The 136541-nt window shown below is 47.3% G+C and overlaps 37 protein-coding genes and 1 non-coding gene across 38 annotated transcripts; 17 read left to right on the top strand and 21 right to left on the bottom strand.

The window, feature by feature from the left end:
* Window positions 1-15622: 15622 nt before the first annotated feature.
* Window positions 15623-17123, bottom strand: MYCFIDRAFT_89352 (uncharacterized protein). The gene is made up of 4 exons (XM_007928278.1): window positions 16809-17123; window positions 16733-16755; window positions 15907-16678; window positions 15623-15852 (listed from the first exon to the last, which is right to left on the bottom strand). The coding sequence occupies exons 1-4, from the start codon at window positions 17100-17102 to the stop codon at window positions 15736-15738; spliced, it is 1206 nt and encodes a 401-aa protein (XP_007926469.1). The 5' UTR covers window positions 17103-17123; the 3' UTR covers window positions 15623-15735.
* Window positions 17124-17536: 413 nt separating this feature from the next.
* Window positions 17537-19619, bottom strand: MYCFIDRAFT_54439 (uncharacterized protein). The gene is made up of 2 exons (XM_007927683.1): window positions 19501-19619; window positions 17537-19319 (listed from the first exon to the last, which is right to left on the bottom strand). The coding sequence occupies exons 1-2, from the start codon at window positions 19539-19541 to the stop codon at window positions 17642-17644; spliced, it is 1719 nt and encodes a 572-aa protein (XP_007925874.1). The 5' UTR covers window positions 19542-19619; the 3' UTR covers window positions 17537-17641.
* Window positions 19620-21251: 1632 nt separating this feature from the next.
* Window positions 21252-22094, top strand: MYCFIDRAFT_47014 (uncharacterized protein; the record flags this gene model as incomplete). Its single annotated transcript, XM_007927635.1, has 1 exon — window positions 21252-22094. One exon carries the CDS (start codon window positions 21252-21254, stop codon window positions 22092-22094), a length of 843 nt encoding a protein of 280 aa, XP_007925826.1.
* Window positions 22095-22343: 249 nt separating this feature from the next.
* MYCFIDRAFT_t42 lies at window positions 22344-22443 on the top strand. Its single transcript has one exon. It is a non-coding gene; the product is annotated as a tRNA-Lys (tRNA).
* Window positions 22444-22857: 414 nt separating this feature from the next.
* On the bottom strand, window positions 22858-24791 carry MYCFIDRAFT_174640 (uncharacterized protein; the record flags this gene model as incomplete). Its single annotated transcript, XM_007928277.1, has 7 exons — window positions 22858-23687; window positions 23732-23800; window positions 23829-23894; window positions 23923-24129; window positions 24156-24186; window positions 24245-24555; window positions 24593-24791. 7 exons carry the CDS (start codon window positions 24789-24791, stop codon window positions 22858-22860), a joined length of 1713 nt encoding a protein of 570 aa, XP_007926468.1.
* Window positions 24792-24822: 31 nt separating this feature from the next.
* On the top strand, window positions 24823-27128 carry MYCFIDRAFT_174639 (uncharacterized protein; the record flags this gene model as incomplete). Its single annotated transcript, XM_007928276.1, has 5 exons — window positions 24823-25590; window positions 25623-25698; window positions 25738-25920; window positions 25951-26290; window positions 26342-27128. The coding sequence occupies 5 exons, from the start codon at window positions 24823-24825 to the stop codon at window positions 27126-27128; spliced, it is 2154 nt and encodes a 717-aa protein (XP_007926467.1).
* A 125-nt stretch (window positions 27129-27253) lies between these two features.
* On the bottom strand, window positions 27254-28087 carry MYCFIDRAFT_85418 (uncharacterized protein; the record flags this gene model as incomplete). The annotated part of the gene is made up of 1 exon (XM_007928275.1): window positions 27254-28087. The coding sequence occupies one exon, from the start codon at window positions 28085-28087 to the stop codon at window positions 27254-27256; it is 834 nt and encodes a 277-aa protein (XP_007926466.1).
* A 641-nt stretch (window positions 28088-28728) lies between these two features.
* MYCFIDRAFT_46944 (uncharacterized protein) lies at window positions 28729-37381 on the bottom strand (the record flags this gene model as incomplete). The annotated part of the gene is made up of 4 exons (XM_007927627.1): window positions 28729-28950; window positions 35952-36772; window positions 36820-36986; window positions 37041-37381. The coding sequence occupies 4 exons, from the start codon at window positions 37379-37381 to the stop codon at window positions 28729-28731; spliced, it is 1551 nt and encodes a 516-aa protein (XP_007925818.1).
* A 176-nt stretch (window positions 37382-37557) lies between these two features.
* Window positions 37558-38255, top strand: MYCFIDRAFT_174630 (uncharacterized protein; the record flags this gene model as incomplete). The annotated part of the gene is made up of 5 exons (XM_007928274.1): window positions 37558-37606; window positions 37633-37649; window positions 37684-37801; window positions 37841-38159; window positions 38195-38255. The coding sequence occupies 5 exons, from the start codon at window positions 37558-37560 to the stop codon at window positions 38253-38255; spliced, it is 564 nt and encodes a 187-aa protein (XP_007926465.1).
* Window positions 38256-42584: 4329 nt separating this feature from the next.
* On the bottom strand, window positions 42585-44248 carry MYCFIDRAFT_215208 (uncharacterized protein; the record flags this gene model as incomplete). Its single annotated transcript, XM_007928273.1, has 5 exons — window positions 42585-43275; window positions 43322-43767; window positions 43820-43850; window positions 43908-44011; window positions 44063-44248. 5 exons carry the CDS (start codon window positions 44246-44248, stop codon window positions 42939-42941), a joined length of 1104 nt encoding a protein of 367 aa, XP_007926464.1. The 3' UTR covers window positions 42585-42938.
* An 851-nt stretch (window positions 44249-45099) lies between these two features.
* MYCFIDRAFT_215207 (uncharacterized protein) lies at window positions 45100-48252 on the top strand. The gene is made up of 2 exons (XM_007928272.1): window positions 45100-45605; window positions 45661-48252. Exons 1-2 carry the CDS (start codon window positions 45382-45384, stop codon window positions 48020-48022), a joined length of 2586 nt encoding a protein of 861 aa, XP_007926463.1. The 5' UTR covers window positions 45100-45381; the 3' UTR covers window positions 48023-48252.
* A 290-nt stretch (window positions 48253-48542) lies between these two features.
* MYCFIDRAFT_215206 (uncharacterized protein) lies at window positions 48543-51317 on the bottom strand (the record flags this gene model as incomplete). The annotated part of the gene is made up of 1 exon (XM_007928270.1): window positions 48543-51317. The coding sequence occupies exon 1, from the start codon at window positions 50673-50675 to the stop codon at window positions 48543-48545; it is 2133 nt and encodes a 710-aa protein (XP_007926461.1). The 5' UTR covers window positions 50676-51317.
* On the top strand, window positions 50573-51317 carry MYCFIDRAFT_211259 (uncharacterized protein). The gene has a single exon (XM_007928271.1). The coding sequence runs from the start codon at window positions 50723-50725 to the stop codon at window positions 51233-51235; it is 513 nt and encodes a 170-aa protein (XP_007926462.1). The 5' UTR covers window positions 50573-50722; the 3' UTR covers window positions 51236-51317.
* Window positions 51318-52609: 1292 nt separating this feature from the next.
* On the top strand, window positions 52610-55883 carry MYCFIDRAFT_207709 (uncharacterized protein; the record flags this gene model as incomplete). Its single annotated transcript, XM_007928269.1, has 1 exon — window positions 52610-55883. One exon carries the CDS (start codon window positions 52610-52612, stop codon window positions 55496-55498), a length of 2889 nt encoding a protein of 962 aa, XP_007926460.1. The 3' UTR covers window positions 55499-55883.
* A 5715-nt stretch (window positions 55884-61598) lies between these two features.
* Window positions 61599-62800, top strand: MYCFIDRAFT_211257 (uncharacterized protein). Its single transcript, XM_007928268.1, has one exon. It carries the CDS (start codon window positions 61604-61606, stop codon window positions 62672-62674), a length of 1071 nt encoding a protein of 356 aa, XP_007926459.1. The 5' UTR covers window positions 61599-61603; the 3' UTR covers window positions 62675-62800.
* A 63-nt stretch (window positions 62801-62863) lies between these two features.
* Window positions 62864-64146, bottom strand: MYCFIDRAFT_54433 (uncharacterized protein). Its single transcript, XM_007927682.1, has 2 exons — window positions 63930-64146; window positions 62864-63867 (listed from the first exon to the last, which is right to left on the bottom strand). Exons 1-2 carry the CDS (start codon window positions 64033-64035, stop codon window positions 63425-63427), a joined length of 549 nt encoding a protein of 182 aa, XP_007925873.1. The 5' UTR covers window positions 64036-64146; the 3' UTR covers window positions 62864-63424.
* A 655-nt stretch (window positions 64147-64801) lies between these two features.
* MYCFIDRAFT_61276 (uncharacterized protein) lies at window positions 64802-68202 on the bottom strand (the record flags this gene model as incomplete). Its single annotated transcript, XM_007927724.1, has 4 exons — window positions 67863-68202; window positions 67256-67801; window positions 66482-67180; window positions 64802-66379 (listed from the first exon to the last, which is right to left on the bottom strand). The coding sequence occupies exons 1-4, from the start codon at window positions 67896-67898 to the stop codon at window positions 64802-64804; spliced, it is 2859 nt and encodes a 952-aa protein (XP_007925915.1). The 5' UTR covers window positions 67899-68202.
* On the top strand, window positions 68158-69393 carry MYCFIDRAFT_207706 (uncharacterized protein; the record flags this gene model as incomplete). The annotated part of the gene is made up of 4 exons (XM_007928267.1): window positions 68158-68483; window positions 68518-68634; window positions 68666-68687; window positions 68714-69393. 4 exons carry the CDS (start codon window positions 68158-68160, stop codon window positions 68813-68815), a joined length of 567 nt encoding a protein of 188 aa, XP_007926458.1. The 3' UTR covers window positions 68816-69393.
* Window positions 68520-69393, bottom strand: MYCFIDRAFT_211255 (uncharacterized protein). Its single transcript, XM_007928266.1, has one exon. The coding sequence runs from the start codon at window positions 69291-69293 to the stop codon at window positions 68856-68858; it is 438 nt and encodes a 145-aa protein (XP_007926457.1). The 5' UTR covers window positions 69294-69393; the 3' UTR covers window positions 68520-68855.
* A 1202-nt stretch (window positions 69394-70595) lies between these two features.
* On the bottom strand, window positions 70596-71872 carry MYCFIDRAFT_65790 (uncharacterized protein; the record flags this gene model as incomplete). The annotated part of the gene is made up of 3 exons (XM_007927744.1): window positions 70596-70624; window positions 70691-71498; window positions 71570-71872. The coding sequence occupies 3 exons, from the start codon at window positions 71870-71872 to the stop codon at window positions 70596-70598; spliced, it is 1140 nt and encodes a 379-aa protein (XP_007925935.1).
* A 1542-nt stretch (window positions 71873-73414) lies between these two features.
* MYCFIDRAFT_47012 (uncharacterized protein) lies at window positions 73415-74327 on the top strand (the record flags this gene model as incomplete). The annotated part of the gene is made up of 2 exons (XM_007927634.1): window positions 73415-74162; window positions 74212-74327. 2 exons carry the CDS (start codon window positions 73415-73417, stop codon window positions 74325-74327), a joined length of 864 nt encoding a protein of 287 aa, XP_007925825.1.
* A 298-nt stretch (window positions 74328-74625) lies between these two features.
* MYCFIDRAFT_174618 (uncharacterized protein) lies at window positions 74626-75309 on the bottom strand (the record flags this gene model as incomplete). Its single annotated transcript, XM_007928265.1, has 7 exons — window positions 74626-74648; window positions 74677-74689; window positions 74725-74890; window positions 74920-74950; window positions 74980-75014; window positions 75052-75242; window positions 75274-75309. 7 exons carry the CDS (start codon window positions 75307-75309, stop codon window positions 74626-74628), a joined length of 495 nt encoding a protein of 164 aa, XP_007926456.1.
* A 74-nt stretch (window positions 75310-75383) lies between these two features.
* On the top strand, window positions 75384-77364 carry MYCFIDRAFT_188268 (uncharacterized protein; the record flags this gene model as incomplete). The annotated part of the gene is made up of 3 exons (XM_007928264.1): window positions 75384-75460; window positions 75596-75713; window positions 75763-77364. The coding sequence occupies 3 exons, from the start codon at window positions 75384-75386 to the stop codon at window positions 77362-77364; spliced, it is 1797 nt and encodes a 598-aa protein (XP_007926455.1).
* Window positions 77365-77663: 299 nt separating this feature from the next.
* On the bottom strand, window positions 77664-78609 carry MYCFIDRAFT_174616 (uncharacterized protein; the record flags this gene model as incomplete). The annotated part of the gene is made up of 2 exons (XM_007928263.1): window positions 77664-77689; window positions 77724-78609. The coding sequence occupies 2 exons, from the start codon at window positions 78607-78609 to the stop codon at window positions 77664-77666; spliced, it is 912 nt and encodes a 303-aa protein (XP_007926454.1).
* A 48-nt stretch (window positions 78610-78657) lies between these two features.
* MYCFIDRAFT_174615 (uncharacterized protein) lies at window positions 78658-81457 on the top strand (the record flags this gene model as incomplete). The annotated part of the gene is made up of 21 exons (XM_007928262.1): window positions 78658-78705; window positions 78731-78748; window positions 78789-78801; window positions 78832-78851; window positions 78882-78890; window positions 78927-78933; window positions 78961-79353; window positions 79386-79454; window positions 79482-79540; window positions 79569-79595; window positions 79630-79655; window positions 79688-79724; window positions 79747-80727; window positions 80778-80900; window positions 80937-80956; window positions 81004-81160; window positions 81187-81211; window positions 81241-81260; window positions 81286-81312; window positions 81353-81398; window positions 81438-81457. 21 exons carry the CDS (start codon window positions 78658-78660, stop codon window positions 81455-81457), a joined length of 2145 nt encoding a protein of 714 aa, XP_007926453.1.
* Window positions 81458-85862: 4405 nt separating this feature from the next.
* MYCFIDRAFT_188267 (uncharacterized protein) lies at window positions 85863-86905 on the bottom strand (the record flags this gene model as incomplete). The annotated part of the gene is made up of 2 exons (XM_007928261.1): window positions 85863-86689; window positions 86749-86905. The coding sequence occupies 2 exons, from the start codon at window positions 86903-86905 to the stop codon at window positions 85863-85865; spliced, it is 984 nt and encodes a 327-aa protein (XP_007926452.1).
* Window positions 86906-90203: 3298 nt separating this feature from the next.
* Window positions 90204-91336, top strand: MYCFIDRAFT_153782 (uncharacterized protein; the record flags this gene model as incomplete). Its single annotated transcript, XM_007928260.1, has 1 exon — window positions 90204-91336. The coding sequence occupies one exon, from the start codon at window positions 90204-90206 to the stop codon at window positions 90816-90818; it is 615 nt and encodes a 204-aa protein (XP_007926451.1). The 3' UTR covers window positions 90819-91336.
* Window positions 90588-91337, bottom strand: MYCFIDRAFT_211254 (uncharacterized protein). The gene has a single exon (XM_007928259.1). It carries the CDS (start codon window positions 91255-91257, stop codon window positions 90907-90909), a length of 351 nt encoding a protein of 116 aa, XP_007926450.1. The 5' UTR covers window positions 91258-91337; the 3' UTR covers window positions 90588-90906.
* Window positions 91338-94192: 2855 nt separating this feature from the next.
* On the bottom strand, window positions 94193-95329 carry MYCFIDRAFT_85401 (uncharacterized protein; the record flags this gene model as incomplete). Its single annotated transcript, XM_007928258.1, has 2 exons — window positions 94193-95149; window positions 95222-95329. The coding sequence occupies 2 exons, from the start codon at window positions 95327-95329 to the stop codon at window positions 94193-94195; spliced, it is 1065 nt and encodes a 354-aa protein (XP_007926449.1).
* A 42-nt stretch (window positions 95330-95371) lies between these two features.
* MYCFIDRAFT_174611 (uncharacterized protein) lies at window positions 95372-103741 on the top strand (the record flags this gene model as incomplete). The annotated part of the gene is made up of 5 exons (XM_007928257.1): window positions 95372-95391; window positions 95489-95603; window positions 95636-95750; window positions 102003-103608; window positions 103642-103741. The coding sequence occupies 5 exons, from the start codon at window positions 95372-95374 to the stop codon at window positions 103739-103741; spliced, it is 1956 nt and encodes a 651-aa protein (XP_007926448.1).
* A 104-nt stretch (window positions 103742-103845) lies between these two features.
* Window positions 103846-105182, bottom strand: MYCFIDRAFT_136954 (uncharacterized protein; the record flags this gene model as incomplete). The annotated part of the gene is made up of 6 exons (XM_007928256.1): window positions 103846-104177; window positions 104229-104355; window positions 104406-104723; window positions 104773-104867; window positions 104918-104954; window positions 105009-105182. The coding sequence occupies 6 exons, from the start codon at window positions 105180-105182 to the stop codon at window positions 103846-103848; spliced, it is 1083 nt and encodes a 360-aa protein (XP_007926447.1).
* Window positions 105183-106514: 1332 nt separating this feature from the next.
* MYCFIDRAFT_46958 (uncharacterized protein) lies at window positions 106515-107137 on the top strand (the record flags this gene model as incomplete). Its single annotated transcript, XM_007927628.1, has 2 exons — window positions 106515-106859; window positions 106922-107137. The coding sequence occupies 2 exons, from the start codon at window positions 106515-106517 to the stop codon at window positions 107135-107137; spliced, it is 561 nt and encodes a 186-aa protein (XP_007925819.1).
* A 686-nt stretch (window positions 107138-107823) lies between these two features.
* MYCFIDRAFT_85397 (uncharacterized protein) lies at window positions 107824-108425 on the top strand (the record flags this gene model as incomplete). Its single annotated transcript, XM_007928255.1, has 2 exons — window positions 107824-108085; window positions 108163-108425. 2 exons carry the CDS (start codon window positions 107824-107826, stop codon window positions 108423-108425), a joined length of 525 nt encoding a protein of 174 aa, XP_007926446.1.
* A 403-nt stretch (window positions 108426-108828) lies between these two features.
* On the bottom strand, window positions 108829-110291 carry MYCFIDRAFT_196499 (uncharacterized protein; the record flags this gene model as incomplete). Its single annotated transcript, XM_007928254.1, has 2 exons — window positions 108829-109551; window positions 109617-110291. The coding sequence occupies 2 exons, from the start codon at window positions 110289-110291 to the stop codon at window positions 108829-108831; spliced, it is 1398 nt and encodes a 465-aa protein (XP_007926445.1).
* Window positions 110292-112063: 1772 nt separating this feature from the next.
* On the bottom strand, window positions 112064-113773 carry MYCFIDRAFT_188263 (uncharacterized protein; the record flags this gene model as incomplete). The annotated part of the gene is made up of 4 exons (XM_007928253.1): window positions 112064-112081; window positions 112135-112167; window positions 112293-113372; window positions 113432-113773. 4 exons carry the CDS (start codon window positions 113771-113773, stop codon window positions 112064-112066), a joined length of 1473 nt encoding a protein of 490 aa, XP_007926444.1.
* A 308-nt stretch (window positions 113774-114081) lies between these two features.
* MYCFIDRAFT_46936 (uncharacterized protein) lies at window positions 114082-115965 on the top strand (the record flags this gene model as incomplete). The annotated part of the gene is made up of 3 exons (XM_007927626.1): window positions 114082-115142; window positions 115260-115705; window positions 115757-115965. The coding sequence occupies 3 exons, from the start codon at window positions 114082-114084 to the stop codon at window positions 115963-115965; spliced, it is 1716 nt and encodes a 571-aa protein (XP_007925817.1).
* A 4865-nt stretch (window positions 115966-120830) lies between these two features.
* On the bottom strand, window positions 120831-122851 carry MYCFIDRAFT_188262 (uncharacterized protein; the record flags this gene model as incomplete). The annotated part of the gene is made up of 3 exons (XM_007928252.1): window positions 120831-121687; window positions 121798-122177; window positions 122238-122851. The coding sequence occupies 3 exons, from the start codon at window positions 122849-122851 to the stop codon at window positions 120831-120833; spliced, it is 1851 nt and encodes a 616-aa protein (XP_007926443.1).
* Window positions 122852-130375: 7524 nt separating this feature from the next.
* Window positions 130376-133100, bottom strand: MYCFIDRAFT_89342 (uncharacterized protein; the record flags this gene model as incomplete). The annotated part of the gene is made up of 3 exons (XM_007928251.1): window positions 130376-130512; window positions 130581-132998; window positions 133080-133100. 3 exons carry the CDS (start codon window positions 133098-133100, stop codon window positions 130432-130434), a joined length of 2520 nt encoding a protein of 839 aa, XP_007926442.1. The 3' UTR covers window positions 130376-130431.
* Window positions 133101-136541: the final 3441 nt, after the last annotated feature.

Below are 136541 nucleotides of genomic sequence, written 5' to 3'. Positions count from 1 at the left end.
CTATAGTAACTCGGATATTAATATACTAGATACGCTACTAGAAGATAGTATTTCCTCCGAAGGTTCCTTTAGTAAGCGTAGGCATAGAGGCCTCTCGCCGATACTATTAACTAAGAATATCTATAGTTCCTATAAGGGTAACTCTATCGCATATCTTATTACCGAGATCGATATAGTTTATAAGGCCGATATAAGTAAAGCATCTGTCGCCCTGTCTATCTATTAGTAGTACGACGACCTTAGTAAGCTAGGCGAAGAGCCGTTTACTATATATACTAGCTATATTAAGAAGGCCGCTAAGGTATATAGTCTCTATACTAGTGCTAAGACGAGTGTCCTTATTAGCCGCCTATTAAAGATTAGACGTAATATCGCTAATTAAGATGCCTTCGCTACCCTTAAGGCTAATTAGGCCTATACTAACTAGTTTCCTAGACGCCCTATTACCGCCCCGATATCTCTAGGACTCTACGCGTTTAATCCTACTAGTACTATTACTCGCGCCCTTACGCTAACGGATCGCTAGAGCAAGTTCGTTACCGGCATCCTTAGCTAAGGCACTTCCTTCGACCGCTTTCGCTAGACTAGTAATGCTATCTTCCCTTAAGTCTTTAGTTAGTTATAAGAGCCTCGTAGAGTATATCTTCCTTTCCTTATCGATCTAATATAGGAGGAGTTTAAAATATACCTTTAGTATATACGTACAATGCCTAAGTCTAAGTAAGAAGGCCGTAATGCCCTTTAAACTTATAGTATAAGCAACTAAATCGTCCGCTAGTACCCTGCCCTATAGCTCTTAGCTATCGCCCTTCGACCTAATTATATATACGAGCTTATCTCCGTCCCTAAGCCTACTAAGTTCTTTAAAGTTAGCGGTACTTATAAAAACTATCCTTCTAAGGAGTCTACTCGTCTCGGACAAGATATAGTTAAGCTCGTAGCTAGCGAGGGTGCTAGTTACCTACGTATTAAGGTCTGCCTTATATCTAAGGATAAGACTAGCTACTCTACTATTATCGAAGGTATATATTAGCCCGAGGTCTTTACGAACTAGGTTAAGAAGCTTAAGGCTCGTAGCCTAGTCCTACTAAGCAAGATCGGCAAGCTTACTAATAAGTACCTTACCGACAACGATCTCGATTATATATTCGATAGTTAGCCTAATAGTAAGGGACGTAAAGCGGAGTAGATCCTTAACCCTCTAAAGGAGTGCGAGGTCTCTATTTAGATACTATAAGAACCTAAGTAAGTGAAGTCTCCTATTATGCCTTAGCAAGCCTATATAACAATTATGTAATGTTATTACGTACACTGCGGTGCTGTCTCGCTAGCGCAAAGCCTACTTAGCGTATACGCGGAAAAGCTCGATTACTCGTACGGACATACTCGGTAGCCGGTACGGCAGATATGCTATCCGTGCTAGGCCTAGTTAATAGTAGTCGCTCTGCCCTGTTCTAAGAAAGGTACGGTTTAGTTCTACTTTCTACTACGGCGATTAGTAGAGGGTATTCTATACGTTGCTATATACCCATTTTCTTATAGTTCTAAACCGTCTACCCTCCGTAGCGGCCTATAGAACCCCGAAAGATAAACGTAAGCGATCCGAACGCGCCGGGCGCGGGAAACGCGTAGAATAATATATTAGGAGCGCCTATAGCATTAGAAAACGACGCGGCGATATAATAATACGAGGCCGAATATTAGGCGCGCCGAGAAGCGACCCGCCTACGGCTCGAACGATTTCTAGCTAAGCAAGAAGTGCTTAGGCTAGAAGTCTAGGCTTAAGAAGCTAAGCGAGAGAATGCGCGTCTTCGTGCCCTTAGGGACGTAGGCGATGCGCTAGCTCCGAGCAGCGGTACCGCCGGCGAGGGTCCTGCGATAACCCTACCCCTAGGCGACGACGACGATAAGGACGAGGAAGAATTAGCTAACGAGTCGATTTAGAGGCCTAAATCTTAGAGAGCTAAATCTGTCTCGTATCGACTACCTCTTTCTAGAAGTACGCTAAGCGTAGCCCCTATACCTAGTATAAGCTACGCAGTCGCTAGCCTTACGGCTATTAAGCCTCGCCTAAAGGAACCTAAGCCCTTTAAAGGCGATACGATTAAGGAGTCGAGGCGATTCCTTAGAGAACTTTCTATTACCTTTATACTATCCGGAGCTACCTATTATACGGACGAAAGCAAGGTACTTTATAGTGTTATATACCTCGTAGGCGATGCGTAGGAGCGATAGTACAATAAAAATAGCCTTAAGGACCTACAAAATTATACCTACTAGGACTTTAAAACCTTCTATCGGGACTGCGTCGGGGACTCTATAAACCGCATACTAGACGTAACCCTCGAGTATAAGGCGGCCCGTTAGCGTAAGGGACAGTTAGTCTAAAGCTTTGCCCTTAAGCTCGCAGTACTCGAAGATTAACTTAGCGACTATAGCGAGGAGTATAGGATCCGCTATCTCCTCGTTAAACTCTAGCTAGCGATTCGCAGCGCGATTATTAAATACTATACGGTGCTAACGACGCGTTACGAACTCGTAGAGCTTGCGACGCGTATCGAGACCCCTAATAAGCCGTCTAGCAAACGCAAGGATCGTAACTACGATAAAACCGGAGGTAGTAAAGGTAAGAAGCGTCGATCTAATAGTTAGGCCCGTAAGCAGCAGTCAAATCGCGACCGTAGCGTAGGCGGAAAGCATGCGAAGGGCGATAACTCGTAAGGCGGGTATAATATTAGCAAGGTCGAATGTTATAGCTGTCGCTAGAAAGGCTATTATAAGAACGCGTGCCCGAACCGCTATCTCTAGAAAGACGACAACCCTACGGTGCGCAAGGTAGCCGCTAACGCTAAAGAAAAGAAGAACGACTCGAAGGCTAAGGGAAAAGATAAGGTACCTCCTAAGAGCTAGGGATAGGTGCGGAATCTTAACTAAGTAGCTTAGTAGTAGTAGTACCTACGGGACGCGTACGCGGAGCAATCGTTACGTAAGAAGGGGAAGTATCCGTCGAATGCTTGTTAGATAATGCTGCTAATATTAATATAGTATCTTAAGAATTCGTTCTACGACACTAGCCTTAGCGGATTGTTAATGCCGTACTACCTAGTGCCGACAGTTTCTAGGGCGACCGAAGATACTACTATAAAGCGCATTATCTACGCTTACGGATCGCCGACTCTATAGGCTAAGAACGTATTACTACCGGAGTGTTCTACGCTTTCGAGATGCCCCTCCCTAATATTATTCTTAGCAGGCCTTAGAGGCGCGATTAAAAGGTAATCGTCGATAGCTCGACGGATGCCTAGACCTATAGGAACGAAGCCGTAGCGCGTTCGATACGCGTACGGGAACTATAGGAATTCTAGAAGGATATGCGTAACGCCCTATACGTATATACGATTAGCGTTCGCTAGCTCCGCGACATCGCTAAAGGTTCCTCCTTACTAGAAGAATTTAAAGACTTCGAAGACGTCTTTATAATAACGCCTAAAGCGAGACGCAAGCTCCCCGAAGACGTAGAGCATACGATCGACCTAATCCCCGGAACGAAGCCGCTATACAAACCTCTCTACTATTCTTTAGGAAAAGAGCTTAGCGACCTTCGTAATTACCTAAGCTTAGCCTTAGACAACGATTAGATCTAGCTTAGTACAAGCGAGGCGGGTACGCCGATCCTGTTCGTACTAAAGAAGGATAGTAGTCTAAGACTCTATATCGATTATAGGGGGCTAAACGAGATTACTATTAAAAATCGTTACCCCCTACCTCTTATTAGCGAAACGCTTAATAGGCTTAAGGACGCCGAATAGTATACGTCCTTAGACCTTTAGGATATATACTACCGTATCTGTATTAAGCGAGGCGACGAGTAGAAGACTACGTTCCGTACGCGGTACGGGCACTTCGAGTATAAGGTAATACCTTTTAGGCTTACTAATGCTCCTGCTACGTTTTAAGGATATATTAATAGGGCGTTAGCTAGCCTAGTTAATATCTGCTATGTCGTCTACCTTAACGATATCCTCGTCTATAGCAAAACGCGAGAGGACTACGTACGAGACGTACGCGCTGTCCTTACGCGGCTTAGAAAGTTTACATTATATACAAATAGAAAGAAATGTTCCTTCTAGAAGAAAGAAGTCGAATTCCTTAGGTTTATCGTTAGTACCGAAGGCGTATCGATAGATTAGCGTAGGGTAAACGCTATTAACGAGTAGCCTCGCCTATTAACGCTAAAGGAGGTTCAATCCTTCCTCGGATTCTGCAACTTCTACCGGAGGTTTATCCCTAATTACTCCCGGATCGTTATACTACTAACCGCCCTGTCGAAAGGAGCCGTAAATAGCCGAAAGCTAGGGTAGGTCCCGTAGGGCGAAAGCGAGGAGCAAGCGTTCCGCTAGCTAAAGGCTGCCTTTAGCTCGGCCTCGATGTTGCGACACTATAATCCTACGAAGCCCCTACGTATCGAAACCGATGCCTCTACGTTTGCCTTAGTAGGAATTATATTACAATAGAGCGAAGATAGGAATTAGCACCCTATTGCCTTCTAGTTACGAAAAATAGTCCTAACCGAGACGAATTATAAGACCTATAACTAGGAGCTCCTAGCGGTTGTCGAGTCCTTTAAGCATTAGCGCCCGTACCTCGACGGCGCCTAGTATACGACCCGCGTAGTTATCGACTACGCTAATCTTAAGGGCTTTATAAAGATAAAGCAGCTTATCGGAAGGTAGGCAAGATAGGCAACCTTCCTTACACCTTTTAACTTTACTATTAAATATCGGGCTAGTAAGCGAAACCTAGCCGATGCGCCTTTACGACGTAGCGACTACGAGAGCGAGTCGTAGGTAGTAAACAACCTTCTCCCTATATTGCAGTCGAAACTAGCTTTATAATTAAATCTGCCCGAGGATATCGAGCCGATTATAAAACGTATCTCTATTATATACATTAGGATGCGAGACGCTAGTATAGCGCTAGCGGAACGCAAGAGTTTCATTAGTAGTCCCGCAAGAGTAGCGGCTACTATCGTTAGGAATAACGGGCCCTACTACGAGACACCTAATATAATCCTTAGTTTCGTACGCACTTTGTAATAGCTAGAGTAAGCGAGAGGAGGAGGCTTATACGAGATAAGCTTACCGGCGGGTAGCTTGGCCTCGTTAAGTAGTTCTAACCTCCCGCCTAGCTATTCTCGTCGTAGTAACCTTATTTACTACGGCGATGCGCTATATGTCCCTAAGGACTACGTATTGCGTACGCAACTAATACGTATACACTACGACGACCCTTTAGCTAGACACTTTGGTGTAGCTAAGACTATAGACCTAATACGCCGAAAGTACTTCTAGCCGAAGATAGCCGAGGATGTTACGGCCTATGTCCGTACCTATAGAATTTATTAACGGTCGAAGGCGAAGCGCTATTGCCCTTATAGAGAGCTCGCTACTCTGCCTATACCGACCCGACCTTAGTAAGAGTTAACGATAGACTTTATTACCGATCTCCCGCCGAGTAAGCTCGGCGCCTACGTATATACTACGATCCTCGTAATAGTCGACCGCTATACGAAGATAAGCCTCTTTATCCTAACGACGAAGAAGTATATAGTAGTAGAACTCGCGGATATCCTTTAAAGGGAGGTAATTAGGCGTTTTAGAGTGCTATTAGGCATTGTTAGCGATCGTAGATCGCTTTTTACTAGCTAGTTTTAGAGCGACTTCTGCTTCGAAGCGTATATAAAGCGCAGGCTTAGTATAGCCTTCTATCCTTAGACTAATAGGCAAACCGAACGCGCGAACTAGACCCTCGAGCAATACCTACGGTACTATTGCTCCGAGAACTAGGATGATTAGGCTAAACTGTTACCCTAGGTAGAGTTTGCCTACAACAATAGCGTTTATCCTGCGTTGCGTATAAGCCCCTTTAGGATGCTCTACGGCTTCAATCCTAATTTAATACTAAGCGTAAATAAGCTGCTAGCTCGGGACGAGCTAACTAAGGGAAGGGCACTAGCAGCTATCGACGCTACGGAGCGACTACGGAAAGCGTATAAAACGCTTGCGGAACGCTAGTAGAAAGCAGTAGAATACTAGGCTAAGCAATACAATATATACTATACTACTAAGACATATAGTATAGGTAACCTAGTCTTACTATCGACAAAGAATATTAGCTTAGATGTCCTAAAGAAGAAACTTAGCCCGAAGTATATAGGGCCTTTCCGCATTATTAACGCAGTCGGAGCGTAGGCGTACCGCCTAGCACTACCGTTAAGCACGAAGATCTACAATGTTTTCTATGTTTCCCTCCTCGAGCCTTAGTATAGGCGCGATAGCGAGGAGTATAAGATAAGTATACCTATCGCTAAAGGTAACGAGTAGCAGTTAGAAACAATCGTAGTAAAGAAGATAAAGAAGCGGAAGGCGTACTACCTTGTTAAGTAGCGAGGTTAGCCTAAAGAATACAACACTTAGGAGCTAGCTGTTTATATTAAAGATTCTATAGCGTTAGACGAGTTCGAAGCTTAAGCGAAGCGTAAGCGCAGGCAGTGATTAAAACAAAAGAAAATGAGACTTAAGAAAAAATAGTAGATACGTGCTCGTTTCGCTACTAAAAAGGGCTATCGGCCTAATATATATATAGATAGCGCCGCGTAGGCGCGGCGATAGCGGGCCGCCTACCCTACTTATCGTTATCCTCCTCTTCGTCCTCCTCTTCGATACCTATAGCGGTATCGACAGCAGCGACGGCGTTAGCGCCGACGCGCTAAGCGAGGTTCTAGTGCGGTTAGTATGCGAAGCGTAAGTGAAACGAGGCTACGGGAAAAAACTATACCTAACGACCGATCTCTACTAAACTAGCTAGGTTAGTGCCGATATGCTCGAGCGTACTAAGCAAGTTAACGTCCGTAAGGGACCCGCTAGCGGCCCCCTTGCGGGCTAGGGCTTTGCCGCCTAGGGTTACCTTATTCTTATTAGTATAAAAGACGTTAAGCGCAGATAGGATAACTAACATCGAGGTTAGTATACGGAGCGTAAGCGAAGCGCGTACGAAACATATATACGACGACGGAGTCTAACTCGGCCTAGAGTGCCTCTAAGGCCTCGTCCGACTCCTCGACGGAGTCGTAGCCGTCTAGGTTATATAAGTCGCGCGCGGAGCGCGCGGCGCGAATGCGGGCTAGTAGCGAGACGAGGGAGCGTACCGTAATAGGAGTGCAGGGGTAATAGCTACTACGGCAGCGATTACAGTTGCGCTTAGTAGCTAGGTCTATATTACCGCCTATATAAAGCTTAGTTAGGTCTACTAAAGCGAGTTAGTTGCGAAGCGTATACGCGCAGTAAGTAGCGAGAAAACGTACCGTTAGCCGTTATATACTTAAAGCAACGAGTGCAGCCCTCTAGGACTTTTAGGGGGCGCTAAGCCGGCGTAGTAGGCGTCGCAGGGCTAGCGCCTGCGGCGCGCTTACCTACGGTACGCGTAGGGGTAGACATACTAGTAATGTTTTTTTTTAATAGATGTTTAAAAAAGAAAAATCTTTAAGTAATGCTAGGGGGGCGCGAGGGCGGAGTAGGCGAAGCGTAGGCGTATAGTGTTCGGAGCGCTTAGAAAAAGAAGAAGTTTTCAAGCGGGCTTCGAATGCTTTAAATACTCGCCTCGCTTTCGGATAGCTTGCGTTCTCGCGTAGCTACCGCGTTCTTAGAAATTTAGGCAACTTCTAGTTAGTACTAGAAGCAGCTACGCTTTAAATCTATAAACAAACAAGCAACTACGAGGCAGATCGTAACGTGCCTAGCAACTACAGCGCAGCAACAGATGCGTATAAGGTGCGCATATATAGCGCAGAGTATAAGAAATAGTATAATTTACTATATTACCCTATAGCTAGGACAGCTATACCGGGGGAAGGAGATAATTATAAGAACCTAAGCAAGTAAAGTCTCCTGTCCTGCCTTAGCAAGCCTATATAACAATCATATAATATTATTACGTATAGTACGATGCAGCCGCGCTGGCGATAAGCTTGCTTAGCGCATACGCGTAATACTCGATTACTCGTACGGATATACTCGGTAGCCGGCACGGTAGATATGCTATCCGTACTAGGCCTAGTTAATAGTAGTCGCTCTGCCCTGTTCTAAGAAAGGTACGGTTTAGTTCTACTTTCTACTACGGCGATTAGTAGAGGGTGTTCTATACGTTGCTATATACCTATTTTCTTATATCGAGCCTACCGCTCCGAGTAAATACCGCTAGATTAGGCGCGAACGATACCGCCTCGAGCAAAAAACGCCGCCGGATTAGGCGTAAACGACGGAGACGGCCTCGGAAACACTGCTATCGCGGCGCCGGAGCGTTATAGTCGATCCTACGACTCCTACGCCCTTCGGACCGCGCGAGAATCGAGAAATTTTGAAGTTCCTCGCCGCCGACCAATCAGAGTCGGCTTTTCGGTCGTTTTAAGCCGCTATCCGAAACGCGTATAGTAAGTCTAAAATAGAACGCTAATAGTAAGTACTACTAAGAACGCCTATAGCAAGTAGTACTTTCTAAAATACCTATAGTAAGTACTATTTAGAATACTTATAGCAAGTTATATCTGAAACGCCTATAGTAAATGCTACTAAAAACGCTTATAGCGAGTAGTATTATTCGAAACGCTTATAGCGGTAACTATCCGAGATATCTATAGCGAGTAGCACTATCCGGAACGCCTATAGCAAATACTATCTAAAACGCCTATAGGCTATAGTAAATAGCATTAGAACTACTTTTAGCGGACACCCTATATAACGCCTACTACGTGTACCTTATAAAACGCCTATAGCGAGCACTCTATAGAACACCTATAGCGAGTAGTACTATACGGAACGCGTAGGAGTCGGTAGGACAAGCCTTATTTTAAACGCTTAGTATAGTTAGTCCTATATAAACCGGAACGCGTACACCAAGTCTAATCTAAAACGCTTATAGAAAGTCTTATCTAGAATGTATAAATTAAGTCTAAGTCTAATCCGAAACTAAATACTTATATTAAGTACTATCCGGAAGGCCTATAGGCTAAGACTATAGCGAGCAGCACTATCCGGAACGCTTATAGTAAGTACTATCTAAAACGCCTATAGTTAAACAGCATTCGAACTATCTATAGCGAGTACCCTATATAACGCCTACTCTAAGTACCCTATAGAACGCCTATAGCGAGTACTCTATAGAACATCTATAGCGAGCAGTACTATCCGGAACGCGTAGAATAAGCTAACTATTACTAACAACGCCTATAGTAAGGCTAACTTAGAGCACTTATAATAGTAAGTACTATTCGGAACGCGTATAGTAAGTCTAATCCAGAGCGCTAACAGTTAGCACTACTATCTAAAACGCCTATACTAAGTTCTATTTAGAACGCGCTATATAGCAATTCTAATCCGAAACGCTTACACCAAGTCTTATCCGGAACGCGTAGAGTAAGTACTATCCGGAACGTATATAGCAAGTCTAATTCGGAACGCTAATAGTAAGTACTACTAAGAACGCTTAAAGCAAGTAGTACTATCTAAAATACCTATAGCAAGTGCTATTTAGAATACCTATAGTAAGTCTAATCCAAAACGCCCGAAACGCCTATAGCAAATACTGCTAAAAACGCTTATAGCGAGTAGTAATATTCGAAACGCTTATAGCGATAATTATCCGAGATATCTTTAGCGAGTAGTACTTTCCGGAACGCTTATAGTAGATACTATCTAAAACGCCTATAGTTACTAAATAGTATTCGAACTACTTATAGCGAGTACCTTATATAACGCCTACTGCGAGTACCTTGTAAAGCGCCTATAGCGAGTACTCTATAGAATATCTATAGCGAGTAGTACTATCCGAAACGCGTAGGCTAAGCCTTTCGAGTATACCGCCTCGAGCAAATACCGCCGGATTAGGTATAAACGACCGATATAGCATCGGAAATAATACTATCGTAGCCTTACGATATATACTACGACTCCTACAATCTCCGAACCGCTTACGAACTATATACTACGACTCCTATAATCTCCGAACCGCTCGTAAACTAAGAAATTTTAAAGTTCCTCGGCTATAGCTAAGTAGAGTCGGCTTTTAGCTTATTTTAAGCCGTAGTAAGCCTAAAGGGGCCGTAAGTACCCTATAAAACGCCTATAGCGAGTACTCTATAGAATACCTATAGCGAGTAGTACTATCCGGAACGCGTAGGACAAGCTAACTACTATCTATAACGCCTATAGAAAGTCTGATTTAGAACGTTTATAATAGTAACTTAGTAAGTACTATTCGGAACGCGTATAGCAAGTCTAATCCGGAGCGCTAATAGTTAGTACTACTATCTATAACGCTTATACTAAGTTCTATTTAGAACGCGCTATATAGCAATTCTAATCCGAAACGCCTATACTAAGTCTTATCCGAAACGCGTAGAGTAGATACTATCCGGAACGCGTATAGTAAGTCTAATTCGGAACGCTAATAGCAGGTACTACTAAGAACGCCTATAGCAAGCAGGACTATCTAAAATACCTATAGTAAGTGCTATTTAGAATACCTATAGCAAGTTATATCCGAAACACCTATAGAAAATACTACTAAAGACGCCTATAGCGAGTACTCTATAGAATACCTATAGCGAGTAGTACTATATAGAACGCGTAGGACAAGCCTTATTTTAAACGCTTAGTATAGTTAGTCCGATATAAACCGGAAGGCGTATACTATACGCAAGTCTAATCCGAAACGCTTATAGAAAGTCTTATCCGGAATGTATAAAGTAAGACTAAGTCTAATCCGAAACTAAATACTTGTACTAAGCACTATCCGGAAGGCCTATAGCGAGTAGTACTATCCGGAACGCTTATAGCAAATACTATCTAAAACGCCTATAGTTAAATAGCATTCGAACTATTTATAGCGAATACCCTATAGGGCCTATATAACGCCTACTACGAGTACTCTATAGAATATCTATAGCGAGTAGTACTATCCGGAACGCGTAGGATAAGCTAACTATTATCTATAACGCCTATAATAGGTCTAATTTAGAACGCTTACAATACTAAGTACTATTAAGAAGGCGTATAGTAAGTCTAATCCGGAGCGCTACCTATTAGTACTACTATCTGTAACGCCTATACTAAGTTTTATTTAGAACGCGCTATATAGTAATTCTAATCCGAAACGCTTATACTAAGTCTTATCCGGAACGCGTAGAGTAAGTACTATCCGGAACGCGTATAGTAGGTCTAATTTAGAACGGTAATAGTAAGTACTATTACGAACGCTTATAGTAAGTAGTACTTTCTAAAATACCTATAGTAAGTACTATTTATAATACTTAGAGCAAGTTATATCCGAAACGCTTATAGTAAATACTACTAAAAACGCCTATAGCGAGTAGTAATACTCGAAACGCCTATAGCGGTAACTATCTAAGATATCTATAGCGAGTAGTACTATCCGGAACGCGTAGGACAAGCCTTATTTTAAACGCTTAGTATAGTTAGTCCGATATAAACCGGAAGGCGTATACTATACGCAAGTCTAATCCGAAACGCTTATAGAAAGTCTTATCCGGAATATATAAAGTAAGTCGAAGTCCAATCTAAGACTAAGTACTTATACTAAGTACTACCCGGAAGGCCTATAGCGAGTAGTACTATCCGGAACGCTTATAGCAAATACTATCTAAAACGCCTATAGCAAACAGCATTCGAACTACTTAGAGCGAGTAGCCTGTATAGCACCTACTACGAGTACCTTATAAAACGCCTATAGCGAGCACTCTATATAATACGGTATATCTATAGCAGTAGTACTATCCGGAACGCGTAGGACAGGCCTTATTTTAAACGCTTAGTATAGTTAGTTCTATATAAACCGGTACGCGTATAGCAAGTCTAATCCGAAACGCTTATAGAAAGTCTTATCTGAAATATATAGAGCAAGTCTAACTATCTAAGTCTAATCCGAAACTAAATACTTATATTAAGTACTATCCGGAAGGCTTATAGCGAGTAGTACTATCCGGATTGCGTATAGTAAGTCCAATCCGGAGCGCTAATAGCAAGTACTATTAAGAACGCTTATAGCAAGTAGTACTATTAAATTACCTATAGTAAGTACTATTTAGAATACTTATAGCAAGTTATATCCGAAACGCTTATAGTAAATACTACTAAACCCGATTATAGCGAGTAGTAATATTCGAAACGCTTATAGCGGCAACCGTCTAAGATATCTATAGCGAGTAGTACTATCCGGAATGCCTATAGCAAATACTATCTAAAACGCCTATAGTTTAATAGTATTCGAACTATTTATAGCGAGTACCCTATATAACGCCTACTACGAGTACCTTATAAAACGCCTATAGCGAGTACTCTATAGGATACCTATAGCGAGTAGTACTATCCGGAACGCGTAGGATAAGCCTTATTTTAAACGCTTAGTATATTTAGGCCTATATAAACCGGAACGCGTATAGCGGGTCTAATCTAAAATACCTATAGAAAGTCCTATCCGGAATATATAGAGTAAGTCTAAGTCTAATCCGAAACCAAATGCCTATATTAAGTACTACCCGGAAGGCCTATAGCGAGTAGTACTGTAATACTGTCCGGAACGCTTATAGCAAACACTATCTGGAACGCCTATAGGCTGGCTATAGCTAAATAGTATTCGAACTATTTATAGCGAGTACCTTATATAACGCCTACTACGAGTACCCTACAAAACGCCTATAGCGAGTACTCTATAGAATATCTGTAGCGAGTAGCACTATCCGGAAGGCGTAGGATAAGCTAACTATTATCTATAACGCCTATAAAAAGTCTAATTTAGAACGCCTATAATACTAAGTACTATTTAGAACACGAAGGTCTATTTAAAACGCGCTATATAGCAATTCTAATCCGAAATGCCTATACTAAGTCTTATCCGAAACGCGTAGAGTAAGACTATCCGGAACGCTAATAGCAAGTACTACTAAGAACGCTTATAGCAAGTAGGACTATCTAAAGTACCTATAGCAAGTGCTATTTAGAATACGTATAGCAAGTCTAATCCGAAACGCCTATAGCAAATACTACTAAAAGCGCTTATAGCGAGTAGTAATATTCGAAACGCTTATAGCGGTAACTATATCATCCGAGATATCTATAGCAAGTAGTACTATCCGGAACGCTTACAGCAAACACTATCTAAAACGCCTATAGCAAACAGTATTTTAACTACCTATAGCGAGTACCCTATATAACGCCTGCTACGAGTACCTTAGAGAACGCCTATAGCGAGCACTCTATAGAATACCTATAGCAAGTAGTACTGTCCGGAACGCGTAGGACAAGCCTTATTTTAAACGCTTAGTATAGTTAGTCCGATATAAACCGGAACGCGTATAGCAAGTCTAATCCGAAGTACTGCTAAGAACGCTTATAGCAAGTAGTACTATCTAAAATACCTATAGTAAGTACTGTTTAGAATACTAATAGCAAGTTATATCGGAAGCGCTTATAGTAAATACTACTAAAAACGCTTATAGCGAGTAGTAACATTCGAAACGCTTATAGCGGTAACTATTTAAGATATCTATAGCGAGCAGTACTATCCGGATCGCCTATAGTAAAGACTATCTAAAACGCCTAAAGCTAAACAGTATTCGAACTACCTATAGCGAGTACCCTATATAACGCCTACTACGAGTACTCTATAAATATAGGAATTTCAATTTAGAACACTTATAATCCTAAGTACTATTTGGAACGTATATAGTAAGTCTAATCCGGAGCGCTAACAGTTAGTACTACTATCTATAGCGCCTATACTAAGTTTTATTTAAAACGCGCTATATAGTAATTCTAATCCGGAACGCTTCTACTAAGTCTAATCCGGAACGCGTAGCGTAAGCACTATCCGGAACGTATATAGCAAGTCTAATTCGCAACGCTAATAGCAAGTACTATTAAAATTTAAGCACGCTTATAGCAAGCGGTACTACCTAAAGTGCCTATAGTAAGTACTATTTAGAATACTTATAGCACGAAGTACTATATTATATCCGAAACGCTTATAGTAAATACTATTTCAAACGCCTATAGGAAATAGTATTCGAACTACCTATAGTAAGTACCCTATATAACGCCTACTACGAGTATCCTATAGGGCGCCTGTAGCGAGTGCTCTATAGAATATCTATAGCGAGTAGTACTATCCGGAACGCGTAGGACAAGCCTTATTTTACACGCTTAGTATAGTATAAACCGGAAGGCGTATAGCAAGTCTAATCTGAAACGCTTATAGAACGTCTTATCCGGAATGTATAAAGTAAGTCTAAGTCTAATCCGAAACTAAATACTTATACGAAGCACTATCCGGAAGGCCTATAGCGAGTAGTACTATCCGGAACGCTTATAGCAAATACTATCTAAAACGCCTATAGTTAAATAGTATTCGAACTATCTGTAGCGAGTACCCTATATAACGCCTATAGCGAGTACTCTATAGAATATCTATAGCGAGTAGTACTATCCGAAACGCGTAGGATAAGCTAACTATTATCTATAACGCCTATAATAGGTCTAATTCAGAACGCTTATAATACTAAGTACTATTTAGAACGCGTATAGTAAGTCTAATAACTCTAATCCGGAGCGCTAACAGTTAGTACTACTGTCTATAACGCCTATACTAAGTTTCATTTGGAACGCACTATATAGCAATTCTAATCCGAAACGCTTATACTAAGTCTTATCCGGAACGCGTATAGTAAGTCTAATTCAGAACGCAAATAGCAAGTACTATTAAGAACGCTTATAGCAAGTAGGACTATCTAAAATACCTATAGTAAGTCCTATTTAGAATACTTATAGCAAGTCTAATCCGAAACGCTTATAGTAAATACCACTAAAAACGCTTATAGCGAGTACTAAGTAGTAATATTCGAAACGCTTATAGCGGTAACTGTCCGAGATAGCTATAGCGAGTAGTGCTACCCGAAACGCTTATAGCAAATTCTATCTAAAAACGCCTATAGTTAAATAGGATTCGAACTATTTATAGCGAGTACCTTATCTAACGCCTACTATAAGTACCCTATAAAACGCCTATAGCGAGTAGTACTATCCGGAACGCGTAGGATAAGCCTTTCGAGCCTACCGCTCCGAGTAAATACCGCCGGATTAGGCGCGAACGATACCGCCTCGAGCAAAAAACGCCGCCGGATTAGGCGTAAACGACGGAGACGGCCTCGGAAACACTGCTATCGCGGCGCCGGAGCGTTATAGTCGATCCTGCGACTCCTACGCCCTCCGGACCGCGCGAGAATCGAGAAATTTTGAAGTTCCTCGCCGCCGACCAATCAGAGTCGGCTTTTCGGTCGTTTTGAGCCGCACTAAGCCTAAAGGGGCCCCAACTTTTGTTGAGTTGTCATATTATTGACAGGAAGTTGCTCTACGGAAGAATCCTTCAACTTTCCTATGCATGATAGAAAAGCAGAAAAAAAAAGTGGTTCCGGACCGGCGTCCTGTATGCAGGTGACACTCTGCATTTTGACGCGTGACGATGAGCTCGTATGTGCAGGAATTGGAACTTATCTGGTCGATCATCTGTCATGTAAGATTACTATGCATTATGGTTCGATTACGAAGCTTCATCGATCATGCTTCATGCTCATCCTCTTCATTATCCGCATGGTATCTTATGATCTTTTCAGCTGGTGATAACACTGAACTTGAACTTCGCGTAGTTCACCGCAGGCTCGGTCGCTGGAGAAAAGATCTGAAATTGATCGCGGCCCCACTGTGGATAATTAATGGCACCGACCCACTGTCGGGATCATTAGCAGTGTTGATTCACTCGCAAAAGCGGATCTTTACTTACGTCCTGGGTCTCGATGACAATGCAGCCATACTTCTCAACGTGTGTTGTCTGGCCCTGGATGTGCTGTTGATCCTTCTTCACTGGAATGGAGCCATTCTGGCCGACACAGGTGTAGATCTGAATTCCTCCTTGATCCGTCTCGATATCAAGTTTGATGCCGGTGCTTGGGGAGGACATCTGGAGAACATTCCTAGTCTGGTCTTTGGGTGCAGCATATGGCGGGAAGTCGTTGATGAAAGCATTGTCGATTCCGGTGCATCCGGTGCCGCAGAATCCCTTGGCATTCTTGATGTTGTCGCCAAGGATCGTGCCGGGCTTGGTGAAGTCCAAGGCAGTACCGCTTGTCAATGCAATATTTCCATTTGGAACCAGGATGCCGTCGGTCTGGATATACCGGTCTGCATACGGCATGTACAGGGTATCGTTCAAGATGGTGAGAGCGTCTTGGTCTACGAATGCTCCAAGGTTCCAGTAGATATGGTGCGAGAGCATGATCGGTGTGGCCTTGTCGAATGGAATCGAGACCAACCTGGAGGTGAATGACTGGTCGTCTGCAAGTGTAAATGTTGCGACATTAAGAACGTCTCCTGGGAAGCCCTCGTAGCCTTGGTCGTAGAGGTAGAAAGTGATGCTGCTTTCGGTTTTTTTCGCAACAGTCCAATTACGCTGGTCATAGCCGACGCTACCACCGTGCAAGGTATTTGCGCCTCCGTGCTCGTTCGTAGGGATGTGAGAGGTCTGGCCGTCGACTGTAAAAGTGCCGTTCTTGATTCTGTCGAGAGTCAGTGCTAAAGAAGTGCAACGCAATGGTCCAGATTAAATCTACCTGTTTGCGTAACGTCCAACGACCTGTTAATGTACGTTAGCTTGACCACTAGAATGCAACTAGGATGGCAACTGACGCAACCGAAGTAAGTGTGGTTCGTTTCTGAGTCTTCCAGGTATCGCGAGCCCTCATCGTAGCCGACAGCTACGTCCTGCATATGTCCATGCTTGTCGTTCACATATAGATTGGTGAGACGTGCGCCATATGGGATGAATGAAGCCTTGATGCCCTTCGCACTGAGCTCGTACTTTTTGAATGGGTCTCCAGAAAACGGCGGGAATGGAAGCGATGCGCTGCCACCGTAGTTGCCTTCCGCGTATACGGCCGTGGATGCTGCAAGGAGCAATGCTGCAATCGATTGCAGCATCATGAAAGACAAGGTGCTCCTCTCACACACCGAAAGTCAGGCGTGCAGTGTTAACTTGGAAGCTTCTAGTGCGAAGTCACAGCAACAAAAGGGAAGGAAATTGCCCAGCTTTATGAATTAAACTCAGAGTTCAATCTTCTGCAGGAACCGTGCACACGGAACAACCTTGCTCAGCTCTCACCGGGAGGTGGAGAGTACCACAAATTGCGCTCTCTCTTGATTCGAGGATCACAGCATGAGGCATGAGGGTGAGGTTGCATCGTCCAACCCCAGACCGATCCACCCACAAGTGCGGAGAAACAACGTGGAGGTGGCAGGGAAGACGAGACGAAATCCTGGGGATACCACCGATGCTATCACGGGTAAAAGATCGCTGGCGGAAAAATCACAAGACTCGAAAAGCACGAATCCTCAAGCCATGGAAATGAGGAGTCCGGCTAATCGGCATCGGAGATACATTCTTGCTTATTAGACCAGAATGCAACAGACAGCAGGTAATTTGGGTGCATCACACCATTGTTGAACTACGAGGACTTCGAGAACTAGTCCAGCTCATATCCTTTGAGCAGTTGATACTTCTGGCCGCGCGCCTCTAAAGAGTCCTCTAACTGCTTCATGCCAGCAAGTACTTTTTCCTCTTCAAGACGCCTTCCAACAAGCTGCACTGCAACCGGGAGTCCGGCCATTTTGACGGCGTCGTAGTGCTTGTATGCGCCACGAGCGACGCCATTCATTCGGTTGATCTTGACGCTCGGCGAAAGCATGTCTTTGCTTGGATCGACGTGTGTGACAGGCACAATGCCGCAAGCGTAGTCCAGAAGATTGAACAGGAAAGTATATCCACAAGAGGCCGATGCTTCTTTCATGCCATTGTGTGGCACAGCCGGCGTAGCATTTGGCGGCGTCAAGAGGAAGTCCATGCCATCGCCCTTGTCGCCAAAAGTGTTCCACCACGCATGGAAATTAGCCTTGTAGAGCTCGCGCTTAGCAACCCACTGCCAGTTCTCGAATGCCGATTTCGCGTGCCAGTGCTCCAGCAGACCAGCCCAGATGTCGTCCCTCTTGATGTACTTCACGTATGCCCAGTAGAACCATTTAATGAAACGTGGGAGCCGCATGTATCTGCCGAACTCGCGTGCGCCTGCATCATCAGACTCGCCGGTGCGGAAGAAGGAGCGAAACATTTTGGTGCCGTCGGCGTTGAGTAGATTGCTTGCAATGACCATGGCCTCATATGGACTTGGCGGAACCACGTCAAAGACTTCGTGCCCTTGCGCCTTCAGGGCATCCGCGGCTGTGTTCAGGGCTCGGGCGCAAGCAGGAGCTGGATCGACGACTTGGTCCGTTCGCATGATACCTACCTTCAGCTTCTTGGACGAAAAGGTCTCTTCGACATCAGATCGCCAAGCGAGCGGATGAACAGATTGATCGTACTTCCAGGGCTGCATTTGAATGATCGAACGTGTGAAGTAGGTGAGGTCGAGAAGGGTGCGTGCCATGGGCGAGAACACGGAGGGAATTCCTTCTTGACCAGGCATTGAAGTGTCTACTCCATGCTTGGGCCACCGTCCAGTGCTACAGCGGAGTGAGTAGCAGCCAGAGAAGTGAGCCGGAGCTCGGACAGAGCCTGCAACATCAGAGCCAACACCGATTCTGCTACCACCGAAGGCCAGAATGGCGCCCTCTCCACCAGTGCTACCACCTGGTGAATACTTCCCGTTGTGTGGGTTCAATGCTCTGCCCCAGACATCATTGAAGCTCTCAAAACTCAGCAAAGTTATAGGCAGCGCAGTCTTGACAAATGGCACGGCTCCAGCATCCTTGAGGAGACGGACAACAGCGCCATCTGCTGCGTATGGCTTTCCAGTCTTGCAGGAGTAGCCAACAGACGTGTCGAAGCCGCCCACGACAATACTGTCTTTGAGACTGACGGGTATGCCGGCCAGCGGACCTTTAAGGTTGATATCTCCCTTCTCTATCCAGCTTTCGGCCTCCTTGATCATGACCTCTGTAACGCAATTCGTCTTCTCTTGAGCCCTCACGGCGGCTTTGCCGTAAGCTCGCAGGACATCGACGGCTTTGGCGCTATTGTTCTGAACATCTTTGACAAGTTGATCGATCGGTTCATCGTATATCGCCTTGTCGTCAGGCGAAATCGGTAGAAGGTAGGGCTTTGGTAGGGTTGCAATACGGCTGGCACGCTCATCTTGTTTTCTCTTACTGCGCTGAGTTAGCAGTCACTCAATGTCGAGAGTGTGTGTTGAGATAGATGCAAATGACATCGAAGCACAGAGGGCATGGCGACAATGATCGAATAGACCGAGATGCACATCCCCGTTCTGTCTGTCCAGCCATCATGCCCGCGTGGGATGTGGGGAGCTCATGGGAGGGTATCTCTTACCATGCCGCGCGATGCTCGAAGTAATCGAAGGGAGGGAGCATCTTGCCGACACTCTGTCCTGTGGAGGGCACTGTCGTTCTTCGGTCTTCCAGGTGTTCAATTGTATCCGATATTCGTCGTTCCAAACGGCGGTCAATTGTATATATCACAGGAGCTCCCCGGCGAAAGGCGCAAGATCTACCCAACAAGGCGAGCGCTTTCCTTCACGCCGCCCGCATGCAGTTGCCCTATCTGGCTATCCAGGTGTCCTCGCAGACACAGGCCCCGACCAGAAGCAGCGCGGCAAGATGTTGATCGTCGCAGACCCTCCTCTGGCATTTTGCATCGCATACTTTGAACTTCGAACGCAGGCCGAGAGGCAAAGTTGTCGTGAAGCACTCTCCGAACACGCCGAAGTCGCCAATACCGGACGGGCTGAGCCGGGGCTCACTCGTTATCGTGCGTGGTCGACCTGAAACACGCTCCCAAGAGTTGAGGCAGATGTTGGCATTGGATTGCAAGAACCGTTCCAGTAGAGCACAGAAGGTCAAGCGTCCTCATCTGCAAAAGACAGCTCTGCGCGAAAAGGGACACGATCCAGACGCATCAAACGGTCGACCACAGACAGACAGTACAGCTAATATTCTATGGACATTCTTCACCCTCGCGCGAGAGCGTCCGAGAGCTCTTCAAGAGTACTGACGCCTTCAGATCGCGGGCATTACAGACCAAGCCGCGCCTTCGAAGGAACTACCGAAAGAGCATGAAGAAGATTGGGACGATGCAGCTGTGGTGATGGGGTATGTCCTTTGGCACTGGCCGTGGAGAAAGCAGACGATCTCGAAGGCATCATTGAAGTGGTCAACGTAGTTATTCTACCGCGCCAAGACCGGCGCAACAAACGCCATGATACGAGCTTGCGTGTAAGCACTGTCCAGCAGCACGCAAGTCAGATAAACAAGCATTCTGGACCACGCAGAGGACCAAAAGAGTTCTGGTGGGAGCACCACAGAAGGGATCGATTAGACCTGGTAGCTTCGGATTGGATGAACGTGCGAATTGCGTGGGCACAAGCTTGCTCGTGAAATCCCAATTGAATGAATCAGTGACAGTGACAGGAATTGGTATGCGTATGGAATGTTGAGGCGTAGACTGGCAGAAGGGAAGCTTGCTTCTGCCAAGCTTTCTCGCGTGTCGCTGACGTAAGTAAAGCTCTCTACAAGATCTTCCCTCGGCGCACGAGCATCATCCACCGCTGCTCTATCATTGCATCGGGAGGCGCGCCTGCATAGGTTCTAATCATTCGTCTGGAAGTATCACAGTCTTCCACTTTATTTCACTCGTCACATTCCGATACGCCAGCAGCCCTTGATCGTCTGAGGCTCCTGTGGACTACCTAGGTATTCTAGTGGCACAAAAACAGGACCTGGAGTTTCAGACCACGCTTTTCTCGACACTGGAACGCGCAATCAAGATTCCTGCCTGACCCTTGACCTTGGTACTACGTGTTGACCTTACGCGGCCAAGCGATACCCGTGTGGTTATCTGGACTTTTGCACGGATTGCTTTCTGGACGTAAGCATTGTCTCTGGACGAGTATTTTATTGAACCATTGCACAAGGGGTTAGGTCGTAGCATAAACTCAGAACATCGCACGCTCTTGCACTTTGGAACAAATTCTGGCTCGGCGTATTTCTGGGATCTCGGCTGGCTCTGAATTTAAACTGGACTTTGATATGAAAATCCTTTCGAGTCATTTGATATGGTCTATTATGTCACTAGAATGGACAGGAGCATCTCCACTGAACAGGCGCGATGCGGATTTCGACAGCGTTAGGACCCGACTCACACGACCTTACATCGAGGCAGAATGGCACAAACAGACCAAGTACTTCCACGAATCAACGTTCGATCAACACTACGATGGACGGTTTGCTGATCGGCCATTAAAATATTACGAAAAACAAGAACACCTGAGCTCATTGGTGCAGACGTATTTGACGACCATGAACGAGATTGGAGCGGAGTCGTGGTTAATGCACGGAACGCTCTTGGGCTGGTACTGGAATCGACGGGTAATGCCCTGGGACTCTGACATCGATGTCATGGTATCCGAGACTTCCATAGAGCTTCTTGCTCGATACTACAACATGAGTATGCATCATTTCAAGATCCCCGGGACAAACACGGCGAGGAAGTATATGTTGGAAGTCAATCCTCACTGCTTCGAAGGCGACATCGACAAAGAAAACCGCATCGATGCTCGGTGGATTGATACAGATATCGGTCTGTTCATCGACATCACAACACTGCGGCACAATGATACCGCCACTGCTGAGGGCAACGACGAGTCGATGATGGTAAAGGACCGACATCACTACCTATACGATGACATCTATCCGCTGAGAGAAGGTGTCTTCGAGTCAATGCCAGCTTGGATTCCGTACTCATATGCCGACATTCTGATCGAAGAATACGGCGATCAAGCACTATCAGACATCTATCACGACCATCACAGATTCGATCCAGAGAAGGGAGAGTGGGTGCCGCAGAAGCAGGCAGTGTTGAGTACATCAGACTTTGACGAAGACAAGCCAGCAGTCGAGATTACATGAATGAACGCTTCGAGCCCTTTCAGCCACCGCGACGACTTGATGATCCTTCGAGAACAGTCCTCGCCAGATATCGTGACTCCATTTCCGCAACACAACTGTCGAAGAAGCTGCAGAGAGATCTGATGGCATTCTTGTTGTCAATGTATTGAAAGTTGCCGGCTTAACAACGGATTCTACAAATCAGCAATCTTAAGAACGTAGAGAATCCCCACCCTTCAGCAATGACACGAAATGTCATCGTGATCCCCTGCCGGGGTAGCTCAATCGGTAGAGCGTGTGGCTCTTATGATGGGTTTCCAATCCAGAAAAGAACACCTCAAGGTCGTGGGTTCGAGCCCCACCTTCGGCTATTCCTATAAAGCAGTTAAGACCATTCATTTTTTGCTCTTTCCAGGATGTTGTGGTCGAGGTTTGGGAGTTGCATGGCATGACCGAAAATTTTGAAGTGCGAATTTTTGGTGCCCCGATATGGAAATCCGGATTTCCGGGCCGTCACCGGGAACAGCGATCTTGCCACAGTCTATTCTTTCGTCCAGGAATGCTTCAGTCTGGAACACAATAGGTCGGAACGAAGTCGTGCGAAGTACTAGCTTTAGCTCAATTCAGTGCTCCATCAACTCATACATTCAATCTCTATCACCGCAGGCTATAAACTTCAAAGAACCCGAGTGCCAGTTCAGTCGTCAATACTTTCATCTGCTGAAGATGAAGCAGTTCTTCAAGCAACAGCAACATAAGCAGTCACGCGAAATACTTAATTGCACTAAGACGGTCGATCCAACTTCCAGATTGTCTGACTTGAAGCCTTCGCGGCCACCATCGAATCAGAAATCTCCTCCCAACCCTTCTGGATGATGTGGTCATACATCCTCAGCCTCGCAGTCTCAGCCAGATACGCAAGATAATTTCCACCCAATGAAGAATCCAGAAAGCTCGTTGATTGAGTCTTCCAAACGACTTGATCCTTCGAGAATCCCATCTCTGCCAACGTCTCCGAGATTCGAACCCAGCCGCCTTCATTCTTGCAGCCAGGTACGACAGGTTGGTTCTCGAGACTCGAAAGATGATAGATGATAGCAAGCTTCTGTATCGATCGCAGTCTCTCGCCTCCGGCATCGGTATGAAGGGTCGATGACTGGAGACGTTGGGCCAGCGCTTGAGAATTATTTTGCGGCACTTCCAGTCGGAAAGTATTCAAGCTGTAGAACAATAACAAACACTCTTGTCTGATCTTTCGACACGTCATCGTAAGTCCTGGTTGCTTCTCTAGTAGTTTGACTGAAGCATCGCTTTGCGTGACGGCATATTCGTAGACAAGATTCCTCAATTCTGGCGATAATTTGAAGAACGGTGATTGATCCATCGTTGTTGTGTGTCCTTGATACATCACTGCGAACTGTGTAAAAGGTAACGATGTGCACTCAGGCCGAGGTCTTGGGGCCTTGCTTGGTTGGTGAGGCTCTTGATTCAGAGTTTCGGCAGATGTTCCCAAAAGAATTCTTGCCGCCGGCTCTTTTTCTGGTATGAGCGCGAAGGGGCACCTGGTAGTGCTCTCCTTGAAGGTGATAGCAACATTCAACGATGAAGAGGAGGCTGCAAGGGGAGCAGCAGATCCCTCTAATAAAGGTGATCAGTACGACATCGCTCGAGTCTCGATGTGTAACTCTCAATCGTAACGCCGATAGATGCCGAGCTGTTGATGTTGACTGGGATGTCCGTAGTGCGGCTTTTGACTTGTACTGTTCCTCTTATGGGCGTGCAGCGTATTTTGTCGGAAGAGAAGGTCTGCAATCTGAATTACTCATTGTACTGTAGAATGTTCAAAAACACCAAAGCTTGTGAATGGTTAAAAGCTGAGTTCGGTCAGTATTCGGCCTCCGATCATAGAATGGAAAAAGCCGTGGAGGCAGAGACATTGATGGTTTCTGCAACTTAAGCCAGTAAGCAGTTTCAATCGGAGAGGGATATTTGATTGCCAGGAGCTCTGTATGCTTACGCGGCACCAGTCGCAGAAGCGCCCTTGCTGAACTTACACCTGTCAAAAACAGCACCCGGGTTGACCGTTGGTGTTAGGCAGTCTCTCCTCTAGCGACTCAATCAACTTGCTCGTAAGTAGATGGGCAAATAGTAAAGCAGGATGAAGAGGCCACCTGCGAGGATGACCTGGCTGAAGTGCTAGAATGCTCTTCGGCGGCGCGGATAGAGCGACAATGATGTCGTTCCTGGGTATACACAATGGCGTCTTCTTCGTCCGTCGGAGGCACCTCATCCTTGACAGACTTGGCACTGGAGGAGGCGTTTTTCTCAATTTCGCCCAGCGAATTCCACTTCCTGACATTATCGAGCTGCGTGAGGCCGTTTGATGTTGTTTTGAGAGGATGAGGTCGAGAGTGCACGACTCCTGCAATGGTCTGGGACGCCAAGGAATGACTAATCCAATGCCAAGCCCAATCTGTATACCCTGACGTCGGCGAGCAGGGCTTCTTTCGTCCGTCGACAATGGCCATGCCAACCGATACGGTGCAAGATGGGCGTCTCAGCAAACGCATGCGGAAGGGTACCAAAAGCTGTGTCCCGTGTAAGTCCCATCGAACTTCTGAAGCCAAGAAGGCATGCGGAATTGACGTCGAATCCAGGTCGTAAACGCAAGATCAGATGCTCTGGTACGAGGTACGTACGTGCGAAACCTGCAGCCATCAAAAGACACCGTCAGCCTCAGGCAAAGCTGATGCCCGTCAGTTCGGCTGGTGCATGCCATGAATGTGTCGCGCGTTCCACGGAGTCTGCTTGCGTACCTCAAGGTCTGGTTGCCGGAAGCGATGCCACGGACAGCAAGTATCTCAGGAAGCGCATCACTTTCCTCGAGACGCAGCTCGCACGTCTTGTGCAGAGCACAGAGAACATTGGCGGCGCCAGCGAAGCAAGCACTGCTCAGGCTTGGACGAGCTCGCACGCTGCTATCGAAAGTCCTACTCAAACGCAAGGAAACGGCGATTCCGGCTCCGAGGATGAAGATCAGGAGGAACAAGCTGTCGAAACAGGCCATGCTCCATTGATACGTCTTCTAGGCAACCCGATCATGGGCGAGACACCGAGCACAACACAAACGCCCGGGAGCAGTGATGGCACATCTGGCTCGTGCACAACAGCAAAGATTGGGCTGCGAAAGACGAAGAAGCACCAGGGAGCAGTTGCAGCCTTGCGGGCCTGCATTCCCTCCGAAAAGGAAATGGAGACCATCTTCAACCAATACAGCTCCTGGTGGCCGCTATATCGGGACACTTTGGGTCTGCTTTGGGGCAAGGCTTACGACTCGTTGCGGTCTTTCGCAGGGGAGATATTGCGAGCTCCTAGTCCATCGGCACTTGCTTTACTGCTTGTAAGTTTTGCAATAGGCACTGGTGATCGTCAAAGATTTCTCCCGGTCGTGGAAAAGACTGTAGTGAATGATGATGAGTATGCGAGCACTGAAGCAGGCTTGAACTGTCTGATGGCTGTTGGATTGTGTTACATGGGTAAGTTGTTTAGGTGCGATGCCCGCCCTCTGTTGTGATCGTCTTCATTGAAAAAAAAATTGTACTACATACCATCGACCATCAGGCATGTATTGACATCTAGGAGAAGCTCACTGATTTGATCGCAGCCGCGCTCCAACCAAGGCGAGCCTTTCTGGTCTATCGCCGTGCTACATCTTTATTACAACTCAGCAATATGCACTCCCGCCGTACTTCAGACAGGCATGATGCAATATTTTGGCCTCTCTTCCATGCAGATCGTTGGGCGTCACTCATGATTGGGCTTCCTTATTCCTTACCCGACCACATTTGTGACCTAACGGTGTCCTCGTCACCAAAAGATGATCCGGGCGACTATCTCTACAAACGCCTCGGCATAATTACGGGAAAGGTCATCGACTGCCTGCAAAGCATCAAAGGCGCCCATCTGTCCGCGACGATCAAGGTAGAAGAAGAGATGGAGGCTGTCAAATCACAGTTGCCATCTGGCTACCTAGATTTGAACGACATACGCATGTGCACCAACCTGCCGGAGAAGTATACGCGGCTCTATCGCGTAGTCCACTTTCATCAGTTGAGGGCTTACGTTCATCTTCCTTTCTTCTTTCGGTCTGAAGAAGAGCCGCGGTACGACTTCAGCAGGCGCACTGTTGTAGAAGATTCAACAAGATTACTCGAAGCGTGAGTAAGCCGAAGAGCGAATACCTCACCCTGCAAAGTCCCGCTTTGTAGCCCTCTTGTCTCACTCTGGCTGCGAATCGCTTTTCCTCGCTTAGGATTTATGCTAACGCTTCTGCCCTTCACTTTTAGATACCTAGAGGTCTTTGAGACAGATCCTGTCATGGCGAGCAATGGCACAGTGATGAACTTCACAGCTTTCACCGCAGCTGTCGTACTACTTCTTGATCTGGTCGGATACGGTGCGCGTGAAGAGCCTGGCTCCCGACCTCATTCCGCTGCCCGCGATCACAAACTTCATCTCGTCTATCGTACTCTCGATGCCATCAAAGCTGGATCTGAAACCAAGATATCGGGTTTGCTCTGCCGGAAGTGTTACGAGTCTTTACAACACCTGCTCCGATCCGCATACGATGTAGAAGGCTCTGAAGACCGCTTTGTACTTCCTTATTTTGGTGTAATCACTATGATCAAGAAAGGACAATGCGAAAGCCTAGAAGCAGATATGGTCAAGAAACAATTGGAACAACAGCAGCAATCAACCCCTAGTGCGCCGCCTACGTTCGATCATACACTAGCTCAGCATCTCAGTACCTCTGAACTTGCTCCAGCCGGTCAAGCAAACAATCTTGATATGCATGACCCCAATTTTGGACTAGGCATGTCTTTCGCATATCAAGGTCCGTTCCTCGCCGGAAGCGCTGCCGATTATTGGGGCTTTGAAGATTCAGATATGATGAACTTTGCTACTCATACATCAATGGGTTGGAATGGCGATGCGAGTACTGGCGCAGATTGGAATTGGCTGAATTCTGATCTACCTCCCAATCTTGGACTATGAACACAGGAAAACAACAAGATTCTCAAATCGCGACATTTACCAGCACAATGCAGCCCTCTCGATGCCATGGATCTTCCCTCACTAGCTTGGACCTCTCGCTTTGAGTAGAGTTGTGGCAGGTGAGATCACATGTCCTTCAACACAACAAAGATCTCCCTGGCCAGCTTCTGGAAATCGTCTCGCTTGGCTTCCGGACTCCGAGACCACTTGTCGGGGTGCCACTTGAGCATTTCCTTCTTGAAGTTCGCAATGCCAGCATTTCTGAAGCATCTGCGGATGTTGCATTCGCAGGCTTTGTTTGCGCGGTCCTTAGCCCGACTGACACAAGCGAGGCTGCCACAGCATCCACCCGGTGGCACAGGGAACGTCTGCACCTTCTCACGCGCTCTGTTGCACGTTTCTGCGAAAGCGTACCAATCCTTGATCTGTGGCATGGTAACCGCTGGCGCTGGTGGCGATGCTCGCGCTGGAGTGTTGGCTGGAGTGGAGCGATATGACTTCTTCTTCTGCTCACGCTCTCTCTGCCTCTCTTGGTCTCGGAACTTTGAATCGCGCTGTCGCTGCTGGTCTTGCTCTCGTTGGCGTCGCTCTTCTGCCTTCCGGCGAGCTTCCTCCTGTCGAGCGCGCTCTGCAGCTTCCCGCGCCTCTTGTTCCTTGCGAACGCGCTCAGCGGCTTGTCGTGCCTCTTCCTCTCTCTTCACCTCATCCTCGAAATCGTTGAAGTAGGCCATCGGCGGCAACTTGGCCGCTACTGGACCGCGAGATCGAGGGGTGTCAGATTTTGAGGATGGCAGAAATGACTCGCGAGCCTTGCGCTGGGCGTCTTCTTCGCGAGAGGCCTTCATTCGAGCTTTACGCTCTTCCATGCCAATCATACGCACGAGGCGGGAGACTCGAGCCTTGTCGTCGGCTTGCTTGGCCTGCTCGAGCTCGCTCTTCAACTTGGCGATGTGATCCATCGTCGAGACTGTAAGAGGTGTCCTTGGCGATAGTCCGGGTTACCGAGTCGTCTGCTGATGTTCAGAAGTGTGTGGCTCGATAGTGAGGGAGTGGAGTCTGGAGTCAGTCTTGCCGGCGGTTGCGGTGCTGTTAATGTTTTGGGAAAGAATGCAAGATGGACGCAGACGTAGATTGTATGCGCCTAGTCTGGGAAAGTGAATGGCTCTGCCCCGTAACAATAGAAAGCTGAACAATAGCCTTCCTTGTCTATTGTCCGCTCATTCACTCCAACTCTGAAACGTGAGCGCCAAGGAAATTGTGCGGGTCGCAACGGCAACTCGAATCTCCTCGTCTGCACTGCTCTCAGTGTCTATACGATTGTAAGCGACAGGAAGCAATCCATATATAGCGTGAATAATGCTCTCGGCTACACGTGAAGAGCATCTCGTCCAGCAAGCGTATTACTGGCATTGCGCTCCTCAGTGTCGACTTGATGTCATGAGTCGATAATGTGGAAAAGGGCGACTATATCGTGTGAGAATCCGATTTCAAGGTTTGCTTCTCACATGAGAAACTTGTAGTCTGAGCCTTGCCGCTAGCTCGAGAAGTTGATGTCTGAGACCATTCTTGACGGACCATGCTAGTACTAAGTGTCTTATATCTACTCAATAACATACTTCTTGAACTGTCTCGTTGGCACATCGCGCGAGAACATGATGTCGAGCTCTTCGTACGTCCTTCCACGAGTCTCTGGAACTCTCAGGAATGTCCACAGCAAGCTAATCGCCGACAAGCCTCCGAAGAAGAAGCCGATCTTGCCTCTCATATCTGCCTGGTCCGGGTTGATCATAAACGGGAAGGTGTTGATTGTTTGTCTAAGACTCTTCTTACATCTTCTGCAGTATGAAAGACATAGCAAACATGCTGCTAGATATAGTTAGCTTATTTTGTAGATAGAGAGAATCATCAGTTCACAGTTCTTATAAGCAGTTTCAATAGGTTGAGCCCTCTATTCCGCAAGATCTAAAATCCTCCGGACTGCTTTGAACTACTCGTTGATACCTAATCCGTTAGCAGCCCCAACGAGCACAATTCCCCTCCTTGTCTTTGAATCCCCGCCCGATCCCCGGATCTATAGAAAGAGCAGGATTCTACAGAAAGAGCAAGGATTCAGGTCTAGGTTAGGAGAACCTAGATCTACCTTCCTGTTTAGTGGCCTGTGATCTACATTCAGTAGTTCCATTTTGAGCGTACGGCCCGTAACTCGTGACGCGACCGACGCAATGACGTCTCAATCTTCATCTACCTCTCTCGACCAAGATAGTAACAAAATCCTGGTCTCTCAAGTCGATCTTACTTTATAGCAGCGTATCACACTTGTGAAAGCTCAGGCTAAAAATTACATTGGCATTATCAAGGGTATAGAACACGTGCCAGCTAAACCCGAAGCTCCCGCACGGCTAGACCGAGTACAGATCGCGAAGGAACTAGGATTCACTGGTTCCCTTCGGACCTTGAAAGCAGAAGACAAGGCACTCATTCGCGAAACATTCGACGATGACTTGCAAGACTATAAGGCCGGTATGCTGGAGTACTATAACCAAAAGGACATATATGAGAAATTTGCCAAGCGCAAGAGGGAATGCCTACAATGGCTATAAGGGAAAGTTCATCCTTCCATCTCTGGCTCTATCCTAGAAACTACCGATGCGAAGACCTTCTACGATGGCATTATCGCCTATTGCCAAATTAGCGAAGCACGACAGCTTCAGCTTACTAATGCTAGGCTAAACGATACGAAAGCCTATTAATGCACTAATATTACTAAATACATTAGTATCAAGGAACTTACACGCCTAGACCTTCGAACTGTTACCAAAAACAAGGACTATACACCAGATTCCGAATTCATACAAATTCTAATTCGAGGACTAGGTTGGGACTATAAACTATACGTTAAAAACTTTAATCGAGCTTGCGATATAGGGACAACATTTACCCTCGCATTACTTAAAGCTTAGCTACTTAGCGAAGAGACAAGAGTACTCGAGAAGAAAAAGAAGGCGGATAGAGACAAGAAACCCAAAGGCAAGGGCAGCAAGAACAAGGACAAGGCTAACAAGGGTAACAAGAAGGAACCCAGAAAGCTAGAATGCTATAGACGTATAGGTGTCTATAAGCTAGACGAGTACTATACCTTGCACCTAGAAAAACGTCTAAAGAAGGATAAAAAGGCTATCGAGAAGCCGACTAACAAGTCTAACCAGTTATAATCCGCTTTACTAGCAATTTCGGATAAGACAAGGTTCTTATCTACTCTCCGGCCCGAAGGATAGGTAGGTCTTACGGGAGGTGATAACGATGAGTTCTAGAAACTTCTAGATGAACAACGCTAGAGAGACAGTTACAGAACTCTCTATAGTAGAATCGACACCGATAAGTTTCTAGAGGCTACTATACCTCTCTACCTTCTCGACAGACCGGCAAATGAATTGCCAAACCCGACAGACACGGCCCCAAACCTTCAGATGCCGGACAGCATCCCAGATTAGCAATCTAATATAGCTAGCTGTAATGATGTTACGGCAGCAGTTGCCTCCCTAGGCGATGAATTAGAAAACGCATTTAACAGCATTAATCCTAATCTTCAACTTAAAGCGACGTTGCAAATAGCTATTAATACACCCCTGCCGGAAGAAGACGATAACGAACTATCCACCCCGTAGCAGGTTAAGAAGTCAGTAGCGTTTAAGAGCCCTGTTGTTATAGCAGTATACTCGCTAAGAGATATATAAGAAGAATTACTATACCTATCCTCTGCTTGCGAAGGTACCTTATTACCCACCCTACTTCCCTAAGCTTATACTTATAACTCGCAGTGCTTTGAACTTTATACGAGCAGCAGTAAGGGGGAGGTAGCGGATAAGGAAATTGAGAGACCGTGCATTAGATATAGATGTAGGATTATATGTAATTGCTCTAAGAGCGAGTACGTTATTATAGATGTTACTACAGCTGCTATACAAACTGCCTTTAGTTATACTATAGCCACGCTAGATGTTCCAGCCGTTACCAAAGATACTTAGCTACTAGACAGTAGTGCTACGATGTACATCTGCAATAATATTAAATAGTTTACTAAGCTACACCCGCTAACCTTTTCTATAGGGACTGCGGACAGCAAATCCAAACTAGAAGTCTAAGGAGGAGGGCGAGTTACTCTCTACCTAATTGACTAAGACAACACCCCGTTCAAGCTTAAGCTACCTAGGGTAGCCTTTGTACTAGACAGTACCTGCAATCTTCTGTCTGTATCCAAACTCGATAAGTTAGGATTATACGGTAGATAGGGCAATAGGGAAGTTAAGCTCCTTACCTTAGAAGACTATTGTATCGGCATAGCAAAATTAATTAAGAACCTATACTTCGTCCAGCTTACGAACATTCTAGAGGCAAAAAAGACTGCACAATAGGAACCTAGTTTCGTTGCTAAAGTCGACATAGACACTAATCTAGTCTTGATTGTATACCGAAGGCTAGGACACCTAAGCTTCTATCGAATGCGCAAGCTACTTAAAGTCAGCACCGGTATAGGCATCACCGATAAACAAATTCGGCTTTTTATGTCTGCATTCACGTGCCCTATCTGCGAGACTATACGAAAGATTGTTCGCATACTAAGAGACCCCGCTAATCGACGCTTTAAGAAGGCCGGAGAATTGGTCTATATCGATATATAGGGACTATATCCTGTTACAGGATACGATAGTACTAGGTACTTTGTCTTTGTTACAGATAACGCTAATCGGTATACCTTCTCACTCCGTCTTGCTAAGGTTAAAGATGCATATAGTAAGCTTATACTCCTATATAGACATGTTAAGAAAGAATACAACATTACAATCAGACGTTATCGTATAGACAGGCAGTTCCAGATCGGAGACTTTGCTGTATACTGCAAGAAGCATAGGGTAGTCATTGAACTAACACTGCCTTACTATTATTATTAGGTAGGAGTAGCTAAGCGAGTTAATCGTACGGTTCGTAAAGGAGCTGCGGCTATAATTCAGGACAATAGCGTCTCCGGGTATATTCGGAAAATTATTACCGAACGAAGCAATAAACTGCTTCGAAACAGCTCTCTTCTAGAAAAGCTCTTCCTAGAGGCAGTTGACTATGCGGTACGACTGAAGAACCGAGTGCCTACTCGGGTTACCAAGTTCAACAAGACTCCCTAAGAAATGAGGGAAGGCAGTTAGCCAAATGTAGACTTCGAAAAGATATAGGGGAGCAGGATAGTAGCTGCTATCCCTAAAGAAAAGCTCTATAAAATGAAGAGCAGAAAGCTTTATAACCTACGAGGATACTTCGGCTACTTTGTTAGTGCTACTAAAGAAGCCTCTTATCGGTTCTACTATCCTAACACGGACACGGTCTACAACGTACTCGCGGATATAGTCTACGAGGGACAAGGGCTAGACGATAACTACGCTGCACTATACATTAACGATCGAGAAACCCGCCCTCTGCTACTAGAACCGGCGGTCTTAAGTAAGGAATCCGAAGATAAACCCGATGCCGCTATAATAGTTAAGCGCAAGAAGTACTACGATTAGTCATCAGACGACGGAAAGCTAGAGCCACGTACGCGGCAGGATAAGAAGCTCGAAAACCTCGTATTCTAAGGCAGTAACCGACTAAAGAGAGACGTCAAAACTCCACCTAGCTCTTCTTCACTACGGCTTAAGAGTAAGAGCATGCCTGCTGTAGCAGTATACCAGCTAAGTGTGCAACTAGAGGACTCACACAACTCGGGTAATGAAGATAATACACTAATGGATATAGTCTCTCTATACTTTAAGAAGAAGCAGAAGATGTAGCCTTAGCGAACGGATGCCAGTAATGACGAGTTTGGCATAGACAATGCTAAAGAAGTCTTTGAGGAAGCTAAGAACGTTACATCTGCCTAGCAACGATTAAAGCCGCTGCTATCTCAATCCAAATCCCTAGCGGCAGAGGTAATCGAGATATCGAGCAACTATAAGTTATCTAGCCTCTCCGATAGTCTCTTAGACAACCTAGATAAGGGATTACCCTTAGTAGCGACCTCGCTACGACGAATTCGCAACACCTACTTAGCCCGTACTAGGCAGACCGGCACGCAGGTTATACACAGTCGTTATAACTTTAGACGTACGGCGCGCAGCCGGTTACTAGCAGGAACTCCGTCCACCTAAGGTATGCTCCTACTAGAGATTGACGATATTAATAGCGGGTTAGACCGGAAGCTAGAGCGGAACTAGGGGCCCGGAAAAAAGAAGTTCCGATACCTAGACTTATACTACTAGTATAAGAAGAACAACAAGCCCTGCAACAAAGCACTAGGCCCGTATAGTAAAGACGACAAGTGCAGCCAATGCAAGGCTCTTAACACTTTGTACATAAGTAAGGAGCAATACGGACTTTTATACAACGGTATAATTTGCTAACGCTGTAAGAATGCTAACCGAAGGTGTTTCGGGGATAGAGAAGCCGTATGCCCTACATATATCGAAGACGGTATCGCATATACCTACGTCGCAGCCGATGGCGTTCGAGCGACTGTCTACAATACTACGCTTCGAGGTCAGCAACGTGCCCCCCGACGAATGCAGTTCACTAAAGACTACTCTTACGGACACTGCTAACGCCGAAACAAACGATGTGTTCTTGTCCCTAGAGGACTACTATACATCTAGTGTATATAGAAAGGATACGAGCAGTGCGTTAAATACCTTAACGAAGAGGTAACTATATAGGAGCTTATCAAAACAGAGGCATACGAGGTTATCGTTAGTAAAGACAACGATTTGGTCGTTCAGCCTAAGGAGCACTATCAACCCTCAAAGCTATAGTTGCCGCAGAAACAAACGGGTAAAACAGTAGCAATCGAGGATAGCGACAGCCCGTCTAATATTGAGAACGAATCTAAGGCGCTCGACTCAAAGTCTAAGCTAAATGCATTCAAGTTCGTAGGATTAACTATAGATGCTCTTAAAGCTATTAGGCTTTGTATCGAGGACATCGAGGACGCAATAGCAATAACTAGCTTCCTATCGCTAGAGGCGCTCGCTACGGCACCAGTCCCTTAGACCTACGTAGAGATAGAGAAATCTAGCGAGAGAGAAGGCTAGGAAGGCGCAATTAGGTCAGAATAGGGCAGCTACTAAGACAACAATACCTTTAAAATCGTTGACAAAGTACCGGCTAAGCGGAAAGCGCTCTCTACTCGATAGGTATGTCGGAGAAAGATCAACAAGGATAGCTCCTTTAAGAAGTATAAGGTTCGCCTATATACTAGAGGCTTCTAGCAGATAGAGGGGTTTGACTTCACCGAAACCTACTCGGGAGTTGTTAAAACCGCGGCATACCGCACACTGTTTGCGGTTATAGCAGTATTAGGATAGAAGTGTTATTAGATGGACTTTATTACCGCCTTCCTTAATAGGGACCTAGAGGAGGAAGTCTATATTCAGCTTCTACTAGGAATTCCGAACTAGCCTCGAGGGAAACAGTTATTCGCAAGACTAAGAAAGGGGTTGTATAGCCTTAAGCAGTCTCCGCGGGTCTAGTATACTAAGTTGCGTAGATAGCTAGAAGAGCACGGATGGAAAGTCTCTTAGTATAACGAGTGCGTCTTCTATTATAAGGCTCGCTGCCTTATTATAACGGTATACGTCGACGACGTCAACATCTTTAGGCTAAACAGTAAGATAATCGCTAAGTGCAAGGCCGAACTCGCAGCGGCTTTTAAAATAACCGACGAGGGTGAAGTGGCCTATTACCTAGGCATACAAATCGAGCACAGCAAGGAAGGCATTTATATCTATCAAGCTACGTATGCCGAATAGATCCTCCGAAGATACGGCATGTAGGATATTGTACTAGTAAGTACCCTACTCGATTACAACAAGCCGCTAGTAATAGCAGACCTATTGTACACTGTATTACTAAACTTCAAACACAGCTTCCTATCTAAAGTAGGTAAGTTGAACTTCCTCGCCTCTAAGACTAGGGCCGACCTTGCTTATCCTATGTCCATTATTTCCGGATTCTCGTCTAACCCCGACTAGACTTATATAGACGCTATCTATTATGTTTTCGCATACCTTAGAGGCACGCTACGAGTAGGCCTGTTCTTTAAGAGGGGAGTTATTCCTAAGGTTACTAGCTTCGTCGATAGCGATTAGGCAGGCTGCCGTAACACTAGGAAATCCAGGACGGGCTACTTGTATAAGCTGGCTAACAGTCCGGTATCCTTTGCATTACAGAGACAAAAGGTAGTAGCTACGTTATCTATACAGGCCGAGTACGTTGCGGCATCTAATGCAGCTCGAGAGGCGATGTAGCTTAAAGGGTTTATTAACGAGATTGCGACTACTCTACGGCAATAGAGCCTTCATTATGATGTTATCCTACTTAACATTGACAACGTATTAGCAGTACGGTTGTCTAAGAATCCGGAATTTTACGCTAAGACAAAGCACATCGATATCCGCTACTACTTCCTCCGGGAATGCGTTCTTAATAGTGACATTAAAACCGAATGGATATCGGGAAAGGAAAACCCAGCTAATCTACTTACTAAAACCTTGCCGCGAGTAACATTCGAGAAGCACTTTAAGGGTATGGGACTAACGAAGTAGACCTGCCTCGATTAAGGGGGAGATAGCAGAAGATGTGCTCGAGCCAGGGGGAGTGTTGATTGTTTGTCTAAGACTCTTCTCACATCTTCTGCAGTATAAAAGACATAGCAAACATGCTGCTAGATATAGTTAGCTTATTTTGTAGATAGAGAGAATCATCAGTTCACAGTTCTCATAAGCAGTTTCAACAGAAGGCAACGGTCATGACGATGCCGAGGAGTGCTTGCGCTGCAGTCGCGATGGCAATGGTCTTGCTTCGAACTCTGGTTGCAGACACCTCACAGAGAATGACGAAGCAGACGGGTCCGACGCTGAAGTCGTAGCAGAAGTTCCACACAACCATCAAAGATGACTGTGCCCAGATGACGCCACTCTTATATTTGACGACATCGAGGATGCCTATTATGAGCATGAGAACCATCAAGATGGTAAGACCCACGTTGTAGATGTCTCTGCGGCCGAAGCGAATGAGAAGCACCCATGAAAAGAGTGTTCCCACAAAGCCGACTGCAAGGAACCCGACACCCATATTGAAGGCTTCGCGGGTAGGCAGACCGGCTTGCTGGAAGAAGTAGGTTGCATAGCCCACAAGGTAAATGCCAGAAACGACTTGAATGCAGTAGACTCCGATAGCGATCTCTGTCCGCCGCAGATTGATTTTTTCGAAGCAGTCCCAGTATGTAACTCCGGATTCGAGCTCCTGTTCCAATCGGTCGGTCTCGATCATCATCGCTAGTGTAGGCTTCACGTCGACTCGTGGAGAAGCCAGACGTCGTAGAGAGTGCTCTGCGTCTTCGAGACGATTCTGTCGGACTAGCCACCATGGTGATTCGGGAGCAAACGGCATGCCGATTAGAATGACTAATGGCCAGAACCATTGCGCTGCGAATGGCGCAGAGTACGCCCAATGTGTGTCAAGCTGGCTTGTTCCAGCAATGATGCCGTTCGCGATGAGCTGTCCAATGACGAAGCAGAGGTTCACGTAACTGGTCAGTACTCCTCGAAGTGCCATGGGGCAGACTAAAATCTTTAGCACGAAGTCGACGCCGACATCAATCATTACTGACCTTCTGACGCATATGTAGGCGCAATGGTCGCATAAGTGCCGAGCACCAGTCCACCCAGCAATTCGCCCACCAGAAGCACTGGCAAGGATCGGGCGAAGAACTGGATGAAGATGAAAGCTGCAGTGAGAATCACGCACACACCGAAAGTCCTCTTCCTGCCATACCATCTACGCCCTTTGTCAGCAAACGTCGTTTTTTTCCCTCCGTTCAAGTGCACCTACTCCATCGGATAAGTTGCAAAGAACGCTCCTACAACCTGACCGATTGGATTGCCCATACCCAGACCAGTCTGCCACGGAGCAGAGATGATCCACTCGCCTTGGTACTGATAGCCAAAGTCTTTCTGGAAAGCCGGCGTGGCATACAGCTGGCCCAGAAGCTGTGGATCGAAGGCGGTCATAATTATGCCGAGTGAGAAGAAGATACTCCAGAAGACTGCAGTCGGGTATAGCTTCAAAGCCTCGAGGAATGTGAGATTGTGTTCATGTTCGTTGGCTTGTCGCACTTCTTCGCCCGCAATGGCCCCGATCACGATGCCGCCTTTCAGCTTATCGCCGTCCATGCTCGAGATGAGAGGTGAAGTCTCGTGGATTTCCTCCTCGAGTGGCCCAGTAGGCAGATGTTGCTCCCACCGAGATGCCAAGTGTTGCTTGTCGAAGTGAAGTGAAGCTTACAGACGGAGGAGGTCCAGGTTGGCGCGCCATAGAACTAAGGTTATCGACACGCGACTACCACGAGATGTACCGTGCAGCATCACCGCCTATTCTATCAGCCGACAGCCAGGGCCGTGCATTATCTGCAAGCCACTATCAGCGGCAGATGGGCACGAAGTGAAGGCCGATGTGCGTCGTGAAATGCTTGTAGGATCTTGACGTTGCATCTTGGGGAGAGGGGTTCGGGCCGGGTTCGCCCTGTGGAGAAGAAGGATCGAGGTATACCGGTATGCTGTACGAGAGCTCTAGAGACGGCCCAGAAGTCCTAAGTGTCGATTTCAATTCTTACCGCTGACTTGAAGTACCAGACAGCATTATCAAGAATCAAAATCCGATACAAGCTAGTAGTCACATACCTCCACCGCGACGGAATCCTCATCCTCGAAACCGCAGTCTCCCAAATCCTGTCTGTCATTACGCGAACGGCAATACGGCTCTCGAATCGAATGCGAGGCAGCCGGTGCATTCTGATATACATCTCCCACATCCCTTATATCCTTTTGCGTATGCGGTTAATGTTCCGCTTGGTGAGATGTCGGGGGAGAATGGGAGTACTACCTCCATTCAGGCGCTCCGTGCACGTGACCGGCCTGCCGGCTTCGTAAGCGAAGCGCCTGAGGACAAACCGTTTACTATGTCGTACGGCGAACTTGTCAGTCCAGTGCGGGGAGAACCCTGCACCTCCGAGAGAGGAACCACACCGCTATTTTGGTGGTTTTTTAATTATTTCTCCTCCTTCTGAAGCCTAGAGTCCTCTAATATATCGTGTCGTCGGTTTTTAAGTAGTATAGACCCTTCCGAGGTATTGTTGTCCGCTATAGTAAAGAAAGCGCGCATTAACCGCGACTAGCAAGGCTAGTTAATCAATCTCTTTAGTAAAGGCTTTACTGCTAAGCAGATACATACCTTTGCAAAGCTTCCAATATTAGTCCGCTTAGTATATCGTTATTAAGAGAAATAGCGCTTAACTAGAGCCTTATATCTCGAGAATATAGGCACTCGGCGTAGTAGAGCGAATACCGTACTTCTTATAAGCGAGGAAGAGTTTCTCCTTAGGTATCTCGACGATCGACCGGACGCCTACTTTATAGAGATAATCCAAGCTCTTTAAGACGAATTTATTAGGCTACGGCCTATAGATAAGGGTAGTAATAGTATAGTTAAGCTTCGACCTTCTCTAATCGGTAGGACGCTAAGGAAGTACGATTATACCCGAACGGAGGTTAAGCGGCAGGCGAAGGAACGTAACTTATTCTTAAGGGCTCTATAGACGATTAGGTGCGCTAAATAGCCGGTAGATCGACTCGTCTTTATCGATAAGACTGCTAGCAATTAGAAGACAGGTTAGCGGAAGTATAGTTAGAGTTTGAAGGGTATTATATGCGTAGATGTCCAGTATACGAAGCGAGAAGTGAGGTAGAGTATACTGCCGGCCTTTACGGTTTATAGCTATTTGCTATATACTTGTATATACTAAGGATCGATCAATGCTAACCGTTTCTATACTTGGATTACTAAGCAGGTGCTTCCCTGTCTCGAAGAGGGTCCGCCGATGATCTTTGTTATAGATAATGCTAGTATTCACTATAGGTTGAGGATAAAGCAGGCGATTCTCGATGCTAGATATAGACTCGAGTACTTGCCGCTATATTCGCCGGATTTGAATCCTATCGAGGGCAGCTTCAACCTGCTAAAGAAGACTATTAAAAAACACAGAAATTAGCTGCCGAAGTTTGTCGGCTTTTAGGATTACTTACTGCATTGTTTGCACCTATATCGAGGCCGCCGGGCGCGTAAACTCTTCGCTTATGCTAGATATAATGTCGATAGGGTGGATTTGCCGTATAATGCCTCCTAATTCGAATCGACGGCCGGTGACGCTCAAAACATAATAGCACTCGACCCGGAAGAGTCCTAATAGATATAGTAGGCTTAGAACAATAAGCCGTCGGTGCTTGATAATATAGAAGAGCTATATATGTTATATAATAAAGATAATAAGGAAGATAAAGAACAAGAGGTAGATTTTAACGATTTCGAGTAATGTAACTAGTCGCCACTAGCGTACGGCAAGCGCCGCAGGTAGAGATTCGAATAAATGTATTCGAACGCTAGCTTTGCCTAGCACGCTTAGTGTTCTACAACTAACGCATTATATTAATTAATTACATATAGGCTAAATGAGTGCTATTACCGCAAGAATCTCCCGCTTATTACAAGTTTGTATGTATTGTAGATATGTAAAGATCGCAGCCTGAACGAAGCTAAGAATTCTCAGAAATTCTCTCCCTCCTTAGCAGCGGCTGCTTCCGCCGCTATAACCTCATCCTGTTTCTTCCTTATAAACTCGACAATCGCTTTCTTCAGTTTCAAACGCATACTATCTACTTTATCGAGAGCCGCCGGCTAGTCGTCCCTTATTAAATTGCAGATGGTCTCTAGCGTCTAGCCTATACCGACGAAATAGGCGATATAAGGCCGTAGATAGTTATAGTCCTAGAATTCGCGGTAAAGAGCTACCTAGTCGAAGAATTCTACCGTTAGCTTCTCGTACTAAACGATATTGCGCGGCAGCACAATATTACGCAGACCGGTCTTAATAAGCGCTCGTCTAGGAGTGCGAGAAGGTATGCCTAGAATTATACCGCTGCCTTGCAATTTATTGTCGATAATGCGACCGAGATCGTCACTAAAGTTGTTAAGAATAATCGGCTAAATTCTAGTACTTCTAGGCTTCCGAGGGGAGTCGGACTTACTGCTACGGCGACCTCTCATTTTCCGGATAGCAGTCTTCTATATATCATTCTCGACCTTTCTCTTAATTAACTTAATCTCTAAACTTACTAGCAACCTGTCTTCGAGAGCGCTAGTTTCCTCGTTAACTTTCTACTCTCCGGAAGCTATAGCCTTATAGCTATCGATTATAGCGGCTTCGAAGAACGGAAAGTGATTCTCGCTACAATCTCGCAGCTTCCGGTTACGCTAGCACGCATGCTCACCCGCCTTCTAGAAGTTATTACAGTCCTTTATCGTATATAGAAAGTTACGGATAATCCAATAGTCGTACCGCTTCTAAGTCTCGAGTTTAGCTGTTATAACGCCGGCGTTAGCAAGCTAAATTAAGGTTGGATTGGAAGCCGGTTTAACTAACTTCTTGCCGCCTAAAGGTCCAGCTGCTACTATCGCTTTAGGCTTCATTAAGAAGTCGATATTAATAAAGACATTCTTCCGCGAGGCAAGCGCTAACTCTTTACTACAATCTAGAGCATTACTATAGACCTTATCGCTATCAATATTATCTCTAGCTTAATGCTAGTCGCTAGTAAAAGCCGTCTTCTAACCGTCGGCTCTAGTACGAATAACAACTCGATAGATTGACGCTAGACTATTCAACTTCGCTATCTTCGCCGCCTACGCGTATACGTTCTATGCTTCTTGCTTGTTCGCCGATAAGAACTTTACTAGCTTCGTTCCTATCGTACGCGCCGCCGCACCCTTCTTCGTTATATTAAACACCGTCTATTAGCCTTTGTAATAGAAGGTCTCGTCCGAGAAAGAGCTAGGTTAAGTAATAGGAGCGGCGCCTATAGCGAGAGCAGCAGTACTGCTAGTAGTAGTAGCCGCCTCTTACGCGGCATTAAAAGAGAAGGATATAGAGGTCGAAACGGAGGAAGAAACAGCCGATTTTGGTGGTTCTATACCGCTAGTCTCCTCTGCCGGCGCCGCTACGGTCTCCTTGCTTAGTAGATTAACGATTAGGTCGGCAGTCGCTTTGCTCTTCTTACCGCCGGAAGACCTACTCTTCGAGCCACCCTTTGCCTGCTAAGCCGTATTAGCATTCCTTCTTATTGGCGGTAGACTAATAGTCTTCTCGAGAGTGCGGATCACCTTCTTCTTTAGCGTAGAGTTATTCACCTCGTCGTCTAATCGCACTAGCGGCTTGCTAGCATTCGCACGTGTCTCTCTTAGCGGCATTATTGTAGTATAGCACTCGGAAACGGTCAGAATACGCGTACGGGGCTCGAACACACGAATATCCTCTATTCGACGACGACAATTAGGAAGAAACACGATAAAAACTACGTAAAAGTGCCCCTATTGCCTACCCCTATACGGCTTAAGAGAGGAGGCGGCTCTGCGGACCGTACTAACAAGTTCGCCGTACGACATAGTAGATTAGGCGTAGCTGTAGCTATAATGCGATAATTTCCTTCACTTGAGGGTAGCAACTCGATAACGGCAAATTTTATAGTATCGGTTATATAAGAATGTACCTAGATAATTCGATAAAGAAGGAGCGCGTCTTTATTCTATAGACTATAGTATAGAACTAACAAAATTATCGGCTATAAACGTGTTTTGTCGTTTACGGCTATCTCTATAACCTTCGTACCCTCGAACGTAGCGAGAGGGTATATAGCACCTTTAAATAGCTTCTAACACTTAGAGATGCCTCTTCTCGATACTATCTCGAACCTCTATAGAATAGCCTCTAAAAGAAATAACGTTGTCGCTATTCTTTTACGAAGGAGGGCTACTATCGTAATCTAAGCTTACCTCGAGGCGCTAAAACTCCTATTCCGCCGACAATTCTGTCTACCTCTTAAAGTTCATCTTTCTATATACGCCCTATATAAGGACCTCGGCTAGCTATTATATCGATTAGTCGTATTATGCGATATGTTGTTTTTATATAGAGCGGTTTGTCTTCAGGCCCTCGCAAGCGAGGCGGCTTTTCAAGCCAAGCCTTGCTACCTGAGGGCCTGAGTGGAGGTAGAGTCGCGTACGTCCTCGCATTCCCAACTCCAACTCTAGTCCCTGGAGCAGTGAGTTTTTAATAACACAACCATGGACGAATGATATGCTATGAGCCTTCCTTCCCACATTGCTCCCGTACAACTAGCAGCGTACATTCAAATTGCCGCGGCTTCTGAACGATTTCATGTGGTGGAGAATTTGCCAGATGCTGCCGACGATGGTGCCACTTGTATTGTTTTGTGCCATCTCGTCGATCTCGACCCGAGTACGAGTGTTGGTATCGGGGGAAAGAATCGGCTCGAATGTGTTTAAGAGAAGCTTGGACTTCGAGTTTGAAGTTAATCTAACCTCGCTTCAATTGCGCGAGCATATGCAGAAAGCATTGACCACCAGTTCTTGAGCTTATGCGTCATTTGGGAACTTGTGGTCTGTGTACTTGCAAACTTCTGTGTTGATTCAGTACTCGATGTATTCACCACGCATAGCTTACCAGCAGATTTTGGTCTTTTCAGCGTAAAAGTCCAGCGCGAACGAAGCCATGCTTCTCTAATCCTCATGAATCGTTCACTCCTCATTATCCAGCTCAGCATCGCACAAGCCGCGCCGGAGTCATATACATTAGCATCATCATGGGTATTTGGTCTAAGTTCACCACCTTCTCTGGCTCGCATGGCCATTTTCCGCATCATGCCATTGCCCATTACGTTCATCATCCAAAGAATCTCTTTCCATTTTCCCCATCACCGAAAGATCAGTCAACGCCACCTCACTCGTACTCCTGGGAAGAGTGGGCTTGTGTGCCATCTTGGATCCAGAAGTGCCAGTACCACTCGCCACGCTCTGTGTATGTTGCTTGGAAGACTTGTAATTCCCACCTGTGCTTATGAGCCGAGTGCCGATAGATTTGAGACCTCTGCCCATGGCCAAGAAGAAGGGTTTCACTGTGGGTATAGTTCCGAAGATGACGATGAACCAGGCTTCCGTTCTTGACGACATTAGTGCTTTCCTGACCTATGGGTTTGAGAACTCACAATTGCCACATCACGAATCTTGCATAGTCTTTCTGCAGTTGCTTGACATCGTTGATACATGTCATCTTCACAATGCCTGCGATTCCGGCAACCAGACCTCCACCAAGAATGATGCAGACTCCGACCCTGAGTGAAGGAGGGAGCTTCAGTAATGGGCCAATGATGAAGATGGCAGGATATATGGCCAGATAGAAGTCGGCAAATGCGCCTACAGAACCGGAAGCATAACCGTACTTCTGACTGAAGACTTGCAAATGGCAGTTTCCTGGAACTTCTAGGTCCCAGAGCTTCCGGGGAGGATTGCATTGGCAGATGGTGATGATAATATGCGAGAATAGGACCATAGCCTGGGCACCGCCGACTATCCACAGCGATATTCGCCATTGGCGGTAAGCTGTTCCCTGCAAGGACAGCAAGAGCGCTATAATAGCGAAACGTCCAAAGATCTGAGAGGGTGGGTCAGCAGAGGTATATTGCGGCTGGGCGACTCATCTTTACCATACTGACGTACGCCACGACATTGGAAAGCCTATGAATGTGCTGGATCAGTATGCATAACCCTTGCGTTGACCAGACGTGAGCTTACACGATAGTTGGTACGACCTCCTTCAAGCTTTCTAACAATGGCTTGGTCCAGTATGCCATCCGATAGCCAACGGTCGTAGTGATCTCCGAAGCGAGCGCAGCAGCCTTCGAAAGTCAGCGAATAGTCTGAAAGTCGTGAAGAGGTATCTCACTCACATAGGCTATTGTCACTGCTGCATAGTCCCATCGTATGCCGAAAAAAGAGGCATGTTCCTTCGATGGCTCTCGTGATGCGTACCACGTCCTCAAGACGAAGAGAATGGTGGCTATCGTAGTCCACGTCCAAGTTACGGCAAGCAGTGTCGTGCCGCCATCACCGAAGAGGAGGGCCACTACCGCCATATTGGGCAAACGGCACAGCAGAGACCAGACGAAGATTAAATTAAGTCGGCTACGATTCTAATAACGATAGCATTTTTGACGTGGTCGGACCGCCCCTCGCTCACAGTTTAGACTCTGCAAGGCTCACCTGGCTCATGGTAGAAGGTAATCCAGTGATGTCCAAACCTTGGCAACTACCAAAACAGCAATTGCCCTAGGGACAGAGTGGTTGCCAAAAGTGATTACTATGATAGCAGCAATTGCTGTTATTACTGCGAGATTTGAGAAATAGCAATATAGATAGTAATTACTAAATAGTACTTACTATTACTACGTCTCGAAATTTCCACAGTAATTGCTATAGGGATAGTGATTGTTACTTACTGGGGTTTGGACATCACTGAGGTAATTTTAGGTATGAGGGAGGCTCAGGGAGCTTGACAGCCTGGAGTGTTCTAGTATGCTTGGAGAGCCCATGCAGGAGTGCGCAACGACAGAAACTGACGCGGAGATTTGCGATTTGTATGCGGTCCAGCAGCATACATACGGAAACCACGGGCAGGTAGGTATGTAGCAAGTCCAGTCGCGGGAGTCGGGACCGGATCCAGCAAATAACTCCCAGCCTTGTGAGCACGTACCATACAGTATATCGGATCTGCGAGCTACTCCGAGTAAGTGGATGGTATGCCTCCCTGCCATAGCCCCCGAAGGGGAATAGCGTGCCAAGGCGGTCTGAGCTTCACCTGTGAACAGCCAAGACCCACCAGCCACATCCCAGCCATCGCGCAACTTGATCACTTCTGTTCACTGTTCACTGTTACTGCTCGCTGCAAGTGACACCACACAGCGACTCCTCCGACTCCTCCGACTCCTACACTTGCTCTCACTTTGTCCGTTGGTTGTGCCTTCGTTTGTAACCGCCAGTTTCCGCGTCTCTGCAATCAATGCTCGTTCTGTAACTTTCCGCTCACGACGCGCCTTGCGCCACCGACGATACGTCAACAAACACGCCTCAGGCTCCCGCACGACCCACGAGTCTGCCTCGAAACCAACGGCAGTGTCTTGCCGACACCGTTTCGCTTGTTGCTGTTTGTTGTCGTCGTCGAGTGGTCGTGGTGGAGAAGGGAGCAAGGCGCAATCGTTGATCAAATGCAATGAGCTCGAAAATGGCCAGCAATGGCCCCCATGCTGCGGGCATCTTTGCCGACATGACCGTCGATGGGCCTGAGATAGGCACGCTGGTCCTGGTTGTTGACAGGGCCAAGAACCTTCCCAATCGCAAAACCATGGGCAAGCAGAATCCCTATTGTGCTGCCAGACTCGGAAAAGAGGCACGCAAGACGGAGACGGATCGTCGAGGAGGACAGACACCGCGATGGCAAGCATCATGTGCCGCCGTCTTACCGTGAAACCAGTACTGACTGACACCCTAGGGACCAAGAGCTACGCTTCACCGTTCACGACTCGCCTGACTACTACACTCTCAAAATATCCGTGTTTAGCGAAGACAAGCGTACCGACCTGATCGGAGAGGCTTGGGTCGACTTGGCCACCATCGTGGTTCCTGGAGGCGGAAAGGGCGACTCGTGGCAGGGCTTGACGTGCAAGGGCAAATATGCGGGAGAAGTGCGCATGGAAGTCACGTACTACGACACCAGAGAGAAGCCGATGGACATGGGAGAAGAGCAGATGTCGATGGCAGACGAGCTCAAGCAGCAGTATGGCACATTGCAGCCAAAGGTCAAGAGGAGGCCCTTGCCCGCGAACCCGAACGCCCCAGCGACCAAAGATGTGGTGATCCCAGAGCGACCAAATCCAGGCAGGGCGAAGCATGGTCCTCGAGACTATCAGACTCTACCGCGAGCCACGTCCACTGGCCCGAAGACGTACAACTATCCTGCCTCTGAATCGACTTTGTTTGGACAGACACCAGCGCGCTCTCAAGCCAGCTCTCCAGCTCCGTCAGCTCAGCATGGCACACCTCACGATCAATACTATGGCGAATACGATCAACACCCAGATCCTCAAGCCTACCACCTTCACGCGCTTGTCCAAACACCCGACTTCTTGCCACAACTCGGCCCAAGCAGAGCACAAAGAGCTTCCTCCACCCAGCCATCACGTCCACAGCAGACATGTACACCTCCAAGACATTCAACACAACCACAGCTGCAACCTAGACCGATGAGCCACATTGGCATTCCACATTCCCACTCGGCTCCTGTGACTCCGCAGGCGCATGGGTCCCAGGCCTACGAGAATGACTACCAGCTCTCCACGCACTTTCCAGAACCGATTCCAGATCTGGACTACCAATACCAGCATACTCGGCAAAGAAGGAATGATATGCCACCTGGCTGGGAAGACGAGTACGGCGGTGCGTACTCCGCCAAGCAGGCGTACATTGAAGATGAATTGGACAGTTCTCCGCCCCCACCGCCACCTATGCACAGTCATAGCTCGCCCGCTGTACCGCAGTCGCATCCCGCTTCGCCACATCACCACCAGATGTATCAGCAGCCCAGCTATGCGGCAACGCCTGCAGCCGCCAGACAGCAGTACGTGCCAAACTCGTCACCCCTGCAAAGTATTGAACGAGGCTACGCTCCTCAGCAAACGCCTCCCAGTCAAGGACAGTCGATGGACGAATATGGTCAATCGCCCTACCAAGCCAGCCATCATTCGACACCAAATTTATCGTCGCCAGGTGGCCACAGTCCGTCTCCCTATGCCAGGACTTCACCATACGGCAGACCGGTCGCTGGTCGTAATAGTATTGCGGAATACACGCCTTCAAGGCAACCGCATCCACTCTCTCAAGAAATCCCGAGAGCGAGAAGTCCTAATCCTTATCGGCCAGAGCGCACACCGTACCAGACGCCGGACCGACAGCCTCCATATCAGGGCGACTATCGAAATCGGGATGCTGCACCGCTTATCAAACCACGAGCTGTGTCACCTCAACCTCAGCCTCAGTCCGCGCCTTCCTCGGCGCCGCCGAGAAACTCGTATAGCATCCAGTTCCCGGTCCGCGCATTTGAGTCGTCTTCTGAGAGTCCTCTGTCGACATCACAACCCGCACCACAGCCGGAAAGAGTCCGAGCAACGGTGGTCAGCCGAAACCCACCCGCTCGAAAGTCTGTGTCACCTAGACCGTCCATGTCAGAAGGCTCCGGCACTCCTTTCTCGCCCGACAGTTTCGATGTGCACAACCCGAAAGCACCGGGCGCTGAGGCCAATGCAACGCAGAAGGGTCCCATCGTCGGTTGGCACGGGCAAGAAATTGACCCGTCTGACCATCTCCCTGTCGACTCGTGGGCGCCTGAGCCCGAGAAGAAGAAGACGCCGACCAAGACGTATGGCACTGGTCGTGACCGAGACTTTGGACCACGACATCTGTCGAAAGACACAGTCGTCAACTTCCGAAACAAGTCTTCGCCCATGCCGACTGCGGAGCCTCAGCCTGCCAGGAACAAGCTCTTCAAGAAGCCGCCTTCCACAAGCTCGGCCATGGAGCCTCTGCGGACCCACGAGAACTTTAATCCAGTCCCGAATCCGTACGAGCAGCGACAGCAGTATTCTCGAGGTTTCGGGGAGACGAGCCCTGGAGGAGGAGGATATGGGCCGCCCAGCATCCCACCCAAAGTCCCTCTCTCGCATTCGCCAGGAGGAAGTAATGGGGATGAATTGAGTCGAGAAATTTCAAGTATCGATATTGGAAGCAGCAGGCACCGCTCTTCGCCTGCTGCTTATGTACCTGTAAGGAGCCATCGGGATCGGAACAGCTTTTATTAGATAGAAAGCTTTTGGAACTGGCATCAGAATGCCGGCGTGGCGTTCTTGGGTAAGTGATATACATGCCTGTCTACATGATGGGAAAGGGCAAGGAATGAAGGAAGGAGTTGTATTATAGAAACCATAGACTGGCGTTCTCCATCCTACTCCAAGGATTGGTTATTCCTGCGCTTTCAGGCGCTGTCAATGCCATCAGCCATGTATATACGACCTGTGTCGTTCACTCACTCATCATGACTTCCATTTCTCCTTACACTGAGTGTTGATTGGAAAATGACGAGATGGGGAATAGTCCGTTACCTTGCTGGACGTTTTTCGGTAAGTCATAATGCCAAATTCTTGGGCTCTGTCTGATCTTGATATGTCGTAACTATGAACCTGACGATTAATGAATCTGTCCCCATCCGAGATGAAAACGCTAGTTTGTGCTGTTGTCCCATTCCTATCACATTCCACCAACGCCGCGCTGCTGGAAAGTAAGATACAAACATGGAAGCCAAAAGAAGAAAGAAAAAAAACATTAGTCGTAGAGCTCCTCTGTGCTTCCAGGTTGACGTTCAAAAGAAAATCTTCGATGAAGGGCCGTGTCTCGAGGTTCGGGGTCGATGCTTCTTTGCACGATCTCCTCGGGATTCACACGTCTGGGCTCGCGGAGTCCTTCTCGAGGGTGCTCCGATGATGTTGGGGTTGTCGAGACGATTCCATTGTAGAGCTGCTCGCGACGTTGAATCGCCTCCTTTTCGCTCAGTGCTCGGCCATCCTTCTCACGAATGGCAGGCATGTCTCCGGGCATTTCGTAAACTTTCCGCTCTTTACTGTCAGCCTCGCTGGCAGTTGCAGATAAGGGCGACATGAGGGAGAAGCTGCCACTCTGCGTTCTCGAATGAGTTCCTTCCGCTGCAGATGGCGACGAAGGGGTTGATGCGCCGGCAGTCGTCATGTAATAACCAGGATTATAAGATACGGTCATCGAGTGAGGGGTGTCTTCACTGACGGAGCCATTTGTCGAAGACGTCAATCTATGGCGGTCGCTGAACGGTCCTGAGGGTGTAGAGGATCCTTCCAGTTCCGCTTTCTGATAAGCACTGTTCCGCTCCCCGCTGAGCACCGTTGCAGCTGCGGATGTTGACGCGTCATCCGATAGCTTCTCACTCTCAATGCGCTTAACTGCAGCCTGCCTCTTCTTTCGGAAGTAGAACATGAGCAGGATTCCAAGGAGCGCAAGTACGGCCACTGCGCCTACAGCTATGCCGGCAATGGCACCGGGCATCAGACGGCTGGATTTATGGTCGTCTCCAGAAGCGCTCGATCGTGCCCCAGGACTTTCCGAGCTTGGAATGATGGGAACCAGATGTTTTTCGGCATTCTCGGTCCATGCAACTTGAGACACGTTGAATATTGCAGACTCCCAATCAACAGAGATGTATGCTTCTTGCATGAACGCCCTTCCCAGGGTGTATTGGGTGTCATTCTGAGCGCGGAAAAGGGGAAAGTAATTGGTGTCATTTGAAACAGCGCTCGAGGAGTCCGGTCCTTGGAACGGAGGCTTCGCGGTCAGGTCGAAGGCCGCATATGGCAGCGTGATTTGTACTGTCGGGCCACCGGTGAAAGCTTGGGCGAGCGTAAATGTGACGTTAGCATCCCGGTCCAAGAGAGAATCGTGCAGGGTATCATTGACAAGGTAAAGCTGTGTGTCGTTGTCGAACACGAGACCAAACTCGAGCTCAAATGCTCTGCAGGCTTCTATGGGAAGCCAGATTCCAGGTACGGTGCTGTCGATGTATGCATAGACCGGGGAGGGCAGCAGCTTGGTAGCTGTGGGATTGGAGGAGATCTGCGAGGGTGTGGTAAGGTCCTGTATAGCCACGACAATGTCGCGCTCATTATCGGCGGCGAATCGAAAGGTGACATTGTTGTCGATGAAGCGATTGCTGTCGTAGCCTCCCAGCGTTAATGAGGCAAGAACGCCAGTGAATCGGTACTGAGCTCCAGCGGTGTATCCAAAAGAGAGACTCGGGATGTAATTTTGTTCCTTGAGCAGGGTCATGTAGCTTGGCGAGCCATGGTTGAAGGTGGTGAAGTTTGTTGGCTTGGGGTTGACACCGAGTACTCCCAGGTAGAAGTCCTCGACGGCTAAAGCTCCAACGGTGGTGTTTTTCAAGATTGGGCCGCCTTCGCCTATGCCACCGAGTGCCACTGTGTCGTAGCCGTAGATGGCATTGCCGTTGTAGTCCAGGTTCTTCTCTATCCACAAATCGTAGATACCCTGCTCATCCCACGTTGACGATTCGTTCTTGTAGAACAAACTCCCTCTCGACTCGGCGCATGCGGCTTGCGACGCGGCCGCCTGACATCCTTCCGGCAACACTACCCAGGTCTGGTAGGAGGCGAAGGAGAGCAATGTGCGCACCGTCTGCTCAGGAGTGCCGACGCGCAGAGTGAAGGAGTTCCAGGGGCCATCAATACCGTCCCAATTCTGGTCTGGATTGATGGAGATGGGGGCGGGGATGGAGGTGGAGGTGGAGGCGGAGGCGGAGGTGGTGTCGTGGTGGCGCGGCTCGATAAAGCGGAGTGCACTCACGTGGAGCATGTACGACAGCAGCGGAGTGGGCAGGAGAAGGCAGCGGGCGAGGAAGGTCGAGGAGGGAGGCATGGGGATGGATTGGAAGCAGCAGGGCGGAGTGGGACAGTGAGCGATGGATGGCAGAGCAGAGGATTGTGAGAGAACAGGCGGAGGCACACAGGCACAGGCACAGGCACAGGCACACACACTCAGGCGCAACTGGCAGGCCGCTTCGGTGGAGAAGGAGTTACCTCCCGAACAGGATCACGACGACTCTGTTGCCTTCTTCACCGGTGCTCTCGCTTGCCCATGCTTGGCGAGGCGAGGCGAGCTGCGATGCGATGCGATGCGATGCGATGCGGCTCGTGTGTGGGAGTACGGGTACAGGTATGGTACTACGTGGCGATGCAATGCTGCTCCGGAGCACAGTACGCTGCACCAAATCTGCAACTGCTATCCGTATCCGTACCGTTATCTACAGCAGTAGCGGACGGACGGACGATGGGTGTCGCAAGGCAAGCCATCGGCGAAGCACGAAGGATTGTTCAGCCAGCGGCACACTAAAACTCTCTCATCGGGTCCTGAATACCTCGCGGTCAACCACAGACAAGACAGGCCACTTTTCTATGGGACAAGTGGGTCTACTATAAGACGGATTGAATACCTTTAATTGAGCGTTTTATCGTTATAGTCTATAAGACTGCTTAATTATTAGCCTATCTCTAATCATAAAGAGTATAGTTCTTCTATAGCGCTAAGTCTATAGTCGGCTAGTACTAATAATAGTAGTATAAGTAGTAGAAAGCGAGGTTTTTCTTTACTATAGAAATAGGCAGTTACGACTTTATTAAAGAAAAAGAAGATAGCGGCGGCAAAGGAAGAGCCTACTAAGCGCTACTAATATAGTAAGAACGTTATTAGTACTACTATTACTAACCTCGTAAAGCTACTAAACCGATCTATTACTAGTATTAATACTAGTAGATAGCTAAAAGAGATAATAGTTAGTACTACTATTCGAAAAGCTATAAACTACAAAGATATCTAAAAGCTTCTAAGAAGTATTATCTACGTCTACTAATAAGTTAGTAATAACCTAACTCTAGTACTACTATCGACTCGTTATTATATTCTTTAGCCTATACCTCTATAAAGGGCTACGCCCTAGGTAGAAAGCGCTAGCCTTAGGTATTCGGCCTACGCGACTCTAACCTACTACTTAGCGCTTAGCGTACTATATAAAACTATTCGGATTTACGTAGATAGACTTAGCTCTTTATCGAACCTATTAAGTCTTATATCTAGTATCTACGTACGCGTTACTTACTTATAACAACCTCGGACGTTTCCCTCTATTAATAATTAACCGTACGGTCTTAAGTACTATCGAAACCGATAGTAATAATACTAGATAGTTATAAGCGATTTAATCTATAGTATACTATATAGAAGAGTAAGGAATTAGCAATAGTAAGATAGTAAAGGAATACTAAGCGTTTAATTATAGATAAGATAGCTTAGTTACCTATAAGATACATAAGATACGCTATTATAAGACAACAACCTTATAACTGCCGTCTTGTAGTAGATAACCGTCTTATAGACAAGACAACGCGAGGTATTCAAGGCCTTACTAACTCCACTCCTTTGCCGCGGCTCGCATTCTTCTTTCTGACATCGCTCTGCTGACTCTCTGTGCTACCTGTACTTCCCATTGCGGATGACTCGATTGCCAAGCAAGGAGAGGATATCAAAATCGGCCCGCAATAAGTGGGACTTCAGACAGCCACGTTCGGGGAAGCGAAGTGGTAGAACTAGAGCACGCACGCGAATGTCCTGCATCATGCCTGCCATCATCCTCAACAGCGAAGGCCTGTGTGCGATGCGATGCTTTGCTTTCTAACGACCTGACCTGCCGCTGCTTCTCTCGTCTCTCCCTTCCCTTCCCTTCCCCGAGCCCTGCCCTGCCATGCCATGCCATTCGCTCTTTGTCGTTTCTGCGCCTGCTGTATAGTGAGGCCGTCATGCTGCCTTTCGCCGCAAAGCTCGTGCTCGTCTTGGTCTGGGCAGGCACAAGCGCTGCACACGACCTCGACCTCCCTCCAGCGCCGCTCCGACGCCAAAGACCATATAGCAACCGAACCATCATCGACCCGCCTTCTTCGTCGCCGCCGCCTGCCAATCCCTCCGTCCATGCGCCGAGCAGTAGCAGCCCCGGCGCACCAACTGCAATCTTTAGCTACCGCCCTCCCACCTACATATCATCACCTCCGAAGCCCTCAGCACACCTGCCACCGGCCACACCACCCTCGTTCAATCCACCACTGCCATACCCAACAAACGCAACTTGTGGAGGCGCCACCTTGAACATCGCTAATGCATCACTCGACTACTGGTACCCCGAGACCTACACGCACGTCGACTCAACATTCGTCATTCAGTACAACCACAATGACACCTCGACCGCATGGACCCTGCTTCCCGCGAGCGACACTCTCAACATCACAGCAGCCGTGGAAGCTCCGTCGTGTATATCGCTGACAGCCTTCAACACTGCACTCAACTCGACCATGCTGGAGTACTCCTGCTGGGACACTCCGACCCCACGTGCAGCAGCGACAACAAGTGTGGAGCAGACAGCATACATTCCTGTGAATCAAACAACTTCCAAGGGCTCAATCCCAGACGTCGTGGTGACTCCCACCCCTGCAGCGCTGACCATTGCGAGCTCCAACACAGTCGCTCAAGGAACTCCAGTGGTGCATTTCAGTCAAGTCGAGATCATCAGCAAGAAACCTCGGGCCGGCGCGTACAATGGCACAGTGCGCTGCGAGACGACCACGACCGTGCACCAGCTCTCGGAGCCATTGAGCTTCGAATACGAGGAAGGTGCACATGTAAATGCGATGTCGGTCAAGGGCAAAATACACGCCGCAGTATTGCAAGCAGTGGAAGACGATTCTGGCCTACCACTGTCAAGCGTGTCGGTGGGCACCTTCGACGCCGAGCCGACCGTGGTGATAGTGGTGCAAAAGGTCCTCGCAGCGGCTGTAGCCACACCAGCTGGCATACCACAGTCTGTCCTCTCGCTTGATACACCCACGCCTACTTTGCCATCCGGCTTGTCCCTTGTGGAGACTACTCCGACTGATACGGGCATCATCTGGGCTCCCTTTACTGCACACGTCGAATCCTCTGATACTGCATTGATCATCCCGACCAAGACAGGTCCCGCCAGAGGCAGTGTTGTGGCACCACCAACGACCACACGGCGCCCACTGACACCCGTTCTATTCACTGCACACATCGAGAGCAGCGATCTGAATCTGCTGATTCCTCAAGACCCGACCGCGACGAACAAGGTGGTGACGGCCGTCTTCAGTGGAATTACTGTGACCGCGTCCAGAGTGAACAATCCTACCCCGGGAGGTGCAAACAATGTCGGACCTGTTCTCTCGGCCATCATCAGTGCTGCTGCTCAGCCTGCAAAACCTACAAACGCCGCCCAGGTCTTGAGCAATGCTGAGCAGACTTTCGCAAATCCGACTGCGGCTGCCATTGCATCCGGCATAGGTGGACTTACTCGCCCTGCTTCTGGCTCTGGCTCTGGCTCTGGTCCAATAGTTCAACCTGGACAGAACCCAGTCTTCAGCGTCGGCACTTCGATGGTTACAGCCATCAACGTTGGACGAGGTGCTTTTGTCATATCTGGCCAGACGGCATCAGCAGGTGGCGCACCTATCACGCTTGGCGGACAAGAGGTCTCCATTGCTCTTGGCGGTACTGCCATTATGGTTGACGGCACTGCTGCGCAACTTTCCTCGCCTACAAACCCAGGAGCGGTCGCCAATATCCCGCTGATCACCGTGGGATCGCGGGTATTCACAGCCAATGCGGCTACTCAATTCAACATCGGCGGATCGGTCTTGACTCCAGGAGGGCAAGTCGTCGTGCAAGGTACCACGATCAGCCTAGCGCCAGACGCAACACGAGTAGCATTTAACGGGCTTGGCTCCCAGCTCTCGCCTCCTGCCATCACAGCACCTCCTATGCTGACGGTGGATGGGAGAATGTATTCGGCAAATGGCGGGGCGACATATATCATCTCAGGCCAGACACTGACACCGGGTGGCGCCATCACTATCAACGGACCCAATGGATTAGAGACCATCTCTATGAACAATGATGCGAATCAGCTAGTAAGCATCGCTAACGGCCACACTGCAACGTCATATATGGGCATGGTAGGCGCAGCACCAGGCGGTGCTCCAATCTTGACAATTCACGGCCACACTTACACCGCTATTGACTACGATTCTGGTTCTGGCGCGACTTATGTCATTGACGGACAGACCCTTACCATCGGAGGTACCATCACAGTCGGTGGAGAGACGATATCCCTCCTGCCAGGAGGCACAGCTATCATGTTGGCTGCAGCCGGAAGCTCGACGATATCGCAAATCGACGGGGCATACGGCGTCAAGCCTACGGCAGCTCCGATCTTGACTATTGGCGGAGAGACGTTCACGGCAATCAATAATGGTGCTACATATATCATCAATGGAGAAACCTTGACGCCGGACGACATGGAGACCGTCACGATTGACGGACACACGTATATCATCAGTCTGTCACCTCACGCGACACTCCTGGAGATCGTCGAGGTTGGCTCCAATGGCCAACCAATCACCACTATCTATGAAACTCTCTTCCCAGCGGCAGCAACCAGCACGACTGTCGCATCCTTCACACATGGTACCGCAGCGACCGCGGGCGCATCGCCTTCCACCACTGCATCACCTACCAGCGCAGAAGGCTCCAGCTCATCTAACGGCGCGCCACCATCTACATTCATTCCATTTACCGGAGCTTTAATCGCTCTCGGATCCTTAGCAATGGCGATTTGGCTATAGCATACTGAAGATACCCACGGCAGAAAAGAATAAGGTAGAAAGCCTTTACACATTACGAAACGAAGTCACGAAGAACAAAACTCCCTGGAGCAGGGAACTTACGAAACCTCAGGATCCGGCGCGGCGCATTAATGTATTGTATTGTAATGTCTGACTTTGAAAACATTTGTGGTCAGAGTGAGTGTGTGTTGTGAGATTGATCAGCGTGGCGTTTGGAGCGTAGCATATCGCCATGTGGTGGATGAGGTTCGAGGACGTTCATTTTCTTGCGCGATAGAGAGAGAGAGAGAGAGAGAGAGAGAGAGATCGATCTTTTTAGCATATATGGTGCGGCTAGTCGGCAAGTTGTCGAGCAAACACGTTATTGACAGACATCTTCCCTGCGGCCGGCGCGATTCAGAATGTCTGTCCTGACTCCTGGTTTCTGCATGCGAAAAGCTTGGCGGAGTTCGGCGGATACGAGGAGGATGAAAGGGCATGATCGATTTTCTTCCTTCTTAACTCCCTAACCTACAACCCCTATCGATCAAACACAAACTACAAAACTCCTCATTCCTCCCTCCTCCCCTCCTCCAAAGGAAACCCAATCCCCAACCAACGTTCCGCAAAAGCCCGAGTCAAATGTCCATGCGCAACAATAATAACATCTTTCGGCTTCTCGGTAGTCATGAAGAGGTTCCTAAATCTCGGAAATTAACGAATCGATTCCGTATAGTCGCTAACTTATTAGGGGAGATTCGCCGTCTTCGCGGCCGTCGCGCTAGATATCCTAGGGTTTAGTTTGTCGATGTCGATATCGAGGCCGTAGGAGGAGCGGAGGGTAGATGTCAGACCGCTGCACTAGTGCGCCCGTTTACTTGTGTCAGACCGCTGCATTAGTGCGCCCGTTTACTAGCGTCTTACGCCGCGACAAAAGATCGGAAGTATCCGCGCTTACTAAGCGTGGATCTCGGGCGCACTTATAGGCTAGGGTCGCTACGTGCTTGGCGCCAAGCCTCCTCGGCTTCCGCCTTACACGCGCTTCCCTTTTCTTTGGCTGCGGCCCTGCAGCCAGTCAGCCTTGGCATACCCCGCACCCGCACGTGCAGCCGAGCAGCCAATGAAATCTTCTAATGCCCCGCACCCGAACGTACAGCCGAGCCAATGAAATCTGATGCCCCGCACCCGAACGTGCAGCTAAGCATCCAATCAGAATTGCGTCGCAATCTGACAAACAAGCCTATAAGCTGACCCCTCCAAGGCAGGTGCGCCTGCAGCCGAGTCGCGCGCCTGAGGCAATCAGGCACCTCCGAAGCCGCGTCTGCCAAGGATCAGCCTGGTCGGCTAAGAACGTACGCCGAGAATCGAACGCGCGACCTTAACCTGCAGACCGTAAAGCGCGGATACTGTGTCAGACCGCTGCACTAGTGCGCCCGTTTACTAGCGTCTTACGCCGCGACAAAAGATCGGAAGTATCCGCGCTTACTAAGCGTAGATCTCGGGCGCACTTATAGGCTAGGGTCGCTACGTGCTTGGCGCCAAGCCTCCTCGGCTTCCGCCTTACAGTAGAGACCTTCGTATCGGCTATCTATTAGAAGTTAACTCTTAGGATCTATATAAGATCTCCCCTATTTTTTTCTTTTTTTTTTCGATATAGTTCTATTACTACTTACCTACCTTATACCTATCCTCCGTCTTTCTCGATAAAAAGTTTATACGTCCTTACTAGGTTTTCGGGGTTACCTAAGAATGCTAAGAATAGCAGAGCCTTAGCAGTTGTCTATATAGTTTACTAGGTAGATTGCTCCTCTTCTACTACTATATACTTTAAATCGTACCCTTATACCGCTATTATAGCTATTATCCTCCTCCTATCGCTAGAACTAGTATTAACGCTCTTCCTATATACCGCTAGCGACTTCGTAAAGTAGTATTTCGAGATGCCGCTAATACGCGCCTCGCGATCGAGGAAACTAGTTAAGAAAGACTTGCTAGCGTATAAGGAAGCTATTAAAAGGCGCGAGTCGCTACTAAAGAAGAATATAAGGTCTACGGCGGTAAAGAAGTTAATAGATATACGCGCGAACGATCCGGAGGCGTAGAAGCTATAGAATATACTATATAATAATAATGCCGCGACTGCTATTAGTAAAGAAGTTAAGGTTATTAAGGGCGATTTAACGCGCCTTGCGGCCTTCTTACCTTCGAAGAAGTTAGCTTAGAAGATACTAGCCGCTAAGCCTCTACTAGGTAGATTCGTTAATAGCGTATAGAAGTTAGAAGATAATATTAAGACAAATAGTAGTAAAGAAGAATTGCAATACTTATAGGCCTAGCGCCTCTTCTAAGGCAATTAGAAGGCGCCGCTCTTAAGCGACAACTTTAAGCGTATCGGCCTCTCGACTAAATATAGTAATAGAGCTTTCTAATAGGCTGTTAATAAGGCGCGCCGTAAAGGGTTGTTTATTAGCAGTCGACTACTAGTTATTAGTTATAAAGGCACTAGAGTAAATAAGAGCGACTAGCTCTATTAAACCTTTAAGTTAGGTAAGGCTCTTAGCTAGAGCTATAGGTATACTTTATACTAACTTCTTATAGCGGATAATTATAAGAAGGCTCTTAAGAGGGCTATTAAGTAGAATAGTAAGAATAAGAAGGACATTAAGATTAACATTAAGTTTAGAACAGCCGTAAAGGAAGCGCCTATCGCTCTACCGAAGGTTAGCAAGTTGAAACCTAACGATTAATAGCTTATCTAGAGTAAAGCCTTTATTATAGAACAGCGCTCGCTCTATAGCAATCGGATAGCTAAGATTAAGGGTAACAACACTTGCTTTACTATTAGCTGTAAGAACATTAATAAATAGTGCTATCTACCTCCGGACCTGCTAGATATTCTAAAGCATTACCTCTAGCTTTTATAGGTCTTATTTACGCTCTAGAGTAACGCCTATAATAAGGGTAAAGAAGGGGTAGACTCGAAGAACCCGCTATAGAAGGCTATTAATCAAATAAAGACCTTTACTAAGAATATAAAGGAAGAAGCTTAAAGGAAGAAATGGAAGGTAATAGGCATTACTATACTACAACCTCCTAATCTATATACTCCTTATCGTAGTTACTCTACGCTAGCTAATCTATCTAAGCTGTTTAAGATAGCCTAGACTCTCGCCTCTAATATAGCTTTATAGAAGCTAATTAAGACAACTTCCGCTTCCGCTTCTACCTCTGCTTCTACTTCTTAACCTAAGGAAGAATTACCTATACCTTCGAGAGTTGCTATAATACTTGGAACACCGCTAAGAAGCCTTCTTCGATAGTTCTTTAAGTAGGTAGCAAAGTAGCCGGAATAGTTAAAGGCGGAAGACAGTAAATAGCTTGTAAAGATAGAAGATCACTTCGTAAAGGAGCGATATAATTGCGATTAGATCTATAAGCTATCGATAAAGGCGTAGAAGGAGTTAGGCTTCTTTAAAGGCGACTATAGGTTAATAAGAGACAGCCTTAAGCGCTTTTAGAAGCAGAAGTTAGCTAAGTAGAGCAGATAGTAGCCTATACTAATAATAACGACATTTATAACGGAGTAAAGGACGTACTTTTACTATAAGATTAATAAGTAGTTTACTAGCAAATAGACAGCTTAGTTACTTAATTATTCCTCCGCTAGAAGTGTATTAATTATAGTTGCTAGCTACGAGAAGCTCTTCCGGAATCTCCGCAATTTGCTTTGTATAAAAAGCGGAACTACCCGTATATATATCTAGTAGCCTCCCTCGCTTTCTTTTACTACTACATCGCAATATTATAGTATAAAAATAAACAAGGAGCTTTATATATATATTCTTAAGGAGCTTGTTAATTTTTGTACAATATTATAAACGTAGTATAGTACTATACTAGTAGAGTATCGAAGCCGAGTAACATCTAATCTAGCTCAACTCTATTAACGTTATAACCGCTATATTCGAAGAGCTTGCGCATATCTAAGCCTACAATATAGTCTAAAGCCTATATAAGGAAGTTAGCAAAGTTAGCGTATTCTTTCTATCGCTCCTTATTCTTCTTTATCTATATTTTAAGTACGTTAAAGGTCTGTTCTATTAGGTTTAGATCTAGTAAGTATAGCGGCAAATACTCGAGTTTATAGCCGGCTATAGTAATAATATCTTTAACGTTGTCGCTATAATAAATACTGTAGTTGTCTATTATAAAGATTATCTTAAGACCTTTAAGAAGCGGTAGAACCTAATTCTCGAGCTAGTCGTCGAATATAACTTAATCTATAGCTCCTTCGATATAGAGTATATAAGGAAGATATCTATTTATCGTTAAGGCTAGCAATACTAACAACCTCTTCTGCCGCTATATATACTAGAAGTCGTAATAATCTACGTTTAATAGCGACTAGCTATATTTGCGGTAAGTAGTCTTCTTATTTAATACTATCTCGTCTAAGAAGACTAACTTCTCGATAGGCTAACTCTTACACTTCTTACTCTAAACCGCCCTATTTAACGTATTACGCTTAGAGGCTACTTTTCGGCTTGCTTTGCGACTCTATTTTATTACTTTAGTTAGGCAATCGTAGACAGTGCTAAGCGCGACTTAGACTCCGAAGGTATCGTATAATTCGATATATATCTCCTCGAGATAGGCCTCTAGACGGTCGTATAGGTATTCTTCGAGCTACTACTAACAACTTAGCAGAAATATTACCTTATACCGTCTATCGCTTACCTCTCGTATCTCCGCTATTAGCTTTATTTGTAGACCTAGCTTGCCTCGAGTAGGGTAGTAACACTCGCTAAATAAGTTATAATTAACGCGCTAGCGATATAGCGTCGATACTACTACGCCGCTCTTCTTATAAATGTCTTTTATCGAGAAACCGCCTTCGAATAGCTACTTTACCTTCTAGACTATCTTCTTAGGTATTTTAGTACTAATACTATCGCGCCGCTTAGGCGGAGGCTTTATATCCTTCTTACGAGTTACTATAGTATATAAAGAGCGAGGAACAATACCTATAAGAGGCCTATACTATTAAAAATGCGACAACATAGTAGATTAGTTTAATATTCGGTATGCGGCTCTACTAGGCTTAGCATTCTTACGTAACTCCGAAAACCTAGTATAGCTTTCGTTTATAGCGAAAATATATACTTTTACGATTTAGGAAGGGATCGATAAGTTTTCCTTTTCTATATACGAGGTTTCCTATAGTAAGGATTTGTTGCTCGCTACGAGGTACGAGGGGAAGGTCGGTTTAGCTATAGCGGATTAGGAAGACTTAGAGCTAGGGGAGGGGGCAGAGTCTTTATCTAGTATTTTAGATAGTAGGTAGGTATTAGTTAAGGGGTTTTATTGTTGTTTAAGAGAGCTATAAACAACTTAAAATATATAAGACTACTTTTTTCTTTAGCTAGACGTTATACTTGCTCGAAAATAGCGAGATAGAATAGCGCTATAGAGTGCTCGGATTCCGCAAACTCGACTTCTAGGTACTTGCTTTAGAAGAAAGTAAGCATTATCTACATATCTTCTCGGCTTAGTCGATGTTGCCTTATACTACGCAGCGATGATTTTCTCGTCCGCTTCATCGTATTAAGGAGAGGAGGTACACGACCTTGGATGAAATAAGGTTGTTATAACGGAATTGTGTTTGCCAAGACTTCCAATGTCTCGGGCTCCTCACCTCACGTCCCATCTCCATCCCTTTCCTTCACTGCAACTCCACGTCTGTGCTGACATATCACATGAACAAAGGCGGCGCTCGACACCGGAGAAGCATTTCTCTCGCTGGGGAGCGAGCGTATTGAATCTTTCGCAGGATTGCATCCAACGCTCGGCGCGAGCTACCGCATGCGGTAATGTGCTTAGAAGGCGGGTGTCGGGAAAACTCATAAGAATACCGCCCGGTATACCGACGCCTTTCCTCGCGCTCGATTGTCCAAGAGGCTTCCATCAATAGACATTCATTCCACCGTCAAGATGTTTGAGCGCTTCGTAGAGCACATTCGGGAGCTCCTGCGAAATCCACGATTCTGGGATGGCAAAGTCGAGACGTCGGGGCTTCTGCTCATCGCGGTGGTCATCGGCATAGTATCTGTTGGCTTATACACCAACATGGGCAACACAGTCGACCCCACGAAGGACAAAATCAACGCTGCCATCGCCACAGGTCAAGGAGTGGTAGACTCGAAGAACCGCCCTCCCATCCCGCCACCCAGCCAAGTAATCTCCCTCCGCATCTACCCCATCAAGTCCTGCCGCGGAATTGAAATCGACTCAACACGCCTCAAAAAATCCGGCCTCACCCTTGACCGAAACTGGATGTTCGTTAACAAAGCCGACAAGAAATTCCTCACAATCCGTGGCGACCCGTCCATGACACTAATCGACACCAACATAATCGAAGGCAAAGACGAGTTCAAAGGTCAACAAATGCTCGAAATCTCCATTCACGGCCGCGACAGTCGCGTCGTCGTCCCCGCCTTCCCTACCCAAACCTGGCTCCAAAAGAACACAACGTTGGAAACCGTCAACATTTGGGACCAAGACACAGACGGCTACCTCTACTCCGACGAAATCAATTCCATCTTCACCGACTTCTTCTCCAAACCCGTCGCACTAGTCTACAAAGGTCCCACGTCCCGCATGGTAGCCATCAACGGCCGCAAAGAACTCTACGGCCAAGAAACCCCCCACCATTTCGCAGACGTCATGTCCCTACAAATCGCTTCCGAGGCATCCCTCAAAGACCTCAACAAACGCCTCCATCTCCCCTCAGAAACCGAAGACGCGCTGACAATCGAACGTTTCCGTCCCAACATCATCATCCGCGGCCGAGACTCCCATCCTTGGGAAGAAGACACCTGGAAGCGCATCCGCATCAACACGTCCATCCCGGCCGAAGAAGCTTTGTATAAAATCGATCTCGACGTCGTGGCGCGCTGTGCGAGATGTCAGGTGCCGAACGTGAACCCTGAGACTGCGGAGAAGAATCCCACACAGCCTTGGGATACGTTGATGGAGTTTCGGAGGGTTGATGAGGGGGGTCCGGCCAAGTGGAAGCCTTGTTTTGGCATGATGTGTCTCCCGAAGAGTGAGGGCAAGATTGCGGTTGGGGCGGAATTAGAGGTTTTGGAGACGACGGATCGGCATTTGTATAATGTGAGAGCGTTTGAGGAGTTGTGAGGATGCATATGAATATGAGGGAGGGAGGGAGGGAGGGAATGGGCGTTGGATGTAGATTTAGTTAGTGATCGAGTGAGATATATATACGACAGTGGTGAATGAAAGCTGCGCATGCGCAGATTAGAGAGAACATTGTGCTAGTCACATGAGAACGCATATGAGAGAGAGAGAGAGAGGCAAGAGTTAGTACTAAGGTGAAGGATTGAGCATCTAAATCTAGCTCTGTTCGCATGTCTTCGTGTTTCCCTCGCTCATGACTGAATGATTCCGCCGACGCTGTATGCAGCATAGTGCCTTCCGTAACAACTCTGGAATAATGCACCACCTCCTGCTACTCCTGGTGGGAGCCCCGCGCTGTGAGTGTGTCGCCTTCAATGGTGTCGTGTCGTTTGAGTGGTGGTATCTTGCTATTTGAATTCCTTGCATCCATTCTGCAAACGCGCTCCGTCGCTGCTGCTCCACGCTGATGCTCGATGGGTGACCAAATCGGGAAGGGAATGCCGAGGTTTGGGAGAGAGTGGGTCGCTAAGAGACATCAAGGAAATCGTGTATCGAGCGGTCGCTCCGCCATTCGTGGGTATCGTACGCAAAACCAAAAGCGCCTTGAAGCCGCAGCAATAGGTATGCGCAAGGACTGCGCAACCCACAGACCCCGGCCTCTTGCTAGCCAGTATCAAAGCCATCGCGGCACGAGCAGGGTCAGAAATGCTCTCTGCCACTAGACTGTGTGGTTGGTCTATCCCTCTCCTCCTATTTCATCACCCGATCAAAGCTCTCACCCTTCACGTTGCCACCAGCCATGGCACTCCTCACATTCCTCTTGAACCTATCGCGATCACTCATAAGATCATTCGCCGCCTCTTTGTTGAGAGGATCACTCGCGTTAGGCTCCAAGAACAAGAACTGCAGCCCAACGATAACCGCATTCAGGTTAAGCACAGGCTTCCAGTCTTCTCGAAGAATGTTCAAGCACACGTTGCCCTCCAGGTCGATGTTTGGATGATAGATCTTCTCTTTGCATTTGACTTTCGGTGGCTCATGGGGGAAGTTCTGGGTGATGGCGAAGGAGAAGTTGAAGACGCCACCTTTGTAGAGGCCTTCGTCGGGTGTGAGGATGAGGGTGAAGTTGAGGATATCGTCGGGGTTTTCGAAGACGGTCTTCATTGTTGAGCCGAGGGCGAGTTCTGAGAGATCTGCGGGCAAGACATGTTAGTGATTGTCCTGTACGATTGTGCTTTCGGGGATCGCAGCTCACCTTTCTGTACACGCAACTGAGCGGCTGTGACTTTCTTCTTCTTGGATGCGCCAGCAGCAGCGTCATTCTTTTGCTGCTGCTGCTTCATACTCCATATCTTCAACATCTTGGCGGCGAACCGAGTGGAGCGTGGTAAGTGCGGCTGTTGAGGCTTGGGCGTGGGCGATGGTATTCTCGCAGCCTTTCCCAAGATCTAACGCCAGTCTCAGTCAGTCGCAAAAGGCTCGAGTGGAATGTAGATGTTTGTCGAAGATTCGGAAGTGGAATCGGACTTGGGTCATCTCAGCAGGGAGCACGTGCCCCACCTTCCGCCTGACAAACCTTAATGGCGCAAGGCAGGCAGGCACGCCGCACATGAGCAGCAACATTCACTTACCTTGCCTGCCACTAAATCCTTAGGCTCTCCGCTCAGCTACCCTCGATCTTCTCCCTTCTGATGCGCTCCAACTCTGCGTCGCGTCTGGCCTTGCTGATTTCGACTTGTGTGTATGCGCTGTAAAGTCTCGCCCCGACTGTAGGTGCAAAGAAGATGAACAAGGCTCCGAATGCGACTCTGCGAACGATCTGGGGGGTTTGGAGAAAGCCCATGACCTTGGTACAGACGCGTTCAGAAAGTGATTCAAGTCAGGAGTGCAGTGAGGGATCCATCTTGTGAAAGTTTCAGTACAGGTCCGTGCTCTTTCTGACATCATCTATACCAGCTAGGCTAGACTTCTGGCGAGACACAGCAATGAATGAATGAGGATGGGTTGCATCTATGCTCGTCCAGCGATCAAGTGGATTCCCTAATGCTCCATCACAACAGTATCTCTTCATGACTAGCCTATCTCCATCCAAAACCTCGCTCAACCTGTGCTCGATACCCTCTTGCTCTATAGCTCGAATACCTGCTGGACACCCTTCCAGTCATTGGCAGCACGTTTGTCCCAGTACCCGCCTTGCTCCTTCAATACCCACACTTCTTCTTCGCCTTCGTTGGTCTCGACCTTGTCGAAGAATTGTGGCTTCCAGGTCTGCCCATGACTTTCCAGCACCTTTCGACGAGCACGTTGACGTTCTTCCAGACGGGCTTTCAGTCCTTCGGCTTTGTCGATCTCGCCGCTTTCCAGAGCCTGCTGATCAGGTCGTAGTCGAGAGTCAGTCGGAGGTAAATGATCTGATTCGATCTCGGTGATCTCGTTCAGCGCCGCCGCGAACGTAGTGAAGCCATACACTTTTCCGGCATTGGGCACAAGCGAACCCACTCTCCAGATAGTCTCACCAGAGTCGGAACGCTTCAGTGAGTCTGTCCACTTGCCCTCTAGTCCGATTGGCAAAGGCGATTCTCCTTCGAAGAGTTGCACTGTAACATCTTCGCTTCGACCGGAGAACATGCCGCCAGACTTGAATGACACCACAGCACGTAGACCGCTGGTCTCGTTCTGAATGGTCATGGTCTGCACCGGCTCCACATACTTCTCGCCTGCGATCACATTTCGCAAGAAGCATGTTGCCTGACTCCAAGAGAAACGATCGCCAGAGTCGAATAGGACAACCCGAGCTCTGCCTTCGGTGTTGAGTTCGACTGACTTGCCCCAGAACTTCTGCTCCGGCTTCGGTGACTGTGTATAGCACCAGCCGCCGTTGTTCAGACTCTCTGCTTGGCACGCCATGCGCACTGGATGATGACTGACCTTCTCTGCCAGGAATCTAAATCCTAGATCCTCGCGAACAAGCTCGAATGTCTCACCCAGCATCGGGTTAAACGGCTTCCGCACCGCGCGTTCCTTCACACGATTGTATGAATAGTATGAGACGGCAAAAGCTGCAACGTAGAGCGTCCGCTCAGCTGCAGTTGCCGCACCGGCAGCAGCGTCCAGGAGTTCGGGATATTCCATCGTCTCAGCCAAGCGTTGCAGTAACGATGTAGGCTCGTTGGCCGTCACCGGCATTGAAACAGTACTGAGGTCTTTGCCGGCATTCTTTCGCAGGAAACCGATGATGCTCGGTGGTGGCTGTTTCGGTCCGGTCACTGTCGAACGCCTCTTCACGCGAGGTAGTGGCAGTGGTGGCAGCTTTTCTGGCCTACCAGGAAACAACGGCGACTGTGAAGTCTTGGTCATTGGTGTAAATGTGACAGATCCAGCTGGGCCATCGCCAGCGTCACTGCTTGTATCTGAATCGGCTTCGGTCCGATCGTCAAACAGGTTTTCCTCCTCGCCTTGTCTCTCAAATTCGCCCGAACGCCTAATATCGAGAAGCTGAGATGGGCCTCCAGCACCGTCTTCTGCGTCGAAAAACTCCTGGCTGTCCACAGAGTCCAAAGACAATCTTGAGTTTGCAGTCGGTAGAGGCGGTATCCGGCGCGCTTTGCTCTCTGCAATCAACTGCGAGAATTGGGAGACCACATCGTCCAAATCACGCAGCAATGCCATGCATCTTTCGTGAACATCTGGATCGTGAATCGATTGCTGAGATTTCATGTTTTGCATGCTAGGGCGCTTCGGGATAGTGATTAGTCCAGCAGTAGGAGACACCGGTGATAGACCACCACCCAAAGCGGGCGAAGGTACTGCGAGCTGTGCGGATACACTTCTGCGAAATAGCGCTGACGGACTGCGATCCACACTCGGCTTGCGCTTCCAGAAAGGCCGCTTGTTCTCGCCGCGCTCATCAACCTCCGGGAAGTATTGGCTAGCAGAATCGTAAGAGGTCGGACTAGGATTGTTACTGTTGCTACCAGATGTGGTCAGTCCCAGACCAGCGCCATTAGCCCCGGCCAGATACTTTGGATCCGTGTCTTTCGCGAGCCCTCTGACAGCATCACGCGTGCCGGCGACCTTGCTAACCAGCTGTTCCACTCTCGCCCATTCTCGATCTTCTTCCGGGTTGGGGACCCTGGACGAAACAAAGCCATCCAAGATGTTCATCGGTGTTGCAGGAGCAGAAAATGCGCCGCTGGCTGCTCGCTCTAACGCCACCCTCCATCCTTCAAAATCCTTCTTGTTCAGTGCTTTGAGATGCCAGACTTCCGCGCCGGAATCCACTGAGAACTCCCTAGTCTTCTCATTGGCGCCAACAGCAGAGAGCGCCAATGGCACGGCTCCTCGCAGGGCCGAAGAATGTCGGTCGCGATAGTACGACAGAGTCGAAGATGTAAAGTCCAGCGAGAAGAATCGCTTTGCGTATCCCTGACCCTTCTTCCGTTTCTTTTTGTACAACATGCCCGTGTAGAATGCTGTCCCTTCTACGCCCTTACTTTCCGTCCCGCTCTTCGAGTTCGGTCGCGGATCCTCGAGAATGCCACGGTGCAGATTTGTAGGCAGAGAATCGTTCGAATCGTTCACCGGTCTCAGAGACGGACTGCTGCCCTTTCCAACAGTGTTAGTGCTGTTGTTTCCAAATGCCTGGGTGTAATGCAGGTGGTGTCCTGATTTAGGAGGCGCATTCGTTGGATGCGTCATCAGCACCAGGGTGATGTTCTTGGACGTCTGCTTGGAGAATGTGTTGTCGAACACCAGTCCGTACGCTCCTCCCTCGCCCGTCGGAACATCGTATCGCCCCATTGCAACCTTGTCTGCTTCGCATCTTCCAGCCCAAGCGACTGCTCTAATCCCAACATTTTGCAGCTTCTCCACGACCTTGCTCTCTCCTTCGCTCACAGAAGCTCTCCGTGGTACCTGAGTAAGTCTCTCCGACCCATCCAGCGCCAGTGTAGCTGGTATGTCCCGCGCATTATTCTCGACTACCTCCTCTGTAGGCAGCGCCGGCGTCTGCCCATTCTTGGTGCCTGGATGCTTGAATATGCCAAAGTTAATGCTCTTCTTATTAGGCTGTATTGACCACGATATCGAATGATGTTCAGGTACTTGAATCCAGCGGACAACGTAGCTCTATGTGCGTCGTCTGTTGTCAGTTTCGCACTCGCTGGTCTATGGCTTGAAGCTGACGTACCTTCGAATGCACAACGATCTGCTCGATTCCCGCCATGACGCGACGAGTGTGGTTTAAACACAATGAAGAAGCGCTGCTTATTCATGCAGACTACTGAATGCCGAGTTGCTGTCTCATGGTTGCCGGCAGGATTCGGATGTAGTTGTAACAATAAACAAACGCAGCCCAAGCTGAGGCTCTGAGTCTGTGCTGACGAAGCTTTGACGCTGTTTTGCCTGGTACTACTTATGCGTATAGCGTATGGAGCGAAAGCAACATGCAGATACATGCAGCGGATTCGTAGTCTTGTATATAAATGTATTGGCGACCGCAATGCTGTGCAGAGATTGCAAGCAATCGCCGGAACCAACAAACGTGTTCACACGGATCGTTGCACTCATACGATCGAAATTCCTCACCACGTCCGACGACCCTTGCGGTCAGCCCTATCAATGTTCCCGGGATGACGGAACTCTATCGATACCGAGGCAGCTCTTCTTCAGATGAGCTTGTGAAGCTGACCAGTCCTGTGAGTGTCATTCATCATATTTCCATGGGTAACAAATCGAAAGCTGTGACGATCGTTGAGGAAACCTCGCCTGCGATGTCACCTTGGGTCAGGGCACTTCGGCACGTAAACCAGTGGACTTATTAATACATGGATAAGTGAAGGCAGGGTGAGAGATTCTGAATCATCATATGGATCGAGCGTAGCAGCTACACTGCTATGCAACTTGGAAGCAAATCCCAATCGCTATGGAGAACGGGTATCATTCCACAATGTCTTCATCGGGTGTGTCAAAATATAATACAGCAATCATGAGCACGCCGGCTCTCGAACTTTTGGTTGGTTGATGATGAAAGAATGGCAGACTGTTCCTCCCGGTTTTGATGGTGTCCAGAAGCCCGGCGCCAACGCTTTTGGGGTGATGCAAGATGCATGTCGTAAAGTCGTAATGATGAGAAAGCAGTAATCGTCGTGATCGAAGAGTCCTATCACCCATCACCCGGATATCACCGGCTCAAAGGTCCTCTGAAAATGCTGGAAATAGAAAAGCGGCTAGTAGTCGACTCCGCCTCCGAAGCTGTGCTGTCTTTGCGAGAGAGAGTGTTGGCCTTGATTTCGTTCACCATGTTGCCAGCGCCACCACGTCCGATACGGTAAACTGGAGTAGAGTGCTGTCGAGACTTGAGTTCTTCATCGAATTGGAAGATTGGTTCTTCGGTCTCGGAGAACATGTTGCCTGCGCCACCACGTCCGGCTGGAATGTGTCGTCGGAATGGTCGCGAAAGTGTGATTCGCGATGCTGGGCCGCTGGCATTTTGACCGTCGGTGATCTCTTCTGCCTTGTAGCGCTTGAAGTTGCCTGCGCCGCCACGACCACCGCCGACGTAGCCTCCTGATTTGGGGACGGTTGGATGTGGCTCTACTACGCTGTAGTTGGGAGACATTTTGTGTGGTTGATGTGATGGTATGGTGTAGTGGGTGGTTGTTGTGGTTATCGGTGAGCACAGATAGTGTTGCTAGTGATCGAGTATAGTGTTGATGTGGTCTGATGTAGTGAGAGATCGAATGCTTACCTGGGAGGCAGCATATATACTTAATGTGCCTGTCTGTCCCCTAGAATCACATCACGCGCAACAGTCAGTTTCTTGGCTTCAGACGACGCCTTTGATGAGCCGATGCGGCGGAACTAGCCTTGCTTAGATCATCATTTGGGGCGTCACTTGAGTGAAGAGATTTCTCTTCACTGGCCGCCGGAATCTCTGTAGACCAACTTCCCTCGTTATTGGACCACGATGCCACACGAACAATTCGCATCCTCGTAATAACATCATCATGGGCCTGCTTTCTCTCCTTGACGGTGACAGATGTTTTTTCGGGATTCGGAGGTCACGACCGTCCAACGAGTCACGAGGACTGCGCCTCGTAGTAAACAAGACGTTGCCAAGTCACGCGTGCACGGTCGACTCCTCTCGACGGGAGGCTCGGCATGCAGGCCCGAGTTTCTATAACCTAACCGCGAACCACTCGAGGAAAACTATTACCCTCAAAAAATTCTAAGGTTGGCGGTACTGTGATGGCGTCTGAGCACGCAGTGACTCCGCATGATCGCGTGCGACGTCGAATAACAGCACGGTACATGTTGGCGCCGTACTTCCACTCCGATGCCGCACAGCGACAACGTGTCTCCGGTCATTGACGACCATTGCGATGTCCAGACGCGGCTGTCGACGCCTGCTGCAGTCTTGCATACCCTCCGCAAAACTTCCTGGTACGCCTACGGCTGAACGACCCGAGACCGTCGAGCGGTCGCACCTGACTCAAACGCTTTCCCCGCATTCCGCCTCATAGCGTTTTGCGGTGTAGCAGCCATGTGCGTGGTACCTGGCGCTACCTAGTAGGTCGGCGTGTAGTACGTGATGGTTAAGTAAAATTCTCCTCCTGCCTCCGCATGTCCTCCCACTCCAGCATTGCGTGCTCTCCACAGTGTGCGTGTCGTGTCTAGGGTCGTGAGCACGATGGAGCATCCCATATGAGATTGGTCGACTATTCTGCGTATTACTCCCCAACGACGCTGTCAGACGAGAATGTGCTCCGTTGGAGCCCGCAAAACACTGGGTCCCACCGAGCTAAGCAGGGCATCGCGAAGCTGTCGTTTGTCGGAACTTGGGGTTTGGGGAGAAGCGAAGTCGACCAAAGTTGAAGGAACACATTTAAACAACTGCCGTGGGGTATCTAAAAGCGCTGCATCAAATTCGAGCATGAATGATTTCTGGATCTGAGAACTTGTCAGCGAATGTGACGCGATTGCAATCCATGGAGCCTGGAGGGGTGAGGGACTTACTCTCATGCCAATCATCAATCGTCACATACATCTTCCTGAACGTGCTCAAGCCCGCCAGAATGCTTCCGCCGATCCACGTGCTGTAAAGTCTCTCCGGCGGCGCAAAGATCTTGATGCGCATATCCTTAATGGCCAGCCGTTGAACTTCGTGCAGCAACCTATCGCCGAAGCCCTTGATCATAGTGGATCCACCTGAAAGGACAATGTTACCAAACAGCGCCTTGCGGAGGTCCATGTCCGTTCTATTGATCGAGTCAACCACAATTTGGTGGAGACCAGGCCATTCGAGTCCGATGAGCTCAGGATCAAAGAGGATTTCTGGGGCGCGAAAGCGTTCTGGGCCAATCTTGAGCTTCTTGCCGTCAGGCAATGTGTATTCAGCGATTTTGCTGTCTCCGCCTCTGCTGCCCCCGCTATGCCATTCTTTCTCCTCTTTCTTGGGGTCGGAAGCAACGTACGAGACCTTCTCCTTGATCTGCTTGACAATTTCCTTCTCGGCGCTGGTGTGAAAGACAGCGCCGCTCTTCCTTAGCAGCCTTTGAAGTTCTTCGGTAACATCTCGTCCAGCGACATCGATTCTCCGTATGCTATTCTGGATTGCGAAGCCTTCATAAACCGGGACAGCATGGGAAACGCCGTCACCTGCATCGAGCACGATACCGGTGGTTCGTCCAGATGCGTACAATGAAAGGACAGCCTGTATAGATGTGTGCATTGCCGGTACGTTGAAAGTCTCGAAAAGGATTTGCGCTGCTGTGTCTCGATTTGCGCGCGGATTGAGAGGTGCTTCGGTGAGCAGGACCGGGTGCTGGCAGTGGAGTTAGAGCTGCGCCATGCTGCTGCCTTCGCGTTCGAGGACCGACGTCAACTACAACATACCTCTTCACTCAAGGTTTTGAGCTCATCTGTGTAGACATATTGCCAAATCTTCTCCATGTCGTCCCAGTCGGTGACGATTCCATGCTCTAGGGGGTAGCGAATCTTGAGCAGACCGCGATGCTCTTGTGCCTTATTACCGATAAAGACATCTCCTTCTAGGCTGCCCGCGAGTATGCGCAGATGCTTCGGTCGTCCGACATATGAGGGAAAGAAACAGCGCGGCTGGTCCTCGCCGGCGTATCCAGCTCTGATCGTGCCGCTGCCGTTGTCGATGACGATGGGCGTGTTGTGCAAGTCACCCATTTTGCTGAGATTGTGCTTATGCCACCGGGCACGATGCTATGGTGAGTCCGGCAGCATGAAGTGCAATTTCTCGCGGATTGGAGTGATGTGCAGTGGTTGTTTGGTGACTTGGTGCTGATTACCGGACCGTGGAATTAGCGTTATTCTAGGATGCAAATTGGTCGGGATAGGGAGGCCAACGGAGCTCCATACATACCAGATTGTCAATAGAGGCTTAGCTTCACTTAAGTCTATTGTCGCTTCCTATTATTCCTATACCTTCCTTACTAACCTTATTATGCCTATTGTTGCGACAAACCTTGTTTAGACTTATAACTTCGCGCTTTGCCTTTTAATATTCTTCTTCTATCGATACTAATACTAATAGCGATACCGATAGCGATAGTATACTTACTAGTAGGAGGAAAAGGGGAATATTTATTATAAGTCGTAGGGTATATCCTTATAGACTCGCTACTAACTCGCTCTAGACTTCGACGCCCTACGACTATAAATACCTACGATTTCTAATATTATAGCGTAGAGATATAGTAAGAGCTACTTAATTAAATAGCTATACTAAATAAGAAGAAAGTAGTATTAAATAGACTATAGAAAGATAAGGCTACTAGACTTATTATAAAAACGGACTCTAGTAAGCTTATACTAGCGCTATACTGCTACTATATACGCTCTAATAACTTTAAGTATTATATACTTAATACTAAGGGCGAGCGAGTCTACGCTTATTATAAGTATAAGGGTAAGTCTAGCTATATAGCTAGTTTAGAGGTTAAAGAAGACGATAGAAATAGCGAGCTAGCCGCGATATAGACGCGAGTCGAGGCTATAGAGGCAAAGAATACTATACTAGAGGTAAAGATTAAGGTACTAGAAGCTAGGTTCGGTAGGTTAGAAGGATACTACCTAAGTCTACCTCTCGTAGTTTAAATAGCTTAAGAATAAGGCTATTATTAAGTCTCGCGATATATATACTACCTAGAAGGAGCTATAGCTAGATACTAGTACTTTACTCTCTAGAAGCTAGTATCCTATATTAACTTATTTAGACCTTAGAGGGACTATAGATTAGTAAGGCCCCTCTCCTAGGCTTTTCTAATATATAGCCCTTATTTAGGCTTGCTATCTAGCTAGACCCCTAGGAGTCTAATATCTAGTTCTAGTTATACTTAGTATTCTAGAATCTAGATAGTAGTCTATAAGTTATATTTCCTTCTACTTCCTATAAAGTAGATAAGTTAGTACTTCTAGAGGGCAAATGCTACTCTACCCCTCCTCGCCTACTCTATATACTCTTCGCAGGCCTCCTTAAGTCTCCTATAGTTTTGCTCTCTAGGCTGCCAATTAGACACGTAATGCTCTTGCTGCCTAAGGCTCTAAAACCGCCACTCCACACCTCGGCATTCGCGGTTGTCGAGTACTCGGACATCGCGACTCAAGATCTTTCTGATATATCATCCCTCCTAGACACAAAGAACAGAAAAGACCAGGACGCAAACTTTGCTCCGCCAAATCTTTAGTTTCTACAGACCGACCAGCATCATGGCGCCACAGGACTACAGCACAGAATTCTTCAATGTTACTCAGCCATACGAATTTGTGGCAGTTGTGGAAGTCGATAGGCAGCGAAAGCTCAATGCATACACAGAAAAGATGTTCAAGGACATCGGCGCAATCTTCTCGAAGCTGTCCGTAGATCCAGATGTACGCGTGATCATTCTGACGGGGGCTGGGGATCGTGCCTTCACAGCGGGCCTGGACGTAACAGCGGCGGCAGAGGGGCCTCTTACTGGTGATGGCATGAAAGGACAAGCACCTGAAGACACTGCCCGAAAAGCCTGGAAGCTTCGAAGGCATATTAAGGAAGTCCAGAACCCAGTCACAGAGATCGAAAAGTGTGAGAAACCAGTCATTTGCGTTATGCACGGCATCTCCTATGGCGCGGCTATCGATATATCAACATGCTGTGACATCAGGATATGCTCGAAAGACACCAGATTCTCCGTCAGAGAAGTTGCGATAGGTCTCGCAGCAGATGTAGGCACCTTGACCCGACTTCCTCACACACAAGTACCGATGAGCTGGATCAAGGACATTTCCCTCACAGCAAGAGAGTTCGATGCACAAGAAGCCTTGACTATGGGCTTTGTGTCCGGCGTCTTTGATTCCAAGAAAGCTGCTTTGGATCGTGCCTTTGAGCTTGGGAAGGATATAGCAGCCAAAAGTCCTGTTGCTGTACAAGGAACGAAAGCTGTCATCAACTATTCCCGAGACCATTCAGTCGAAGATGGTGAGTGCTCTCATGTGGACCGAATAAACCCCGCTGACATTTCTACCAGGGCTTGATTACATCGCAGTATGGAACGCTGCCATGTTGCAAACGGCTGACGTAAAAGACGCATTGCTATCAGGGCTGGGTAAGAATAAAAGGACGCCAACATTCCAGAAGCTGTAAATGAGAAGAAACATTCATGAGAGCGGAGAAACGGCTTCGCTGTGTCAACTGCATTTTCTCATGCTGCGACACCACCAGCTTTGCCTGCCTGCGCCAGAGCTCATTCAGTATGTTTCACTATACAGTCTTGAAGTACTCTTGAGCGGCACCCAGAGTCTCGTTGGTGACATCCCGAAGAATTCCAAGTTGGCCGGCTGTGAACGCTGGAGGCATGGTCGATGTTGACAAAGATTGATCGCCCTTGGATTCAGAATGGATGGTTAAATGCTACCTCCTTCTCAGGCTCTTCTTGTAGACTTCATCCCACCTTCCATCTTCCACCTTCCATCTTCTATCTTCTACCTTCCACCTGTGACTTCCATCTTCATTTCACGTGCACTTTAGCGTCGATCGGTACTTTCGGATGTGGCGCAAGGAGGTTGGTGTGGTTAGGTGTGTGGGTGTATGGTTCCAGTCGCGTGGTAGTCCGATATAGAATGGGAGGAAGGTGGAAGGTGGAAGGTGGTGAAGGTGGTGAAGGTGGTGGTTGGAAAGAGGCCACTACCTGCCACACTGAAAACCCCCTTGCGCCCAAACAGCAAGGGGCTGAAACGGAGATAGGGTTGGATGCTCTCGGAACTTTGCTTTGTTAAACCTGGCATCCTATTTCAACGTCGAGAGAGCCTTCCTGCGTCTGGGACCGTCTCACTGATCATAATCATGAAATCTCGAATGCTATACAGACCAGGACCTGAAGTCCAGCACAGTCAGAGGCTCAAGCGCGCGCTTCGGACAGCATTGCCAGGATCGGAAGGCTCGGAATATAAGATGTCCCGGATGATGATACCTGATTAATTGCGAGATTGGTGAAGCTGAGGGAACGACTTGAGAAAGATACCCCTCGCTGAGTGGCGGCCACTCGATCCGGTACTCTGCCTATCTGACGAACATCTCACCGAGACACCACATTCAAGAAGCTTGATCTGGCACCCATGTCATTCATGTGTCTGGATACTTCTTGTCTTCTTCGCTCTAGAGCAGGCGAATGAGACTGGATAACAGTGTGCGGCTATCACCATGACACAGCTCAGAGAGATTCCCTACCAGGCTTCCAGACCTTTGTCAAACCCAAAAGCCGCAGATTACATTCCTACGTCTGTTACCACCACACGACGAAGCATAATCTTGGCAATCTGCTAAAGAAGTCGCAGCTTCGTCTATGCCGGGCTACCAGACCCTTCAGGTCGACCAGATATCGAGATCTCGGATGATTTCTACGGAACGCGAAGAAAGCTGCGCATTGGTGTCCTTGGAGCAGGCATAAGTGGCCTTCAATTTCTGCATTCAGCAGAGCGACTGAAGGATGTTGAAATTGTGGTCTACGAGATGAATGATGACATCGGCGGAGTGGTAAGGAAGCCCACTACAACATCTGCCACATACTAATTAGACGCAGTGGTTGACCAGCAGGTATCCTGGTTGTCGCTGTGACATAGCTTCCATCGTTTATCAATTCTCATGGAGGCCGAACATCTGGTCTGAAATGTATGCACCTCAGGCCGAGAACTTGGAATACATCCGGACCGTTGCGAAAGAGAACGACTTCTACAGATTCATAAAACTAAGGCATAAGATTCTCTCTGCGGCCTGGAGCGACGATGAGTCGAAATGGACTCTAAAGGTAAACGATCTTGTTGATGGCCGCGATTTCGAGGACAAAGTCGACTTCTTTCTCGAGCTCAATGGACCTGTCAGCAATCCGAGGCTGAATCCTGTCCCTGGTCTGGACGCATTCCAAGGCGAAGTCATACACCCAGCACATTGGAAGCCCGAGACAACTGTCAAGGACAAGAAAGTAGCTTTAATCGGTTACGGTTGTTCTGGAGTTCAGATTGGGCCCAATATCGTGAACGATGTTCAGAAATTGTATACTTGGTTCAGGAATAAGACATTTGTTCTGCCACCGCCCAATCAAGCCTTCTCTGGGCAGGAAGGAGCCAACTTCAAGTACAGTGATGAGCAAAAGGAACTGCTGAAAGATCCAGACGTCTATCTGGCCTATCGCAAGGCTGTCGAATCTACTTTCAATACTCGGTATCCTTACCTCATTAATGGCGGCCGAATCGGGAACGAAGTACGGGAGATGGTGACGAAGTACATGAAGGCGAAGTTAGCATCGAAACCGGAGTTGTTTGATTCAATCATACCAACAGACTTTGGCATTGGGTGTCGACGCCAGACCTTTGCATATGGTTATCTTGAAGCGCTCACACATCCAAAGACCACGGTACTCCTGCAACCTCCTCAGCGCTTTACCAAGCGTGGTCTGCTGGACAGCGATGGCAATGAACATGAAATCGACATGGTTATAGCGGCAACTGGATACGATCAGTCCCACATGCCACCTTTCCCACGAACTGTCAATGGCGAAGATGTCGCCTCCAAGTGGCAGGACCTACTGTCTCCTCCTAGCTACATGGCTCTGATGCTCAAAGGCATGCCAAACTACTTCAACCCAGCCTCAGCATTTGGACCCCTACCGCAAGGAAATTTCTTCCACTCCACAGAAGTGTACTCGAACTATATGGTGCAGGTGATAGAGAAAGTGCAACTCGACCGACTTCTCAGTATCAAGCCCAAAGATTTGGCCGTCGATCATTTCGTTCGTCACGCAAATGCTTGGATGAAGCGCACAGCACTTACCGGCCCTTGTGTCTCGTGGTATAAAGGAAACGATGGCAGCTCGAAGCCTCCGTCTCTATGGCCAGGTGAGAGAAGTCAATTTACTAAGATCATGCGGACGCCACGATTCGAGGACTTTGACCTACGTTATGAAAATCCAGATGACATGTTCAGCTATTTCGGCAATGGATGGGATCTGGAGACTTTCGGAGAGGATGGAGACAAGGCTTGGTATATGGGACAGCCGAAGAAGCCCGTTAACCCCGAAGTCTTAGACCGCCTTCGAGGAACGGACCCAAGTGTGGGACAGGCTGGAGTAGAAGTCTTAGTTGGGGATGAAGATCGGAAGCAGAATCATCTACTTCGCCAATGGTAGGACTTTCTGCCTTGATTCGACTTGATTGAAAGCCGAGATCCAGGAACTTGCATCTTGAGGAATGTATCATGTCCCTCAAATTTCAACATTTACCTTTCAAAGCTCTTGAATCCGCCTAGTAGATACAAACTACTATCCTGCGACACCACAAATATCTCTGCTAAGACCATCGAGCAGCGCTCGCTGGACCCTACGACGCATACGAGGTTGCTAGCGAACTGTGGCGTCTGGAAATGAGAAAACATGGGAAACGGTAGGGCGGTGCGATGCAATTGAACTTGATAACGATGCTATTTAGGTCAACAAAAAGGCAAAAGAGTCATATCTCGTCCAGCAAAGCCGGGCTATTATCTAGCCACGCCAATTCCTGGAAGAGTTCCGTGGCGGCCATCGCTCTTGTTGGCCATACGAATATTGTCGATTTGGCGTGAAGCCCGAGGAGATGGAAGAGCTGTCGTCGAACCAGCTCTCCTGGTTCTTTACAAGCAAGGCCCGTCTGCTAGCCTCCCGCAGGTCTGCTACGTCGCGATATTGAGGGCGATATGGAGGCTGATCCCAGGGACGACGGCCTGTTCTCGAGGCTCCGTTGTTGCTCGTCGATGGTCGGGAGGACATTGGTCGATGTGGCTGTGGCGGCAATTGCGATGGAGCTACAGGTCTGGTGGAGTATGCTGATACGTCGCGATACTGAGGCTGTTCCCGGCGACGACTGCCTGTTCTCGACACACCGTTGCTCGTCGATGGTCGAGAGTACAATGGTCGATTTGGCTGCGGCGGCAATTGAGATGGAGTTACAGGTCTGGTGGAGTATGCTGATCTGGAAGACACTCTACCATCTGCAGTCGTGGGCCTAGGAGCAGGGGTACGCGCTACGTAAGACACAGGTGGTCTCGAGTTGTGCGGACTGGTACCTCGTCGCTTCGGCTTTGACTTCGGCTGATCATCCCAAACGGCGACATACTTGGACTTGCGTTTGGAGTCTTGTGCTGCAGGGTTTGCATATGGATTGGGCCGACTTCTGATCTCTGTGGCATCAGGGTTAGCGAACTCGAACAACCTCTGCTTGACCTTCTTCCAGGCTGATACCATATTTGCAGCGATCGTGTTTGGGCGTACCTTGATAGAAGAATTTGTTCGAATCAATCGAAATGTGGCTTCGTGTGTAGGGCGAGGAGGGATTCGCTTTTGATCGCTTCCCTGAATCGAGTGTGTGAGGAGGAACTTGCTGGAACTGTGATCGCTCATCGTCGCTCGACAAAGCAGTACATATATGCCGACCGTTATAGACGTACAATGCCGCTTGAGGACAAAGACGGTGCCACCAGTGCACAGAGGATCTTTGTTGGCCAGAACAATCATCTTTGAGCCAACTAGGACACAAAGCGTAAGGACAAAGTAGCAGACGAAGCAGCTCATGACAATAGCAACAATGCTCCTGTGGGAATTAAGAACACTCAACTCGATCAGACGTGCGGAAAATCACCGAAGTGAATGCTACGCGCAAAGCAAGTGCATAGCATGTCGCAGTGAATGAATTCACTAGCCTTTGAAACATTCATAAGGAACTTTGTGAGCTTGCATAACACCTGACACGAGACTCGTTCGACATGTCTTATCTCGCGAACAATTGGAGAGAAAAATCCAGTAAAAACTTAAACGCGCCGTTCTTCTACAATATGGAAGGAAGTACATATAAGGACAACGAGAAACCCACAAGCCAGAAAGACGACCAGACTCCGAAACGCACGATCAGAACCATGCCAGAGTTCGCAAAAGCACTTCGAGAGGATATGGCTCTACAGCGAGATTCGGTCAACGTCCCAGAATCTTGGTCAATGCGGCCGGAGAATCTTACTGTGGACCTTGTTGGTTACGCTGTTGAACCGCTCAGCAGTCATGACTCGGCTACCAATTCGACGCCCAACCAATCTGAGTCCTGGAGAACTATAGACCTGCCTACGGTCTCACCTAACGAGACGGAGGTCGATTGTGGCAATCGAATTGCAACCAGTGTCCAGGAGGGAAACGAATCAACACCCGAACTGGACTATCCCCAACTATTCACGATCCCGGCAGACTGGGAGCAAGCTGTGTCTAAGGCAAAGTCGCAGGATGAGTTGCTGGAGTGCGATATAGAAGCACTGGAGTGGATCAAACTACCCGATGGTGGCGGATGGTGGAAAGGCTCCATGACTTGGATTTAGTCTTTTCTCTGGTCACTCAATAACAACGTCGATACGGCAGTCAACTCGAATCATACGGTAGCCTGAAGCGTTCGCAAAAGTGAATCAGTGAGATTCTTCTAGTTAGAAAAGCTTCGTAGAGTTCTGGCTGCGAGCCTTGTGAATGGCAGGGAGTTAGTGAAGGCGTCTCGTTTATTAGCTGGGAATTCATCTCTTGCTATGCTTTTTGCACTTACATCATCCAAGGATAGGAGATCATGCCATCGGCCGAGAACAAATGTCTTCAAAGAATCTCGCCCGTGAGCATCAGAAATTGCAGCGACAAGAATTTTTACACATGTCGTCCAGAAGTTCTCAGTCGCCCCGAGCGGCCAGCCCAGCTAGAGGTCCCGATCGTTTCGGTGCGCATATTCCAAAAGCCACACCATCCCCTCACGTCCAGACAAAGCGGTTCGAAACAACCTACGGCCTCGGATCTTCGTCTTCGGCTTTCATCGACGCCGAAGACGTTGTTCAGCATACACGCAGACTCCTGTCCCTTCAGCTTCTCCCGGGAGACACAGTCTATTACGAACGGAAGGGTGACGAGCAGCAGATCTTAATTTTGGTCCTGCGTCCTCGTCGGAAGAATCCTGTTTATCCGCAACATTATCAAAGGAAAAGGCAGATTGGGGATGGGTATTTTGTCAAACAGCATCTCCTAGTATCCGAGGATGGGATTGTGTTGCATTTACCGATACAGATTGTAGGGTGTTGTGAGGAACACGATCATCGTCCTTCAGTCGAGCCTGGACAGCAGTTTGATGAACTGGCTGTTAGAGAATCCGGTTATCCCTCGAAACTGACTGCGAGAGAGAAATTTGGTGGTGTTCTTGCGGACTTCCTTCGAAGAGCTAAACCCAGTGCGCTTCGATTCCAGAAATTCGTCGACAGGATTGATGAGGGCGATGAGGAGGCGCTCAAGGAGGCGGAAGAACGGTATAATGCGAGGCTTGAGAAATTGGAGAAGCAAAAGATCTGGCGTCAGTATCAGGTCTATGCTCGTAAGCACTCTGCTGGCGATCAGTTCCCCGACCTTGAGGATCTATTTCCGACTCCAAAGGTCCCGAGACAGCCAGCAATCGATCTGAATAAGCCGCTACCGGCGCTACCGATTGACCAGGAGAGTCGACATGATTCCGTCCTTGAAGGGACACCGACTTGAGGGATCTAGATGTTCAAAACACTCAGCGTACAACTTCGCATCCCAACAATCTGGTCAGCACAATGCTGTTCTTCTTATACAGCTTCCTGGCATGCCCCGTCTATGGGCTCTTGACCGGCACTATCGGCTTCCTCACCGCCTACGCGTTTGTGCGACGGATATATAGCGCCATCAAAGTCGACTAGATGCCACAACAGCAGCGTCAGTAATGTCAGATTGCTCTGACCAAACCTGAAGCCATGTCTGAAACAGACACCGAAATGAAGGCACCAAACACCCATTACATCGATTCACGATAATTCTCCTCATTCAATCCCTGCAGACCCACGATCTCGGTATGGAAGCGTTCTTTCCGGGACGAAGCAATCAGGGCCTGCTTTTGCTTGCATTCTCTTGTTCGTGTGTGTGCGTGTGCTCTGAAGCAAGCATATTTAGCGCGAAGCATTTCTGACCTCCGACCGTGTGTTATCGGGGATCCGGTCGATATAGCGTTCATGGGAGGGAGGGAGGTCTGCACATATTCCTTCTTCGGAGGGCTTTGGCATCACTGGCGCTGCTGCTGTGCGGAATATAGAACGAGGTAATGAATAATAATGACCAGAAAACAACAAACCATCAATACCACTTTCTCGTCATCTATTTACTGGGTTTTGCGTTTTACCGTAGAATGCCAAGACCTCTCGAAGAGCCGTATACCGCATTTTGAACCTACCTCTTTATAGACCGTATTGCCTTATTTTTAATAGTATAGCGACCGTTAAGGTATTGTTTTAATCGTAGAATATCGCTACATTCGTCTATAGGTCGTAAGAAGAAGGCGCCGCCCGAAAAGAAGCTAGAGGTACGTACTAGGGTTAGTACGAAGATGCCGCCGGAGACCGTAAAGAAGGCAGAGTTATTGTTCGAAGATAGCAAGTCGATTAACGATATAATGCTAGTAACTAGTATTACGAGGTCGACCCTATATAAATAGCGCGTTAATTATAATCTCTTCTAGTAGGCCTATTATCTACTATGCCTACCGCTAGGTCGTAAGCGTATACTTACTAAAGAAATACAAGACTAGCTCGAAGAATATCTCTCTTATCGACTAGAGGTATATCTCGAAGAGATGTATCTCGCTCTCTACGACGAGTTTAATATCTAGTTATACTCTTCGAACGTTTACCGCTACCTAGTCGATATAATAAAGTAGACTCGGAAAGTATCGCGGAAGATAGCAAAGGAGCGCAATCTATTAGTAAGAGCCGTTTAGAGTAAGAAGTATAAGAGGTAGCCTATTCGGAAGTTAGTATTTATCGACGAGATAGCGACAAACTAGAAGACGGCTTACCGCAAGTATAGTTAGTCTCTAGAAAGCGTAGATTATATAGATTATTAGTACGTATAACGAGAAGAACGCACTTTAGTCTTACTAGCGTTAACGATTAATAGATACCTGCCCTACACTCTCTATATCTAAGGCTCTATAGATTAAGTTACCTTTAACGACTAGCTCGAGAATAAAGTGCTACCGCTTATTGCTAGATAGGAGATAATCTTTATAATAGATAACGTCTTAATCTACTATAGTGTTAACGTAGAAGAGATAATTACTCGCGCTAGACATACGCTCGAATATCTGCCTCCTTACTTACTAGATCTTAACCTAATTAAGTAAACCTTTAATATACTAAAGATATAGATAAAGAAGAATAAGGATTTAATTAATAACTTCGACTGCTTTATAGACTTCCTTATATAGGCGCTAGAATACATAGTAGGAACAGACGTACGAGGGTTGTTTAGGCATACTAGATATAATGTTAATAGCGGAGAGGAAGAAGCTAAGGATTAATTACTTCGCAACTTCGACTCGCTTTATATTTAGCTATAACTATACAACAAATATATAATATTATATACAGGATCTCGAGATTATATATATACGAAGCTCCGCTATCAATTTTATATATATTACTATAGTATTGCGCATATAGTAAAATGTACAAGGTATTAGTAGGCATTACTAAGCTTTATATATTTCCTCCGCCGAGAGCTCCGAGAGCTTTGCGAGGTACGGCCGGAGAGGCGCTTCGTAGCGATAGTAATAATATAGACATATATAGCGGAGCAGATAATAAGCTAGTTACATTCTAAATTACTAGCGAACGTCTAATAAATCTAAACTAATAAGAACGGCCGTTGCTCCGTCGTAAATGTCGTTATTATTACTACTACTTTCGAGTTCCCTCTGCCCTTTTAAACAACTTCTCCTTCTAAAAGCGCTTCAAACACTTAAGTAGGCGACTATAATAGCCTTTAAAGAAGCCTAATTCATCCTTCTAATACTTCTTATCAACTTGTACTATACGATTATAGTCCTATTTCTTAGCAAGGAAGTGTAACTTTATCTTTAAGAAGTCGTCCTTCTCTTCCGGATTAGACTATTCGTATTGCTTACTAGCCTACTAAAAGAACTGTCTTATAAGGCTTAAGATAGGCGTACCAATTTGCTTAGCAATACGTAGTAGAATAGGCGACTCTTGCTGTACTTGTTATAGCTCTAATTAAGGTTGTTGCTAAGCCGGAATAGTACGAGAGCCGCTAGGCTAAAGAATACTAGTAATAGCGTAGAAAGCGGCCTTAATTACTCCCTTATAATTAATATAAGACACAGGCACAGACCTGCTACGGTTGTATAGCGTATATAGTACCTAAGTATATAGAGTCTCCTTTGCCCTTATCTACTTAGCCTTGTCTCTCGCATTATTAGTAAATTAAGCCATTTTAATAGCAACGTTCTTAGGCGGCTTCCGAGTCGTTACGCTAGGTTTATTAGCAGTAAGGGCTATAGACTAGAGCCTAGCATTGTTATTGCTAATCTAGAGATAGTTGTCTTTAATATTAGGTAGATCGTCTAGTACGTAGTAGTACTAGTTATAGTTCTTACAAGATCCGTTAGTATACTAATTATTAGCTTTGATCTTAGCGATATAATTGCTAACTTGCCGTTGCTTAGCAATGTAGGCAATTCTATCGATAGTCTGCTAATCGTTTAGCTTTAACTTAGATACTTTAACGGCCGTAGGTATAGTATCCTTTACCGCCGTCTTAAACTCGAGATCTACTTTAATCTTGTCCTTTCTATTACGTTTAAACTCGAGTACTATAGCAAGAGCTATTCGATAATTATCCCCTTCGAGAGGTTAGTATTCGTAAGTAGGAGCGACGGATATAGCCGGAGCGACCTTACCTTCTTCTTCCGCAGTTATCGACTGCTTAAACTAGTTACTCTTATTAATACCCTTCGTAGAAGCGATTATAAAGCAGTCGCCTATAAAGAGCTGTTTCTTCTACGCCTTAGAGACCGCCTAACGATAGGCTTCGTAGCAATATTAAGTAGACTAGCTAGTACGCTCGAAATTCTTTATAGCGACCTCTTAGTTGCTAGTAAGTAGGCGCTACGCTTATTTGTACTAGAAAGTGTTACGAGAGTCGTAAGAAGCCGTCTCGATATCTTCTTTATTTATTTCTATCCTATTAACTACTCGTCTACCTCTATTTAGGCGCTTCGTAGTTAAATTCGTGTATGTATGCTGCTCGTAACTTCTATTTCTATACTATACTACATTAGGTTTAGCGCCATTCGAGATCTCATTCTAGCGAAGCGCCTAACGACAAACCGTTCTAGGCGGGTATAGGCTCGCCTATCTACCTACTAGTATATGTATATTAGCTCGAATACCGCAACAACTATTATCCGTAGTATAGCACTTTATAGAGACGGTTCCTAGATAATTTAGTAATTAAGGATATCCGCTATTTTAATAATACTATTGCTTTACAAATTCGAGAATTATTATTAGGAAACATAAATTGCTAGTCTCGCCTAACTCGTTTGTCTACCTCTATATACTTTACGATTAAACAAACGACACTCTATAGCGACAACAAATCGTCGGAGGTCTACCTTTCTAGTGCCCTCTATAACCTCCGCGTGTCTATCTAATCTGTACTTTAGCCTATATAGTCGCTTTAATCTAGTAGGGGAAACTATCTCTTTAGTCCTTAGTATTTAGAACTTCAACCTATAGCCTAATATCGATAAACGTAGCACAGGGTCTAAGAGTTTGAGTGTTATACAGGCTCCGCTATAGGTCCGTATATCCGTAGAATAGGGTTCAGATTTCGACCTCGCCGCCGCCGGAAAGCTATAGAAGTAGGCTCGGCTAAATTAGTATAACTTAGCGCGTATACGTCGTATATACGAGATTTTTAGATCGTTAGACTCGTAATTAGCAGGGCTACAACCTCCTCGTATTAGATTTGCCAGTTGTCGCTAGTGCAGCGAGATCGCATTTTGATAGCAGAATCTGTAATAAAAATTAGCAGTTTAGCTTTAGGCCTTTAGGCAAAGGATTAGGTAGAGTAGTATATAATTAGTTATTCGGAAAGACGGAAGCTAGCCCTAATTTAAATCTATTACGTGCAATCTAACCAATTCACTACCGCGTAACGTAATCCTTAATGTATAAAGGCCTAAACGGAGGTAGCTACTCGTAGCGGCGCTAACTTACTAAATATAGAGCCTTTCGATAGCGAGGCGTCTACTAGAGCCGTTAAATCTACGACCTCTTTATTATTACTAACTACCGTCGAGGCGCTATTATTCTACTTAGTAAACTCCCTCTACGCCTACGCGTTATTTACGCGAGCCTTACTAAACTTCTTTAGCGCCGCTGCTACCTTCGACTTTATATTCTTCGTCCGACCCTTCTTTATAGGCGACTCGCGCCTCTTAGCAGCCTATTTGTACGCCGGTAGGTCCTTATCGACTAGTTTACGCGTTCTTAAAGTCTACGAAGTCGTCGTATTTCTACCTCGATTAGGTATCTCGAAATACTACTATACGAGGTCGCTAGCGATATAGATTGCGACCGTATACGCTAACTCGGGCGGCAGATTGATAATAATCGCTATAGGCGGTATAAGGGTACGATTTAAGGTCTACGAGAGCAAAGAGGAGCAGAATGCCTAGTAAACTATAAGGTTCCATACTGCGGAGGTGCTATGCTTGGCATTCTACGGTAAAACGCAAAACCTAGTATATCCTCCCGCCCTGCACAAAATCACGCTTGATACACATCTCCCAAATCCTCTCTATCCAAAGATCTCCCTTCCTTCCTCTTCTGCGTCGCCAAATCCAACGCTTTCGTCAACCCATACAACATCTCCAATCTCGGCACCTCAATTCCCATCTCTCTCGCTTTCCTCACTACATTCCCCAAAATCACTTCATGCTCCATTGCCCTCCCATGCAAAACATCAACCAACATACTCGGTTCAATCCCCACCATCTTTCCCACCCGATCCTTAATCACTTTGAATCCGGCTTCCGCTGCTTCAGCCGTAATCGAAGTATACCCGAGACTTTGCGAGAGGAGAATTACTTCCTGCAGCACGCCACGGATTATGGATTCTGAGATTCCGTCGGATGATAAGGATGAGAGGAAGGCGACGTCTCGGGATAATGTCAAAGCGCAAATGGGATTCCAGGGGGCGTTGAGGAGGAGTTTGAACCAGCGACGTTCTTGGATTTTGGGGTGGTAGGTTGTGTTTGAACCGGAGGATTTTAGAAGGGAGATTAGAATTTCTGCGGAGGTTGAAGATTTTGAGGATTCGGGGTAGGTTCCGATTTCTAGGCGTTCGTTGTTGCCCATTGTGATATGGCCTGGGGAGTTTTGGGTTGTGGGGAGGTAGGCTATACATGTTAAGAGAGGGGTGGAGGGGAAGGTGAGGGAGTATTCGGGTTCGATGTCGATTCCGTTTTGGATTAGGACTATGGTTGTGTAGTTTGGGGTTACGGCTGGGGCAATTGTTTGGGGGGTTTTGGCTGAGGGGATGGCTTTGCAGCAGACGATCAGGTAGTCGTAGGGTCCGTTGTTTGAATGGGTTGCTTCGGAGATTGTGCGCACGACCTTGGCTTAATGTGTATTCCTCTGCCGAAGACTTCACTGTCGATGTGGAAGCCATTATCTCTTGCTGCGGTGTAGTTGCTTCGGCAGACGGCGGTTACATCGCAACCGGCTTTCAGGAGGAGGTACACGTAGATGGTTCCTATGGCGCCGGATCCGAAGACGAGGATCTTGGGCTTTATTGATGTGCTTGCCATGACGATGAAGGTGAATGGATGTGTATGTCCGCTCTAGCCTTGCATCCGGCTTTGGTTTGTCGATGGCGGGAAAGATATTTTGACTTTCTGTTATAAGCAATGATATCAAAGGTGTTGCAGGAAGAGTATAGCAGTCAGCAAGAGTCTTTCTCTATCACACATCCTACCGATTTCGGCATTGCTTCCGCCCCATCTTCGATCTCGCCGGCATTGGCGTGAAGGGCGGGTCTTTGAAGTGACGCGGGACCCAGCACAGGAGTCTTGCATTCTTCCTGATGGGTCGATGGGTACTTGAATGCTTGAGATGATCTTTTCATGTGTGACGAACAGAGGTGAAGTCGCAGAATGTGGACTTCAATCGTGCGACGACGGAGCTCCATACATACCAGATTGTCAGTGACGAATTCACAGCGCAATCTTTGCCCCGAGAAGTTCTTTTTAATATATCTTTTTATCTAGAGGAGCTATAGCTTAATAATATAATACAAAGATACTCTAATCTATGTATGTTTTTAGAAAATAATAAAATTTCTAATTGTTGCCTCCTAAATTATTAAGCTATATAGCTTAAAATTCCAAGTTGGAAATTTTAGAACTTTAGCGTTTTCTTAAGTTTTAATATACTATTTTTAGTAATCTAAAGCCCAGACCTTATAGTCCTACTTCATAAAAATCTATTTTAAGGCTTTTCTCTTAATATAGCTACTATTAGCTACATAATCTAGAATTTAAACTCAAGTTCTTCTTAGATTCTCTTTCGTATATCTTTTTCTTTAGACGAGTTATAGCTTAGTAATATTAGACAAAAATACTCTATTGTTATTATAGTATTAGAAAATTACTAAAATTATTACAGGTATCTACTAATATTAGCCTAAAATTCTAGAATAAAGAATCTCAACCTATATTTATACTAGGTAAAACTTTTAGGTCTAGGTTTTAGATTACTGAAAATAGTATACTAAGGCTTAATAAATCTTAAAATCTTAAAATCTTTATTTAAGAGTTTTAGACTAATCTTAGTGGATCGCTATAATAGTTTTAGTTCCTTTCTGAAAATATATAAAAGTTAAAGTATATTTGTCTTATATTACTAAGCTATAACTCTTCTAAATAGAAAGATAAACTAAAGAGAATATAGTAAGAAAATAATATTCCTTTCTAGATTATATTACTAATTGTTTCTATACTAATATATAAATTTCAATTTAGATTTTAATAAGGTAAAAGTATAAGATCTACATTTTAGATTACTAAAAATAGTATACTAAGAGCTAAAAAATTATTAAACTTCTAAGTTAGAATTTTTAGCTATATAGCCTATAATTTTAATAGGTAGCGATTAGAAATTTTATTGTTTGCTAAAAGTATATACAAATCAGAGTATTTTTGCTCTATATTATTAAGCTATAACTCCTTTATCTAAATAGATATATTAAAAAGAACTTAAAGGGACAAAGATTGCGTTTTTATCGCTATATTTAGAAGTGCTATATTAGTAGTCTAGTACTATACTAATAATCTAGTATATCTTAATTAAGCGAGATAGCGGACGGCGGTAATTCCTACTAGCGCCGCGCTAACCAAATTTAATTAAGAGGCTAAATAAAGCTAGCTAATAATCGGTTAGGTAACCGTTAGAAGCAATAATTTTTACAACGCTTCTATATAGAGTTAAACAAATTTTAAACGTAACTCCTTAGAATTCTACGCTACTCTTACTTCGCCGTATCTCGGAGCTTAGTAACTATAGCTAGTTACGGTATCCGCTTACTAATCCAATCCTTCTAATAGCTCTATACGTTCTCGATTAGATTTAGCTCTAGCGAATAGGGTAGTAGCGCTATACGATTAGTCCCTATATTTATATATACTTTAATAGTTAGCGTCGCCCTATAATATAGCGCGTTATCTTTAACTAATAAAAAGGAGCCGCTCTATTCTATTTCGAGCGCTAAGCGAAATAGTATAACTAAAGGTAGGATATTCTCGCGATAGTATTAGCTAGTCTATATTTCGTCCTTAGGTAGCTTAATTAAGGGTCTAACGCCGAAAGCCGAGATAGACCCTTAAAAATATAGGGTCTCGGCTTTCGGCTTCTATAGCTCGATTATATTAGAATAGCTTCGATCGACGATATTATTAGCTAGCCGCAAAACCTACGTTTTCGGAAAAATAAGCTAAAGACCGACCTTATTAGTATAAATCGTTCTTAGCTAATTAGTCTTAAGGAATCGGTAATACTATATAACTCGCTTCTTCCGGATTATAGTAGACGTTTCTAGAATATATAGGGATCGGAAGTAGCTAAGCCCCTTCTACGTTATTAAGCGATTAATAACGTATACTCTAATTAAGTAAGATAGCGGATAGGGGTAATCCCTATAAATAGTAGCTAGCTTAAAAACGTTAGATATAAACTTTTTAAAAGTACGGATAATTCCTTTAGGTAGTACGCTAGCTTTAATTAGTTAGATCCCGTTTCTAGGGATTACTCCCTTCTACTATCTCGCTTAATTAGGATATAGAGCGACTTATAAATACTACTAAGCTTATATACTACCTTATACTATTTCTTCCTTCTTTAATTGCAACTAGTTATATAGGCCTTAGCTAGTCGTTTTTAGACTAGTATACCGAGTACGCGGATGCCGCGGTTACGTAAGCGAAGTAGTATAACTAGTTCTTCTAGAATTCGACGAATAGTTAGCGTCTACATTCTAGTATTAGTATAGATTATTTAGTTATCTAAGCTATATCTAGCTATAGTGTTAGATTTAGTTAGTTAGTTTGTTAGATTAGTAGCTAGTTTAGTAATAAGCGAGGCGCTACTAGTAACTACTATATAGGTAGAAAACGGTACTTAGGTAGTTAAATCGTAGAAATAGTAGGAAGTAGCAGGAACGGCTAAGAAGCTGCTAGCACGTTGCGGCTATAACCGAAGTTAACTAGCGCCGCGCTAGCAGGGATAACCGCCGTCCGCCATCTCGCTTGATCGCCCTGTACGTATGGGCCTCCCTATGCGACGTCGGAAAAGCTCCCACCGGCTCCGCCACACTCCCAATCGGACAACACACACTAGGTACACAGCACCTGCAATGCACGTGTCAATACTCTTGCGGAGGCAAGTGCGGGTTGGGCATATACGTGAACGATCATCGCTTTTACAAGCTGTCTCGAACTCGAATTCTCTCCTCCTAACAATACATCCGCACCCCTGAGCGTCTTCCTGCCACACCGCCTTTCAAGTATACAAAACCGATCCCCCAGCCGTATCCTGCATACCTGCTGGCCCGATATGTCCGTCAAGTCGATACCGAACGACATCTTCCAGTTCTCCTTACAGTCCGCGTACAATGCGGGACTCAAGGATGGAGGTCCACCTGTAGCCTTCCTCACGAATCATGGCAATCATGGCATCGGAGTATTTGAAGACGAAGAGAGCGATCTGATTCAAGTTGACGGCGTGGCATACAGCATAGACAAGGATGGCGATGTGGAAAAGGCGGACAAAGACGAGCAGCTACCATTCGTAATGGTCACCATATTTCAGCCAACGCAACGAGTCAAGCCTCCACCGAGTACGACCAGCAAGAAGCTGAAAGAGGTTTTTGAAAGAGGCAAGAACACCCCAATGCCCTTTAGGCTCAAAGGGCCATTCAAATACATCAACACACAACAGCAGACCTATTGGGATGTGTCGGGGACAATCTTTGGCTACGCAGTCCCAGAATGGCAGAAAGCGATCAGCGGCGAAAGATTGCAGTGCATGTTCCTGAGCGAAGACAAGAAGAATGGTGGCCGAGTAGTGGATTTCGAAACTGGAGACGGAGCAAGTCTTGAGTGGGCAAAATGTGGGAGATTTCATCTTGGCTTCCCTCAAGATGATGAATATGAAGAGCTTCGACTATGATCGCTACAACCTTTGGCCGCTTTCTGAGATGCGCCTGCGTCCGCGGAAGTAGCTGCTGCTGCCTATGCTGCCGCCTCTGCAGGAAAGTCTATAGTAGACTTATCCCCTCTGCGACCTCTTCTGGCTGCGGCAAAACCTGCGCCGCCGTCATTCCAATACGGTACGCGTCCGCCGTCATCAAAATTGTGTCGGCTGGATCCTGCACCCCTCCATTAGCTTGAGCGGCTTCGAGGTCTTCGGCGATAAGTTGAGCGACTGCTGCTTCAAGGTCTTGCAACGGCGGACGGTCCTGGGGATTATATTTCATGCATCGGTTCACCAGATCAACAAGGCCAGCGCCATATTTCGAGCGGAAGTATTCGTGGTCGATCTTATACTCAGTGACCTTGCCTGGCAGATACGATGGCTGTTCTTCCTTAGTTAATGTGGTACACTGCATCAAGCAGTACAACACGGCCCCAATACCCCAAACCTGTCATGTGCTCAGCTTTACACTATTGATCGGCTTGAATCTACTCACATTGCACGCGGACAGTATCTTCCAATCATCACAGGGCTCTCCTGTCTCACTATCTACGAACGACAACATTTCTGGAGGCCGGTAGCCCGCAGTTCCCCCTCCGTGGAAGACAGAAGGATTCCATCGATCGTCTTCTTTGGTCAAGATAGCGAGGCCAAAGTCTGTCACCTTCCTAAGAAATGATCTGTCAGCAGACGAATGCAATCATTGCAGAATCGACCTACGGCTCTGGATAGTTGGGGAATGATGCATCATCTGGCAGGTCCAACAAGATGTTGTCTGGCTTCAAGTCGCGATGCACCACCTCTCTGACACCGTCGCCCTCGCGAAGTACCAAGGCAGCTTCAACCAGCGCCTTGAACACATATAGAACAAACCCCTTCGGAGGCCAATAATCTCCCGTCTCGTTTCCCCGATCCCAGTATCTCGATATGGTGTCGCATAGATCGCCGTGCGCAGCATAGGCAAGATACATCCGATAATACAGTCGGATGCTGTCCACCATGGGGTTCAGGTTAGCCAAATCAATTATCTTACGGCTTTTCGAAAAGACCAGCTTATGGATCCAGAACTCGATAGGAACAAGATCTCCTGGTGGACCATACCATTGCTCCCAGAATTGAAAAGACGCCAAATCTCGAGCATAAGTATCCTTCCGAACTATCCTTTCGATCAGGGTGTTGTGGTTATCAAACCGAGCAAATATCGTCACCCTTCCCATTCCGCCATGGTTGATGCGCAGGACCGGGAGCCAGTCAGCAGGATAATCTTGTGGAGGAAACACCTGCGTACCCGAAGAGGGTACTTGCAATGCTCCGTATTCTGCCAAGGCTGGATCGTAGATATGTGCAGGATAGAGACCTCTTACTTTCTTTCCCGTAGGTTGTTCTTTAGGCGGCTCTTGACGTGCGTCTGAGGCATCTCTACTCGGGCTAGAAGCGATGTTACTCCGAGCCTTGTTCAATCGATTCTGGACGGCCGCGACAAATCTTGGCAAGGTAGATATCAGCAATATCACCGAATTATGCAGCTCTTGAAGCTCTGCTACCTCTTCCCGTAAGAGATTTTGCAGACGGAGTTCGTCGTTGTCCAGCGTGGATTTCTCTTCTTCGCTTAGTGAATCGCGAATTTCTCGACGATCATAGACCGATTCTTTGAGCGCGGTGATTCGCTCTGCAATATCGTCGCTCCGAACACATCGTTCTGCAAGGCCCTGGAGATCTCCCGCGTTAAGTGTGAGCGATTCACGCTGTAGTTCCCCTTGAGCGTCCGCTGAAATGTAATCGTCAGAAACTCTACAGCACTTGTGGCGAGCAATTTATACGCACCTCCATTATCGATCTGGAGGCCAAAGCCGATAAAAATTCCTTGTAGATCGTTGGCAGTTGCCATGGCTGTTCGGGGCTGATGGAAGGTCTCCAACTTGAATTTGCAACTGCTTAAAACGATCCCGGCATAAATTACTTGCACGTCGAGGGCTGCATACGCGGGCGTCCGGACAAAGAAATCTCACCGGAAGCGGATTGGTGTTCCTTTGTCAGAGTCGGTGGTCATGGTTCGGGAGTCGAACAAAGCCTTTGAGAGGCCAGCGTTCGTTCATCATACGCTATCTAGAGTATCATTCTGGAGAATTGCGAATTTTCTCCTTTGTTTAGCGTCAGCTCCGCAATAGCAGACGGCACAGAATAGGACTATACAGTCTTGTACAGTCGAAATCGACGACTGCGACGTTCGAATGTGCATTATGTGCAGCTCCGTAGGGCTGCAGGGCCAAGCTGCGTCACTGTCGCGTACAATGTCTTGGTGTAAAGGCTAAGAATACATACCGGCTTAGCATGTCGATTATAACGACCTGTCTCAAGTGCCAGGCACAAGTGCTGCAGTGACGTACTACCAATTGTAATATCACTACTATATACCTCTGCCTAGCATAAGTGGCCGCGGAGTTGACATACGCCACGACGGCTTCGTTGGTGTCGGAGCAGAATGTTGGCACATGCTCCAAGAAATTCTTGTCGACCCTGCAGATGAATACCACTTTCGTCGAATCGTAAGCAAGGATTGCGCTACAAGCACCACGAGCACAAGACCTGGTATGACATATGCTCAGCACTGCCACGACTTCGATCAAGACATTGAACATTGGCTATGACATGGCTGGTAGAAACCTTGGATGAAGATATAAAGAGCTCAATCGATAGACGTTCGCATAATCATTCACGCAGCGACTTCCAACTTCCACAGTGCAAGAAGCATCAAGCTCAAAAAGACCTGAACAAATCAAAGCAGCAAAGCAACAACAACAACATCATCATCATCATCATTATCATCACTACAACGACCCGGTTTCACACCAATCAACAAAATGTGTCTCCCACGCCGCCGTCGCCAAACAATCATAGTCGCTCCAGCGCCACGATACGGAAGACCAACCTTAGTAGGAGGATATGGATATGGTAGACGCTCATGTCCACCACCCCGACGCATGGGAGGAGGCGGTATGATGGGAGGCGGAGGACATGGGAGAAGGCGATGGTAGACACATCACAACAAACACGAGTAGTTTCGTGATATGACGAAGGAATGATGGATTGCGAAGATACTACAGGGAGATATGGTGTTGGTCATGACGAAGGGGTTTGTATGGGGGAGATTGTGCGAATGTTATAACAGGTAACGAGATCTTGCTAATGCTAAAGCATCGTGATTTTTTTTCCCATTCTGTTTTGCAATCATATCCCAAAACCAACTTCCCTTGAGTTCCTCAGCGATTCCGAGCTTATCAGTCTGGCTATTGCTACTCTTAATACTACCTTAAATTCTACTAACTTGTTAGTCTAAATCGCTCGGATCTTCAACGAATCAATCGATAACCCCCAAACCCGAAGTTGATCTGGTTAAAATCTTTCAACTCCTGCCACGTCGGTCTCTTCTTACACTCCTTCAAAGATTTCTGCCCAGCTCTCCTCACCAGTTTAAAGCGTTCGTACTTCCCACCATTCCTATTGATAGGCTCATCAAATCCCACAATTTCATAAAGTCCATCATACCTCACACCCTCAATGGGTGCGTACTCACCCCGAGCCTTACTAGTTCTCAACACCCTCACCGGCCGTCTTGTAAAAATCGAGGTGTGTAATTTATTCGTATCCCGGGTCGTCTCAGCCGATCGGTCTTTATCTTTGTTTTCGTGGCTACCGGAACCAGAGTAGTACACGATGTCGCCTTCGTCTTGGTCTAGGTCTTCGTACATGCCGCTGATGACGATGGAGCAGGCACCAGTCTCTGCGATGCCCGAGATTCCCGCGATTCTGGCTCCGTGTGCTCCGGCGAAGATTGCGGCGAGACGTTCTGGAAACCAGCTGCCAACCTCGAGGCCATTGTGGCCGTAGACTTTGGCATTGCGTTTCTCGTGCAGGTACTGAGGGTTTAGGACTTTTGTGTATTTGCCTGTGTCGCGGTATTTGCGGAGGGTGATGCCGTGCATGATGCCGTTGAGACCCCAAACGGGATGGTTCTCTGCGGGTTGGAGGATGGTGTAGGCTCCTTTGGCCACGACTGTCGACTTTCGTCTCTTGGTCGTGGCTTCTCCCTCTCGAGTCGAATCAGGAACATCTGCGACTGAGTCTGGATCGGAGTCTTCAGTCACAAGAGGAATTGGAGCACCCCAGTTCTCGGCGTTGAACTTGTCGTAGAGTGCTTCCGCTCTGGTCTTGTACTCGGGAGGGAATTGGAACTTAGGGTCGGAGAAGACCACTTCGAGGACGCGAGGGACTCTTGCACGCTGCTTGAGTTCCGGCGTCATGTTGGCCTGGTCAAGCCAGGTCAAGAGCAAGTCTAAGTGATGATAGTTGTCCACCATCTTCGGTTCTAATGGACGGACGACGCGATTCTCCCTTCCGCTGATGAGGGCGATGTAGGTGAGCTTGCGGCTGGCATAGTTGACAAAGTCAATGGAGCTTTGTAGATCAGTCGGCAGCGTGGTAGCCATGACTAGGATTTGTTATGGCAAGCCGATGGCGGCAGCTTTACTATGATAGAAAGTGGCAAGCAGTGATATGCAAGCTGTCTTTCGACTAATTATTTTTTTATTATTTGGTAATTATACTAGAAGTCTTAATATTAAGTCTAGAAATGGTCGCGTAGCAAGATTTGATCTGGTCTGCGTCGATGAGATTGTGCAACCCGAGTTGCATAGATGGTCGTCGCGGAGTCAGATGGATCAGGACAAGACTGGAAACGCCGAAATGGTGGTCGTTTCTGATGTTTTGGAGAGTTGTGAGGATATCTCCGAGAGAGCGAGAAAATGACGGATTACGAACGTAGGTCGAAGATTAGGAAGAGGATGCTTATATATCTAAACGGCTGTGGCCTATATGGTACCTATGTGCCAGTATCACGTGGCTGGTCACGTGACCGACCGCGGCTTACGCTCCTAAACGCCAACTTAAGCGCAGCGCCGGTCTAACTACTAAAATCGCCGAGCTAACTACCGCAGTAGTTAGGAACTCTAAAATAATAGGGGGTTAGCCGAGGTTAAGCTAAAAGGTATAATATACTAATATGCGGGGAAAGGTATACCTTTCCCTATTACTTTCCTATACTATTTACTACGAATATAAATACGAATAAGAAAACTACGGAATAGTAAAGATATTAAATATTCTACCGACCTATACTAAGAACTAGATACTAACGCCGCTATCCTCGGAGAACCTACCGCGGGAAAGGCCTATTCTATTACAAATCGTATATTATTCTAATACTATTCCGATTATATTCCGATTATATCTATTTCGGATACTAAAAGCAATTTAAGGTCGATCTTACCGAAGGGGATAGCCCCCCTACGACTGCTTAGCTTAGATTTAACGACGATAATGCCTACGAGAAGGACTACTAAAGGCTAGAATTTAAGGAGTACGACGAGGAGTACTATAAAAGCCGATTAGCGGTACTATATATCGACGACGACGTTAAGGACGTTATAAGATATATAAGGGCATTCCTATTGCAATATTAAACGAATAAGAACTTATTTGTAATAGGATAGGATTATTATTACCTCGAACCGCGACGCTATTAGGGCTCGTTTTATCGAATACGTAACCGCGATACCGTAATATCCGAAGACCTATAAAGATAGATACGTATACGTAATCGACTACTCTACGACTAGTAATAAGCCGGAGCTAGACGTAAGTAGATTCTCAATCCGATATTATTCCGATCTAATCGCTTTAAGAAACGATTAAGAAACGATTAGTAAGGATAGCTAATAGAGAGGTAGATACAATATAGCGTTCCCTTAGTAGGAACGAAGGGGGCTATTCTAATAGTATCTAGTTGCTTAGGTAACATACCGTATACTAAGACGTCGTACGACTGCTTAGGTATTAAGTAGTACTAGTAGTTATACGAGAACCTAGCATCTATAGATTACTATAAGGTCTCGGAAGAATAGTAGAAGATAAGAAAGAGATTGAATCTCGAAAGGTTTAACGAGGATAATCCTAATTTAGCGAGAAAGAACGCGTCGAGGTATGTAATTCTAATGTTAATAGTTTCCTAGGCGAATAATAGCGATAGGCTCTACTAGTCGCTCCGAAAAGAGTTCGAAAATAGGATATTCTATAAGGCCTTTAGGTACGACTCTTGTAAGATAAAGTTTGGATTCTTTAATCTACGTATAAGTAATAAATCCTATACTAATGTTAATCTAATATTATTGCGATGTAAATAGACTCCGATTTATTTCGTATACTAATGCTAAACGAAATAGCTTAAAAGGATAATACTAGGCGAAGGATTTATCTGCTATACGAACTACGACTCTTCTAGCCTTAACAAATACGATTATCGCTTCCGCGCGATTAAGCTAGCGGAGAATGTCGATTATAAATAGATATAGAGCCTAGTTATAGGAGTAAACAATTAGTCTAGGATTCTAATTACAAAGCGATAGTATATAGAGATCGTATAAGGGACGAGCCTACGGAGGATATACCGTAAGTATAAATAGATTCTTATTAGATTGCTAATAAATTAATATCGCAATTAGGTTACAATTACCTCCCCTCTAGACTAGGTTTCCTTAAGAAGATTAGTTGTCTAGTTAAAATAAGGAAGATCGTTCCTATTAACTTTGCGGTATATCCTTACGTTATCTTCGTATCCTTTTTTTAGTATTATTATCTACCGCCGCCGCCTATACGACCGCTTTAATCCTATAAGGATGAAATCTCGAGACTTATTACTTAAACGCTATTAGCAACGATAACACTATATATATTAAGCAAATAAGAATCGTATACTAAACGGTTAAGAAACTAATTAGAACGGGATAAGCTGTCTTCCTTTAAACGTTCGCCCTATAGTAGTACCTCCGAGATAAAGGGGTTTACGCCCTTAGCGAAATTCATCTTAGTCTAGAGAATACTAATAATATTAGACGGGAAATCCGACGACAAAAGCTTATTTATTACCTAAACGGAACGACGATAAATAGAGTCTAATTTAAGCATAATATCGAGCGGAAGAACCCCGAAACGGTAAGAAAGTCGATTCCTATTCGATTTATATTCCTTTCTTAATGTATTCCGAGTCTACTAATATTCTATTTAGCAATATATTTAGGGTGTATAGTAGACAGAACAAGAGTATATAACTATTACATTCTTCGTAGAGTAGGCGTCTCTATTCCTTTCCTTCGATACCTTCGAGGTCGATATATCGTTCTAACGCATTAAGGAAAAGAATATAAACGAAGTAATTCTCGGACGATAGGATAAAGAGAGAACTATTCGTAAGTAATTCGCATTCCGATAGTATACTAATGTTATTCTATTCTAAATCTATTCTTAGTCCTTATCTTCGCCCGAGCCTACGTCCGTAGAGAATCCGAGTTAATATACTAGAACTTCTTTACGCGAGTCTTCGGAAGGATGCGTAAGGTTACTAGAACCGTAGTAACCTTTTACTATATCTACGGTAAAGGAATTCGAGCGGTCGTAACCGACCTAAACTTAAAGTAGGCTAAAGGTATAAGAAAGCATTCTTATCTTAATCTTATTGCGATAATATTGTAATAATAAACGCTTCTTATAGGCTTAGGACTTTATCTTTAAGAAATTGACTATTAAAACCGCGATTAGAGGGTGCAACTCGAATATATTATCCTCTATTGCGTAATCTATTAGCAGAGGAACATTAATAAGGCTATTTAGAACGAGAGCCTATACGATCGATCGATCCTTTTCGCTCGGATAGATAGTATCCGTAGATTGAAATTAAAAGAGGCTTATATAAAGGAAGTTAAAGCTTTAGCAGGTAAGTAAGAAAGCTTTTAGATTAGAATCCTAAATAAATCCTATTACTAGGTTATTTAAACGAGAAAGTAGTAAGGTAGGCTAGGTATAAGCTCTATCGCTATATCCGCTATAGCCTAGTATCCGCCTTCTCGAATATTCCTAAGGCAACTTAGCGGACAATTAGATACTATACTAATGCAATCGAGTTAGCCGGGAAATAGGGGTACTATACTAGAAAGCATCGGGAAATTCTACCTACGATTAATGCGTATATTAAAGCTTTCTAAAGGCTTTTTAATTAGTTTCGCAAAGCAATAATATTGAAATAGCGCTGCTATCTTAGATCGAAAGACTCTAACGTCTATAAAAAACATTAAGTCCTATAGCGTTCGTTTAATATAGCGGGCCCGGGCTTACTCCGTATACTCGCTAGTAACGAAGAGTAAACAGCGATATAGTAAAGTAATCCTTATTAGAATAGTATCGGAATAGTATTAACTTCCGTATCTAGAGAGCCGCTATCGTAAACGGGATGCGATAGAAAAGAGAACGTAACGAGAATTTAATAAGGATACAATCGTCGCCGAAGAACCGAGTAGTACTTAGATACTAAAGCGGCGTCGTTCGGCGCTATCGTTATAAGCGAAGGAAAGTCTAGCCTTACGTAAAGCAACTAGTACGCCGTTACTACCGAGTGTACCGGTAACTAGCGACGATATACCGCCGATTGACGTTAAGCTTCTAGAATAGTAGAATAAGGCGAAACGAGAGATGCTTAATCTCCTTCGCGAGGAAATAGTACTAAAGGAATAGATAAGGGAGAAAGGTTTATAATTGAATTGAGATTAGTATAAGAAAGGATTTAGACTATAATATAAAAATAATTATAACTACCTCTATACTAGTATTCCCTTCTACGAAATTCTTAATCCGCTAAGGAACTCCTCTACTATTCTATTCGCATTCTATTCTTATCCTATTCCTATTCTATTCCTATCCTATTCCTATCCTATTATTATTCCTTCGTTACCGCTCTAAGAGCCCTTAAGCTCTCGTCCGCGAGATCTTAGAACAATACTCGGTATTTATAGCTACAGAAGAGGTCTTAGGTCTATCTATTTCGTAAATAGGTCGGACAACGATCGAGCTATCCTTACTAACGTAGAAGACCGATAGCGCTCCCGAAATTAATCTAAATAGAATAAGAATAGACTAGCAATCGTTTAAGATCTAAATAAGAGTAGACTTACCGCGTTTCCTCGCTTATATCTAGGCACTCGAATAGAACTATAAGCGAGAGGCTATAGATCGGGAAACCCCTATCGAGGATATAAGGGCTACTAAGCTAGTACTAGCTTAGTCGGAGGGGCTAGCTAGACTAGTAGCGTAGGCGTAATAGGCGGATTAATCGAAGGCTCGGGCGTAGGTGTTTTCGAGGGCTAAGCCGGGGGGGGTTTAGTACTAGGCTCTCGCTTAATATTAGAATCCGAAACGGATATTATTAGTTTTAGATTACGAGAAGGCGCCGACGGGGCATTTATAGTATTCTATTTAGAAGCGGATACCGCGAGCTTTTCGAGGTCCCTAAGGGGATTTTCTTCCTCTAGGTTATAGACCGAGCTCTCCGACTTACCCGAAGAAATTACTATCGGCGCTAATTTATGCGATTTAGAAATACTAGAAATATTAATAGGAAGTCGACGATAGATAGGATAAAACGAAGATTATTACTTACTGCCGTCGCGACTCTTTAGTTTTATCCTTATCGTCCGGAGTAGTCCTATAAGCAAGGTTAATTTTTTTTAGGCGTATTTCTACCGTCGTAGGTTAAATAGATTCGCATTCTAATTACAAACCTTTTTATCGGACTCGATTTCTAGATAGCGATAGGACTCTTAGGCCGTACCGCTATAGGACTTAGTCCTACCTATTCCGTTTCGTCGTTGTCCTTATTAGCGTCGCTATCGTTAGTACTTATTAATAGAGTTCTTTCTCGAGGTTTCGGATTTTTCGAAGATATAGCCGTTTTATCTCGATTAGACCTATAATTTATTAGTACTAAATTAAGTATAGAAATAGAGGCATTTAAAGACTTAGTATTTTAACCTATTGCCTTTACCGACCGAGATCCTTTAGCCTTACTGCCTCTAAGAAAAGTTAGTAAAAAATCATTTAAATCTGAAATTATTAAGAAAGCCCGAGCACTATTATTAGATTCTTATTAGTTTAAGAATGGTTTAACAGTACTTATTGCTTTCTTATTAGTATTAGAAGAGTATCTCCTAACCCTAACGCTACGCTAACTATACTAAAAAAAACCCTACTTATAAGGTCTCCTTACCCGAAATAATGTCCTCGAGGTTAGCCGCGAACTTAGCCTTAGCCTTGCTCTTCTTAGACGAGCGTATACTACGTAGGGTAGCAGGCTTTTCTAAAACGAATAAGAAACTATTAGTACTTTTTCTTAAACTATTCTAAAACTAATAATATACCGATCCTGTCTGCCTTCTTTAGGGTAGTATTAGCAGCCTTCTTTAGCGTCTTCGGCTTTAGCGTACTTACCGCCTTCTTAGTCTCGTTAATATAGGCGTTATTAGTAGCGACAGCTACCTTACGATACTATTCTAAATAGAATTAGCCTATGTTTAAACGTTTCCGAAACTATTCCGATTAGTATTATATACTCTTAGCTTATTTCTTCGCCTCCTATCTACCTTAACCTTTTCTCTTCTTAAATATAAGCCTATATCCGCCTTTGTCGGTATTTGTACGTATATAAGCGATTAGGGCAGAGGAGTCTTAGAATAGCTTATACTAAAACTAATTAGATACTATTACTAATGCATTTAGATTAGAAAAAACTTACTAAACATATGTCGTTATCCTTACTAGCGGTAACGCGATAGATTACCTCGCCTAATACTAGAATTTAGTTGTTATCTAAGAAGCTGTTTTCGTCTACGACTAACTTAAATACCTCGAAGCCCTAAAAGCAATTAGAAATAAATAGCAATAGAATAATAAAAGGACTTACTAATAGTTTTATATTCTTGCCTACCGTATCGATATATACGAGGTAGTCCTTATTATTAATAAGCTTCTAAGATAGGGCTATAGTAGAATCGAGTTTAAATAGATTAGTAAATCGAGTTAGAATAGGTTAAGATTAGATTCTAAATAGACTAACGCTAGTAGAAGCTGCTATAGTAGGGGAAAGGAATGAGGGTTGCTTTCGGAAAGTCGAGCTTGTTTAAGCCGAGCGCGCGCACTAACCTGCGCACGGACTACCACGGCTTCATCCGATTGGTCAATTCGGTGGTCAGCTCGGCGATTTTGGTGGTCAGGATTTCTGAGTGCCCAACTTGCTTTGGCTGGCGTTCTCCATTCTGTGCCTCTGCCTCTCCATGCGGACCTCCCACCTTTTCCTTGCCTTGTCCAGGTCGTTCTTGCCTCCCGCGATCCTCGCCACGCTGTACATCTACTTCTATCCATTCTTCCACCAATGCAGCTTTCCCGAAGCTCGACACGCCGAGGCAGCATGCTACTTCGCCGACGCTGACCATGCGAAGGCCGCAGTGCCCGGAGAACTTGCGCCATTTCGACTGTTGGTCTTTGGAGATCCTCAACTTGAAGGCGATACGAGTCTGCCCGAGCATGGACATGCCGAGCTGTTTCCCAGTCTGAGGAGACTGTGGAGCAGGGTCGAAAGAGATGCACTCGCTTCGCTCACAACCAGTCTGGGTGACGAGGCCAAGAGGCTGTGGAACGACGATATCCCGGGGGCCTTCAGGACCTACCACAAAAGGCTGGACCTGTGGGGCAACGACCTGTATCTGGCACATGTCTACCGCACCATTCACTGGTATACCAAGCCCACACATGTCGCTGTACTGGGAGACTTGCTTGGCAGTCAATGGATCAGCGACGAAGAATTCATGCGCAGATCGTACAGGTTCTGGCATGTGGTGTTTCGAGGCGCGAAAAAAGTGCCCCAGCTCATAACGGATGCAAGCACCAGCAGGCCTGACATTTTGGGCGCTGATCCGAGGTGGAAAGATATGGTTATCACAGTTCCAGGGAACCATGATATCGGATATGCTGGCGACATCGATGAGCATCGCATTGCGAGATTTGAGCATATGTACAATCGCGTCAACTGGGATATTCGATTTGCCCTCAACAACACCACTACCATTGATCCTGCTACATTGCAGCCGACCACCCCGGAACTGCGACTGATCGTGTTGAACTCCATGAATCTGGATGGTCCAGTGGCAGCTTGGGATCCGCATCAAGAAAGTATCGACTTCTTGAACCACAAGCTCTACCACGACCTGCCATCGCCAGACTCTGCTACCATTCTGCTGACACATATTCCACTCCACAAAGAGGCCGGCACCTGCCGTGATGCACCGTTTGTGGATTACCTTCCTGAGCACCACGGCGGCGGCATCAAGGAGCAAAATCACCTCAGCGAGGACGTTTCGCAGCGCATTCTGGACGGGATCATCGGACTGGAGCGATCACGAAAGGGTATCATACTCAACGGCCACGATCACGCTGGATGCGATGTCTACCACTCCAAGAAGAAAGAACTTGACCTCGAAGCTTTGCAAAGCGAGGACGCTTCTTCCTACCAGGACAGATGGGACGCCAAAACATATGCGCGAGCTCAGCAACAGGTCCTGGACAGTACGCTGACCGGCATACGCGAGGTCACAGTCCGGAGCATGATGGGCGATTTTGGCGGCAACGCTGGCCTGCTGAGTGCTTGGTGGGACAAGGAGACAAAAGAATGGAAATTCGATTACGACTCTTGCATGTTTGGTGTTCAGCATATCTGGTGGGCTGTCCATATTCTAGATCTGGTTGTGCTTGGATTTGGCATCGCAGGCGTCTTGCTCAAGGGCATTGAAGGGCTCAACAGTACCCAGGCAACGACAGAACTGAAGAAGAAGCAGTAGTGTAGCATATACTGTAAAAGACTGTACAGGTTCTTGGAAATGTATCAAACTGTTCATGTGCACACCGTTGTCGTTCCGTTCATCTTACAATCGAAAAGTCATACACTCGTCCTAGCTATACATCGATAAGATCTCATTCAACCAAGATTCATCATTTCCAGAGATTTGCACGATTGGTAACCATAAACTTCAGCTGATACTCCTTTTCTCGCTCCCACACTTCTCGCAGGTGTTCACTCTGGCATGTGTCCCATTTCTCTCGTGGTAACCATTTCCAGCTTGAATGGCACATCCATGGATGTAACTGTCCCCTTGATACCGAGCTCAGGATCAGGAGTGGCCAGGCTGCGATTGCGAGACCTTCTGCTGTGATAGTAGCGGCCGACGCTGGTGAGTCGCCACCACTTGCCGAAAGCGGTGAACGAGGCAACTTTTCGGATCGCTGGAAGACAGACTGCGATGATTGCTATTGTTGTCTCTACCATGGTCCAGAACATTTCTGCGCTGACGATGCCTAGGATGTCATACGTTGGAACGCCCATGATGAAGTCCTTGTTGAGTGCAGCTGTACTGATCTTAGCTTGATCTCCAGACGACTTCGAACAACCTTACTTACCTGAGGGAATGCCTGTCTGTATGAAGATGGCCATGCGAATGAAGGCAGCAGAAGTCGCTATGGCTCCAAGCATGAAGCAAGCGCAGATCGAGAGCTTTTTGACCAAAGGCATCTTCAGTTGAAAGACCTATCGAAGCATAAGCAGTGCGTCGGTGAGAATAAGTCAGATGATCCTACCCATGGAATTGGAAGCAAGAGCACGAAGAGGTCCAGGCAAGCATCCAGGATCGTGTAGATAATCGTCGGCATGAATCCGAAAGGACATTTCTGAGCGATTTCGGAGAGGGAACCCCAGTTTGCCGCGATGTCACTCCCGCAATCAAAGAAGAGACCGAAGGTGAACGTGATCATGAATGCAACCACGACGACAACCGCAGCAAGACTCGTATACATGAAGCTCTTGGAGAAGGAGAAGATGCGTCGGCATAGGAAGAGGACGGCGAGCTTGGCACATCCTATGATGATCGGCTGCAGCCAAAGCGTGACCCATACGACCTGTATAAAGTAAGCTTGCTGCGCTCTCTATACAGGCGGGAAGAGCTACCTTTGCCAATGTTACCCACTCCGGCGTGACAGACATGATCCATGTCTGAACATCATCTGGACTGGAATGGCCGCCCACTGAGCCTTTGGCAGCGCCTATATCGTGTTGAGTATTGGAACAGGCATGAATGGAGTGAAAGACATACCCCAGATGATGATCACAGATGATGGAAAGAGAAAGATCTGTACCGTCCCTGTCAGCTTTACCACGCTCTTGGCCTTTCAAGGATCACTCACCAGAGCGAGAACACAAAAAATGTCCTCGAGATGAAAGCCCTGAAGGACGGTCTTTCCCTGAAATCTCTGGTCCAACCCTTTGACTTGTGACAGCCGTACTGCGACAGCACATGTTGCGAGGACCGTCAAAAGAACTGTGAGCGTAATTACGCTGTCCGGGTTGATGAAATACATGTCTGCCTGCCGGAATGAGAGGGGAGAAGGTTGACTGCGATGGCACGAAGATACAAGCATTCATCTTGCTATGTATACTCACCATCGAGTCGTTGCAGGGACTTCACGTGGCACTTCAAAGTCTCGAGCATGGCGTCTGAGCTTTGGAAGTCAATGCGAAGAATGGGTCCTTTGTGGGTGGACGATCGCGCTGTCCAGAACTGAAGCGTGCCGCAGAACAGCCAGATCGTGCAATGATATCTGCATCGAGAGCCGTTGATGAGCCGTCCATGTCATGAAGTTGCCGACGTCAGGTTGGCGTGTCTCCGTCAGATATCATGTCCCGCTGGCTGAGGCGAGAGGCTTGAGGCTTGAGGCCCGTCGGGGCGGCCATAGTGGGGACGGGAAGGCTGCAATGCAGACAGCGCTCGTGTTCAAGCTTAGATCGGTTGTGCTGAGGCATTATTACAACCACATATTAGGAGACGTGTTTTATAGACAAGCAAGACGATGGACGCACTAAGCGTGTCAGATGCTTTCGAGCTAGTCCCAAAGAGAGAACGCCCTCGCTCGATTTAGAAGTGGTCTGTGCTAGTCTCTGGCTCTTCACCGGCTTTGTTCGACTTCATCTCTTCTTCCATCAACACACTCGACAATGTATCAATGCTGCCAGTACGGCCACTGCTGAAGAGATGCGCCAGTCTATCAACACGATCATGAGAATATCTCGAAGTAGACGAAGTCATCCCCAAGCCCGAAACTGAAGCTTGGCACAAAACTGTGGTACTGATGTTTCGATCTATGCATGCTATGCATGACCATCATGACTCAACGAAACCGAACGTAAGCGAAGCATCGTGGCAACAACCATGTCAGGAATACAATAGGAACATGTGCCGCGTGCGTCGATCTAGATCTGGCCGTGGCCACCATCAAGCGATACCAGCTCCCATGTGTGTGGTCTACTCATGTCGACTGGACGGAGAAGCGTTGAGAGATTTCTGCGCGCCCTCACCGAAGCCCCTGACACCTTTCCGGAAACAATCTCAGATTTTGCAAGCTGATACAGCTCCAACACTGCAATGGAGGGCTCGCAGTCCGATGAGGAGCGAAATCTTTTGCTTGTTGACGCCGAGAACTCGGAAAAGTCCTGCGCAAGTGCTCGAAGCCGAAGCTTGGACTGGAAGGGTATTGCCATCACAGTCCTGGTTCTCGTCAACACCATCCTTCTTGCAGGAATCCTGTGGCAGCCGTTCAAGCCGCACCTGGACAGCTCTTCACCAGACAGTAAGAATGAGTATAAACCGCAAAACATTGGTATGCGCCATTGGCAAATCACACGACTTCTCACTAATGTCCCTCCAAGCGCTTGTTCCAGATCTGCCTCGCAAGCCGGTCATATTCCACTGGAACACTCCTTACAGTTCGATGAACGACACAGAAGGGGACTTTCTTTGGGATGCGATCAATACAGCTCACGGACACATCGCAGTGGACCATGCTTTCGCCAAAAATAATCATTGGCCCGCGTCCATGTCTCTCCCGGATGATTCCGACAAAGGACTATACCTCCTGGAGTCCTACCATCAGCTTCATTGCTTGAAAATCGTGCGACGAGTATTCCTCGAAAGTCTTGAGGGCAAGCCATTGAGTTGGCCAGTGCAGCATGCACGCCACTGCTTCGACTACTTTAGGCAGGTCAGGCTTCTTCCGTGACTCGCTTTGCTTAAATCATTTTCTCAGCTAATGCTTTATTGTAGTTCATAATGTGTCACGCAGACATTACTCCCCTCTACACTCAGGGGAAGCACAAATCTGGTGATGGTCAAGTACATATGTGCCGCGACTGGTCAGCTTTACGTGATTATGCTACAGAACATTCTGCATGCTTCAGAGATAGAGTCGGACAGGAAACACTTGGCCAACAGTTTGGTCACTGTGATGATGGCAATGATGGGCTAGAGGATGCGGTATGACAGAATGCAGTCTCTCAATCAAACGTCCAGAACTTGCGGATCTCCGATGTACGCTCGCACATTAAATCCAGGCTCAAAAGCTCACACAAGGCTATCCAGCGGCACGACTCCGGTCCAGGCCCGGAAGTCTGAGACCCGGATCTTGCGATCAAATCTAGCTGCGAGTCAGCCTTACATGCCAGCCACGTGGGCATGGTTGTATGACTCTCAATGCGCTTCTATATTACCGCCCGAAAAGTCATCACGCTCGGTACTTCTCTGACACAAATCCTCCGACACTGTTCTAGCCACACATTCGCTTCACGATACATCTCGCGTCTTCATTTGCACAGATCCGACTCAGCTGTCAGCCAAAACCCCCCTCACATTGTCCACCGATCCAGAGTATCGATAATGGGCGTGCCGCCTTTGCTTGTCATCAGTGATTTCGACTGTCATCGACGACTTCGAGACTCGGAAAGGAGTTCTGCCAAGTCGATGCGCGGAACGAAGGCCTTGAGCGCCGAACATCGTGGCTTCGTTTGAATTTGGAATGCTCCAGACTCGTGGTGGCATCGAACAACCAGAAGCAGGATATAATAGTGTGCAACCACACCGACATTCAATGAACAGGGCACTTGGTTACTCCATTTCAAGAAGACCTTTCGCAAGTCTTGCTCCAGCCACTTTTCCATCCGTCAATCAAGATGCCTTCGACAGTGGGACTCATCGCCTTCATGGCTCTCGCCCTCACTGCCTTGGCCACACCGGTGCCTTCACCAGATGGACTCCTCGGCGGCGTCACCGGTGCTCTTGCACCCGTCACCAATACCGTCTCAGGCACCGTGGGAGCATTGGTTGGCAGTGTCCCCGCCCTCCTCGAATCCCAATGCAACAGCCAATTCAGCAAATGCAACGTCACCGTCAGCGGACAAATCGAGAATCTTTTGACTGACGGAAGCAGCTTTGGTAAGTAAGCATCAACACAAAAAAAAAAAATTTTCCGGATGATAAAAAAACTCTCGTCCATGTCTAATGAATCACAGCTGGCAGGGCTTCGGTCGCAGGCTGGGTCCAGAACGGTCATGCTTATGGCGGAATTCAATTGGCTGGAAAGGCTCCTCTGCCATTTAACATCAAATGCGACACCGTTGCGAACGTATGCTTGGGCACGGTCAGTGGCAACGTGACACAGGTCTTCGCAAATGGGAAAGATATTGCACTTTGGGGCTGGCTGACGCCCAGCGGTCATTGTGATAATGGTACTTGCTACGGTAGCGTCACGGCGCTGGGTGACCCTGCGTACTAGAGGGGGACATTCTTCGCCGCTGTTGGGACTAAAGTCATGACAAGCAAATGGATGAGGTACGTCCGAGATGTGAGAGGTCGTCTTACTTCACTGATGGTTTCTTAGAAGACATGCAATGCACATAGAAGCGAGAGAAGATTACATATTGTACATAGACGAAGAAAGAGACGATGACGATGAGTTTGTGTTTGATTCTGATTGCTCTCAATTCATGCTCTCTAATGTACAAACACTCATGCTTCAGATGCTCTTCGCATACTTCCCTGACAAACAGTTGCAATCGTCGTCATCATCCAAGCAAAAAGCAAAACAGATCAAGCAAACTCCATTCCATTCCAATCCAGTACATTTCCTCCCCCGCCAAGAGCTTTGCGCCGTGCGGCATTTTCTTTTGGTAGTATGATCAAAATGTCGTAGTCTCTCTACTCGTACCACAAGACATGAGCTGCGGAACATTCTCCTCAGCCATGAAGCTTTCCTCAGTCATGAGGCTTGGTGTAGGTGTGTTAGGATCAAAACCTAATTCGGGATCGTGATCGCCGAAAAGTTGTGTTTGAGTAAGATCCAAAGGTAACATTTCGAAACTTGTGACGGAAGAGGGTTTCGTATTGGAGTCGTCGAAAGGATAGATCGAGTTCTGTGGGAGGGGAGGGGGTTGCTGGCCTGGTAATGCGAAGCCTGTGGGTGTGAGTTCGTCGCCGAAGGGGATCTGGTTGTCTTCCACGATGTTGAAGTATGGGCTAGGTGGGTGGGATGGTGGTTGAGGTGTTGACATGGGTGGAATGAAGTGTGGTTGGCCGACAGGTGAGTGCGGTGCGGAGCGGACGCCGTATGGACTATATGCCGGTCCATGTCTGTGACGATCGGAGCGACGGGAGCGATGATGATGTAAAGGACCATGGAAGCGCTGCTGCTGCGCTGCTTGTTGTCGCAAGCGGCTGGCATCTCTGGTTGCTCGACCGCCCTTGGCGCCCGACACTTGACGATTCAGCGCGGGAACAGCGCGGCGTTCTGGTCGACGCTTTGGGTCTTTGCGGTAGCGGGTAGTCGATATGACACCCTCACGCAGAGCTTCGTCAGTCAATCGCCAAAGGCTGCCCTTCTTTTGCCCAGAGCCCGGCGCAGGCTGCACGCGAATGAAAGCCTAGGAATGTCAGCGCCGTAGCAGAAGGTCGGAGGGAACAGCCTTACAGCATTCATCGAGAGGTTGTGTCTGACGCTGTTCTGCCAGCCGCGATTCTTAGGATCCTTCGCCTTGTGGCTGTGATGCGCAACCCATTCATACAGCTCGCGGAGCGACAGTGTATAGTTCGGAGCCTCCTTCAGACACTTGTACAATAGCTGCGCATAGCATGGGTCAGCAGACTCTCCACCATCTTCACCCTCATCGAAGAACAAATCGTCGGCAGGCATGTCATGATGCCGTGGCCAGCCACGATTGAAGCTCGGATCACCAAATTCATCGTGTGCCTCTCGAGGAGAATGATGGTCCATAAAGCCATTCTGGTAGGGCATTTGAATCGGTAAATCGACGGGGTTCGAAGTGGGTGGCATGTGAATACCGAGACCATCGCCGTTCTGAAATCCGAAGGGGTTGGCTGGCGGCTCGAATTGCTGATCGGGTACCCACGGCGGATGCTGATAAGCGATCGGCCCACAGTTGAACATCGTTTGGTGCTCAGGCACAATAGGCCACGCTGGTTGGAATGGTTGCGGAGCGGCATTCGGTTCGCTGACTGAAGAAGTGGAGCTATTCGTGGATGTTGCTGAAAGGGGATCTGGTTGCGGGACGTCTTCCATAGCTCCGAAGTTAGCGGGAGCGTTGTCGTCGTAACCGAAGTATGTGAGATCCATGTTCGAGTTCATGGTTGTTGTTGATTGATTGTCTTGCCCAAGCGACTGTAAGAACTCCCTCCATTCATGGTCACAGGAAAGGGACTGCCTGGGCTGGGCGTGTGACTCTGTTACACCAACGTCACCAGACGCCGCTGTCATAGATTCATTATCCCTCAAGGGAAGTGTGGTCGCGTGGACTTCCATGGCCATGCGGGTGGTGCTCGTGGTATGCTTAGGCCGGGCGGGCGGGACAGGTGGCGGAAGTATGTAAGGAACAGCTCCCAAGTCGGTGGTGTAGGAGCTCGGGCGGCGATCAGTTGCAAGCTAGAAGAGGTGGTGTAGTAGCGGTGTGGTACGGGACGTGGGAGGCTATGCTTCAAAAGTAGGCATCTGTGACCCTTAACAAGTTCGACGCGGTCGCTGCGACGCTCTGAGATGACTACCCTCTTACGAAAGCAGAATGAGGAGTCAAGTGCAAAAGGAAATGAACGTGCCTACGATGCTGCAGATATTTGGAAAATGCCCTTGTCGCATCTTGCGCGTGGGCCAAAGAGGCATTGTCACGGATGCACCCTTTGCTTGAGCACGCTGGCGCCAACGCACGCCAACTCGCATGGGCTTATTCTCGGCTACTCAGCTCTCTTGCCGATGAGTTGCCATTGTGGCCTGGCCTGCGAGCCTATGCCTCTCTACTGCGCGCAAACACCGACTGACGATGTGCCTTGACAGCGGGCAGTGGTGTCTTTGTCAGACTATGCGCACTGTACCAGGACACCCTGCCCATGCGGCATGCGGGTACAAGCCTCAGCGTCTGCCGATGCTGGGACGGCAGCACTCACGCACACAGCATCTCGTTGGTGAGGGTATGAGCTGTGGTCGTACAGGAGAAGTGCAAGAGAGGAGCAACAAGCGGACATGGTTGGTTGAGACGCACGGGAAACACCCGCAAGCACCTTAGCGTCCACGGCTGCGTGCATATTACCTAGGGTGCATCATCTGCTACTGGTGGTGCAGGGCCTGCGCGGCGCTGGATGTCAGGCCCGAGAAGCGACAGTCGAAATGGTCAAGATCCAAAGATCTCCGGAAAGACGTTCGCTCGGACACGGGCAGCCCAGGGACGGAGCTGCTTCATCATGAAGCTTTTTGTCATGCTCCCTCGATGCTTGGCAGGGACAGCAGAATATTTGGCGTTTGCTCAACGATTGCGTGGCCTGAGCTGGTCGATGAGAGCGAAGGTGCAGAGCCCCTCTTGCGGTTGAGGCCCGGTCACTGGCGGCTGTAATCCGTAATGGTACTTCGTTCGGTCTGGTGGTCAGCGGTGGGCAAGACGTTCTGCCTTTCGCGCCACACTTTCTGTCGGATCCCGTTCGGGACTATGCCTCCTCCCGCTGGCGTCTGGTTCTGATCCCTGCTTGCAAGATCTCTGGTGTGCGAGCAAAGTGTCTCAGATGTGCGCTATTCATTGTTGATCCCAGCCCTGATGTGCGGTCAAGGATGCACAGTGCTGGCTTTGCGGCGCCACAGCATGTTTTGACAGCTGCTGTGGCCTGACTCGCGCGCAGCCATTGAACGTGAATGCCAGGAACGAATGGACGGGCAGTGAGAGTACAACAAGTGTAATGTTCATTCTCATTTCATAGGCCACCAAGCCTCCAATTGACAGGTTGCGCAACTGCTCGTCGGCTCCAAAGAGCGAATGACAGCTTCGCAATCCAGTCGTACGGGTCTGCAGGTGTTCCAGACCGCAGTCGTTCAGAACCAACTCGATGGTAGCTCAGCAGTCGTCGCAGTGGCTGAGATGCTCATTTCCTGTAGTAGATCTGCCATCACGTGGTCAGTGGTACGCCTCTGTCAGACTCGCCGAGCCCCTTACCTTCTTAAATTGGAAGTGAAGTTGGAGAATGCCCTGGATGAAACGTCAGTTTCAGCATCGCCGCAGTGTCACACGATGTTGTGCGTATGCATAAGATAGGAACACTTCTGGAGCTGCGGCCTTCGTCTGGAGCATTGGAAAGGGACCAAAGCACGTACCTTGTCGAAGCTGCTTTTGAAGCCTCTCCCGCGTTTGGCGCTGTAGTCCCACTCCTTGTCGACGATACGGAATGCGATGTCTTCATAAGGTGCTCCGGCAACAAAGCGAATCAAGCAAGTGTCGTCCTCGCCAGCAGGTGCAAAAGTCTGACCACGTTTTCTTCCATTCTCTCGCTCGATTCGGTATGTGGGTGCCTTTGTCTTATCCACGAGGTCAGGATAGAAGATGTTGAACTTGTAACCTTGAACCACTTTGGGCGGCGGGTTGTCGTGATCGTAATGTGTCTGGTTGTACTTGTTCCACTCATAGCCCAACGAAACTCGATTGAAGCACTTGGGCTTACGTGGTCGATATTGCTGGTCCCACTCTGCTCTATTCTTCGTGACGACTTCTTCCTCCTGAATGAACAACTCCTCGTTCTCTCCAAGACCACGTGCGACTTCGCGGTCAAAGGCAGATTGAGTGGAGTCGCCACCATCTGTCCGAGATCGCTTGGCAACAGGCTCTGACCCATTCTCGCCGGCTCTCTTCCGATGGGGCACAAAGCCTGCCTTCAGAATTTTACGTCTATCCTCGGTGATGCTTTGCGCAAATTCTCCGCTGGTCATAGACGGAAGTGACTTGTCCTCGCTGCGCAAACGAAGAAGCGGCTCTGGGTCTAACGGATGTCTCTCCAAGTTGCTGGCACCAGCGGGATTCTGCAATGATTCTCCACTAAATGTATTGGACTGATTTTGAAGCCGTGCTTCGAGACGAGATTTGAGGGCTATGGCTTCCGCTGCTTGCTGCTTGCGCAAAGCTCCAGAGCGTGCATCCAGAATGGATTCAGAGACTTTGCGCAGCTTCGCCCTTGCCTTGTAGGTGAGCAAACTCTTGAGCAGATGGTCCCAGTAGTCGGTATCAATTGGCTCATTTGATGCAAGCTTCGCGCGGATTTGCTTCTCCAGTTTCTCTAGTTCTTCCAGTGTTTTGGGACCTAAAAGTTTGTCTAAATCAGCCGCGACTGACGAGACAGCCCGCGCTGCATTTTGCCCATCTGATGATGTTTTTCTTCGGTCGTTGCAGATTGTTTTCATCATCTAGCGATCTGTCAGCATCAGTGGGCGAATAGCATCCATCAATGCGTGCACAAACATACATTCCAGTATTCGTGATTGCTCTTGCTTGACTCCAGAGTGATGTATGTGTCGATGGCCTTCCCAAGCTCAGCCAACTGCGCGTCATCGAGGCCCTCAAAAACAGTCTCTGGGGCCACAAGATCAAGATCGTCCGCATCAATCTCACCGTCCAGTGGATTGCGTTCCGGATCAATGACTGCCAAGGTGACAGCCAGCCAATCTACCGGCTGCGCTCGTCCGCCTTTGACCCGGATCGCTGCCTTCTTTTTTGCCTGCTGTAGCACAAATCTGTCTTCATCTGCGACCCATGCTGCTTCTTGAGCATCCGCGGAGCGCTTGCAGGGAATCGTAGAGCGTGACATTTCGCGGTGTGAGGCCCGCAGGACGGCGTCGAGACTGGTGATACGTTGTGCGCGGTTGGCGATCCGGGAACTGGTCTTGAAATGGTCAATGTGTAGGCATGAATAGGTGCTTTGCGAGAAGGCAAACAATGATGGTCGCGAACATCGAGAATGAAGCATCTGAACTCGGCAGGAAGGATTCCGCGCTTCCAACCTCAGGCATCCCGGGTTGAGCCGCATTCAAGGTTGCTGCCTACCACAACAACACGTTCTCAACCTCGCGCGTCGTCTCTTGTTGCTCTTGTCGACATCGACGATCAGTCTCAACAATGGTCGTTGACCGGCCATGGAAGGCGCTGATGCTGCCAAAGAGCTATCCACCGCTATGGCTCAAAGCTCGATTGGACGGCCGGCATGCAGCGATCGAGCTCACAGACCTGAACAGGATCTGGGGCATGCAGATGTCAAAGGCCGAGTTGGTTCGCCAGGCTAGAGATCAGAGCTGTAGCATAGATCCTGGTGAGGATAGCGAGCAGTATGATCAGTTCTTGAGCAAAGTTGAAAGTGCTTTGACTGGCCAAAAGCGGACCACATTGAGTCTGGTACCTGGAGATGCTCAGGACTGGATCACTTTGGACGTTTCGGCACCACTACCTGGGTCCTTACCTACTTTCAAGTGGCGCATAGAGTTGCATCCCTGGAACGAGCCTGGCAGCACTGTCATCGAGTCATATTTGTTGACGCCATTCTTGCTGTATACTAGTCATCTCAGATTGCAAATGCAGCAGCTCGTCGAAGAGTTAGGTCACAAAGATCGTGTCATTGCCAAGATTACTGATAAGTTGGAGACAACTGGTAACGATCTCACGCAGGTCTTCCCTGGACTTTCCAACGTCAAGACCCACCGAAAGACATCGCAAAGGTCGCAGCTCGCCAGTCACATCAGAGGTCTTGCTGACTTTGACGAGAAAGCGTGGAGAGATCAAAGCGTCAAGAGTGGTGCCGACACAGATCTTTCAGTCGACGATATCGACAGGATCCTTGCTGAATTGCCACAGCCAAGGCCGAGTAGTGAGCACAGATCCAATTCAGGCGCATGGTATAGGAATGGAGATCGCACAGAAGTTAATGGCAAGGCTCATACGAAGGCGAGTGCAGCGACGGACGGCGCCACAGCAAATCGTCAGGGCATGCCGAAAGCCAGTACCAATGCTCCTCCTGATGCCAGCATGCACAGCGGTGGTGACGATAACGATGATGGTGATTTCCAACGTCAAGCTACGCCTCCAAAGCATTCCAGACAACGCGAAGGAGCTTTTGCGCAAGATGAGACTCAGCTCGAGGCAGGGACAAATGGGACTGAGACATCTGCGATGAACAATGCAGATCTGTCCACTGAAGACGAAGACGAAGACGAAGACGACCTGGACGCACCTAGCCGGAGGTCATCAGGAATCAACACAGCATCTCAGTTGGCGCTCCAATCCAGTCAAACCCTATCACATAGATCACAAGCGGTATCTGCTTCAGCGAGGCCACCTCCAAAGCAGAAGCTTGGCACGATTTGTGGCAAGAAAGCAAAGACACCAGAGCCCGAGCCCGAGCCCGAAGCAGAGACAGATGATGACGCCAATGAGCCTGCAGCACCCACCCGGTCTAGTATCTCACACGGGGCTCTCAAAGGCAAGTCTAAATCCAGAAGTCATCGTGCCACACCACCCACATCACCTGCGGCAGCTACAGAGCCGGTAGAAGTGTCGGCTCAAAAACGGAAGGGCAAGTTGGGGACTTTCGGGGCTAAGGAAAAATCGACCTCGCCTCCGCCACAAGACGCGGATCCTGAGACTGAAGCTCGAGAGGCGCCAGCAAAGACTGTCAGACCCAAACTCGGTGCTTTTGGCGGCAAATTCAAGCGAAAGGCATGCCCAGTCCTTGAGGGCGACAATGAGCACGGTCAGTCTACGACATCTCCCAGGAAAGGCAAGCTGGGTACATTTGGAGGAGGCAAAGCTGAGAGCGAAGTAGCTCCATCGCCTTCGGCTGTGGCACAGGAGATGGAAGGCAGGCAATCACGAGCGCGCGTCAAAGAGGAACGAACGGAACAGGCTTCACGAGAGAGCTCAGCAGAGAGAGCCAACAGAAAGAGAGATGACTTGAGAAGGCAGATGGAGGACGAGTCGAAGGCTCCGGCGAAGAAGAAGAGGAGGTTCTGATGGAAGGCATCATTTCGGGTGTTCACTGACATGAGTGACGCTACTGGCGTTTCTGCGTCGGACGAGTTCATAGTAGATGCGGCGAAGAAGTGGCAGTGTGCTGGTGGGTGATGTTGTGACTCGGGGAGAGGGAGGGACATGGTTGGCGAGATGGGGGATTTGCACGGCAGAATGCTGCAGCAGTTGTAGTCGGATGCTGCGATGACGTTCCAGACAAGACCAGTCAGATGGCGAAATGCAGCGCGCGTGAAAGACCAGCCCCGCGGCTTCCCTTGAGGACGCGCTTGCTCTTGCTCTTGCTTCAAACAGCGCTCGAACTGCAACGGCGACGCGTGCTGCCACCTGCTCTGCTCTGCTTAGATCAGCCCCACCACCACCACCACCACCACCACCCGCAGCTGCACCGCGATCCTCGACGGCCGCCACGCCACGCCACGCCACGCCTTCCCCGTCTGCAACATATCACATTGGACATATCGCCCGCCGAAGCCGAGGCAAATGTCGCGGCGACTGTAGCCATGTGCCACTATCGATATTATTACTACGCCGGCTGTCGACATCAGCAGACCATTCTCGTCAACTTCTGCGACAACGCGACATCCTTGACGGCGACGGCGACGGCGACGGCAGCGCACCGTCGCGAACAACATCCACCTGCCGACGCCGCGCGACAACAGCATCGCGAGGGAGGCGCAGACGGTGAACGCGACAGCAGCGTCGAGGCTCGAATGGCCCGGGTAGCGCTCTCTCCAGTGTCGTCGGAATCGTCATCGCCTCCCTCCAACCATCCATCCTCGCCCGCTTCTGCCTCAACAATCCCCACCAGCTTAGCATCTTTCCCGGACGTGGCTTCAGATACAGCCTCTTTGACTTCGCCGCAGCAGTCTCGTCGGCATACAGATACTTCATCAGTAGACGGCATGGCAGGCCTCGCGCCATTCAGCTTGAGCCAAGGCTTCGGAAGCAGGCTGATGCCAGGTCCGGCCTCGAAAGCCACAACAGCACTTCATACTACCACAGCAGCAGGATATCATCAGAGCAGCGCCGCGGAATTGGTTCGTTGACATCTTTGCGCTTGCCAAGACATCTCGCTAACACCGTCCTGTCAGCACCACGAGCCCTGCGCTTCATCTCAGACACGTGGGGAAGGCAGCCGACAGCAGACGGATGAAAGCGGCCATTTCGTGAATGGGTGAGTGCCGGCAACCCTTGATCTCGAGACGACCTTCCAATGCTGACACGAACCATGCAAAGCGCTGATGCCCTGAGGCATATTACCAACACCTGCCGCGGTGATTTCGATGTTGACCACTTTGCCACCAACCATCAGCACAACCGTCCACCCACTAGCCGCCTCAGTCGTCGCATGACACACGATCAGTCTGCCTACGATGGAGAGACTTTCGAAGCACTCGAGGCAGAAGTCGACTCGCTGAAAGACGAGCTATCCAAGCTTCGAGAAGAAACCCGGGTTGAGCAGCAGCGCTTGCATGATACCAGAGGCTGGACTTCTGCAGACAAACCAGCGTCACATGTACTGCGCACCAAAATTCCAGCACCTGCTCTTCGAACCAAGGACTCTGCTGCTGCGCGGCTCGAAGAGCAGCATTCCAAGCAACAGGAAGCCTTGAGCAACGCAACCGCGTCCATCCTCGATCTGCCGGCATCACCTCCCAAAGCTAGCGACTTCCCGGAGCTGGGCAGCTTGCGACAAACCGGTCCTTCTTGCGGTCGGGATCAGAAAAAGACCTACGCTAAAATGGCGGTTCGTGGTGGTCCAGATGTTCTGCATTCGTCTGCTGGCATAGCCTATGACAGCGATGACAGCATCGTCATGATCTCGTCGTCCAGGAGCCCGGAGACAAGTCCAGAGCTGCTCACTTTCTCTCCACAAGAGAAGCAATCGACAACCAGGTCATCTCCACGTTTTGCCCAACCTACCAAGGCTTTCGCTCGACGAGCTGACGAGACACTTCAACGTAAAGACTCTGTGACCAGACTTGATCGACCATCACCTGACGGTAAGGCATCGTCTCCGCGCACACTGAGCCAACGCTCGCCCAAGCGGAAGGCCATCCCCGGCGCTTGGATCACCAGTCCAGATACGGATGCAGAACCTATGTCGCCCAATAAATCATTGACGTCCGACAAGATACCTCTTCCCGGGCGCACCAACGATGCGGAAAAGACCGCTGAGCTTGCTCCCATGGATTTCTCGATGCAGCCTACACTGCGAAAGAAGATAAGCTCCTACATGTCCCCGACCAAAGCCGCCACCCAGCGCGCGATTGCTACGATCGGCGTCGAGAGCTCCAAAAGAGTGTCACCTCGCTTACAGAAAGCTCTGCCGCGTATCAACACAGCGGTGTCGAGGCCTAATAGTCCTGCTGCGTCTGATCCCACGGTTTTCGAAATCGGATCTCCAGACACAGTCATCCAGACGGAATTGCAGGCAGATTTTGGGAGATACCGGGCTTCAACTCTGCCACAGGGACTGCCGGCAAGAAATGATGACCACCGCTCATTCTCGCGTCGTCTCACTGTCGGCTCTTCGGTCGGGTCACCCGTTGTCGAGCAGCTGGCAGAGCAAGCAAAGCTCTTTGGCCTACCAATTCCAGCAAACACAACCGCACAGCGAAGAGGATCTCATGGCCACCTTCTGCTACCGATCAAAGCAAAGCTGGACAAGGTTAGTGTCCTGAAGGATAATCCTGAACCTCGGTACACGTCTCGCAAGACATCGCGATCTTCCGAATTCAGTCCTCTTACTCAGACTATGCACAGCGTATGCGAGAAGATGGTATTGCCGCCGCGATCGGCCCAGATGGCAGATGCACAGCCTCGTGTCAAGCAGGTTATGGGGCCATTAGACAGACTGTCAAACAACCCACCGACTGTCATTCAAAGTAATGTCCCAGAGACTCCGCAGAGACAGATCACCCCGGAGCCGTCCACCGCAGACCATGCAAATGCGCCGGTGCCAGCTATGAAATGCCTACCGCCACACGTTCGCGCTGCCATGAAGGATGAAGCCCGTCGCAAAGCACAAAATGCGGCGTACGAAGCTGTAAGCAACGCTCTGGCATCTGTTACAAGCTCGGCAAATGGCAAGGAAAACGACACTACGCAAGTACCTTCACTGCGCGCCACTGCAAAGGAGTTTCGTCCTGTGTTTCAATTTCCAGCACCCATGGCGGAGCCAGAGACAGAAGCAACACCAGCTACGCAAGTTATGAACGAAATCGACATAGACAAGTACTATTCCGCTGAGGACTGGGCGATGTTGTCGCCGCAAGTGAGGAGAAGTATCTGCACGCTTCGCGAGTACAAGGCAGCTCGTTCTTCCAGCATGAGTGTCCCATCGATGAACCATTTTGGCAGTTTCTCGAAGCCATCTGACGATTCACATCGCGTCTGGAGTGCACAGCACCTGGCGCCGATGCCATCACAGGTTTCGGACGTCTTCCACGGAAGTCCTCAGGCCGGACAAGTATTGAAGCCTCACATCGATCCTCATACACAGGCCGTTCATTGGACCATGAGAGATGTCAGCGGTCACGAGACGCCTGTCAACTTCGGAAGAGCTGCTGTGCCTGCCGCGATGTCCCCACATACTCCCATCAACAACACACCTGGCTCTGGTGCTCACTGGACTATCGGCTCTGCAGGACATCATCGCAACGTCTACGGCTGGTCTGGCGGCGATGGAAAGGAAATCAAGTTCATCGGTCATGGACCGAATGCTGAACGCGACCCAAACAGCAGCAATGCCAAGCTCCATTTCCACAAGGGCAAAGGCAAAGCGACTGCAGGTGTTGGCCCCCGCATGATCAATGGGTCCGAGGACAATGACGGCTCTCCGCTCCAACCTCTGGCTCCTCGCTCGCGACGTCAATGGGCCGAACGCATGAACATGTTGAAGCTGCCATGCAATGAGATCAACATCGAGGACGCCACCGAACAGATCCCCTTGCCGTACCAGATGCCGGGTGGGGATAGATTGTTCGGCTACTGTCCCGATTGCTCGACTTCGAGATAGAGGTCGGCCTCTTATCTCTTGAAACCTAGTCATGACTTGGATCCTCTTGGTGTCGCGTATTTGTCTCCCATCGCGGTATTGTGCATAAGAGCATGAAGGTCTGGATACCAGACACTCGGAAAGCGGGGAAACTGCTGTTGTTTGTTTTGATGATTATTGTTGGCGGCCTGCAGAGTTAGGCCCATGTTCATCGTTTACATGAATGTTTCATAGCGCATGATACCAGAGGTAGATGCTCTTCAATGCAGCGCTTGGATGCGCGATTTGGTCGTCCAAACTCGTCGCAATGACTTCTTCCTAAAGCCAGGATTTCTTTGTGCATGACGTGGAAGGTGAGCATCTATCACACCTCACGAGATCACACGCGCTGATTTTCGGTTCAAGGTGCAGCATGCGTATTGTCCGAGGTGGATTTACGAGGTCTTGGCATGAGGAGCAGGAGGCTGAGCTCACTCTACATGTTCGGCGACGAGCGACTCCCTGGACCATCTCTATTCGGCCATGCACAGAATTTTGTAATTGATATTGATCCTATTGGTCGTACGGACTGCAGGCATGCAGATTACAATGCTTTTGCCGACTTCACCTGGGTGGAGCATAGTAAGCCTCACCAGGCAGGAGCAGGTTTCGAGACTGGATGATGTTGTGCGGGGTGAGGCTGGGAACAGGCCGCGACATTCGGAACGTGGTGTATGGAAAGGCTGAAGAGATGATTCGAGCAGAATGATGAGCAGAGTGCCCCCGCCTAGCAAGCCTTCGAATACATCAGTACGGTAGATGAATGGGGGATGCAAATCGAGCCACGCATATATGACCACGCAATGGCTCACTTGAGTAAGCTCAGCAATCCAGCCTTCTCCAGCTCATCTCTCGTAGAGACCTCCTTGCCAAAATGCTCACCACTCTTGCCAACCTTGCCCCAAGGCGCGAAAGCATTCTTGACATCTCGCAAGGGACCTCGCAGATCCGGAAAGTGCCTGATGAGGACGTCTCTCATGGTATTGCTCTGGACCCATTCAATGCCCTCGCGAGTATACATCTCTTGTTTGAAATCGCTTGCGATGAAACGATCGCTCTTCAATCTCCGACTTGCCATCAAGATGAACACTCGGAATTGAGTCTCGGAGAAGCCAAATCCTTGGGGCAAAGGCTCGCAGAGACAACCGATGAGGAGATCGACCTTTTCGACGTCGCCTTCGTAGATTTGTGAGAGTTCGACTGCGAGCTTCTTGTCACCTCCCGTCAAAGCTTCGAAATTCTTGGGTGCTGACATGTGGAAGAGACGGCGGAACTGGCAGTACCGGGGCACGCCTCGCTCACGGTCTCGAAGGACATCGACGGCTCCCATGTCGAGGTGTTCTCCGTCGGGCTTCTTGAGGTCGCGAAGGAATTTGGGCATGTTGTTGATGCGAATGGCGCCTGGATAATTGATTCCGAAAGAGTAGAAGGCGTCGGTGAAGCCAAGCTGCTTGGACTTGTCTTGAGGATCGAATTGGGAGCGGGCGTGTTCGAAGGAGACCTGTTCGATCGGGACGGTTTGGGTGTGGGTGCCGGTCTTGAGATTGAAGAATGCAACGTCGTCGGGAAGGAGAGAGTGGAGGCGGTAGACTGATACGAATTCTTCGGTCAGGCAGTACGGTGCTTTGCCTTGGTCTGTGCCAGATTCTGGAATGCCGGTGAAAGCTTCGCTCTGACCGAAGAAGGAGAGGAGTTGTTGCCTGCAATTTCATTAGCTGAAATCATCGGATATGTCGCAGTCGCAATGTGCTCTTCCCATTTTGGCCCAAGAAGACCACTCCAGTTGGCATTCATGCCAATGCCCAAGGTCGGATGTGGCAAAATTGCTGGAGTCCATTCAATGGTGTGGATTTTCGCCATCAGGGCACAATTGATCAGTCGAGCTACATCAAAAAGTTCATCTCCAGTCCAGCTCGGATTCTTGGTCTTGAGCATGCTACAGATCGCATTGTGTTCCAAGGCGAAGAGAGTGTGTAGTAGCTCCAGACCGAGCCACCAATTATGGTTAAAGCCTGTCAAGGGAATGTTATCAACGCCTCGTGGCAAGAATTGTTCGCCTTGGAATCGATCAACGTCCATGGTGCCATCGTCATGTTTGCTGCGAAGAAGCCGTGTCTCTGCTTCAGTGGACCCGTAGATTTGCGAAGCGTCCCACCTGAATCAAGGATCAGCTGCGGTTCTGTGCCATTACATATTCTGTTGATGTTTAACTTACCAGTGAGTGTTCTCATTGGCGTAAGCGGGATACTTGCGATCCTGATCATCCAGTACCTCATCCTGTACCGTCTTGGCGACTTTCATTGGGTGGTCCGGCCATGGGTCATCCGACTTGAGCTTGATCTCGTGGAATTTGGTTTTGCTATTCGTATGCTGTGCCCAGTCGTGCACCTGAAACTGAATCCAGGCAGCGGCGAGGAGATTGACAATGTAGGCGCCTTGGAACTCTGTCCTCTGGAGCAGCTTCTGACTGATGAGTCGTGGATCTGGGTGCATCAGGTCGAAATCGCTTGGCTTTTCAGTGAACTTTCGCGGGACGTTGCGACCGAATCGCATTCCTCTGCAGCCCATCTTGGGCTTGTCCAGATCATTGTAAAGCCCATCGGAGTTGCGGGCACAGATAAATTTGGTGTCGGTCAACACATCGCTCTGTGCAGGACCCTGGAACTGCTCCGAGGGATATGTGTCGACCAAGTTCTTCTCGCGCAGCTCATCTCGAAGAGCCAGGAGATTCAGGGCTCCAATGAGAGGCGGCAGCTTGTGCCATGATATGAAGGTGTTGATGAACTTGAAAAAGGCGACCAAGGAGGCCTGAGCACAAGTGTAGCCCATATTGATCGTCTTTCTTTTGCCGTGCAGGGGACAAGGGAAGGGAATTTGCCTTTCAGCAACGAGCATCCTCCTACTTATAAGTTCTTTCTCGTCTTGCGACGGATGTCCGCCTTCGTCCTGATTGTCCCACGATACTGCAGATGCACTTGATGTAACTGATGTATTGGAAGAAGGACTAATCTATGTAGAAGTCCGAAGATAGAGTGCAGCAGTTGCAGCCTCAGGCATCAGGCACGTGATGGACCCTAACACCTAGACATACACTCTAAGTCACCCCCTCAGCACGTGCATATCGCCATAGAATGAAGCAAACACAATAGCCATTCAGTTAGTAAAGCAAACAAGAGGTATTAGGTAAGCAGAACAAATAGGTAGACAAACTAGACTACTCTTAGGGTATCTAAATAAGGCCCTTCTTAGGTTATCTAAATAAGGCCCTTCTTAGTACTTAGTAGCTAGCTTTGCAGCGCTCTTAATAGCGGCCTTACAATCTACTAGGTTTAGTTATTTAATAAAGCGGCCGTACTTAATCTTGTTAAGCGGCTTAGTAAAGCTATCGGCTATCTAATCGTATATACTAACCTATTAGACAATAATAGAACTATTAGCAATCTTCTCTCGGATATAGTAGACTCGAGTATCTATATGCTTCGTACGGCTATTAATGCTAGTCGACTTAGTAATAGCAATAGTAGACTAATTGTCCTCGTATAGCGTAACTAGAAGAATATAGCCCTTATAGCCGATTTCCTCTAAAGAACGAGCTAAGGCAACTACTTCCTTAGCCCCTATAGTAAGTTAGACATACTTAGCTTCTATTAACGACAGTATAACGAGCGTCTAGCGGCCGGACTTATATAATAGAGGTCCGCCTATAATAGTAAAGTAGAAGCTACCTATTAAACAGCGTATAACTAGGTTATCGGCCTATAAGGCATTATAGTATCTAGCGAACTTAAGGTCGTCTTCGTTTAGGTTGCCTTAGAAGCGTATGCTACGGCTAAGGGTGCTAACTAGGTACTTAATTAGCTAAAGAAGCGCGGTATAATGCTCCTCGGTCGGGTTAGAAATAAATCGTAATAATAGGCCGGTAGTATAGTAAGCATCCGGCCGAGTAATTATTGCTAGCTAGAGGGCTTTACTAATACCCTCCTAATATTAAGTCTTAAAGGCGGCACTAGCTATATAGCCTTTAGGTACGCGTTAAATAGATGTCTTAACGTAACGAGGCGCTATTAGAGTAGCTAGACCGATACGGCTACGCATACTATACTTCTCGTAGAGCCTATTTAAGTAGGCGTCCTAAACGACGTAGATAGTACGCTTGTTACGGTCGCGGATAATACGCATACCGAGATAGTAGTAAAGGTCGCCTAGCTCTCGTATATTAAAACGGTCCTTTAGCAACTAAGCTACTACCTCTAGTACTAATAGAGTATAGGCGATAATAATTATATTATCTACGTAGATAACAATAATAGAGCCGCTAACAACGTGCTTAAACATACAGACGTCGGATATTATTAGAATGAAGTCTAGGCTCTTTAAGTACTTCCGAAGCTCTTCGTACTATAGCATTAGTAACTGCTTTAGACTATATAGTGCCTTTAGTAATAGGCAAACTATGCTCTTTCTACTACGGTCCTTAAAACTGTACGGCTATTCGACGTAGATCTTATGCTTATTACTAATAAGCGCATTAAGGAAGGCCGTTAGAATATCGTACTGCTTAGCCTCTAGGTCGTAATAAGCGATTAGTGCAAATAGCGCTCGCAGCGTAGACGGCTTAGCTACAGCCGTATAGGTCTTATTATAGTCCTGTCCTTTAACCTATATAAAACTACGGACGACCTATCGAGCCTTAAACCGGCTTACCTTGCTATTAGCGTTACGCTTAATAGTAAACACCTATCGGCTACGGACAACCTTGCGACCTTCTAGCACCTCTAACTGAGATATATAGACCTATATATAGTTATCGATTAGTAACTTGTATTTAGCCTTATAGGCCTCCTTCTATTATAGCTAGTATAGCGACTAAGTCGCCTCCTTGTAGCTCTTCGGAATAGGAATAGTGTCCTTAGGCTTATTAGGCTGTTTAGTAATGTAGTAGGAAGCTATAAAGCCCTTTATATAGGCTATCGGCATATTAGCTATTATACGTCGAGTCGACCGCTTAAAACTACAATTAGCTAGATAGCTACGTAATAGGTTACGAGCTAACTTGTTACTACGGGTTATACGGGTAGAACGAGCGCCTATTATATTAGGTCGCTTAAACTCTAGTAACTAGCTAGGCTTACCCTTCTTTGCATTTAGATTAAAGGGCGGAGCTTAATCTTCCTTAGCTAATTAGAAGCTATCTTTATTACTCGAAGCTAGTAGTTGAACGTCTAGAAGGTCGTCCTCGATTAGTAATAGACTAACAACCTCGTCGGCTAAGTCCTATACTAGCCCTTCTAGAGGTTGTTCTTCTTACTAAGCTAGAAGTTGCTAGACTATACTAGCGGCTTCTAATAGGGGCGGAGGCTCGTTACTTGTAGCATTAAACAGAGCCGGTATAACAGACTCAATGCTAATAAACTCGCTTTTAGAAGGGTTATTAGGGTTAGTATATAGATCTATGCTATTTAGAAGTAGAAGGTTACTATCTAACTTAATAAACTAAATATCCTTAGAAGCGATAACCTTGTGTTAATTAGGTAGGTAGATTATGTACTTTCTAGAGTCTACAGAGCCCTTAGTATAGCTAACTAGCTTGCTAACTAGGCCTCTGCTGTCTATCTTCTTTCTACGAGCAATACTGTAATCGTAGGCAATTAACGTACAACTATACGCTCGAAGATGCTAAAGACGCGGCTATATTCGTAACCAATTGAGCTCCTTAGCGACAATAGTATATAGGCTTCCTCTGTTAGCGGTTAGCGTAATATTAAGGACCTATATAGCGGAGGCAATAGTATATAGCTATAGGAACTTAGGAAGGTTAGCCTATAGCATTATCTTTCTCGCAGTCGTATATACGATATAATTGCTAACCTTAGCAAGGCTATTCTAAGTAGAAGAATAAGGAGCTGTAACCTATAGTATAATGCCCTCGTCTCGAGCCTAATTTAATAGCTAATTTCCGCCGTATTTACCCCCTCTATCGAGTTAGTAGATCGGGATCGAGCAACTAGTCTATATACGGACGTATATACGATGTTCCTTAATAGCTACTATAGCCCCTAACTTAAGTAGGCTAGCATACTCGTAACGATAGCCTAACTTAGCGTATATAAATAGCATAAAGTAGCGTTCCTATAATAGACTAGGGTTAGTAATAGTAACCACATCTATACAGACAATATAATAGATCGTAGATAGTCGCACGCGTAGCAGCCGATTGTATTCCTTGTGTAATATAGCTATACGATAGGCAATACAGTTACGGAAGTCCTTCTTAGCACTAGCAATAACAATCTGACCCTTAGACTCTATTCTTAGCAGCTTGCGGTAATAAATATAGCTATATCGCAGATGCTACTTATCTATCGTACCTGTTAGCACCCCCTTCTTCGATAGAAGCGCAACAACCTAGCCGTTAGGACTAGAGGTTAGTATATATAGATAGGGGAGACTATTCTTTCGGTATGTCTAAGCAATAGTAACCTCCGAGCCGTTAATAATAGTAAATAGCACGCGCTTGTCGTTCCGATAGAAACAGCCCTTATCGGCAAGCTTCTTAGTAGACAGGAGGTTAGCTACTAGACCTAGCATATATAGTATATTAGACAACTTTATGCTGCTTATACTACGCTTATTAACAACCTTAGTCTAAGCTATACTAACTATCGTAGCGTGCTTCGTGTTGCTACTAAACCGGACAGGAATGTAACAGCCTTCGTATTTAATAAGCAATAAAGGGTTATTAACTATATATATACTAGTACCTAAGTCGACAACCCAATTAGTAGTACGAGTGCTAGTAGTAAGAGCCGTAGAAACTAGGTCGCTTATAGTGACTGTAGCTATAAAGGCGTAATTGTAGCTTAGGTCTAATAACACCCCTAGGGTAGCATTAGCCGCATATAGCCCCTAAGTACTATTCTAACTAGATAGCGGCTGCTACTAAGCAGTTAGTCTACGCTGCTACTATTGCTGCACCCCCTTCTTCTCGGCCTTCTGCTGTTTACGACGCAGTCGGTCTTCCTCCTTTAGGTAAGAGTACTTAGTATAGTAGCAGTTAGAAGGGTGTAACCCCTAACAATAGGCGTACTTCTTACGGTTAGACTAATAACTATTCTAGTTGCTTCTACCGCGGCCTCGACCGTTGTTATTGTTATTGTTTCCGCGGCTACTACGACCGCTACAGTTCGAGTTACCTCGACTATTGCTATTTCTATTGCCTTATAGTTGCTAGCGCTAGAGACCGAAGAAACTATTATATTAGGCCTAGTTTAGTTAAGCTACATTCTTATTAAGCAACGCGCTAATAATGTTATTAAGGGTACTATTATTAATAGTGTATTCTAAGGCGCGCATTTGCTTACGGCGTATCTGTACGAAAGCCTCGTAGAATAGAGAGATCTATATAATAAACATATAGATAGCCTAATACTAGCTAATAGCTAATTTAGTGTCCTTTAAGGCACCGAGCTTCTTCTTATACTTATTATAGAACTTCTTAACGTCCTTGCTATCGTAGCGAAGGGTAATGTATTCCTAGTAGAGTATAAATTTAGTAGACCTACCTTTACTAGTGTACTTCTTATATAGATAATCCTATACTGCCTTAGAGGTATCGAGTCTAAGTAACGACTACTAGATCTCCGATATATAGTTAGCGAATATCTACGTACGCGCTAACTAGTCCTTTGCCTCCCATTTATCTTAGCGGTCTTTAAATTGCTCCTATATTTTAGTAGATAATAGCTTAATCTTAGGCTTTAGGCGGGTCCCTTAGATATAGCGCTATACCTGTATACCTTTAAGGGCACCCTTAGCGGTATAGGCCTATACTAGATAATTCTCCTTATTCTTTAGCTTAGGGATGTTACTTATATAAGCGTTAGAAGTTGTAGGGGGAGCTATTACGGACAGCGACGGCGATGTTAATATAGAAAGAGACTATAGACTTGTCTTAAGAATATAACGAGGCCGCCGATAGGCGCGCCTACGTTCTAGTATAGCGGACAGCTAACACTAATATAGCGGATAGCTAGTTGAATCCTAAGGCATGTGCCTAGGTCCGTATATATACGCGGCACCCTATTTAGCGACTTCTCGCTTCTTCCGTAGACAAAACTATCGAACACACACTTTAAGTAGTTATAAGCCCTCGACTGCTACCGCAGACTAACTAACTAAACACCCTCCTACGCAAAGCAGGGGGTACGAATAAGACCTAACTAAGACCGACAACTAAATAGCTAAGCGCTATAACTAAATAGCTAAGATAGCCGTTTCCGACTCGACTACTACGACTATCGCGACTAGCGGCATTCGCAAACTCACACTTGCTAACTACTAGACTGTTAATTTAAAGGATATAACATTCGATAAGGCCTATACTAATCTACGCGACGATTGCCGTAGATAGCTTGCTTTAGACCTAATAATCTAGGCTAATATAGCTAAGAAGGACGACAACAAGAACACCGACAAGTAGTACTACAATTACTATAAGAAGAAGCATAGTCTAACCTGCTTTAAGAAGAACCCTAAACTAGCGCCTAACTAGTATAAGAATCTTAAGGCCGCTAATTTAGCTATTACTATACTAGAGAATAACCTCGACCTAGTTTAGAGCTAGCAACTAGCAAGAACTAGGCCTTCTAAACCGACTAAACCTAAACCGACTAAACCTAAACCGACTAAACCTAAACCGACTAAACCTAATACGACTAAACCTAATACGACTAAACTACGACTAAATAGCTGCTTTAAGTACCTACTTGCAAAAAGCAGGGGGTGTCGTAGCTACTAACTAAACGGCTGCTTTAAGCACCTACCTATAAGAAGTAGAGGGTGTCGTAGCTACTAACTAAACCGCAATTAATACCTACCTACTAGATATAGGGGGTGCGGCGGACTAACTAAATAGCTATCTAAGGGCAAGATGCCTAGGCTACTAACTAACTAAACAACTATCTAAGGGCAAGAAGCCTAGGTTGCTAAAACCGAACAACTATCTAAGAGTAAGAAGCCTAGGTTGCTAACTAAACTAAATAGCTATTATAAGGGCAAGAAGCCTAGGCTATTAACTAACTAAATAGCTATTATAAGAGTAAGAAGCCTAGGCTATTAACTAATACCTCTTTGTTTGATTTAAGCGACTTTGTATTTACTAACGTGCCTTATATATATACGAGGGGGTAAGTTAAATCCTAAGGTATATACCTAGGTCCGTATATATATACGGCATCCTATTTAGCGACTTCTCGCTTCTTCTATAAATAAAATTATTAAATATACACTTTAAGTTAGCTAATACTAATAACTCGAGTCGGACTAGCACCTACTAGAACCCTCGAGGGCGGCGGCGACGATAATAGTATCGGCGCAATTTTTAGTAATAAGCGCTAGCTACGCAGCTATCGGAGTAACTATTAGAATACGTAGTAAACGTATTATATATGTTAGAACCGCAGGGGGCTCATAACCACTTGATGTAACTAATGTATTGGAAGAAGGACTAATCTATGTAGAAGTCCGAAGATAGAGTGCAGCAGTTGCAGCCTCAGGCATCAGGCACGTGATGGACCCTGACACCTGGACATACACTCCAAGTGATGCAAGCCAAGACCCGTCAAGCAGTCCATCTCGCAGGATCGAGAACCGCTTCCACTCAGCATTGCGGCTTTCTCAGCTGATGGTGGCACCAACTCTGATTGACTTTGGTCAGGCGCGTGCTATAAGTACTCTTGACTGCGTTCCACCGCGCAGGCGCAGGAGCTGCTTGTCGGGGGCTTGAGCCGGTCGAGCTGAGAGACGTTTCGGGGACAGCTCCCACTGCAAGCCGAGCAGCTGTGAAAGGAGTGGTGGTGTGTCTGGCCTCGTGGCCGCCGCATCCTCAGCCTCGTGAGCCCCAGGGATATACAGACGCTGCAGTACCGCTGTGTGATTCACGCATGTGACTGACACGGGCGATGCGGCCGAATTTCGGGCGATGCGGCCGCACAACACTTCCACAGACTCTCACTCTATAGGAGCTCGATGATTCCTCGTCACTCGAACAGCTCTGTGTATGGGCGCAGGGTATCTCAAGTTGTGGTATGGCGGAGGATGAATATCCTATGCCAAGATTACAGTCCACCACCCAGTTTCCGCAGCGAGAGCATTCTCAGGACTAGGCGAAAATTCACCTTTATCCATGTGTCTGGCGAGCGAGCGGATATGGAGGAGAAGAGCAGCATCACGATGTTTGGCAAGATCTAGGGAAGAGCCGAGAAGGCTTTACTGGCAGAGCAGGAAACTCAAGCCTCCCTCGCTTCGTGTGTACAATGTGAGACCAGCGACGATCAATCCTCAGGGCAATGACATCGCGGAGAGGAAACCGACTTCATTTTGGTCACTCCGGGCATTGCCCATTCCTCTCGCTAATAGATGAAATAACTCTGCGTCAAAGGAAGCGTCTTCGCTGGCTCGGCCTTCATCTCAATGCCATCTGCCTCGACCATCTACGATTCCGTGTCAGGAAAACAATGCTTTTTCGAACATCACCATTGAACGGGATGGGCAAACTTACATATCTTTCCGGATCAACTTTCATCTTTGGCATGGCATCATTCCACTTCATGTCTGCTTTGCCGACATTTCTGCAGTTCTTGACGGCTTCAATCCTCTTCTTGAGACCATATTGCTTCGCCTTTCCATTGTCAACACTTGCTTTGCTTACGAACACGACTCCTGTACTGGCGATCATAGCGCCAAATTGAGGTCTCATAATGACAGGCTCCACAGTAGGGATACTGGCATTGGGGTCTCCCATCTGGCTCCATGCAATCATGCCACCTTTCACGACCTGAGCAGGTTTTGCGCCAAAGCATGCAGGATCCCACAGCACCAAGTCTGCAAGCTTACCAACCTCGATGGAGCCGATGACATGCGACATTCCTTGCGCGATGGCCGGGTTGATGGTGTATTTCGAGATGTATCGCTTGACCCGAAAGTTGTCAGTGCCAGTGCCTTCATCCTCGGGTAGGAAACCACGTTGCACTTTGTTCTTATGCGCCGTATTCCAGGTTCTCAGTATCACTTCTCCGCAGCGACCCATCGCCTGGGAGTCGGAAGACATCATAGATATGGCTCCTAGGTCGTGCAGTACATCTTCTGCTGCGATTGTCTCCGCGCGGATGCGAGACTCGGCGAAAGCAACGTCTTCTGGAATGTTTCGGGAAAGGTGATGGCAGACCATGAGCATATCGAGATGCTCATCCAGGGTGTTGCCCGTGTACGGTCGCGTGGGGTTCGTGGAAGATGGAAGCACATTAGGATGCTCAACAACGGAAATGATATCAGGTGCGTGGCCGCCCCCGGCGCCTTCAGTATGGTACGTATGGATCGTTCGTCCCTTGAAAGCCTTGACCGTGGTCTCCACGAAGCCGGACTCATTAAGCGTGTCGGTGTGAATGAGGGTCTGAATATCGTACTCATCGCAGACTGACAGGCAAGTGTCGATGGCTTTGGGTGTGGTACCCCAATCTTCGTGTAGTTTGAGACCACATACACCTGCCTCAGCTTGATCTCGCAAGCCAGTTGGGTCTGCATCATTTCCTTTGCCAGTGATACCGATATTGACAGGCAGCGAGTCGCACGCTTGCAGCATCCATTCGATCATATTGGTGCTCGGGGTGCAAGTCGTTGCATTCGTACTGGTGCTTGGTCCAGTTCCGCCGCCCAGGAAAGTCGTAATGCCGCTCGCAATTGCTTCGTACGCTTGTTGAGGGCATATCAGATGAATGTGAGAGTCGAATCCGCCATATGTGACAATTTTGTGCTCGCCTGCAATCACATCTGTCGTGCTTCCAATGACCATGCGAGGGTCAACGCCAGCCATAACGTCCGGATTCCCAGCCTTGCCCACGCCAACAATGATGCCATCCTTAATACCAATATCTGCCTTATAGATACCGGTGTAGTCAACAATGAGCGCGTTCGTCACGACAGTGTCCAGGGCGTCCTTATCGGCACGACCAGAAGCCTGACCCATGCCATCACGAATGGTCTTACCGCCGCCAAAGGAGCATTCATCACCATACACCGTAAGATCACGTTCAACTTGTATCCAGAGGTCAGTTGGTCCAAGTCGCACCCGGTCACCAGTGGTAGGTCCAAACATTGCGATATAACTTTCGCGGTCCATGGTATATGGGTCAAGTACCTGGTCAGCCGTTGGATCCTCCACGTGCAAGAAGCCGCCTGCTTTCAAACGCTCGACGATTGAGTCCTCATTCACGGGTATGCCACCGGCTGCGATGTCATTACCACCTCTGATGACTTTATTCCCCGCGATTTCTACCAATGTGACGGTTCGCGAATCTCCAGGCTCGAATCGCACAGATGTGCCGGCTGCGATATCCAACCTCATACCTCTTGCCTTCAAGCGGTCGAATTCTAGCAACGGATTTGTCTCAATGAAATGGTAATGACTGCCAACTTGAATTGGGCGATCGCCTTTACTGGTAACTTTCACCTTGATCCTCTTCCTGCCTTCATTGAGCTTTATTCGACCATTCTCGCCCTTGACTGCAATGACAGCACCTGGCATCCGCTCGGCACTCCAGGCCTCCAGGCCTTCGGCTGGCGGCCATGGGAACTCGTCCACCGGTGGTACAGGCAAGAAGGAGCCATACAGTGCTCTGTCGAGGTTGCCATCATCGGTAGCAATAGGGTTGTGTATCGTGACCAGATACGTTCCATTTCTGAAGGTGCCTTCTATCATCATCTCGGTGAGGGTATGTGGAACGCTAGGCAGGACATGTCGGCGACCAAGCAGCGTGGTGCCAATTGACATGAGATCGGCGACGGTGTGCTCGCCATCTCTGACAAGCTCGTGTAGGACTGAGGCGATCAGGGCGAGGGATTCGGTATGGTTAAGGCGGACACCGCGAGCAAGTCGGCGTTGGGCGAGAAAGCCGGTCTGGCTGATAAGCAGCTTATCGATCTGTACAATGCATGCTCAGCGAGGTTCTCAGGAGCGTAGCAGGCCAAGATGCAGTCTCTCGGAGTAGACCAGAACTCGTACCTCTTTGGGAGCCAGCTGCATGTTCTCTGCAAGATGTTTGCTAATGTTGTGTTATAGCATAGTAACCATTAGCGGGTAAATACTCAAATGGGACACATTGGCATGGTAATTACTCGGATGGGATCGGATTGGCAACATTGGCTGGTATTTCTTAAATGGGAATATTCTAGCATATTGGCATAGACATTAGCATAGTAATTACTCGGATAATAAACATTAGCACAGTAATTACCTGTATAGCATTATACTATTTTCATTAATTTCTATATTTATAGAGCCTTACTAAGTATATAGAAAAGCGGCAAAGAGAATTATACTCTAAGTAGTATACTCTAAATATCTTCTAACTAGGCACGCAGGTAGTAGATAGAAGGACATTACTAGGGAGTAGGGGAGGGAGTTAGGGGGTAGTATATAGGACAGGTAGATATAAGAAAGAGATCTAAGACATTTATATATCCGTAGCGAGTATCTATAAATATAGAAATTCTACCGATACTAACATCCTTCTACTTTAGCCTAGTTAGTACTTAAGAGATATTATCGAAGCTAGTAGCAAGTAGTCTACTCTCTCGAAGGCCTAGTAGTAGCTACGTATACGCTAGATATAGTAGAAGTCGTTAGTCGAGTATTAAGAGGATGTCGTATACTATTTCTATATTCGCAGCCGCTCGCTACGAATATAGAAATAGTACATTATTTCCGTTATAAACCCTACATATTAACGCCTACCTTTACTTTAAATAGGAAACTTAATCGACCCGTTTCCCTTTAATCGTTCGTTCTACTATTATTAGTTAGTAGAGTTAGGTACGGTTATATTCGGGTAGAACTTACTTACAACTATTGTCGCATAGAGCAACAATTACTATATCTATAGTAGTTGCTACTAAATATAGAAATCCTAATTACTTTACTCGAGCAATATTACTTCGCTATAGCCTATAGCTAATTACTAATCGCCTAATCTAAGCGTAAGCCCTATACTAAGCCTTACTATTATATTAATAATAGAACAATAGCGATAGGACTCTCTCGATAGTATAACTTTCTACCGTTTCTTCTTCTTCCTCCTCTTCCTTTCTTCCTATAGACATCGTATATACCCTCTTACCCTTACCTACGACAATACCTTATATACAAGAACTACGTTAACGGTATAGAAAGTAATATAGGCGGCCCCTTCTTCTCGCCTACGGGTGCTAGTTACCCTTTCTTTAGCTAGGTATAACTAATCGCTCTTTATTAAAAGCAAGAAATTAAGGACTAATATACCCTTAGAGCTCCGACGCCTACCGCCGCCGCACTAGCCGCCGCGCTATCCTATAAGTTCAAGTTTCTAGCTATTCGCGAGTCTAGAAGACAGTTATACTAATCGCTTACTTAGTCGCCGCGCCGCCGAGCATTTAGCTGCCGCCGCTACTACCTGCCGCTTAGTTAATACCGCTCGGTTCCGGGCTGCGCTCCTACTCCTACGCTAGCGCCGCTAGTAGCAGTAGTAGTAGTAATAGTAAGAAGAGTATAGACCTATCGAGTTTATTTATTAAGTTCGTATATACTAATAGTCTACGTAGCGACTAAATTATAGTCGATACTAGTAGTAACGACGAATAAGTCTTATAAGTTCTAGCTTTCTTTCTTCTATCGATTGTCTAACTTAGTTAGAGCTTATTATTCTAATATATTAATAGTAACGACGACGACGACGACGACGATAATAAGGCTAGGCCTCTCCCTCCTATTACCTCCCCCTCTCCCTCCCCTCTGCCTACTACCGCTGCCCTGCCTGCCGCCGCCCTGCCTGCCGCCGCCGCCTTCGTACTAATCGTCGCGCCTCCTAAGGTACTAACCTTCCTAGGCAAGACCCTAGCCGACCGCGCTAGTACTAGCACTAGTACTAGCACTAGTACTAGCAAGAAGCGCCGCGTTAGTCGTCTAGCGAAAGCTAGTAAGAATATTATAGTGCTTCGCCGCCTAATAGCCGTTAATTAGTAGTAGTCGGTGCCGGAGAGTAAGTAGCTTTATATATTAATCGAACTAGTATGTATTATGCTCTTACTAATAATGTCTTAGTGTTCGAAGGCCGCTAGAAGATCTAGTCGCATATCGGCCGCATTATAGAGATCGCTAGCCGCCGCCGCCGCCGCCTATATCTCGAGTGTATTCGGTCGGGCCTTAAGTACTACAAATACGCGACCGATGCCTTCGGCAAGCATCGTAAGTGTACCTACTACATTTAGGCAAATAATCCTTATATAGATCGCGCGTCGCCGCCTTGCCTATCGTCGGATAGCGAGGATAAGGATAATAATAATAATAATGTTAATAATAATAATAATTAAGCGCTAGGTTCTTTGTTTCTTTTTTTTTCTTAGTTTAGCTAGTTATAGGTTCTCGAGGCTACCTTGTCGAAAGACGAGGTCGTAAGACCTCTATAGTATATTATAATAGCGCGCTACTGCGCTATTTCAAATAAAAGTTTACTATCTAGCGCTAGCCGCTATTACTACTAATCGTCGTATCCTCTCTCTTATCTACTATTATAGTTAGCTAGTATGCGCTATACTGTATTCCTTATTATATATCTAAGCAGCGCTAATTCGATTGAATTTCTATATTTAGTTAGCTATATACCCGCTAGTACCCGCAGTTATCGACTAATAGCGAATTCCTATATCTATAGGAAGGTAATTCTTATCTAGTATTCCTAGACCTATAGCTATTATATCTAGTGCCGCTACTACCTAGACTTGTTACTTAGCTCCTAATCTGCTACTAGTTGTCCTAATCTTAGGCTATAGCTGCTCGTAATCTAGTTGCTTACTACTTGCCCCTCGATGTTAATACCGATAGTTTAGATTTTCCGTATTTATAATGTCTCTACTATAGATATAGAAAATCTAAATACGTTATTATTATTACCTAAGGCGATACTGCGCTAGTAACTATTTAACTATCCCTTTTTCGAGCTCTTTTAAAAAGAGCACTAATGCTCTCCTTCTTAGTAGTAGTCCGAATATTAGTGCGCTAAAACCGCTCCTCTAGGGATGCCTTATCGCTAAATAGCGCAGCTATTATACTACGGTATTACTCGTTAGCTAGGAAGATATTTATCTCTATATTTAGCGCAAACTGTACAGTCTAGCCTTCTTATTCCTTATATAGGAAGCCCTAGGCGTCCTTTGCAATATATCGTCGTCGCTTAGTATATACGCTATAGGTATCTGTCGCTAGTAGCTATATAGGATATTGCTAGTATATACTAGTTATCGAGGTATCTAGATAACCGTAGAATACTAGGTATCTGTATAGTAAGGTAAAATAAACTAGAGAAGAAGGCATAGCGCTTAACAAATGGCAGCGAACAATTAGAGACGAAGGGAAGATAGTTAAGAAGGAAGGGAGGACGAATGGAAAGCACTATATACTAGGGCAGAGGAGGTGCTAAAGGCGGAAGATAGA

Source organism: Pseudocercospora fijiensis (assembly GCF_000340215.1).
Source record: "Pseudocercospora fijiensis CIRAD86 unplaced genomic scaffold MYCFIscaffold_4, whole genome shotgun sequence".
Classification (NCBI taxonomy): Eukaryota; Fungi; Ascomycota; class Dothideomycetes; order Mycosphaerellales; family Mycosphaerellaceae; genus Pseudocercospora; species Pseudocercospora fijiensis.
The sequence above is the reverse complement of the archived record's forward strand: the minus strand, read 5'-3'. Positions and strand labels throughout refer to the sequence as shown.

What these genes read in the sequence shown, in the direction of transcription:
- MYCFIDRAFT_89352 (XM_007928278.1), bottom strand. Translation starts at nt 17,102, where the DNA reads ATGATGCTGCAATCGATTGCAGCATTGCTCCTTGCAGCATCCACGGCC. An exon ending in ACCACACTTACTTCGGTTGC is followed by an intron (nt 16,756 to 16,808) that starts GTCAGTTGCCAT and finishes GTACATTAACAG; the next exon opens with GTCGTTGGACGTTACGCAAA. An exon ending in GTTGGACGTTACGCAAACAG is followed by an intron (nt 16,679 to 16,732) that starts GTAGATTTAATC and finishes GACTCTCGACAG; the next exon opens with AATCAAGAACGGCACTTTTA.
- MYCFIDRAFT_54439 (XM_007927683.1), bottom strand. Translation starts at nt 19,541, where the DNA reads ATGCTCCCTCCCTTCGATTACTTCGAGCATCGCGCGGCATG. An exon ending in TTCGAGCATCGCGCGGCATG is followed by an intron (nt 19,320 to 19,500) that starts GTAAGAGATACC and finishes AACTCAGCGCAG; the next exon opens with TAAGAGAAAACAAGATGAGC.
- MYCFIDRAFT_215207 (XM_007928272.1), top strand. Translation starts at nt 45,382, where the DNA reads ATGAGCTCGAAAATGGCCAGCAATGGCCCCCATGCTGCGGGCATCTTT. An exon ending in GGAGGACAGACACCGCGATG is followed by an intron (nt 45,606 to 45,660) that starts GCAAGCATCATG and finishes CTGACACCCTAG; the next exon opens with GGACCAAGAGCTACGCTTCA.
- MYCFIDRAFT_211259 (XM_007928271.1), top strand. Translation starts at nt 50,723, where the DNA reads ATGGCAGAGCAGAGGATTGTGAGAGAACAGGCGGAGGCACACAGGCAC.
- MYCFIDRAFT_211257 (XM_007928268.1), top strand. Translation starts at nt 61,604, where the DNA reads ATGGGCAACACAGTCGACCCCACGAAGGACAAAATCAACGCTGCCATC.
- MYCFIDRAFT_54433 (XM_007927682.1), bottom strand. Translation starts at nt 64,035, where the DNA reads ATGTTGAAGATATGGAGTATGAAGCAGCAGCAGCAAAAGAATGACGCT. An exon ending in TCAGTTGCGTGTACAGAAAG is followed by an intron (nt 63,868 to 63,929) that starts GTGAGCTGCGAT and finishes TCTTGCCCGCAG; the next exon opens with ATCTCTCAGAACTCGCCCTC.
- MYCFIDRAFT_211255 (XM_007928266.1), bottom strand. Translation starts at nt 69,293, where the DNA reads ATGTCTCCCAACTACAGCGTAGTAGAGCCACATCCAACCGTCCCCAAA.
- MYCFIDRAFT_211254 (XM_007928259.1), bottom strand. Translation starts at nt 91,257, where the DNA reads ATGCAGTGTACCACATTAACTAAGGAAGAACAGCCATCGTATCTGCCA.